General features: G+C 38.2%; 3 protein-coding genes across 3 annotated transcripts; 2 read left to right on the top strand and 1 right to left on the bottom strand.

The window, feature by feature from the left end:
- Window positions 1-8167: 8167 nt before the first annotated feature.
- LOC122332489 (membrane-spanning 4-domains subfamily A member 4A-like) lies at window positions 8168-11090 on the top strand. Its single transcript, XM_043229810.1, has 7 exons — window positions 8168-8397; window positions 8549-8659; window positions 8751-8819; window positions 9292-9429; window positions 9852-9968; window positions 10175-10246; window positions 11010-11090. The coding sequence occupies exons 1-7, from the start codon at window positions 8242-8244 to the stop codon at window positions 11088-11090; spliced, it is 744 nt and encodes a 247-aa protein (XP_043085745.1). The 5' UTR covers window positions 8168-8241.
- A 10899-nt stretch (window positions 11091-21989) lies between these two features.
- Window positions 21990-23612, top strand: LOC122332487 (protein NLRC3-like). The gene is made up of 2 exons (XM_043229808.1): window positions 21990-22875; window positions 22972-23612. Exons 1-2 carry the CDS (start codon window positions 22010-22012, stop codon window positions 23024-23026), a joined length of 921 nt encoding a protein of 306 aa, XP_043085743.1. The 5' UTR covers window positions 21990-22009; the 3' UTR covers window positions 23027-23612.
- A 51446-nt stretch (window positions 23613-75058) lies between these two features.
- Window positions 75059-117792, bottom strand: col4a1 (collagen, type IV, alpha 1). Its single transcript, XM_043229809.1, has 52 exons — window positions 117324-117792; window positions 95246-95305; window positions 94810-94899; window positions 94167-94211; window positions 93993-94037; window positions 93798-93860; window positions 93609-93662; window positions 93469-93495; window positions 92865-92942; window positions 92703-92765; window positions 92567-92602; window positions 92428-92466; window positions 92048-92134; window positions 91897-91932; window positions 91566-91625; window positions 91011-91046; window positions 90838-90882; window positions 90709-90745; window positions 90495-90555; window positions 89902-89939; window positions 89675-89821; window positions 88768-88845; window positions 88606-88689; window positions 88453-88523; window positions 87928-88119; window positions 87596-87764; window positions 87405-87497; window positions 87214-87318; window positions 86805-86902; window positions 86553-86703; window positions 85088-85201; window positions 84812-84979; window positions 84639-84728; window positions 83741-83893; window positions 83426-83524; window positions 83225-83314; window positions 82949-83088; window positions 81926-82052; window positions 81720-81800; window positions 80881-80979; window positions 80212-80262; window positions 79883-80068; window positions 79516-79649; window positions 79364-79436; window positions 79153-79224; window positions 78713-78838; window positions 78526-78624; window positions 78155-78367; window positions 77897-78074; window positions 77699-77813; window positions 76968-77140; window positions 75059-75781 (listed from the first exon to the last, which is right to left on the bottom strand). The coding sequence occupies exons 1-52, from the start codon at window positions 117390-117392 to the stop codon at window positions 75700-75702; spliced, it is 4920 nt and encodes a 1639-aa protein (XP_043085744.1). The 5' UTR covers window positions 117393-117792; the 3' UTR covers window positions 75059-75699.
- Between the last annotated feature and the right edge of the window lie 26387 nt (window positions 117793-144179).

Genomic DNA, 144179 nt, shown 5'->3' with positions numbered 1-144179 from the left:
CAGTTAGAACGTAAACCTTTGAACACTGTTGGATTGACTATTTTCTGGAAGGAGAATTCGGCGAGCATAGTCGTGACATCGGCTGTTATTTTTTTTCCTTCTCATCAAAGGGGTGTTTGTGAGTAAGATTATTTTAAAATAATTCAGGGCATTTTGTGGTGAAAACCATCCTGTGTGTGTGAAGTTTTTGCGGATGGAGGGGTTGTTTGCCAGCACTGTCGTGGTACTTTCACCTGGGAACTAACGGTGTAAAGCCTTAACGTTTCACGGCCCTTTGTCATCGATATATTGTTCTTGCTTTTCCGTTGAGGGATTGTTTGCGATCATACGAAACATAATAACAGGTCGCTGATTATTGTTACTGGCTTGCTGTAGACACTGTCCCGTTTAATCCCTTCGAGTTGGTTTTGATACTGCCATGGTTTAATATAGAATAAGTTAAATTAACGTATAAATGCAAACACAAATGGATGCTTTCTAACAATAAACTGTTTGTGTTTCAGGTGACAAGGCGGCATGCATTGGAAACGTAAGTATTGTTCATTTAACTGTGAAAAAAGATCACAGCTATTTAAACATTATAGACTGAAACATGGAAGTTATGCTAGAAATGAGCCATTTCCTTGTTTACACCAGGAATGTTTATGCACTTTTAAATCATTTAATGCCCTAAAAGTGCACTTATCTCACTTTCACACCAATCCGCCTGGTCAACAGGCAAGTGCAGATGCAGCAGTTAAGTTTAGCTGTCTGTCTTGTGGGTTTGCTGAGTATTGCTCTGAGGCTGATTACTTGATTCACTTGCGTACTGTACATTTAAAAGTAAATCATAAAGTTGCCTGCCCTTTCAAAGACTGTAACTTTGAAAGCAGTGTCTACTTTCAAAGCACACAAGAGTAAAAGACACAAGGAACAGAACTGGAAGACATTCAAATCAGAAATCATCGGTCATGATTATATTAGCCCAGACAGTAATGCTGCACAAAAGCAAATGTTCCATGCTGATGATATAGAAGAGTTAGAAGAGCCGAGTGAAGAAGCCAGTAGTGATCTTTTTGAGGGCAAACAAAGCTTTTACGGGATTGGAAAATGCCTAAATTTTCATTTTGGAGTGGAGTATCCCTTTAATCCATCAAAGGGATAGTTGATCCCAAACTGAAAATGTGATGTTTATCTGCTTACATCTTGGATACCATAGAGGTAAGCGGATAAGTCTTATTTTCATTTTTGGATCAACTATCTCTTTAAAAGAAGACTGTCTGCTGCTATTTTTCAGAATCATATGATGAATATTTCCCAGACTTTTATTTTCAGTGTTGAATACCTTCCTTACTAGTTATTGATATGACAGACTGAAACTGTTTTTCTTTGTTAGGATGTCACTGACAAGGACTCATACAACCAAATACCAGTAGGAGTCCTCTGTGCTGATGAAGAAAGTCCACAGCTGAACCCTTCCAGAGTGTGCATCATCTTGGACGGCAATTCAGTGATGGAACCAGACAACCTTCCTCAGGCCTTCTGTCTTCTTGTTGGACTGATATATGCCTTGCACTTGAACTATAAAGTGTATGAAAAACACTTTCTATTTTATCCAGCAGGTGTTTCTTAACCTTGGAAAGGTTGAGCTGGCACCCAAAATTCAATCTTTGAAAAATCAGCTTGCAGTTACAGTGTAAAAGGGTCTACTCCACAAGATGTTTATTAAATGTTTGTTTTAATTTATTTTGTTTTTAAATTCCTTAATTCATTTTTCTGTTTCACTGTAAAGTCAGATTTTGTTTAAAAGATAGCTTTTATTCACGATAGTAAATATATGGTGCTTTTTTATTTATTTTTCTAACTTTTGCAAAAAAGGAGACTAAAAGCATATTTACAGGACAACCAAAATGATCAAAATACTGCACCCTGCAGCAATTCTGTTATTCAAATTCTGTTCAAGTTCAAATTTTCACTTCCTTTGATGTTTAATGAAAATAATGCTTGTGTTTCTCTTATTTTGCAAGTTAAGCATTTAAAACTAGGGCTGTTATTAGCTCTATTGTTTGGTATGCACTCTTATTAGAGAGAAAAGTATGAAACCTGATAGACTAAAACTTGTCTTCACTGTACTGTTGTATTTTGAAATGAAAATTTCTAAATAAAACAAACAAAAAAAATACAGTTTCTGTAATTTAATGCAATTAAAGAGATAATTGGACAGAAATTAAAAGCATCAATTAAATTAAACTTAAAATGGTTGTTCAAATGACTCTTATATTTAAGTAATGATTACTTTTGTCACCAAGCCAGCAGAGGGAGCCCTGACCTCTGGGTGATCTGCATTCACTCCCTCTGCGACAACTTCCTGTCCCAGGACTATAAATACTGCAGCAAGCCACTCAACTGCAGGTTGCATTGTTTCGCCTGTTTCTTTGTTAGATTGCCATTGGATTATTGTTTCTGGTTTCCCTCGTTTTGACCCTGCCTGTCTTCCGTTGTTCTGATTGTTTGCTGCCTGACCTGACCTTCGCCTGTTTCTGGATTTTGTGTTTGCCTCGTCTCTGATACATCTGTTTGTCCTGTTTGACGCCTGCCTGTTTTGACCATGCCTTCATTTAATAAAAGCCTGCACATGGATCCGCACGCCTCAGACCGCTCATTCGTGACAACTTTAAGTTTTCAAGTAAACATTACTTACATTTTTTACGGCAACCAGTTTCCTCAAATTTTTTAAGTAAATTCAACTTAACCGGGTTTAGAGTAAGGACACATGTGTCAAACTCACATCTGGCCCGCCTTGTAATATTCCTGTCTGTTTTTATTCATATTTATGTTCCAAAAACATTTAGTTTTAGAGTGTTAAATAAATGTTTATCCTGTTCGGACCGCGACCTAAAGTGTGTTTTGAATTTTGGCCCCTTGTACAATTGAGTTTGACATCCCTGCCCTAGATGTAGATTTAATGGTTTAAAAGTTCACAGAATCACAACTGATGGCAGGATATGTAGAACATATTGCGTTGTAGCTCTTCATAAAACACCCCTTTGGCGACACACAGACAAAGGGCTGGAAGATTGATCAGTGTGGGGATCACAGGATCTTCAAGTACCATCAGAGACACAGAACACACGATACAGGAGTATACTAGTATGAGTCTGAATCATCCGGTTAATATCACTGCACAACGTGAATCTGTGTTTCTGCATTTCTTCATGTCACAAATCCCTCATCTTGTGTTTCAGATATAAATGCTGTAGTGGAGCTGTGATCTCAGTTAAATAGGGGAGATGATGAGGGACACCTGGGCAGTAATTAGTCCTAGGTCTCGTGGGAAATGTAGTCAGCATACTCAGGCAAAAGTGCCCTCTGGTGCTGATGAAAGGCACCTTTAACTAAAACACATTATAATTATTACTGTTGCTGTTTGGACGTGTTTTCTCAGAATTGTGAGTTATAAAGTCAGAGTTATACACAGTTGCTAGTTTATATTTCTAGTTTTTATATTCTCACTCTTAATTATTAATTCATTTTTTTCTGGCTTTCTCTTCATCTGCTGTCCAATCATTCCTCTCCCTATGTCTTTCTGGTTGTTTTCGTTGTCAGTGTGTTTTTGAACTGGCGATCCCAGCTTTTGTTCATTCCAGCTTCTCCTGTTTAGTCTTAGAAACCGTATTTTGCTCGGCCCAGTTCGCCTTCAGTGCTCGCTCACCTTGGATGGTCTCTCTGGATCTGAACTTTGTCTTGTTTTTCCACTCAGCCCTGTCTGCTCTTCACTAGACCTTTCTCCTGCCTGCTGTTTTGGATTCATTGCCTCTCTTTTCTCCTGGAGCTAACATTTTAGGTTAGACACTCCAAGCATGTGAACTTGATCAGTTTTTAAAAAAAACCCTAAAAATATTAAAGTTTCAAAGACGAGCGTTGTGGATGATTTAATAACTACTGACTGTGGAATCTGGAAGATGATGTACCACGTCCGCATGGCACGATTTAGAGAGAGACGCTCAGCTCTGTTCAATAATTAAAAGCACAAAACATTTCTAAGGGAAAATCTCAAATGATTCTGATATAAGCCAAGAGGAGGCTGGTTTTCAAGCATGCGCCTGACCTATACGTGGTATATCATCCGTCACATCGGTTTCCGGATTCCACAGTCAGCAGAAGTGAAAGAAATGTTTGAAATATGGATTTTATCTTACAGAAATAGATGGATTCGCTACAGGAGGCCTTTATTGAGTCCTTAATATGAAAAGAACGAATGACACACGGATTCTCTTTAAATATTTCAGTTTTTGTTTGTTTTGCTCCTGCATCACCTCTTCAAGGACTTCAGGCATTTCTGAAAGGACAACCCAAAGCCCTTGAGATGCTGAATGTCTCATAAACCCTTTTCTGTGTGTATATCGCTGAGGGATAAGCAAATAAATGCCGGAATAAACGAGGAACGGCGCGCGCATTGATGAAGCTTACACGATTTTATTTGAAGAATGTAATTTGTTGTTTCGGTGAAGATGCAGGAAACGCATCGGTATGAGATCAGGTTTATCATTTAAAGAATAAATAGTAAACTTTACAGTAAATCAGTCACACAGAAGAATGTTGTAGGAGTTAAAAACCATCAAAAGCATGAAGAAATCCAATCTTGCACATCTGCAAACACAATGCAGCGATTTTTTTTTTCTATGCTTTCGATATATACTTGTTCAGATGACAATATCCGGAGAAAATTGGGTCATATAGTCCAGGGCGTAGTTTATAATCTGTGATTAGGTTCTGGAGCGACTGGGCATCAAGATAGTTGACTTACACTTCCTTTAACAGGGCAAGGGCGTCCTCTACAACCATTGTAAAGACACAGGGGTGCACAAAGAGGAGGACTTCATGCTGCCATGCTCGACCCTTAAACGCAAATTGAAGAAAAGGTCTGTGTCAAGGAAGAATCGAGACATGGAAGTACAAGTCCTTCAGGTCAAGCTGATCAGCTCCGGGAACAGGAAAGAACCAGGGCAGGCCTGGTCGTGAACCACAGCCCACGCAGAGGAACCAATCATCTCACTGCAAGGGCTCAGGACTGGGACTAAGAGCAGTGGAAAGATGACACAGCAAAATCACCGCGAGCCAGACAAAACAGGAGCTGCAGGAGGACTCAAAGATCTGCAGGGACTAGCAGAAAAAGCCAGCCTGGTTAGTGACAAAGGGAGCTCCTCCCATCCCCGTGAGGAGGAGAGAGAGGCGCTGCTATGGCGACATGCTCATTCATCAACAGATGCATAAACCATCCACAAACACAGCTTCAGCCCAGACCAGACCAGACGTGGCTGTCAACGGAGGATAGGAAGCGACCGGCTGTTTCTTGACGCCATCCAGAGCAAGCTTCAGTTTCCAGCTTCTCCTCTTCGTTTCTGTGCAGAAATAAGCTTTGAGTGGGAAACATGCAGACGCTTGGCCCCCAAGGATGAGTTAACACTTCTCTCAGAGCAAATCAGGGCTTAAAGCAAGACCCCAGTCTATCGTCACAACATACGTAACTCGTAGTGACTGACAGATAGGAAACACCATCTCAACTTCTCTGAAGAGCTCCTTAGGTACAATTACATCCTCCCCCATCTAAGCTTAAAACTATGTGTTTTGCAAAATGATTAATATCTCTTTTGATTAGGTTTAGTGCCATTAAAATGACATTTACACCAGTGTATTTGCTGTAAGCTAAACGAAATCTGAGAAGATTGACTGGACTTTGCTGTAAAAAGACAAATTTGAATTGTTGGACTAACTATTTTCTGCAGTCCATGCGCATTCTTTTATCGAAGAGGAGACACAAATTTATATTCCTTATCATTTATTCAACAGATGCATATGATACAAACATCAGCTGCTGAGTTCATTCACACAGGAAAAAGTGCGCTCACACTCCAGCAGTTCTCAATATTTATCGTCGTCTCTCTTCAGTTCACACCCCCTATAGTTATCTGACTCCATTGCCTCATTCGGTGTTGTATCCTCTTTTCAGGAAAGCTGACCTCCTCATTCCATCTGTGACCTATAGAACCTGAAGAGAGACATACATGACCCCTGACCCTCTCAACTCTCAAGCATGCAGCTTGCTTATCACTCCTCTGCACGCAGACATAGGCCAGGGACGTTAGCTGACAGTTTCCTGTTGAACTAACAATATATTGCTTGCACAAACACCATGCTGCTTAAAAATATATTTGCTACTTTGTATTTAAATGCCATAGCTGATTATAATGCTCATAATAAACTGTGAATTAATGCAAAACGTTGTGTAATTGTAAAAAATAAAACATCATTAATAATAATTCATAAAGGATAGAAAATATCCCATGATGCTTAATGAGATGTTTTATGCATTTATGTGTAGTTTTATCATACATTTCTACATTAATGTTAACACAAAGTTTTGACACAAGTTCTTGCAAATGTTTTAATCTGTTTTCTGTTGTTTTTCTCCCTAAAGGTGCATGCAAATATCTAATCCCGGTCTATTAGGGTCGGGTTGGATCAATCACAGTCGAGTAGGGTCGGGATGGACCAATCACAGTCGAGTAGGGTCGGGATGGACCAATCACAGTCGAGTAGGGTCGGGTTGGACCAATCACAGTCGATTAGGGTCGGGATGGACCAATCACAGTCGATTAGGGTCGGGATGGACCAATCACAGTCGATTAGGGTCGGGATGGACCAATCACAGTCCGGATGATGTTCTCGAGCGTCTACACTCGAGAGAAAAAACAGTTTTGATTTAGTCTCCTGAAAAAACGAAGCACAACTTTCTGAAGCACAGCTTTTGTCTTATCGGTCCAGTATGTTTTTCTGTCATAAATGGCACGATATATATGCAACTTTAATCAAGTTTACTACGAGGGTTCGCTAATAAATAGCTAACGGGTTTTTTAATAAAATATATTTATATTAAATTCCTGCGAATTCGAATCCATTTAGCGTTATTATGATATTTCCTGAAGTGAGCGCGGTCTTGTTTTTCCCGTTAGACTGGGCGTCTTCTTCTTCTAGTAACGCTATACAAAACCTTTTACACTGGTGTTTGTCATATTATTTTATTAATATATGGTTTTATTCATAAACAAAAAGACCCGTGAAGCCCATTTTTCACAAGTAGACGCATTTTCCAAACAGTTTTAGTTTTTCAGTAGAACAGAAAGCCTAATAAATGAATCATATGTCCATCGTGACCATCATTTAACAACATTTGTAAGTAGGTTATGTTAAAAGTATTCATGAACAACCAGTTTGAGAGATTTCTTCTCGTTTAAAAGCGTCTTACATCTGTTAAATCGTTTGTAGGCTTTTAAAAGTCTGCCATCTTAAAAACGAAGGACATTTGGAAGCATTTACGTTGAGTTTATGATCAAAATAAAGACAAAATTATTATTTGGAAAAGCTTCTTTACACTGTCCTACAGGAATGCGTTTAATATACGTTTTTTCAGGATTCTTTGATTAAATGAAAAATATTTATTATTATTATTATATTCATTAAAACTAGAAATGATAGAAGTAAAACCTCATTATCAGACAAAAAATCTGATCATTTGCCCATTTCCCTAGCAGGTCGCATTAATATAGTCAAAATAAATCTTAAATAAAAATAAAAATGCATTTGTGTATTTGTTCTCATTTATTTATTCCATGAGTTCCAACTGTCGTGATATTCCTTCTCCTTTTATATATGAACTGTTATGTTTTTAATAGCGACCCGAACGTTGAGGCCGCTACTGTAATGATACATCGGAGACGTGAGGATCCATTTGCGACTTAGCTTTAATCGTGGTCGGGCAGGCTGGGTCAAACAGGAGCAAACGATAATACACGAGGGAAATCCAAGAGACGTAAACGAAAACAGGCAGAAGGTCAAAAGGCAGGCAGATATCAATCACAAGAGGTAGACAAGGTACAGATCGGCAACAGGAAAACAAACACGGGAATAAACGCTCAGAATTGCAGTTAACACAAACAAGACTTCGCGATTAGTGAACGTGAGAGAGTCCATTATAAAGGCTGGCTGATGCGGAACACCTGGTGGCTGTAATCAGCCCAAGGTACGGGGTTGTGGGAAATGTAGTCCTTAGAGATTAGTATTCCGGTGAGAGCTCCCTCCGGTGGTGGTCGGAGAGAGCCACAGAGGTGCTATTCGTGACAGCTACCACATGAACCCGGGCTTCAGTATCTCCTCGGCGGTGACCGCCTCCATGTTTTTGGTTCTGTTCAGGTCCGTAGGAGGATGTCTCAGACGGTCATACCCGTGACGTCTTCAACCCTCGTCATCCAGCTGCAGCCGACGACGCACACCACCGCTGTCCCGCCGCTCCCCGCCGCTCCTGCTGCTCCTCTTCAGGGCCTTCAAGCGTTTCTGAAAGGACAACCCAAAGCCCTCGGGGTGATCTGCAAGCACAGTGACATTCATGCAATGATTCTTTTGTTTTTTAGATGTTTTTCCAGCACGATCAAGTCTACAGTTGAGGTAAATCTGTATGTTTTCTATTGTTCGTCTTCACGAGAGACTCTTCTGTCGTCCGTGTCCCTCACAGACGGTCCAGGTAATGATCGGCGTGATGACTCTTCTGTTTGGCATTGTGTCTTCAGTTCACGCAGAACCCATCTTTATCTACAGTGGTCTTTCGTACTGGGGATCTCTCATCGTAAGAAACTACTACACCATTAAGTGTTCTGTCTTTCACGAAATAAAGTTACATGTTCCAACCCGAGCTTTCTGAACCTTTCTCTTCTCAGTACATCAGCGCGAGTTCACTCTGCATCGCCGCCGAAAACAAAATGAATTCCCGCTCTGGTTTGTGTTTGGTATGTGCTGCACAACACTTTACTTTTAAGGGTACGAAGAACCGTGCCGGAAGTACAGAAAGAGGTTTAACGGCTCTTCTGGAAGTGTTGAGAAAAATTCATGTAGGGTTTTGCCGATTAATCGGCACCGATAGCTGGTTGTTAAACTATCGGTTATCAATAGTGTTCTGTGCTGCATCCATTGCTGGAGAAGCTGAGCTCTGTGGATGAAATCACTTTTATTTATATATTGTTTTTAACCATACAGAATAAAATAAGAGAATGGAGTGATGGTGGTGTATAACGACGAGATTAAACACTTATTTTTTTATTAAATGCAGACGGTTTCCGTAATCAAATTGAGGATAATCGGTAAAATCGGTCGACCTCTACTAAGAATTAAGTGTGTATTTAATCGAACTTCTTATACTTTTGTATGTGCATTACCTGGTTATCACGCTGTTTTAAAGTTCTGTTGTTTTTACGCCTGTAGGTGAGGGCTTCCCTTGGAATGAACATCTTCAGCGCTATAACCGCCGGCATTGCCATCATTTTACTTTTAATAGATTTGGTTATAGCAGCGTTGAATTACTGCGGTGATTTTGACTGTTATTTGAAAATCAAGTATGAGGTATGTCATCAACTTGCATTAATTGTTTTACATTTAATGTTAAAGTGCGTCACTATTTTGAGGAGCTGAAAATAAAGTCTTGAAGGGAATGGGAGAGGAGAATCTGATTGGTTTATTGCACTTTATATCCAAAATCCCCTATTACTTAAGAGAATAGGGACAACACATCTCGACTACGTGCCAGGGCTGCTTTCCTGCGTTCAAAGAGCAAAAGTAGTTTAGATTAATCTCATTTAGATTAAAATAGGGCCATATATGTTCATTTGAACTCTAAATCTGGCCCTTATAGGTCCTACTAGGATATCACATTTGATGATTTGTTAACAAGCATGCAAAGTTCTATGAAGATCATGGATGGTAAAAATGGTAATTTACCATATTTAGCTATATTTAAGAGGGTTTAATGTTGATTTTCCTCTCAGACTCTCTTAAAGGGAATCAGAGGTGTGTTGCTGATATTCTCCGTGCTTGAGTTCATCATCTCCATCTGTCTGTCAGCGTTCGCCTGTAAAGCCGACGCCTGCTGCTGTCCTCCTCAGGTGAGTCGTGAGTCAAATCAGGACTTCCCCTCTCCAGCTCAAACGCTACGTTACAATAAAGTATTTACAATCTTGCTTTTCCTTCCTTAAATTCCTCCTAAAAGCGAGTCTTGTGCTACAGTGAGCTTTCTAAAGCTGAACTACTGAAAGCAGTGTATGGTATCTCACAGTAAAAGGCATAAAACACTACTGTATTTCTTCCAAAGGTGCAGTTTGCTCAGGTTTTACCTCCACAGTCGTCTAATGTGGTTCGTTTCCAGGATCTGAACAGATCTGAGGTAAGAGACGTTGGAGCACCGCTTTAATTAGACTTTTAATTGAAATCAAAAAAAGCTTTAGAAAGCATTATTCGCTTTCGGGGAGCCTCCGATGTTCTTCTAAGCAGATTCAGTCACTCTTAACACACCGCAGGAAAATCTGACCAGATAATCCTCACAACCACGAGATGATTGGGAAATAACCTAGGATTGTCAGAAATCAGCTCAAAATCAGCCCAATATTAAGTAAAGATCATGTTTCAGAGGAGAGGAGCATTTTCAGATTTGGATGAAAGCTTACGAAGGCAAAGTAATATTTTGAGGATTTCTCACTGCAATAATTTCAACGTGAGCTAATCAAATAAATACAGTTTGTTTTGATTTCATGATTATATCCCACGTGGAGCTTATAGGTTATAAATACCTTGTGTTTTGATCTGGTTTTATCTAAAGAAGATCTAACAACGGGATTGTTTATTACGCCGTTTTAGTCAATGACTGGGAGACTTGAATGTTTTATTGAAAGTTTATGTACATTTGATTAACAGAAACTGGTAAACTTTTCCTCGTGACGGCTCCAGTGAACATTTTTTTTGCACCCTTAAAATTGTATATTTGTATAAGTGTCCTGTCCCAAACCCTACATCAATGGAAATCTTATTTCTTCACGTGTATAAATCTCTATTTATTTATGATGATGTATTGAAAATGTATTTAAAATTATCAACAAGTAATCAAGCAATAAATCTAATCATATAGTGCTTATTTTTTTCTTTTCTTGCAGATACCCGTGACCAGCAGCTCTTTCATTCATCAACATCCTGCAGACGTTCCTCCACAATACACTGAAAGCAAATATGAATAAGTGTTCCCTCAAAAAAAAAGAAGGGAACGTACAGGACATGTTAAAAAAATACATTTCCATACATGAGAAACTATACTGAAGTATATTCATGGACCAAGTATGAATATAATTTGAGAAATTTAAAAGTACATGTCAAACCTGCAGTACATTTTTACAAGAAACAGCTAAAAATGTAAAAACTAAATTTCTCCTTGTTTTATATAGCTGAAAACATTCATAAACATTTCTATCACTTTGTAATATATCACTATAATATACATATATATTTTTCTAGGCTGTGTTTGTGTGTATACACTTCAAACTATCATACTGTATCAAATCTACATATTATAAATACATTAAGTAAATATATATTTGCTCGTCCTGCTCTGATATACATTAAAGGGATAGTTCACCCAAAAAGGAATATTTTGTCATTAATTACTCGTCTTCATGTCGTTCAAAACCCAGAAGGTCTTTGTTGATCTTCAGAACACAACGGGGCCTTTCACACCACAGGAACCTTTTCATAGACCCTGAACTAATGGTGGAGCTACCCACGTTTTAGCACGTTCACGGGAACTAGGAACGGTTTTAGTTCCAGGTGCTCAACTAAATTAGCTCTGAACACTTCTATATGAGATATCAGATCAAACGCACACAAAACACTGGCCATATATTTACATCTACTGGTTGTATGTAACACAAGCAGACACAAGTCCTATCCACAGCACACAAACAGAACAGGTTTGGTTGAACATGGTGGTTTGTTCTCAATCTGGAGAGAAGTCTGAAGCTCTCGGGAATCATACACCTTGATACCGATAAACCTAGTGAGTCAAAAAACATCTGAGCTTGCTGGGATAGAAACGCTTTTATCCAAAGAGATCCTCAAATGATGACAATAGAAGCAATCGAAAGCAACTTCTACTGTTTTAAAAGCAGAAGAGACTGAGGACAGATTAGAAATGATAATCAGATTATTAGACAAATAAAGGACTAGAAGGAACACTTCTTATATCTTATACTTTTATACAGGAAAAGTACGTTTTTAAAAGATGCAATTTGATATTGTTTAGGTATTAATACCGTATGTACACGTCCAGTGCTACTGTAACATGTAACAGGTTCTAGTGCGTACTAACAATAAGATCCCTTCAGGTACAAAAGTGCATCTTTTGAAACAGTTCCGTTCCAGTGACAGCTTTTGTACCTTTTTTTCTGAGAGCATGGAAGCATGACATCATAAAAGAAACATTAGAATGTTCAGAGTCTGACTCAAAACCCAATCTGTTCAGTTGAATGTTGATTTGCTCTGCTCGTTTAATAATAAAAACTGTTGATTATTTATCAGAAGACTTCATCTGGTCCTCAGCAAAAACCCAATCATGCTGATCACGAGTCTGCTGCTGATGTGGTGGTACTCCACCAGAATGAAGAAAGATTCACCCAATACAATGAACTTGGAGGAGAACAAAGAAGGTGAGGGCCTTCTGGACATCAGGAAACACAGAAAATCAAACTGCTTTTAAAATAACTTTTTGTTTACCCTTTGCTGAAATGGAAACATTAAGATACAAATTGGATACAAATTTATAAAATACATCTTTGTTTAATTTTTAAAATAATATATCACTGATACTTCAATAATTTTTCATTGTCACAGAATTTATTCAAAATTCATCATTAAAAATATATATTCCAGTTATATTCAATGTGCAATTAAAAATTTGAATCCCATTATCTGTTATACTGGTAATATTGAAGTAGATTTAACCGTATAATATTTCCTGCCTGTTTCTTTTTTGCGACAGTATCTGAGACCGCCGAAGTCTCTCAGACCGCTGAAGTCTCTGAGACCGCCGAAGTCTCTGAAAATGCCGAAGTCTCTCAGATCGCCGAAGTCTCTGAGACCGCCGAAGTCTCTGAGACCGCGAAGCCTCTGAGACCGCGAACCCTCTGAGACCGCCGAACCTCTGAGACCGCCGAACCTTCTGAGACCGCCGAACCCTCTGAGACCGCCGAACCCTCTGAGACCGCCGAAGTCTCTGAGACCGTCGAACCCTCTGAGACCGCCGAACCCTCTGAGACCGCCGAACCCTCTGAGACCGCCAAAGTCTCTGAGACCGCCGAAGTCTCTGAAACTGCCGAAGCCTCTCAGACCACCAAAGTCTCTCAGACCGCCAAAGTCTCTGAGATCGCCGAAGTCTCTCAGACCGCCGAAGTCTCTCTGAGACTGACAGTGCCTCTCAGACTGACACTGCCCCTGAAACTGATGCTGCCTGATAGACCTGCACTGTCTCTCAGACTAACACTGCCTTTCAGACTGTCACTGTCTCTGAGACCGGCACAGACTTTCAGACCAGAACTGCCTATGAAGCTAACTCTTTCTCTGAGACTGACACTCTCTCTAAAACTGGCGCTGCCTCATAGACCAGCACTGCCTCTCAAATGGACACTGCAACTCAGACTGACACTACAACTCAGACCGACACTGCCTCAGTCTGACTCCACCTCCAATGCTTCTCAGACTGCCATTGTCTCAGAGACTGTCATTAAAACAGAAACTTCCGTTGCCTCTGAGGCAGCCCCTGAACATCAGACTCTAAACTGCCATTGGATCTGATACAGTTACTTCTCAGCCATCCACTGTCTCTAAGACTACCCCTTCCTGAAGACCTGAGCTGCATTTAACTTCTACCGTTTGTCCTACTGTCTGTATAATGCATTAAAAAAAAATAAAAAAATACATATATTACAAATACTTTGTACTGTTCTCTGTGGGAGTGGGGCAGTGAAGTGCACAGCAGGAGCAATGCTAAATACAATACAATAGCGTTAAAGTGATTCCACAGTGAATAGCAATGCTTTGTTATTTTATGTATATTCTTTTGAAAAGACGGTTCACAGATTTGCTTTTTATGATTTTTTTTGCACCAAAATGAAATCAGCTCAATTACATTACCTCCCAACTGTTTGACGTTCACTCCATGCTTTTTTGAATATCCTATTAGTTACATGGCTTTTATTTGTTACAAACAGCACCTCTTTGGCTCTCTCCAACCGCCACCGGAGGGAGCTCTCACCCGAGTACTGACCGTCACGGACTCAGTTTCCCACAACCCCGTGCCTTGGGCTGATTAGCCCTGCCAGGTGTTTCCCATCTACACACCCCATATAAAAAACTTCCTCACGGACACTCGTCATGGAAGTCTTGTTTGTTTTGGATGCAATTCAGAGCGTTTATTCCTGTGTTTGATTACCTGTTGCTGGATTGTGTTTGTTCTCTGATTGTTCTCTGCCTTTTGCCTGTTATCGTTTACGTCTTTTGGATCTCCCTTGTATTGTACCGACTGCTCCTGTTTGACCCTGCCTGCCTGACCACGAATAAACCTCGTCGCATATGGATCAAACTGTCTTTGACCCTTCGTTACAGAAGACTTCGCCACAAGCGGATCCAGCGGAAATGTATCAGTTGATGTCAGAAGTTTCGTCCCAAGCTACTATGCTCGCCACACACCAGCAACAGCTTCATAAGCTCACCACGTTAACTGAGGAACTGGTGAGATCGATCCAAACGTTAACCCTCTCTGCTGTTAATCCAGGTCAACATGCCGCTCAACTCGCTCAACCAACCGTGACTCCGCCTCAACCAAACCCAATCCGCGTCTCAGTCTGCCCGACAAATTTGATGGATCATCCGCCAAATGTAAGGGGTTTTTGTTACAATACTCCCTGTTTATTAACCAACAACCCAGTCTATACCCAACAGAAGACAGAAAGGTTGCCCTGATCTGTTCGCTGCTTACTGGGAGAGCGCTCGAATGGGCCACTGCCATCTGGGAGGCTCGCCGTATGTCTTTTCCATCTTACAATGACTTCATGCATGAATTCAGGGAGTTCTTCGAACATGTAGCTGGAGGAAAGGAACCTGGAGAACAGCTGCTCGCCCCCTCTCACAAGGTAACAACACTGCAGTCGATTACACACTCACCTTTTGCACGCTTGCCGCCCAATCAGGTTGGGGGGAATCACCACTCAAGTTGCTGTATCGAAAGGGCTTAAACACCGAACTGCAAACTGAACTGGCTTGTTGCGATGAGAGCAGAACTTTGGAGGATTTCATGGAGATCGCGATCAAATTGGATAATATTCTCAGAGCACGCCGCAGCAAGTATGCAAGTTCCACAATTCAAACCCCTGTTCGATCATCGGCACCTGAGCCCATGCAGATCGGTTCAACCCACCTAGACTCTGAGGAGCGAGACCGAAGGATGCGTGAACGCTTGTGTCTTTACTGTGGTCAAGCTGGACACTTCCGAGTTTCTTGCCCCACACGTCCTCAGTGCCATCAAGCTGCTTCAGTGAGATCCCAAACTCATTCTGATTCTTTTGAAATCAATGTTCAACTAAAAGTGAAGTGGACATGGATTACTGCCATAGCCCTCATTGTTTCAGGAGCCTTGAGGCAATTTTATCGATAAAACATTTGCTGAATCTAACGGAATCTCTCTCATTCCATGTGAACCCCATGTGGCAGTGGCGGCGCTAGACGGATGCCCACTCGGACCTGGAAATGTGTCATCTGTCTCTCAACCCCTAATTCTGCAAGCAAGCCCTCTCCATTCGGAATCTATCCGCTTCTTTGTGATTCACTCTCCCAAACATCGCATCATCCTTGGACTACTGGCTTGAGACTCACAACCCCATCATATCTTGGGCCGATCATCAAATAACACATTGGTCATCAAACTGGCACAAGCACTGCCTGAACACCCCCTTGCATCAATCTCCTTCCAAGCCACATCCCTCTGAAGAAAAGGTCACCCGATCTACCCGAACTTCCTGCTGAATATCAAGATTTAGCCATTGCATTCAGTGAAAGAGGTGCAACTCAACTCTACCACCTCATAGTCCGTATGATTGCGCCATTGACCTCATGCCTGGACACATTCCTCAACGTGGTCGTGTCTTCCCCCTCTCACAACCAGAATCAGAGGCAATGAAATCTTACATTGAGGATGAACTGGCCAAGGGATTCATCCGCCCCTCTACTTCACCAGCATCTGTCGGTTTTTTCTTCGTTAAGAAAAAGGATGGAAGCCTTCGGCCCTGCATTGATTATCGCAGTCTGGATGAGGTCACTGTTAAATACCGCTATCCGCTGCCACTCATACCAGCCTCCCTGGAACAACTCCACAGAACCAAGTTAGACCTCCGAAACGCTTATAACCTGATCCGTATCAGAGAGGGAGATGAATGGATGATGGCTTTCTCCACAACATCCGGGCACTACGAATATCTCGTTATGCCGTTCGGGCTCACAAACAGTCTGTCTGTTTTCCAGTCTTTTGTGAATGAGGTGTTCAGAGACATGTTAAACCAATTCCTCATCGTCTACATGGACGACATTCTCATATACACAGATAACTTTGATGCTCATGTCAATCACGTCAGGACTGTTCTGCAATGCCTCATTGACAACCAACTATACGTTAAACTTTAGAAATGCGAATTCCTCAAGACTCAAGTGGCTTACCTGGGGTATATCATTAGTCCGGAGGGGGTAACGATGGACAAGCACAAGGTCAAAGCAGTCGTGGAGTGGCCTCGCCCTACCACAGTCAAGGAATTACAACAATTTCTGGGTTTCTCTAATTTTTATCGGAGGTTTATTCGCAATTTTAGTATATCGTATAGTCGCTCCACTCACCTCTCTGGTCAAGAGAAATCACATCGCCTTTCACCCGCCAGCATCCAAGCATTCAATCTGCTTAAGGAATAGTTCACATCCGCCCCGATACATCATCACCCAGATCCCAACCGGGAGTTTATAGTAGAGGTTGAAGCATCCAATGTGGGTATTGGTGCTATTTTGTCTCAACGTCACGGGCAGCCAGCAAAACTCTTTCTGTGCGCTTACTTCTCCCGCAAGCTTAACTCAGCTGAACGCAACTATGATGTGGGAGAGAGAGCTCCTTGCAATGAAATCCGGCATTGGCTAGAGGGAGCTTAATTACCGTTCACTATCCTTACCGACCACAGAAACCTTGAGTACATCCAATTCGCCAAACGTCTAAACTCGCGACAAGCCAGATGGCCTCTGTTTTTCTCCCGATTCGACTTCAAAGTCACATATCGCCGAGGCTCAAAGAATACTAAAGCGGATGCTCTATCCAGGCAGTTCGAGAACACCCCTTACGAATTTGCTCGAGATCCCATTCTACCGTCAGCTCCACCAGCATGCCCACCTAACAGAACCTATGTGCCTCAAGCTTTACGACCAAGAGTTCTCCACTGGGTTCATGATACCCCCAGCGCTGGTCATCCAGGCATCACAGCAACCCTTCAGCTAGTCAGCAATTGCTTCTGGTGGTCAACTATCCGCACTGACACTATCCACTTTGTTCAACAATGTGAAACATGCAACATCACAAAAACTTTTCATCAGCGCCCAGCAGGACTCGTACATCCTCTTCCCATACTGGAAAGACCATGGTCTCATATATCGATTTCGTGACTGATCTACCGGTCTCCAATTCATTTACCACAGTGCTCACGGTTGTTGACCGGTTTTCCAAATCGTGCAGGTTTATACCTCTGCCTAAATTACCCACAGCCTGGGAAACTGCCGAGGTGCTTTTGCAGCAAGTATTCCACAGATATTACGGTTCAGAGTCCGGATGAATGTTTGATTCTATAACACCAATAGTCGTAAAAATATATATCAATTATACATTTTGAAGTAATTAAGCAATTAAGCTTTAAGAAACCCATCCATCTTATTAAAGCCCAACACAAACATGATCAATAACTCCAGTACTTCACCAATACACTAATATTTGACGCATGAATCTGTGTTTTCTGTTCTTTTACTAATAAACTAATATGTAACCCTGGAGCACAAAAGCCAGGGTGGATCAGAATAAATCATCTTTCCACTGATGTATGGTTTGTTGTGAATCAGACTCTATTTGTCTGAGAACTGAGGGAGCAAAAAACATAAATACTGAGAAAACCTCCTTTCAAGTTGTCTGAACGAACTTCTCAGCAATGAATATTACTAATCAAAAATGAGGTTTTGACAAAATATCTTCATGAAACACGATCTTTACTAAATAGCCTAATGCTTTTTGGCATGAAAGAAAAATGTTATATATATATCATCATTAAGTAAAATAATTTTCATAAAAATGTTTTCAAATATCGCACTTTATTTTTTGCTATAGTTTGTGTTTTAAAATACATGCATATAATAAAAGCATAAATATATGCTTATGTATGATTTATGATTTGTAAATAATAAAATAACTCTTTAATTTTAGAAACGGTTGAAAATGCATGTGGTTTTAATGTCAAGTTCATTATTCAATAATGTAATAAATATTAAAAAAATAATGACAACGCTAAAGGTAAAGCATATAATAAACATTAATTCATTTTAATCGATTAAAGTACTATTTTTAAAAATATATATTTTATTATATTGTATATAATAATACATATTTATATTTTATTAAATAATTTATTATATAATTATTATATAATAATATATTCAAAACAACATGTATAATTTTTTAGATTATAATTAATATTTACTTGACTTATTTTATCATTAAAATACATATTATTTTTTATCTGACTATTAAAACAAGCAGAATACATTAAAATCGTTTATATTTTACAAAGTAAAATCATCTTCATTCACTATTACATGGAAGATAAAACGTTTAACAAATACGTACATTCTATACAATGTAATCTAAAAAAATATATTCTTATGACTTTAATGATTTATGACAAATAAAATGTGGTAAAACATAGTGAGTTTATTTCATTAAAATCTTTTGATTTTGCATTTTTAAATGCACGAGTATTCTCTATACTTACTGCTGTCTTCTTGTTTTTTTGATCACACACATAAACACACACACACACACACACTCCAGTGTATACACACACACACACACACACACACACACACACACACACACACTCTCCAGTGTACACACACACACACACACACACTCTCCAGTGTATATACACACACACACACTCACACACACACACACAAACACACACACACACTCACTCACTCACACTCACACACACACACACACACACACACACACACACACACTCACAGACACACACACACTCTCCAGTGTATACACACACACACACACACACACACACACACACACACACTCTCACACACACACACACACACACACACACACACACACACACACACACACACACACACACACACACACACACACACACACACACACACACTCAGACTCACACACACACACACACACACACACACACAAACACTGGCTTGCTCTTTTTTTCTCTTGGCTGTGTTTCAAATACAATTTATTTATTTATTTTTAATTCATGTTAAATAATTAATTAGAACAAGTCAAGCTGTGATACCAAACAGGACCACAGGGAGACACCAAAGACCATAATATTAATATTGAGGAGCAAATGATGACGGAATATTTCTATTTTTGGGTGAACTGTACCTTTAACATTATGGGCGGGACTAACAGAAACTGACGAATCATCGGTGTGACAAGTGTGTGATTTCCTCCAATAGAAAGAGGGGAAATCAGGAAAATACCCGTATTTGATCAAGAAAACAATTTTAAAATAAGTATATACATAGTGAAATAAGTCAGCTATTATCATGATCGTTTAATAAATTGTGTTTATTTGTAAAATGACCAGCTTCTCCTCGTAGCCTCAGCACTGCTCTAAACAGGAAGAACCTTGCTGAGAAAAAGAAAGTGAAAGCAGATTGTTTTACATGCGACGTTTACACTTGATCGTAAGAACTTTTCTTCATTCTCAAAAACTGATCATTCATCTTTTTATTTGTTCTTGTGGGAAGATACATAAACTTCATGAGAAAGCAAAGACATTTTGAGAAGTTGTCTAGAAACTGAACGTTTTGATCAAAGCAAGTCTTCAGCTGTGGAGCAGAAAGACACTTCCTTATTCATGTAAGTAAAGATTAAATACTGTCTTAATCATGAAACACTCATGAAACATGATCAAATATGAACAAACAGGACTCATAAGACTGTAAGATGTTTCTTTCTAATCTTCTAAAAACACTTTTTTAAACTTTTATAAAATCGTGCATAAAAAAGTGTAACTGATAGTATCCTGCAGTTGTTACACATTTTTTACCATGTTTTTAACGGCTGTAATAAGGTTGAGATACACTGTAATATGAAATGTAATAAATGCATTTCATTAAATATTCATGCATTCTCATGTCTTTCTTTAATATAAAGACAATATCTCATCTTCATGTTCGTTGTGTGATCTTGAGCGAGATTCATTTCTACATTTATTAATAGATAAACCCATGCCATTGTTTAAGTAGTTACTGTACTTTTTGTGATTGTCTGTTATTTCCATCTAGAGTCAGTGCTGAAGATCAAACTGTTCAGATCCATCATGAATGAAACACAAACATCTGGAGATGAAGAGTATTCTCCAGCCTGCAGGTACTTTGAGGAACACAATAAAGCTTTTCTCTTATAGAAATAAAACCATGAACATTTACAAGTTTATTTATTATAATTTATTTTACATACAAATATTTTTCAAGAATAATACAATTATCTTGTAATATATTAAGATGATTCTGATTGTAAAGTATAACATCTGTTCTGTTTCAGCTCAGTTCATCAGAAGAGATCAGAAGCAGAGCCCAGCTGTGTGTCTATGAAGAGTGACTGGTCTATGGATGAGCCAATGAAGTTTAAGAGTGAAGATTCACAGCCTGGACTCAGGTATGACACTTATATGGTGTTTTGATATACAATTTATATTATCATATTTTATTAAATTTAAGTCAATAGTTTTTGTAAATACACTGTATGAAATGTTGAATATCTCTCTGTTTTCTGTTTTAGTTCAGTTCATCAGAAGAGATCAGAAGAAGAGTCCAGCTGTGTGTCTATGAAAGAGAGACATCTGTGATTCAGTCTTTAGATTTTAAGAGAGGAGTCTCGACACACTTAGATCAAATCTGCTGAAGAAGTTTGAGTGTCTGTGTGAGGGAACAGCGACATGAGAGAAACCCAACACTGCTGAATGAGATCTACACAGAGCTCTACATCACAGAGAGTGAGAGAGGAGAGATCAATAATGAGCATGAGGTGAGACAGATTGAGACACAATCCAGGAGAGAAGCAACAGAGGACACAGCCATCAAATGCAGTGACATCTTCAGACCTTTACCTGGACAAGACAAAGACATCAGAACTGTGCTGACAAAGGAGTCGCTGGCATTGGAAAAACAGTCTCTGTGCAGAAGTTCATCCTGGACTGGGCCGAAGGAAAGAGAATCAGGACGTCCAGCTCATATTTCCACTTCCTTTCAGAGAAATCAACTTGATGAAGGACAAAACACTCAGTCTTTCAGATCTTCTTCACGTCTTCTTCCCTGAAACTAAAGAAATGGAAATATCCAGCGATGAATATAAAGTGTTGTTCATCTTTGATGGTCTGGACGAGTGTCGTCTGTCTCTGGACTTTAAGAGTAAAGTGAAACTGCGTAATATATCTGAGTCAGCCTCAGTGGATGTGCTGCTGATGAACCTGATTGTGGGGAATCTGCTTCCCTCTGCTCTCATCTGGATCACCTCCAGACCAGCAGCAGCTGATCTCGTCCCCTCTGAGTGCGTCCATCGAGTGACAGAGGTACGAGGCTTCAATGAGCCACAGAAGGAGGAATACTTCAGGAAGAGGATCAGTGATCAGAGTCTGGCCGACAGGATCATCTCACACCTGAAGTCCTCCAGGAGCCTCTTCATCATGTGTCACATCCCAGTCTTCTGCTGGATCTCAGCCACTGTTCTTGAGAAGATCTTGAGTCGAGCAGAGATTGAGAGATTCCCAAGACTCTCACTCAAATGTACACACACTTCCTGATCCTTCAGACCAACATCAAACATGAGAAAGACTATGAGAAGAACGTGACAGATGAAGACATGATTCTCAAGCTGGGGAAACTGGCTTTCCAGCAGCTTGTGAAAGGAAACCTGATCTTCTATGATGAAGACCTGAAAGAGTGTGGCATTGATGAGACAGAAGCATCAGTTTATTCAGGACTGTGCACTCAGATCTTCAGAGAGGAGCTGGGCTTGTTTCAGGGGAAAGTCTTCTGCTTTGTTCATCTGAGCCTTCAGGAACATCTAGCAGCTCTATATGTGCATCTCTCTTTTACAAACAAGAAGAGAAATGTTTTCAACCAAACCAAACACAGTCTATTGTCCAAGATATTTTACCAAAATAAATATAATTCATTATCTGAGCTGCATCAGAGAGCTGTGAATGAGGCTCTAAAGAGTAAGAATGGACACCTGGATCTTTTCCTGAGGTTTCTTCTGGGTCTCTCAGTGGAGTCCAATCAGACTCTCTTAAGAAAACTACTGACACAGACAGGAAGCTGCTCCTATAACAAAGAGGAAACAGTTCAGTTCATCAAAAAGAAGATCAGTGAGAATCACTCTTCAGAGAAATCCATCAATCTGTTTCACTGTCTGAATGAACTGGGTGATGATTCACTGATGCAGGAAATCCAGGATTATCTGAAATCTGGAGGAATAAGAGAAACCAAACTCTCCTCTTCACAGTGGTCAGCTCTGGTTTATGTGTTGCTGACATCAGATATGAACATGAATGTCTTTGATCTAGAACAGTTTATTGGAGAACAACATACAGGAGATGAAGTTCTTCAGTATCTGTTACCTGTGGTTAAAGAATCCAGATCAGTTCGGTAAGTAACACTGAAGATCAATACACTTTAAAAACATGTTCATGATATAGTTTGTGTTTTTACTAAAATTAATGTGAATGATCACATTTCTGGCAGTGAACAGGAGAGTTTTGGGAGACTCACTAAACCAGTCGATGAGGTCTTTGTGTGATCTGTGTAACAGTTCCTCCAGAATTTCGCAGCACTTTTTCAGATTTCTTTTTCTTCAACATTTATGCCAATATTTGTGCCATTTATTGTGGTGTTTTGCAGAAAAAACATTTAACTTCATGTAACTCTTTAATATTAAATATATACTTTTTAAATTTTTTAGGTACTCAATATTTGTTTTATTTTAATCTGTCTTTTGCATTTCAACAGAGCAGTAGATATTTAGCAATTTTAGAGCATGCATTAAGTAACTAATGCAAATTATGTTTGCAAGTAACTCATCCATTCTATAGATTGACAAACTATGCATCATCTCCACTTATTTGACAAAAGAAATGTAAAAACCAACATTTCATTTCTTATTTGCATTTCTGTTTAAAGTGTTTGTGATGCTACAAATAAGATCAAAATCTACTGAATCATCCCTGGTTTCCTCTCAAAAGCTGTAGAGCTGTTAGTTGTAGTACAAATAAACCAAGGCTCTGAGAGTTTGGTTAGTAGTTAACCTCCTTTGGCTTAATAACACCAGCTTGTTCACCAGCTTTCTTCATTCACTAAGTTTGAGAAAGCATATTTGTACCATTTGGCCGAGGTACTTTCATGTAGATCTTTTCCAGAACACTTCCATTCTACCATGTCTGCTCTGGAAGATGCTGAGAAACTGGAGGATAACCTTGTGTTTGTCAGCCATGATGAAGATCTGGCCATTAAAAGATTGAGTCTTAAATTGTCTCATGAACTCTTTACACCAATGGTGATGAACGTCTGTCACACATCTGGGATTAAAATATACAAAAAGAATGAAAGTCTAAGCAAGGTTCAACTCCCAATGGTAAATGTAATTACATTTCTGAAAATTAAGACAAAGTGTACAACTAGACTATGATATTATTTAATCTATGATATATTGAATTTTCTGTGTTTATTTTCTGTCCTCTATCCTTTGTTCCTAAATATGAGTGCATTTGGTTTCATAATAATACAAAATACATATTATTAATAATAAAAATAGTAAAAAAACATCAGACTTTTAAGGACAATCTGGGCATATAAGCAGTTTCAGTGCAAAACAAAGAAGCACACAATAGGGGCAGAAAACATTCTAAGCACTACCTTGCTGGTCAGTGTCAACATTACATTGGAACAATTGGTCTAGAAATGGTTACCATATACTATAAGACACATAACAATATTACACATAACTCCAAACCAGACTCTTTCCATGTGCAATATTCCAGTAAGATATGTCAACCTTAAATGATGGTACTTTGTACAGACACATTATGATCTCACAGAGAAACAGAATAACCAAATAATGCTACTTCAGGACCAAGTATAAACACACAACCATTCACGATTTTATTTGTCCCATACAATTTGTAGAAGTACATCTTGTAGTGAAATGTTATTCTGGTACATTCCAAGACTGCAGAGAAGAAAGAAAGAAATGTATTTAAATGTAGAATGTAAAATAAATATTAACAACAAAAAATATACATCAAAATAACAATATATAATGACAATAAAATAAAGTGTAAAATATATGTATGTACATGTCAGAGAAATATGTCACACCAAAATCTTAAAGTATTGGACATGTCAAAGAGTCAGTCACAAATAGGAGAAATGGCAGGAAAAAAATCTGTGCAGTTCTAATTTTGAATAATGCAGTCTATTTTAAACTGAATTAATTGATGTCTAGAATTGTGGAGCCCAACAATAGCTTATAAATCCTTCTTTCTTCCGGCAGAGATTCAAAATTAGATACTGCTGTAACGAGGACGCCGGAGGCTGTGTTTGAATCCATTTGCTGTAGTTTATTTAGGCTGAGACAATAATCATAAACGTGAAGGTAGGCAGAAGGTCAGATCCTGTACATCAATCCAATCCAGTAAACAATACAGAAGGGCAAGTCCAAAGGTCGTAAAACAGGTAAACAGGCAATGATCATACACAAGATTAGCTAGAGACAGAGATAAAGAACGCTCGGTAAGGCAGGTAATACTGGCAACACTTCACATCGTATTCTTGGAGGGCCTCTGGTTGTAAAGGCCTCCAAACAGGAAATGAAGGCAGAAGAAGCAGAGGGTGAGCCCAGCTAGTACTCAGGTGAGGACTCCTCTGCTGGCTGGGTGACGTACATAATTTAATCTGTAAATGCTGAAAGAAGTGTGTTGTTTGGAGAGAAAACTTCTCTTTTAGTTGAGAAAATGAGACAAAATGTTTGTTAATATATAAATTCTGCAGGGTGACCATACCACTCTGCCTCCAGGTGTTGAATGTCAGAGATAGAAGGGGGAAGTGCATGCAAAAATAACAGTGTCAGTTAATTTGCAGCCTTTCTTAATGTTACGCCATATTTTCAAACAGTTTAAAACAATAAAATGATCAATCAATCTTATCAATCTGCAAGTGATACAGCAAAGTAAACTATTTTTAATTTCATTTTTTTCAATAAGCATCCTGAGGGGGTGTATCAGTGGGGATTTCCACTTTATAATCCTCCTGCCAGTAGACAAGGGCCCTGGCATTTCCTGCCCAGTATAGTGTAAGAAACATGGTAGCCCCTAGTCCACCTTTACCTCTTGACTTCTGTAAATGTTTCTTTATGGATATTCTGTGAGCTTTAAAGCCCCAGATAAAAGGGAGAGTTAATGAATCAAATGTTTAAAAAAAAAGACTTGTTTATAGAGCCTATCATAGAAAGAGGAAGTGTCCTCCATTTATGTTTGTCTTCAAATCTTCCAATTTATTAAAAAAACTACTTAAAAATTTATTTGGGTTTTTGGCACGATTAAAATCACCACCTACAATCACATGTGAATCAGTGAAATCAGACAGTAAAATGAAATATTTTAAGAAAGAAGGCAAGGTCATCAAAGTTCTGACAATATACACTGAGAAGTGAAATATACAGTACATATATTCATATATACATATATAATATATAATATACATTAACATGAAATAAATAAACGTAGCCAGTTACCAAGCTGTAACGACCATTTGAATCACTGAGTGGAAACATGTCTTAAAGGAACTGTTTAACAGATTAAGATTGCAACTCTTCTAGCCTTGCTGGAGAATGTAGAGCGGAAAATATGACCAACCCAGCTGCATTTGAGCATCTTCTCTTTGGTGGGCCTAATATGTGTCTCTTGTAAGTACATAACATTGGCAGATAGCGATTTTAAATGTGACAATACTTTACCTCGCTTAAGCACTTGTCCCAGGCTACTGCATTCCAGCTGGTAAAGACCACTGCCTCTTGAAGGTAAATTAAGATTCATACAAAAGTTGAAAATGAAATATATACACCCTTTGAAAACAAGCATGAAAAGTGCTTATAATAATAAATACTAATAAAAAAAGAACTTGCACAAAAAGAGAACCAAGAACATTACCCTCCTACCCCCGCCCCACTTTCCCAAACAAAGTGAGAATACACACCCCCAAGATTCACTGGGGATTGCGGACCATCTGAACAGTAAACTACAGCTTAAGATAAAAGCCCAGAAGCTCTCTCCAATCACATGAACACATATCATAAACAACAAAAACAGTCAAACTAATGCTTCAGTCTAAGCGACTGCTGAGTAGGAATCACGTACCAGTGCATGTCCAGCCTGCATATACTGTATATGAGGTATATTTAAGACAGCACCCCAGTGAGTGTCTCAAGGTCTTGGGGAAAATACCTTGTCAGTAGTGCTGTGGGTGAAGCGTAGTTTCTCCGTGAGATGATCCTTACACAGGCACTCTGGAGATGCTTCGAACATCACTAATTTCAGCCGGGAAGATCTGGAAAGATGTGTATTGGTCTGCCCTCGTAGTGAAAAGGAAACTGTTGAAGAACCAGTTAAAGTATTTTTTCTTCTTGGAAAGTGATGAATCCATAAATAGTTTTATGACAAAGGGCTTCATTCTCTGATTGTATTTTCTCACACTTCTGCTCAATGTGAGAGAGCAGATGGTCAAAATCTGCAGTAGCATTTACAACCTCAATTGATTCTATCCCAGAGCCTCAAAAAAGATGCCTGAGTGGACACCAAAGATGCTTCCACAAAAAAAAACTAATCGGTCTGTCATCATTTTGCTCATATTCTTTAATGTAAAAAGAATACTGCTAGATTCAGACTCAAAACCAGACTCTGCAGAGACTGAAGCGGCCTGTTCTGCCATCTCCAGCGGTGACTGAGCAGGAGGATCATTCAATGGTTCACCCCTTCGTCTTAGGTTTTGTCGTTGTATAGTTCTTTACTAATCAAAGTTATGTAAAGATACAAGTGAAACCCAGAGTAATCACAGTAGAGACCTAAAAATATAAAATATATAGAGCAGCTTCACTAAAACACGACTACTCCATTCAGTACTTTTGTTCAATCTAATTGTTTGTCTTGTTCTTTACTCAGGCTATGTGGATGCAATCTCACTGCTCAGTCTTGTGGACGTTTGTCTTCAGTTTTACAATCCTCAAACACAAACATCCTGAGAGAGCTGGACCTGAGTAACAATGACCTGCAGGATTCAGGAGTGAAGCTGCTCTCTAAAGGACTGAAGAGTCCAAACTGTCATCTGGAGATTCTGAGGTAAATGCTTTCAATAAAACAAATAAGAAAAATGTGTTTATCAAATTGAAAAGCTTGCAGTATCATTTTAATATTAGCTCTATATTTATTTATATGTGACCCTGGACCACAAAACCAGTCTGAAGAGTAAAGTTTTCATCTTAAAGCTGAATAAATAAGCATTGAGGTGTTTTTATTTTTGATGGTTTATTAGGTTATGACAATATTTATCCAAGAGACAAATATTTGAAAATCTATGATTTGAAGCAACAAAAAATCACCTTTATAGTTGTCTAAAAGTCCTTAGCAATGCACATTACAATTTAAAAGTATGTTTTTAAACATTTAATTGACAAAATAAATTGTCAAAATATCTTCATGGAACATGATTTTAACTTTAGATCCTAGTCATTTTCGGCATAAAAAAATACAATTTTGACCCATGAACTCTATTTTTTGGCAATTGCTTATTACATTATTCCCATGTGACTTGTACACGATAGAGGCAGTTTTGAACAGATAATATTTATATTGAGGCAAAATGCAATAACTTGTTTGAATAAATAGTTGGACTGTACCTGTGATGGTCAGGTCAAACGATTTATTAAATTAAATTAATTCTGTTGGTAATAGAAACTTAAATCTGCAATAAGTTTTGTGGCTGATGTGTGGAAAACTATTAAACAGAGAATTATGGAGTATTTACTGTATGGAAGTTTGAGGTTCAGTTCTTAATCTATGTGACAACTGCTAGAGATTGTTCAGGCAAACAATAAATCACTCGGTCCATGTCCATCTTCACTGTTCACAAATTACGTCATAAATACATTACGTCATTATGAGTGTGCTTCTATAAATAAACAATAATACCAATAATAAATATACATGTACAAGACAGAGTAATAGCAAAGTGAAATATCTTGTCATATCCTTAAAACAGTATTTAGAGTTATGTATCGTGTTTTATGCTGGAATGAAGCGATCCAGATTAAGGATTTGCGGCAATATTTTATTTATTAAACAGTGAGACAAAACATTGTAGAAACACTTAAAGTGCCATGGTATATTTAAAATAATAATAATAATAATAATAATAAATGATTAAATTCCAGTATTTGTCATATTAATACAGCATAGTTTTTTATATTGTGGGTTCATCTTCTTGTCTGGACAAAATATACATAATCAATAAGGTGTTTACTGAATTTTGCCTTTTAATATCTGGACTTTAATGACTTTATTCCTTAAAAATAACTGGCGTTGAGTGAAGCAAAGCCATATGTGCGTTTCTATAAGGCTGTGATGTTGCATGAAAACTATACAATCCAGACCTTCATTCATCAGTCTGAAAGTCTGGCTACATGAGACTATCCTGAATTAGTCAGCCTTTAAGAACAAGCAGAAGCTGGTTTCTTAAGTAATGGGTGGAAGCAAGAAAATTTAGAAAATTGCTTCAGATGTCATGATTGTAAAGGAATAATTCAAGGCTGAAATGGATATTTAATGAATAAAAGGATCACTGCTGTGTTTTCAGATTGTCTGGCTGTATGGTGACAGAGGAAGGCTGTGGTTATGTGTCTTCAGCTCTGACTTCAAACCCCCTCACACCTGAGAGCTGGATCTGAGCTACAATCATCCTGGAGATTCAGGAGTGAAGCTGCTCTCTGAAAAACTGGAGGATCCAAACTGCTCACTAAATAAAACTCAAGTATGTTATGCAGGAGAGGTTTTTGGGGTTTATTGTATAACCCTTATGCAGTTTTGTCCATTTCTGACCAGAGAATATTTTTTAAATTATAGCTTCACCCGAATGGTACACTGTAAAAAAAAAAAAAAAAAAAGAAAAGGTAAAAACGGTAAAGACTGGCAGCAGGGCTTCCAGAGATTTTCTGTAATTTAACGGAATATCTCTGGAAGCCCTGAGATTAAAACTGTAAAATACAGAATTGAATTTACAGTCAAAATTAATTAAATCACAGTATATTACCGTTAATAATATGTTTTAGACTACTAAAATACTGACAAATTACGTGAAATTACATATAAAAGCCACCAACTTTCAGGTTTATCACTGTAAATTTAAGGTTTTAATTAGTTATTTTATATAGTTGCTAATTCCATTTAAAGTAATTTATTTTTAAAGTACAATTTTTCTATGTGAAATAACTAAGAAATAATGTTTAAAAATGCAGTAAGCACTTTTTTTACAAAAATGTTACATGATTATATTTATATTATATTTACATGATTAATCAATCAATCAATCAATCGTTTTTATTTATATAGCGCTTTTTTAACAACACAGGTTGCATCAAAGCACTGTACAGTATAATGTAGAAGAATACAATGACAGGGGATGTATAATGGCGAGAGTGACCAATTTCTTATTAAATGCAGAGAGCGGTCTCTGTAGTCAATTTGACGTTAAATCACTAGAAGTTAAGTGTCCCCAACCAAGCAAGCCAGAAGCGACAGCGGCAAGGAAACAAAACCCCATGCATACAGAATGGAGAAAAAAACCTTGGGAGAAACCAGACTCAGTTGGGGTCAGTCCTCTTCTTACGGACGCCAAGAACTTAACTTCAGTTCAATTTTAAACACAGCTGTGTCAGGTAGTGTAAATGACTTAGTGTGTGTGTGTGTGTGTGTGTGTGTGCTATGCATCAGGATCTGAGTGATTGGTCCACGGGCGCATCTAGGTGTTCTGGTCTCTGATGAACATAATCTCTGGGTGCTGATCCACCATCTAGTCTGGATACAAACTGAAAACAGATTGAGAAAGAGACAGGACTAATATTAAGCGTGAGATACCTTTCTTTTTCACGATGTCACAAGTACATCGTATTGTAGAATAGTGTTCCCGGTTCCAGCAAATCTAAGTAATGCAGCCTAAAATCCTTTAACGGATTTGAATAATAAAAGTGTGTTGGTGTGTTATGTGTAGGCTAAGTTAAAAGATGTGTTCTTAATCTAGATTTAAACCTCCCTTTTACATTTACATTTACATTTACATTTAGTCATTTTGCAGACGCTTTTATCCAAAGCGACTTACAATTGAGAGTACAACAGCGATTCATTTTTTGGAGAGACAAACAGACAGAGTAAGTGCTTATAACACTCCAGTCACAGGGAGTGTTCAAATTAGTATTTTTTTAGGTTTTCAGCTGTTTCTTCAAAGATTGACAGAGATCCAGCATTCCCGGATATGTAAGTGGGAAGATCGCTTCCACCAGCCAGGAACAGAGAGGCGAGAAAGTTCTGGAGAGTGATTTCGAGCCTCTTTGAGATGGTACCACGAGGCGCCGCTCGCTAGCAGATCTCAGACTTCTAGAGGGTGTGTAGATTTGTAATGAGTGAGTGGAAGTAGACCGGTGCGAGTCTGTGGTTGTTCTATATGCAAGCATCAGTGCCTTGAACTTGATGCGAGCTGCAATCGGTAGCCAATGTAAGGAGATAAAGAGAGGTGTAACATGGGTTCTCTTGGGCTCATTGAATACCAGCCGTGCTGCTGCATTCTGAATCATTTGTAGAGGTTTTATTGTGTTTGATGGAAGTCCAGCCAAGAAGAGCATTGCAGTAGTCCAGTCCTAGAAATGACAAGGGCCTGGACAAGTAGCTGTGCAGCTTGCTCTGTTAGAAAGGGCCTGATCTTTCTGATGTTGTGTAGTGCAAACCTGCAGGATCGAGCAGTATTTGCAATGTGATCTTTGAAGGTTAGTTGGTCATCGAGGATTACACCAAAATTTCTGACTGAGGTTGATGGGGTAATTGACGAAGAACCTAGCTGGATGGTGAAGTCGTGTTGTGTAGTTGGAGTGGCAGGGAATACAAGCAGCTCAGTCTTTGTCAGGTTGAGCTGTAGATGGTACTCTTGCATCCATGTCGCAGATGTCCGCCAGGCAACCCGAGATCCGAGTAGCTACCGTTGGATCGCCTGGATGAAAAGAGAGGTAGAGCTGTGTGTCATCGGCGTAGCAGTGGTAGGAGAAGCCGTGAGCCTGTATGATGGGGCCTAGCGATGTAGTGTAAATGGAGAAGAGGAGGGGGACTAAGAACCGATCCCTGAGGAACCCCAGTGACCAGTTGATGTGCGGTGGATACATCTCCTCCCCAGGCCACCCTAAAAACCTACCAGTGAGATAGGATTCGAACCAACGAAGTAGGATCCCAGAGATGCCCAGTGATGAGAGGGTAGACAGCAGGATCTGATGATTCACGGTGTCAAAAAGCAGCGGATAGATCCAGCAGAATGAGAACTGATGATTTGGATTCAGCTCTTGCAGTCCGCAGAACTTCCGGTGACTGAGAGCAGCGCGGTCTCAGTTGAATAGGCAGCACCTGAAACCTGATTGGTTATGGTCCAGTTTGTTGTTTTAGAGAAAAGAAACAGTGATACCTGGTTGAAAACCACTCTTTCAAGTGTTTTCGCTTATGAATGGGAAGAGAGACTGGCCTGTAGTTATCAATAAGGGAAGTGTTTAAAGTGGGCTTTTTTTGAGCAGTGGGGTTACCCGAGCCTGCTTAAATGCTGTGGGAAGGTGCCTGTGAGGAGAGATGTGTTGATGATGTGCGTGAGTGCCGGCAAGACAGTGGGGAGATTGCTTGCAGAAGATGAGAGGGTATGGGGTCTAGCGGACATGTTGTTGGATGGCTGGAGAGGAGAAGTTTGATACTTCTGTCTCAGTGAGGAGCAGAAGGGAGAAAGTGGATGAATCGGTAGTCGATCACGGCTGGTTGAGGTTGTGCGTTGGGGCTGAGAACTGGCTACTGATCGTTTTGTTTTATTTGTAAAAATGTGGCAAAATGGGCCAGGTGATATTGAGGTGGTGGAGTTGTGAGGGGGATAGAGCAGGAGTTAAATGATCTGGAAGAGCTTACGTGTGGTCTGGAAGTGTTGTTGATCTTGCTATGGTAAATATGATGATTTGGCAGAAAAGGTTTCGGCAGAGAAGAGGAAGAAAGCAAAGTCTGATACCTGCTCAGGTCTGTCAAATCTTTAGATTTGCGCCACTCTCTCTCCGCTGCCCTGAGTTTGACCCAGTGCTCACGGAGAACATCAGACAATCCAGGGGGTTAGAGGTGGCAGTCCGTGCTGGCCTGGAGGAGAGAGGGCAGATGTCATCTAGACAGGAGGTTTGAGCACTGAACAAGGTATCTGTAGCTGCATTCACATCCAAAGAAGAGAAATGGGTAGGTGAGGGAAGGAAGGGAGGACAAGGCAGAGGAGAGATGGGAGGAGAAAGGGAAACGAAGGTTACGTCCGAAAGTAAGCAGTATAGGGTTGGTTGCACAGAGATAGGAAAATGCAGCGGAAATGTAAGAAGGAAATGGTCAGACATGTAGGCCAGTTAGTGCTGAACTCAGGTCATGCAGTATAACTGCGTGTGAAAATTAAATCAAGCTGGTTGCCTGATTTGGCCAGGTGCTTACAATAGTGATGAGGCGTTTTGAGGTCAAAATGAAGCTATAGAAGGGAAATGGAAGTGCGTGGCTGTAAGGTTTGTCAAGATGAATGCTGAAGTCCTCAAGAGTAGAGAGAAGTGGAGTGCCTCTATCTGGTAAAAGATGACAATAGTCCATCCAGCTCCTCTAGGAAGGTGTCTAGAGAATATGTCCAGGGGGCGGGTAGATTACTACTATGTGGAGATTTGCCGAATTAGTAACTGGTGATAGCATGAAATTCAAAAGAGATGTAATTACATACAAGTGGAGTTGGCGGAATATTTCCAATTGTTCTGGGATAGGTAGACCAGTGCCACTCACCCCGCCAACCTGGCCAGGGTGTGTGTGAGAAAGAATGATTGTTGGCTAAGGCTGCTGAGGTTGCTGGAGTCTTCTGGATCAGATCCGGGTCTCCGTCAATCCTAGAATGTTGAGTGAAGAATGTAAAGAAAAAGCAGAAATGAAGTCAGCTTTGTTGACCGCTGACTGGCAAATTCCACAGACCATTTGGGTACATAGGGGTGTAGTAGGAGGACGTAGGGACAGAGCGTGGAATTAGCAGGAGTGCATTGTCGTCTCGCGTTTGTTGTTAGGCGAAATTAGAGAGACAACCGGAATGAGTTGGAGACACATGATAGAGAGTAGGAAAGAGGAGTGAAGATGTAATAGAGAATGAATGAAATGTACTTAAGCGCGTTTGCTCCAGTTAAAGTCGCAAGTAGGAAAAGTCGGGAGGTCTTTACTCTCGTAGTCTCTCACACGCAGGAGTCTGGAACACGAGCGCTGGGCGCTTCCGTTGGCAACTTTCGCGCCAGCGCACACTCAACAAATAAATACAAAGTGTATGCAGTGGAAACAGCGGAAAGCCAGTTCCTAATTTGGTCCAGGCAGTAGCCAATCAGAGGTCGATCAGGAAAACGCAGAGCTAACGCCTTCACGCTTAAGTGATTCTAATAGCCCGAGGCAAACAATTTACAACCACTTAAGTGCACAGCACAACTAAAACTACACACTACAAATAAGCAGGGAAACGCAAATATTCTCTCCAAACAGCAAGAAATAATTCTGAATAACATACAGCAATAGGTATAATAGACTACCCAGCGCTGGTATCCCGTCTCTTCTAGCCTGAAATCGCTTCTCTTTACTGAGTCGTCCTGTAATTTGTAAGGCATTTTAGGAAGTTGTTTTAAGGCCTACTCTAGAATAAGTTTATGAAACATTAAACAACAAAAAAATTATAAAAATATAGTAAAATTCATAACATAAACACAAATGTGTATAGATATATTTTAATAATTCATTTTTCCAAATTACAATTTCAAATGTTTGGACAATGAGAAATAGGCAGAACCCCTTAGAAATAGTAAAAAAAGCTACATTTTCAGCAATTTTCTGTAAAATTAACAATTCAATTCAATGCATAATAATTAAATGAACCTGCACATTTTACCGTAGATTTATTATACTAAAGCATTGGATGTCAATTGAAAAGAATAATACAATTATAAAGAAATACATGTATATACACAGAACATACAAGAATTTGTACATTAAATGAATTTGATATATACACATTTGCTCCATTGCAACATGGAAATAGGAAACATACAGTGTAATGTAAAATGCAGAAGTCCCAGTTGATCTAACACAGTATACATATGATTTTTTCTTTTTAAAGGTCAGTATTAGGATAATTTCTTAAAAGCTAAATGACATGATTTACTCACTGATATACGTCTGGTGTGCTTATCTGAAAAGAAGACATATACACCTTGGATGGTTTAGTGAGTCAATGCTGGATTAGCTGCAAAGTCTTAGTAGTACATGCTGGAAGGGGTCTGCTGACAGAGTAGTACAACAGTCCAGTCTGGAAGAACAGGAGCTGGACAAGGAGTTTTGTAGCATGCACCATAAGAGAAAGTCTGATCTTCAATATTTGTACTGGGCAAATCAGCAGGATCAGTCAACAGTGCCGTATGGTCAGAGAAAGTTTGTGTGTCAACTAGAGCGCCAAAGTTGGGTCAGCTGAAATCATAAGCAGTTCTGTGTAGCAGAAGCTGATGGTCATTCAACATTCAACTGACATGACACATTTGGGTCAGGAAGCAGAGAGTGCGAGGAGCAGCTGTTATTGGGATGCCAAAGGGTGTCATTACAATGGCAGTGATATAAAAAAATCATGTTTATGAATCATTGACCCATTGTCATGATACAGTGGCAGTACAAAGAAGTTTGGTAACCCCTTTACAGAATCTATGATCTTATATACAATGCATATTATTTTTAATGGAGTACTGTCTGAGTAGGATATTTACATAAAATGTGTTTTACATATAGTCCACAAGACAAAATGAGCAGAAATGGATTTAAATAACCTTTCCAAAAGTTTGCAGACAGTTGGTTTCTTAATACTGTGTGAATGGCTACCTGGATGATCTATGATGTTTTGTCATGAATTATTCTGAGTCCCTTATTAGTTCTAGACAGTTAAACTGAGTACTGTTCTTCAGAAAAAATCCTCCAGCTCCTGCAGGACTACTTTATTATATTTGGGATATTCACTGGATCATTTCTTCCTTAGGATGATGTCGTGATTTTCAACTCCAGAATTATGTGAAGACTGAAAATAAGAGTCAACAAATTTGTCTTTGTCTTGCTTTATTTCTCTCATGAGAATGAAATGATCTAGTTTTACACACAGTGAAGTCTGTGAGCAAAGAGATAACAGTAGCTCACAGATTAGAGGTTTTATAGGCAAGAAATTATACATTCCAAGGTGCTCCAAATTCATCTCAGACCAATTGCAAATAGTCAAAGTCATACCCATCTGTACTTACAGTGTCTGATTGTTCTAGTTTATCTCATGCCTAAGCACAGATAGGGCATCTGTACTCCAGGGGTTGTTTTAACATGGGTTCAACCTCATCACGCACACAGTGTAGGTTTCCCATAACACTAATATTCAGGTCACTAAATGCCCATGTTTCTGTGTTCGTGCCTAGTACAAGTGATGTTCACGAATATATATATATAATCTATCTTTGAAAGTAAGGATTAGTTTAATAGTGAAGTTAATTCAATTCAGTATTAAGTGAACAATAAACATTAAATGTAATCAATTAGAATAATTTCCATTTACACTCCACTCCTTTTGATCATTCTTGATCACCTATCAAATTAGAATATAATAAAATAAAATCCACATGTAGTAACATCAAATTGTATAAATTCACATGCGTTCCAGAACACACCATCACACAATAAGAGGTTTGAAAATCATAATAAACATCTTTAACATATGATTAACTGGAATTACATAAAACTCAATCTGAAATCATAAACGACTATATATATAAAAAAAAGCGTTAATTGGAAATGCTTAAATTTTCCCGCTAAATGAGTGTTATCTTGGCAAAATTATCTACTGGGAGCCCTTTTTAGTCATTAGTTTCTCTTCATCATCACTTGAATCATCACTTGAATCATCACAATCAACAATATTCAATACCTTTCTGGATTTATCTTTTTACCTTACTCTCCCAGTGATTAAAACATTATCATTTTGGTGTGTGACAGAAGCTCTCGCATATGATCAATTCACTGCTCTTTTTACCATACTCATCACACAAGGCCATATACACAATAACAGAACAAACACAGATAGTGTTTTCAGGAAACCATAGCAAACCAATATACACTCAGCATACATATAATCCCATGAACCAATTCCATCACACATCATCATCAGCACTAATCTCCTAGCCTTTAGCCTGTTTACCGCATTAGTGATATTCTGAATACCCAAATCTATCATATGACCATCAGCATCATTTATCAGAATAGATTACAACGCCACCAGATCCTACAACCCAGCCTGCGCGCCTCGGGGAAATGGCTGTAAGTTGATCCAGCACAAGTCGGTTCTGCAAACGCTGTCAGTCTCAGGCCTCTCAGTTCCTCCTTGATCCCTCCATCATTTACCTTTTGTGAGTATTCATGGAAGCTGATTAGTTCCATACGTGTCCGCCCTTCATTTTGGAAGATACCACACCAAGAGGCGCAGGACCAAAGCCTGGAGCTAAATACTCGTGATAGGTCAATAAAAGAATGACTAACTGAAGACGGTTCCTAGGTGTGCCTCAGCTTTCAAGCCGTTTCCCAGCAAGTGACACTGTCCCGGTAGGTAATTACAGGTATGAGCTTTTAACTGCAGCGCTGAGTTAGAACATTAATTGCCTGAGCAGGAAAAGCACAGGTGTAACATGTTTTAATAGACAGCAAATATAGAAAATGTCATCTGGTCAAATACAGCAGGTAAAGTCCTGCCTGAACTAGGAATTATGATCATAGTAGCCCATTTCTGTCAACACTGCATGGCTCCTATCAACACTGGATAGATGTTAAATCTTGGTAATTACTTGAATGGTTTCCAGTTCCTCAATACTTAAACAAAATCTAACACATTATAATCCTGCACATCGGCTGCGTTCTCAAAACTCTGGTGAGTTACCTAGAATATCAAAGCGACTGCATAGGCAATCCTTTTCTATTAGCACCAAACTCTGGAACAATCTCCCTAACAATATTCGAGAAGCAGACACTCTATCACAGGGAGCATTGGAAGCAAAACACACAGACTTTACATATTCCTATAAGTATAATATTTGATACTCAATTTTAAACTTAAAATGATCAAACTTTTTAAACTATTTGTACACCAATCTACTACATGACCTCTAGTTGAATCATATTTTCAACCAAAGATAATATTAATTATTAAATATAACTGTGCATCTTCAGTTTTATGGTTCTTATGTTTTTGCTATGTAATCCTTGCTTAATTTTGGTATAGTAAACAAAAATAATTACTCATAACTTATACTGTACTGAAGCCATGTAGTGATTATTCATACATCCATTTTTAAAAATAAATCATATTAAAATATGAGTATTTATATACTGATATATCAGGCAAATCACAGAGCTTTTGATCATTAAAACTATTTAAGTATCATTTTACTAAGTATATTAACATCTAAAAGATACAGAGTGACAACAGTATTTATTTTATGAAGATAAACTGTTAAACAGTAAAATATTTCACTGGTTTACATTACAGAGTATCAAAAATCTTATTTTAGATTCAGTTATCTGACCATATAAATATCAGGTATTTGCACCAAATATCATATTTTTGCTGTTTTGGGACTGAGGTTTGAGTATGGGTTCCATGTTTTCCTTTATATTTACAAAATATATATATACATTTTTTTTTTTTTTTAAATAAACTAGAGTTCAATAAACTGATCCATGACCAAACTATCAAAAAGAATGATCAAAAAAATTCACAGGGTTAAAGATGCATTACTTACAGGTAATGTATCTGCCAACCTGGCACAAGATTAAGACGATACACATGCTCTCATACATGCCACTTACCGTCAGTCCACTTTCTCTCCAGTCTCTTGAGGCCCCACCAAGAAATTAAAGCAAAGAAATTTCTTTCCAGGTGTAGCTCACGGTTCATTGTGTAGTGATCTTATTTGGATTTCATTCTGCTCAGCTTTCTCCCAGGCCCTCAGGGACATTGGTTTGTCAGTGTGTCTCAGGAGAGGGAGCTGAGTAGTGAAGTGTGGAGGAAAGGACAGGAATGAATTAGGACAGACTGTGTATGTCAGTGCTAAGGTGAGAAATGATCTGGTCGAGCAAAGCGAGGCAGCCGAGGTCCTGTCGCTCCTCATTCCCGCTCAGCCTTATTCACATGCCGTCGCACTGCTCTGAGTCACTGGCTGCTACTCACCACATGGAGGCCAGGCATTCCTTCACCGGAGGAGTTTGTTATATTACCTTTCATATCTATTATTTCATTTCAGGAATTTATATATAAAATGTAAATTCTAGTTTACCTCCCCTTATTAGGTTATCAGTTGGAGTACCCCATTGAAAAACAAGCATGTAATCATTGTGGAACATGCATTTTACTTACAGTATGTATTACTACCGTCAAACAAATAAATACTATACATATAACTAAGATATAACAACATTTAGCATATTAGTTAAAAGAGTCGTTTATTAGTAATGGTTATGCTTTAAATGCGATGTTTAAAAATATTTTGTTGTGTCTTACATTGAGATTTTGATATATTGTGCTAAAGCACATACAATTATTTGCATTACATTATTATCAGTGTTGGCCCCATTATTAGTGAATACATACTAAGTACAGCTTCTTTATAAACAATTAAATGTTATTGCTACATGATGTATGGTGTGTGTATATATATATATATATATATATATATATATATATATATATATATATATATATATAGTGCAACTTTACTGGTTTTTTGCATGTGGTTCCAAGGAAATTTAACTGTAAAAAATATGTGCAGCACAATTTTAGGCTTGCAGACAGGCTTTGCTTATTTACAGTAACAAAAACCAACCTAAAATGTATTTAAAAGTATCAGATTTTGCCTTTATGAGACCGGAAATGCTTAGAATTATAATTTCTCCCAAGCCCTGAAGTAAATTCTATTATAGAAGTAGGAATCCCTTAGAAATACACTAAATTCTAAAATAATGCAATAGTATTTATTTAACAACATTAAATCAACATAAAACCCTTATGTGCTAAAAACAAATTAATAGAGTTTTACTTTCTGAGTTAGTCCTTCTACTAGATGTCCTTGTACATCATTGTATACATTCTTAATGTATGTGCTCCTAAAAACATACAAGTAACATATATCACAATTATTTCCCTTACATTGCAATTATGTAGTAGATGTCTTTACAGGTGGTAAATTCTTTTAGAATTTTCTTCAGGCAAATTGGCTCCATAGTAATTAGTCACATGACATTTATGACTGGATGATTGACTCAAAACAGATCTGTCCATCACTGAGAGCCCAAAACAAGTGTTCGATTTTAAATCACAATCTTCCCACTTGGAAGTCCTGCTTCAGACAGAGCATATCATTGAGATGAATGAGGATCTAATGAATAGTATCATCTATATATACCTCCTTAGGCAAATGCCAGTGTGTTTGGGAACATATTTTATTCTGCATGCCCGTGTGCCTGCAGAGCAGGCACCAGGAAAGAGTCAAAACTACTTTGGTGCATACATGCTATGACTGCAGGAGTTTCATTTTTCCAACTGCTGCTTGATCTGTCACATACAGAATATATGTAAAGCATAGGCAGTTAAGGAGCCTGGCTGTGGCAGATTGCCCCGTTACAGAATATGTTAACAACCCAAGTCTAATGGCTCTCTCTCAATGCATCCAATCAAACCTTGGGCTAATGGGGCCATCAGCAGAGCATGAACCTGCAGCAGTACAAACATGTCTCAAGCAGGACTTTCACTTTTGCCCATCTAAAAGAGGCCATAACCACGGCGGAAGAGCAGTATGATTTGGCAGGCTTTTAACTATGCGATAAACAATGTGATCTAGCCCATACAGGGTGTTGATTCAGCCCTTGATGCTTACTGGCATATCATGTTCTTGAAGATAGAAAGAGAACAGAGAAGAGATGATCGGCCTCTGTGGTAGTTGCAGAAAGTGAAGAGGTGAAATTAGACCTCATATCCAAATTCTTTTTGCACTGCACGTTTAATGTGACATAGACCCAAACCCTCAAATGCTAGTACTCCTTCAAATACCTTTGCAAAATAGGCTTATTGTGCTTCAGCCTCAGTCCTAGAGTTTGCAAGTTTTTTTGCTTATACGTACATATAACTGCAGCTGGAAATTATAACACTAGTATTAACCAAGCCCTATTTTATTACTTACTACACAAATTATCATTACTGCATTAAGATTATTCAAGACTCACATTTATGGTTTTCTTGCACAATACTATGCTACTATGTTATGACCTCAAAACACTTATATGATTTGTAGAATAGTACATTTGTATAATCAGATCCATATGCACAACTTTCTTACAGTAAACATTTACGGTAGCTCACCGTAAAGCATGGCACTTGCAACAAGGGAGGCGATAAAGAAACAATTTTTACTTAAGCTAGCTAAAATAGCGTGGATCTACGACACATTTCCGTCTCACGTTTCATTAATGTGCTCGGGTGGAGTTTTGGTAGGGCTTGGCAATAATAAAAATGATCAGTGTGAGTTTTTTATATTATTTATTTTACCCTTTATATGTTATTTCTTCTATTTTTTACTTTAAATGCTACAACTAATTGCCACTTTATAAACACTAATTATTCATCAGCACTGTTATGACATTTTTTTCACAATATTATAACGGTTATGATGCATAAAATTCCCTTACATGATAAAAGAAAGCATTTGTTTTTTACATTTACATTGATTCTTACTCTTATTAGTATTTTAATATACTTTTTACTTAGTTACTTAGCCATAATAAAAATGTACTGTCAGATATATAAACTATGACAGATAATTACTTCGAAAAATAAATGCTCCCATGTGCCCAATTTCTACTAAAGCAATAGAGCATTAAAATAAAGCAGGTCTGGAACTGATGTGCCGGACACAGGTGTATCTACACGGTTTATTTACAGTCGTAATCAGATTTCAAGTAAGAACTTTTTGCGTTTTATAAGATAAAGTGACTCGGATGGTACAAACAGCTGAAGCCAGTGAGGAAAACAGATGATTCAAAAACAGTGGCGTCACCCCTTCTGCGAAGACGCCAGACGAGTTATTCTTATATCTCAGGGCAGCCGTTTGTAGGGACAACATACTCAAGGGCTTGCAGGCAACGTCTCTTGCTCGTCTCTCTCTCCCCTGTTTGCATACATTTCCATCCATCCCAAGAATCTCCACCGCCCACGGGGACAGTGTCTATGTAAGAAGGAAGCTAGAGGTTCGAGAAGGGGAGATGGAAGAAGACATCTGTATGGATTTGATGAGAATTAATATATGTGCGTAAATGGAATTTACATGTAACAGTTGAATTAGAAGTGGGATCAATCATCGTCGCTGGCTCATGGGAGGCTAAAGGAGGGAGGGAACAGCTGTGGAGAAGGCAGGATATAAAGACAGGAGGAGGAGGTGTTCAGTATGCATCAGTGCCCCCCGCGTCCCCTCTTCTCGCCTGCCTCATAAAGAGATGGTTTGGGGGGGAGTGCGGAGGAGCCCGACCTTTGCTCGGCCATCAGACTAAGCATTTTACTGGTGATTTACAGCTGTGTGCAGCGTCTTTGATTCTCACGGTGAGATCTAAAGTAATTAATGCAAAAATATATATTTTATTTATCTCTTGATATTTGTTTTTGCAGAAGGAACAGAAAACAAGCTCATGACTATTTACTTATCTAATGCACATTTTATGTATTACTCTAGTACAATCATAATGGAAGATGTGAGGAAAATACATGGCTGTTTATTATACAATCGTCACAAAAATTAGTCCAAATATAACATATGGCCTATACATCACACTTTTTTTTTTTTTTTTTTTTTCCTCCTAAAGCCCTTAAATTAGCTTCATAGGACAAATTGGCTAAAAAATTTTATACACCAATACAAATAAGTTTACAACCTTAGAGACCTTTTTTTCCATCTGTGCACATTTTTGGTCTGAATAATGAAATTGCAGTTTGTTCATTAATGACTTATGAAAATGTATTTTATATAAAACAGTTGCATAAATCACAGACCAGAAATTATTTATGTCAAATATGATAGACCCTTTCCTAGATTCCTTCTGGCAATGCAGTACAAAGAGACAGTTTAGTCTAAGTCAACCTGGTCTCATAAAAATATGTACCCCTCTGTCGCTTTTGTACAGCGCATGTTTCGTTCCTTCCGCAGTTTCAAATGTTTACGAGTGATGCCTAAAAGCGCCAGGCTGAATCGTGAACCCTGGAACTTTATCTCTAAATTAATACTCTATATTTGGAAATTTGTCCACCGAAACAGGCATTTATTGATGCAACCTATCATTTCAACTTTCTTTCATACGAATTCCAGCAGTTTTTGTCGAGCCGCCGAATTGCAGAGTTCAAACCGGGCTCGCCTCTCGGTATCTCTGTGCTCCGTCAGCTACGGAATAACCCACCGTCTCTGAAAAGCCATAGATAACAAATGGATAATAGCATTCAAAGATCCGTTTTCAAATATCCCAAGCGTATTAATACTCGATTTTGAAGTCATAACATGATATTCGTCAAATGGTGTCTGAAAACCAGCCTTTATTATTTAAAACTAGAGTACATTTCGTGAAAATGAATAAAGGTATGGGGTTTACCTCTAGTGTTCTTTTCTCTTGGAGGCAGCAAATACATTATGTACATATTTTGTGTCTTGCTAAAGTGCAGCAAGGCATGGTTGCCTCCACCATGAGGCCAGGTGGGAATATGTATGAGTGCATTAGTTTCACTGTATAAAAGCTGTCTTTGATTGTGTTAGTGTGGCCCAAGTCAAAGCCATTTGATTAATAAAGAGACCTATAAATCTCAAGACATTTTTTAGGTTTTATTAAATTGTATCTCTTGTAGTAGAGTGTTGTTAGACTAAATCTAAATGAATTTGTCAGTTCATTTCCAGAAACATATCAGTTTCAATTAAAATTCTACATTTTTGTGTATATATATATATATATATATATATATATATATATATATATATATATATATATATATATATATATATTACATTTAATACATACATTTTTTTTACCTACTGACCACACCACAGGCTTATGTCAGAATAGCAGGTCTAGGTCTCTGGAACCTAGTTAAAGCTACAATGTTGGTCCTTTTAGTTTCCTTTCTGTTAAGCAGCTTTTTGGAATGAAGTGCAGAAGTAAATGATGACAAATTTTCATTTTTTCCTTTAGAAATCGGAAAATAAATGCAAATGCGCACAAACACATACATCCATTACACTTAAAAAACAAGATGAGCACAGACATTTTGCATATGATTTATCTTAGTCACATGGCTGTTTCAGGTATGTGTAAAGACATTTAAATGCATTTTATGCATGATTTTGACTATGAGGATAAACTAGAGGCCTGCATAGACAGAGACACATACCGTATGCATATATTTATGTCTGTGACTGGTCATTCTCTGTGACTGAAATAAAAAAAAAAAAAAAGAACAATGCGTAAAATCAGCCAGCACAGCATATGAATTATGGGTCATCGGTTCAAGGTCAACCTGATCATTACAGGCGCATCCCTGTCCTCTTCTAGTAAATCTGAAGGTTAAAATCTCAAATAAAGGCATAGACAAACAAGCAGCTTCAGAAAAGAATTGTGAATGAATGAGTCGTATTACATACGAACAAGCTCATTAATTTTGTTCACAGTGGCTATTATTACAACTGAGATTTATTCCATATAGAAAGAAGAAATCTCCAGTATATTAATATCGTTTTGGAAATCATAGCAGTGTTATTTTTCAAGTAATTGTGAAAATTATGGCAGTTTAATTGGAGAGCATAGATTTGTGTAGAAAGGGACTAAAGGTCTCAGAGTTTTACTGCCTCTAGTGATATGTACTTATTTGTACATGTTTCAATGCTCACAGTGCTTTATGCCCCTGAGCTGGTAGGTTTAATCAAGGTTGTAGCTAAACTCCCAGGGCAGGTCTGGACCTGTGGCATAACATTATTAATACTGTTTCCTGGAAGCTTTAACTTGTGAACCCCTCACACTTTCTCTCTCCATTTCTTTCTGATCTGTAGGAAATGGAGATTAAGGCGGCTTCAGACTGTCACTTTGATCTCTCCGTTTGTGGAAAGAGATTCCCAGTTTTAATCTTAACCTTCACATTAGTCAGTCACTTCCACAGGGACACCAGCACCTTCATTTATGGTGTTGCATACATAAGCGTGCAGTCCGACCTACAGCATATATGTGTTTGACAGCAAACAAGCGAGGAAGAAGTGAGGTAATGAGGTTTCATTATGCATTTGTGTCTGAATGATGAGAGGAGATGAGTGGTAATGGTTGTTGGAGGTAAGTGACAGTTTGAGAAGTTCAACTAATGGACCTCAGTCTGGTCTCACAAAACAATTACACACACACACACACACACACACTTGGGCCTCCCTCCATCTAATGCAGCTGCTTGGCCTTCAAGTGATCAAATGTAGGGCTCAAGCAGACTTATCACTCATACCATTTTAAATACACACACACACACACACACACACACACACACACACACTTACTAATGAATGGAGTCCACATGTGTTTAAAGCGTGATAAACTTGTCTTATTAACCACTAGACAACTAGTCACACCACACCCTCCACAGACATCAAACCCAATGTCAATGTAAAATTATTCATAGCCATATTCAAAGGCTTAGTTTTTGACTGACTAAAGGTGATGTCCCACAAGTCCAACTCTAAACAACATGATTTTTGTGTGGATGTCATGCCTGCCGGCTATTTTTGCTGAAATCTCACTATTCTGGCAGGTCTGTCACGCTCCACTGAACAAGGATGGAAGAGGTGACAGACTAAGCGACTCACGTGTGACATTTCTCAGCTCCTGTCATGGATTGCAGAGGCCCATTCACAGCAACAAATCAGTGTGGAAGCTTGCTGAAATAAAGAATACTACTGCACCAACATGAACTAAAGAGACTCAATTAGGGTCTGATTCATAGTACCTTCACTCTGTAGATGTAAAGGTACTGTATGTTTATGCACAGCATGGTAGAAAGATTTACAATCAATAGTGCTGAATCGCAGTCAGTCATCTCACGGTGCTGAAAGAAGTGGTTCTGAAATCTTGATTTATGTATTGACTGTAAAAAGACCAAGAAATTCAATGGAACAATTTTTAGAAAAATATACTGCGGGCAAAGAATCAGTTCTAGACATGCATGCAGTATAAAATGCATTTTTATGGTAGAAGTGACTTTGGAAATTAAATGTATGCTTATCGTGCTAAGTATCCACTTGCCCACACTGTAAAAGATTTTAATGGTAAAAAAATTACTTGATTATAATTTTGCTAGCAGCCTAGTAACTCTATTTTAATTGTATATTACAAGTTAATGTACTTCTTATACTTTATTGCAGTTTATTCATTAAATGTACCTGCAAATATATCTAAATAGATGACACAAGTTTCCCGTAAATGACTCCTAAAAAAGTAACTAATTACACAGCCACTTTTTATAGAGAAAATAATGCCTTGCGTTACTTTGCATTACTTTAAATATGAAGGCTTGATTATTTTTGTTTTTAATATGATAAGTTCTATATTTATTTACTGTATTCAAGCGCTCACACCAAAGTGTACTGAATAGGCTTTAGGCTGAAGGAGAAATGATTCTGTATCTGTATAGAGAAGGTGGTTTCGATATACTTGTAGCACTGGGCTGATTGTTAGTTTATCTAATGTTTTTATCTAAAAGATACTTTCTTGCAAATTAAAAAGTAATGGTTTGCTAATAGTTACTTGAAAAAGTCATCAATTACTAACTTGCGTTACTTGGGGCTGGACATTTCTCATTACAAAACTGCATAAAGCGTGCAGGCAGAGTGAAGCTAGAGCAAAATTTATTTTTAAAATGTAAAATTATAGAGAAAGATTTCTTACAATATGTTTTAAATGTAAAATCATTGCAGGCAATTAACTATGACTTAATAAACTACTAATTTACTTATTAATAGTTAGTAGTTAGTATATTTCAGTTAATCGGCATAGAAGTTGGGATGATCATGTAGAATAACCCAGCCAATGTATCATTTTGCACCTTTGTTGTCTATGAATTACCTGCCCACACTTGATTGTTTCCAGCTAATTTGTATGCTTTTGGTGGATTGAATTGGTAATTATGTAAATGAACCAGTAAGCGTCTGCACTGTCAGTAGATCATCCACACAGATGTTTCCACTCCCATTGACACTTTTATGAGACTGCGGTCTCGCACTAATTTACCCCATTTAGTAAATCTTGCCTAAGTGCTGAAAACATCACAAGTGTTTCCTTAAATATGCTCGTTTCCGTAAAGCTTACTCTGATTATAATTTTCAAAGGTTCGGCTTCCATTCGGCTGACAGTATAACATCTTGTAATGGAAGTAATTTTGTATTAAAGTAGCATGTTATTTTTAAAAGTGTTTAGAAAGTCTTCCTGATGGAGGATATGTGTGCAGTGTGTGTGTGTGTATGCTCCAATATGTCTTGTAGAGGTGTGAAAATGGCAGCTACGGTCCTTTGACAGAAAGACGTACAGCTCATTTGACATGACAGGTGGCTCCAGGGTCAGAAGTTCACATCCCTAAACACCACACAGCACTAGCACGTCTGAGTGAACCAGCTGACCATACCCGTTCCCCTGCCCACATTTTGGAAAATACATTCCCTCCAGCTATCAGTTACCTGACACATTTCTTTGTCTCTCGATGGCCCAGCATGTGCTTGTAACTTCCCCACATAATAGAGGCACAGGCTCAGCCTCTCTGCGCTAAATAAAGAGACATATTTCCAAGAACAGGTGGCTCCGTGTCTAGATAGAAGTTTGTGCGTTTGAATGTTTGAGCGTTGGAAGTGTAAAGAGTGGGGTCAAAGTTTAAAGAATTATACATATTTATTATCTATAATTATGAATTAGTTTATAAAAAGATCTTATAATGCAAAAATTTAATGTAGTATCTTAGTATTTCCAGATTTAATTTTACATTTATTATTACTACAGGTAATTGTTCATTTTATATATATATATATATATATATATATATATATATATATATATATATATATATATATATATATTTATTTATTTATTTATTTTATTATTTATTTTTTTTACCCTAATATGCATATTTTTTCAGCTTTATTTTAATTAAATAATTACATAATTAATATTATATAATATTATATAATAGGCAATTTATCTCTATTGGATTTGAGGTGAAAAGTGACCTGGCCTGAATCCATTGGATTCCATACTGCGCAGCGCATGACTCACAATGAAGGCCTTGGGCAGTACATGACCATCTCCTGTGTCCTTCTTTCTCTCTCCTTCTGTCTGTCTCTTATGTGAGAGGTTTATATAAGGCTGAAAGCAAGGAGAGAGGCGAGAGAGCGCTATCTGTGTTCTGTGCTGATGAGAGATGGGCTAGAATCTGAGGAATCTGACACTCTGTGAAGCGGCTCTTTCCTCTCTCTCCTGTCATGCCCTCCTGACTGAGAGAACATTTGAGGTTCCTCTCACCTCTAGAGGATTATTTTCAAACCAGAGCCTGAGTTGTACAGGATGTCAACACGGAGCTCTCAGCATGGAGAGAGAGCAAATGTATCTCATTCATACAGAATAACCTGCACTGCAAAGAGGTATACAACATTCATCAGTCAAAAACAGCCATCATTCACAGAGCTAAAAATAAGCGAATAAATAAAATAATATCACTATTCTTGTATTGTTAGTGAAAAAAAAAAGCTGAGATTGGCACTGAAAATGTGTAGGTTTGTCCATAAGAGGCTTAGTATGGATAAGTACTGTAATTTTAAACCGGTTTTAAACCATATCCTTCTAAAGAAAGAAAAAAGAGCAAAAACATAAACCAAGCAGAATCTGGTTTTGATCTAGCAGAAAAACATGCACACATTTCCAAGAGGAATCGGGAGTGATTTTCAGTGCCAGCGTTAAGCGGCGCTGCATACTGAGATGGTGCTATGATTGACAGCTCTGTGTGTGAGATTTGGCAGAGCTGCTGTGTGTCTGTTGGACCACTACTACAGCATAAACCTCTTATACCCTCTCTTTTCACTCCCGTTCAGGGTGAATGTTTATCTACGCCTTTGTGTTTTTCATTTTAATTATTTATTTTGTAAATATAATAAATTCAGTTGTACATTCTTCACGTGGAGTGTACTGGCCCAGAGCTCCTCCATGGGTTTGCATTGAAAGAATAAAGGAGGTGGTTAGTTTCACAAACACGTGCTGTAGCATGTCAGTAGCTCTGATAAAAGTAAAATGCATTGCAATATCTATCATTTCGCATACAGTGAAGTTCAAAGTTGGGGGCAGGTATTGATAATGCTTGGTTTTTTTTTAATTGCGTATCATATCAGACTTTTCGGACCGCATGTATAATTAATAAGACTCAGGAATTAGCAAGTTTGTCACAGGCACAGAATAAAGGTTATCACTTATTGGAAAGCTTACTGTAGTTTGAAGTCTTTCTATCGCAGAACTAAAGAAATGTCCACTTGACCCGCACTTAATATAATTCAAGAAATGAAACACTGTGTTGTTACGCACTGTAACTGTATAAAACTAATAGCACATTTGTACTTGTGCACATGTACTGATGTTCAAGAAAAATACATTGTTTGTGCAATGAATATAAAAGCTTAAAGAGAGTCATACATGGGTATTTTTTCATTGTTTAAATTATGAGGGCGTTCTGACTGCATTCTAATAGGCTTCATCGTACAGCTTGTTACAGTGAGTTCTGATTGGCCAGTCGCCACAATTTAGTTAATGAATTATCATAAGTAGCATGGTTTTACATAATACACGTTATTAATCTAAAGGGACAGTAAGGGGATGGTGTATTTTACAGGGGATGCTTTCGTGTAATTATTTTTCATCCCCTGCAACCCCCTTCAATCGAGCCCTGGACCTAACCGCATATGTAATTATTGCTGTACGGTTCATGACGGTATGGGCGATTTTAGTAATAAAACTTGCTGCAGATTTTAGCAATGAGATCCAAAAAAATCCATATAAAAAGAGCAAATAAACCAAATCAATTCAGACATTTCAATAAAAAAAATGTCTATAAAAATGACTTGTCACAGTGGTTCCAGAGAGGCATTTAGCTGACTGCACACCAAGACCTGTGTGTGAAGTAGTTTTGCCACCGTGTGCCGCAGCGGCGGTTCGCTCTGAACACCTTGTGCCTGGCAGTGAGGTGTGACTGTAATCAGAAGAGGCCATAAACGCCTCAGCTGTTGACATCAGCAACACAGCATGTCTGAACACGCCGATCCACCTCGCGCTCTACACAAACACAGGCCCGGACCGTAACACCCCACCCAACGCAGGGGCCTCGTTACCACATGCCTGTTTAGGCACCATGATACAACCTATACATGAAAAACAGCAGCTCCCAAAACATACCGTAACTTCAAACACCACGCGAGCCAAAACAGAGCCTACGAGAGACCAAAACAACCAGGCGTTGGTGCTAACACAAAAGCAGCGTCCAACTGAAAACTTAAACGCCTCTGACGACGTGACTCACTCATGTAGAATCCAAAGACGTTTTTGGTAAACGCGAGACAGGTCAGCTTTACACATCCCTAACACACTGCGGTGTGAAACGAGGCACACCAAAACGAAGAGCACATGCTCACAGCCAGTCCAAAGTCATTACTGCTAGTTCATCCATCTTGTTTTCTCACTGAAGGCGCATTTGTCAGTCTCGGAGGAGACGAGCGAGCCTCACGCCATGCGAGCTCTCATGGGCTGATTTATTGGTTCAGAACAATGACTTCCCTATTTGGCTAGTGATCAGTCATGTAATAGGCAGTTGTTCAACTTCTTTGTTAAGGGTTTTTTTGGTGCGATGATGAGAGACAGACTCTTAGATAAGGGTGGACTGGGTCTGTCAGCTTTGTGGTATGATGGATGAAACACTCTGTTTTCTAAAGCTGACCCGTGAGCCACACAGGTCAGAGCAGCGTGACGGCGGTGCACACAATCAGAAAGACAACACTCTAGTCTGCTGTGTGTCCTAGAATATAATGACATTGGTGCACATGCACAAACATCGGATGGACTGAAACGGTGAGCGCGAGCCAGACCCATCGTCCAATGTCATGCCTGAGCTCACTCATGCTCTTGTGGCTGAATAGGAGCAAATCCTGCATCCATGTTACAACTTATTGGAAAACCTTCCTAGAATTGTGGAATAAAAGATCAGCAGTCTGTACCAGTGCCAGTGGTTTTTAATTGAAATGTATGTGTTGGTTCACCACTTTGGAATAAGGAACATTTATTCACTATTAGCTATGATTTTTCCCTTAATAATTCCCCAATTTGCTGCTTATTAATAGTTAGTAAGGTTGTTTGGGTTCTTGGTAGGATTGGAGATGTAGAAGTCGTGTGGAATAAGGCATTAATATGTGCTTATTTACAAATATTGACATAATTGTTTACTATGCAGTAGTAGTGGTGGTAGTAGTAGAATAGATAAAAATGTTTAAAATGCATAATGTAAAATAGTATTGCAAAAGTATATAATAGTCCCACCCATCTCTGCCCTGTTAGCTTAAAACCATCCGTGAGTGAGAAGCAGTAGTCTATAACTGTTTTCTTACTATAGCTGCTGGAGATGTATAAAACGTGTATAAAAGCAATGTGAAGTTGACTGCTTGCATTGGCTGAGCTCATAATCATAATAAGTTTGTGATAGCACAAATATCCCATCGTCTGTGTAATTCATGAATGTGAAATTATGTGCAATACAATAAGATTTTTAAACAGATTCCAGTTTGAATATATAGGGCTGAACACCATTGATTGAAGCTTATGACATTTTCAGTGTGTTGTCCTGTTTTGCTTTTGCAGATTCTAGAAGCTCCACCCTCTTCTGAAAAGGAGGCCGGAGCACCAGCTCATTTACATTTAAAGACACAAACACAAAAATGGTGCGTTTTGGCTCATAGCCTAAAAGTGTCAAATTTAACAAACTGCAAAACATTTATCTGTCTGATATTTTGGGATCAAACTGCTTATAAAAAAAGTACATTGCTGACTTATTTCACATCTTGTATAAAGGAACATAATAGGCCACCTTTAAACAATTTTTATTTTCTACAGTATCAAATTAAACCAAGAACATGATAAAAATCAACAACTTCTCAAATGGACCAATGAAAAGAGTGCTCAACACAATAAAGTATAAACTAAATACTATTCACAATAAAGTATAAATTAAAATAACTGTTTGTGAATACTAAAAGAACAGTGCTTTTAGTGGCACTTGTACTAGTCTGCCGTATTCTTCTCTGAACTTAAACTGGCTGCTGGAACGATTACTCTGGCTCTGTCAACCTGTTCTTTGCTTTCTTTCTTGAAGCCACTGACAGATTTGCTTTCAAAATTCTCCTGAATGACTGACAACTCACGTGAGCTGCTATTCACCTTGGCCTTCTGACCCGACCCTGGAATGCACCAACACCAGCTCTGCAACCTCATAGATGCAAACCACATGAGCGTACTCAAACAAATTCATGTAAGGGAAAGTTTGCTGCTGCAGCAATAAAATGAACCTCATCATAACATCATATTTGAATGCCGTAAGCATGTTTCAGTCACATGTTCAGTCAGTTCACGTGAAGTACTCAGAACTATAAATAATGCTGCGTGGGCCAAAGACACATGTGGGCGAAATGCACAACAAAACTCACTCATTTCTTGGCATTGCACCGTAGATAAAAAAAAAAAAAAAAATGTTGAGGTCTGGATACAACCATCGTGGTCAGCTGTGAAGCTTTTGATGGAAAGGCTTTTTTTTTCCAATTCCGCTTCTACCCTAAAAGCTCCTTTGGAGACATTGAGGGACAGTTGGTTGTTGGAAGAGTGTCGAGCCAGCATGTGTTTTTGATTTGTGTAAGCACATTTACTGATTTGCCCCCTTCCTTCCGGTCGGCATTCAGCTCCCGGGTGGCTTGTTCATCGTGCGTCCTCCTTACAGAGCGTGAGGCATGTTCGCTGCCCGCGGTTCAAGGGGAAGTAAAGATTAGGGGAGGGAATGTACAGCGTTCATTCATCCTGTTGAAGGATTGCGGGTTACTCTCCGCTCCCCTGAGATAGCTTGGTTAGAGAGACAGACGTACGGAACGAATGCTGACGCAAACACCTACATCAACCTCACACGTGTCAGATAGACAGAGATTTAGTAATTCATAAAAAACTTATTAAATGGATAGTTTACCCCGAAATGGAGAATTTATCATCATTTACCTGCTCTTTTGCCATTCTGACCCTGTGTTGTTCTTTCTATCGTGCAACTCAAAAAATGTTAGGCAGAACGTACAGCCCTGTGTAGCTATTTTCCATGCAACTAAATGCCCTAATATCTATGTTAGGGGAAATCCATTACCAATAATACTAATAGTAGAGTACTGTTTTTCTTTTAAATTTGTAATGATGTATCTGAGCTACTTTATTAGTTAGTTACTTTATTCTTTCCTGTCCCGTAATGAGAGAAACTGGACCATAAACCGTTTTTGGCATTAAAATAGCACTGCCAAGATTTACTAAAGATGCAGAGTGAAGAATCAGCGTTGAAAAGGAGATTCGTTCGTAGGAGATTTCCACACAAAATTTATGGAAAGTATTAAATTGAATCACGCAACCAGATTTAGTAACGTTTGCGCTTTTCAAGTTACTGGTGTCTGCGCCATTATTTAACGCCCAAAAAGGAATGTCTTAAAACTATTTTGATCATGTGTCATAAGCAGATCAACTACACCTGATGAGTATGGGCTCTGGTTTTATTTGCGCTGTGCTTGGTAGATTATGTAAATGAGACAAAAATGTCCACGCCCCTCAGTGCTGTTTTTGAACTTCACAGTTGCCAAAAATATAACTTTATTTAGATTAAAAACAAACTAACAAAAAAGGTAACATAATACATTACCTTCCATTAAAAATAGTAACGGAACATTGTAATTCATTACTTTTAAAGGAACTTTCCCAAATATACTCACAATTGTTCCTTGTTTAGGTAAAAGGACGTTCAAAATATGCAGCGGTATACAGTTAAAAAACATCCCAATGCCAATGACGTCCCAATTAATAAAGGATATGTTAATACAAACACTCCAGCCAAGTCAAGTCATGTTTATTTATAAAGCACATTATGGATTTAAAGCTGCTTCACTTTATTAAACAAAAAAAGTGTCAGTTTCGCATTTACTTAGAATTACAACTTCAGTTTTTACAATAAATAAAGCAGCTTTCCATTGTTCTCTTAACTTAGTCATGTGTATCTGACTTTGACAGACTAAACAGAACAAACAAACTGGAGAAGATTTCCACATCAAAACAGTGGAACAACAAAGCCTCACCTACACAGTGGCCATGAACCAGTGCTAGTTTGTGTTTACCGGTTTTGAACTCCTGAAACAAACTCCAAACGAATCATGTTTTTCTCCTGATTTGTTTGAAATGTTATATAAGTTTGCGATCCCATTTGGGTTCGGTGACATACTTTATAAATTCCCAATCCACTTCCTGAAGGTACATTTTGGATGTCTTTCTTTTCTGTTCCATCTATTTCAGGTTTTGAAATAGATGGGGCAGAAAATCTATTTTTGACAAGGAAAAATAGAAAAGTGTTCATGCTTGACTTAAAACTATTTATTAATTAAGTTTAGCGAACTTTAGTTGAGTTGGATATGGTTAACTCCACAAAATGTAAATTTGTAATAACTAATAGCAGTGATTTTTTTTTAAATGAATCGGCTCCAAGCTCACATTCAGACCTGCCTTCAACTAAAGTATTCAATCAAGTCCTGCCTTATTTTTTTTTAATCACACTACAAAAGAAAAGATTCATCGCTATTTCTGTTGCATTGCGATTTTAAGTATAATTAAAATAGAATGTAATATCTGCTGTATAGGTAATTTTACTATTAATATAAAAATATTGAATGTTATGTGATACATTGCATTAATTCCACCTATAGAAATAATCTTTACTAAGAAATGTCATGTTCTTGCAGATTTTTTTCAGCTTTTTCACTAAAAAAAGACTGGTGTGTCATAAGGGTGCGTAAATGATTAAAATGCCCATTTTCAGGTGAACTATCACTTTAATGAAAACTGGGAGGAGCATGTTCATATAATTCTGTCAGTCTGAGGACTAATGGGAAACTACGGCCTCTAAATTTCTGACTGTATGTCTGTATCTCTCCAGGGCAACAAATTGTGTCACACCTCAGGCCCGTTCATTATAGACAGCACACCAGACCTGTCTAGCCTTTCCCACTTCTAATGCATTATGTATAGAAGTGAACGCTTAAATAATTGAATAGCTGACATGTTTGCACCACACACAAACATGCAGACAACGGGAATTAATGTACAAGCAAGTGTGCAGTGCACTCCCAGACACATGCAATGCACTACAAACATAAGTCTACTGGAATTTAATATGAACCAGTATTGAATTTTTCTGTCAGGTGAGCCACAGGTCATTTGGTAGCTTTTTTGCCATTGTTATTTGCTCCGCCCGTTATTGAGAAAAAGCTTGATTTGTGTTTGTTATTTTCCTAACCCTGTCAACCTTGAGGAAAATGAGCCGGTGGGAACATACATTAATTAATTCAGCAGGCACAAAATTAAAACAACTGCATTATCATAACAGAATACATTTGCTGTGGCCATCTTACACTGCTCTCAGCACAGCTGGTGGTGCAGGACCTCTCAAAGTCACCAGGAAACGAGCATTTAAAAGCCCCAGAGAAAGTGCTGTGCATCTGATTACACGTGCAAACCTGCATCAGAGCGAAATCCGCCATAATGCCTGCGATGCACATGCTAGTGAATTAGATACAAAGGGGAGGGGGGTCTTTTAAGGTATGGATACAGACACAGGCCAATGCTAATCATCATGTTTGGAATGATCTCTAGGCAGCCATGTAAAAAAAAAAATCATTATAAATGATTATCTAGTGACTGTGGTAATCCTTTGGATGTCTGTCACTGCTGCTACAGCCTTATTGGATTTGTCCCTCTTGCTCAATTTAAGCCCCTATTAGAAATAATGAGCCTTTAGCTTACGCTAATAAATTGTGTGCCTTTACCCCTGACTCAAGCATTCGGAGAGAAAGTGGTTTGTGGCTCATCTCTTTTCTTGATCTCTTCAGTTTCCATTTTCTTTCTTTCTTTCTTGGGGGTCCTGTAACAAAATCGTGTTTATAGCCGTGTACCAAAATAGTTCCGTGGCATTGTTTGAAGTACTTGCCATTTGCATTTAATTGCAACTTACGAGTAGAACATTTCTGTAAGGAATGCTCTTTATAAAATTATGCTAAAGTGTACTTCATGTTCATTTGCTGTGGTGCCAACATACTGAGATACAATAATATCAGAATATACATGATAAGTGCAGGGCAATAATTAATCGTGATTCATTGCACCCAAAAGAAAACGTTTTTGCTTATATAATATATGAGTGTGGGCTGTGTATATTTATTACATATAGTGTATATATGCACATAAACACATATACAGTTTTCAAAATGTATATATTTATACTGATATGAATTTATTTTGTATAAAATATATTTAATATATATACTTAAACATGTGTGTGTAATAATATATATGTGTGTGTGTGTGTGTCTATATATATATATATAAATATATATATATATATATATATATGTCTGTCAAAATGTAAGAAAAAATAGATAAATTTAAAATAGTAGGTATCTGCAGCCTTGTGTGTGTGTGTGTGTGTGTGTGTGTGTGTGTAAGTGTGGGTGTAAGTGTGGGTAATGGAGCTGAGTGTACAAAGATAGCATGTTGGAGATGGTGGAAGGCGCTCAGATGAAGTTGAAGAATGATGGTACTGGGGATGTGATTTAGACTGCAGAGATAAAGTAAATGTGAAGTATTATCACATCACTTCCTGCGTATGCAGACATCTGGCATTAGCAAGGTTAATTTAGCATACAAAAAACATCGAAGGCTACAGAGAATCCAGGGAAAAAGATGCAGTTCGTCATTCATGCAGTAAAACGTGTGAGTGTTTGGGAGTTGCACGTACTGTGAAGCGTAAATGTCCCCAAAAGGACAGTAAAACCTAAAATCACCCATATTGTGGGGAGCACTTAATAGTGCCCACGAGGAAAGTGGCTTAATAAGGATACTAAACAATGCCTTAATGAACATGTAAAAGTGCTAAAAGTTACCGAAATGGTTATTTTAGAGTGGGGAGTTGAAAATAATATAATTTAAGAAACCAAATGTTCTAAACAGGCCTTTCAAAAAATTGTGGGTTTAAACAACTTTCGCGCAACACCAGTATTTCATTTCATGATTATAGTGACTGTAAGAATTCAAGATGACGACGTCATTCAAAATAGTTAAAATCAGTTCATATTACTAATCAATTAATTAATAATTGAAATTCCAGTGATCGCACTCTGTGTTATTGACAATGTTATTATATGCAAAGTATTAATATGATTTTGGTTTCAATATTATGGTTATTGTTAATATTGTTGTATAATGCAGCATTATTCAAATGTAAACAGCTCAAAAATAAAACTAAATTTGCATAACATTATATAGGCCAAAATTAAAGATCGTTTAGATAAATATTTGGTATATATTTAGGTAATATATATTTAAATATCTTTGCATGCTACTTTCCCAAACAGCCCAATACAGTAACTCAAATACTGATGTGACCGGTTCTGATGCCTGTTTGAAAAGAGTTTACACTCGGCCTTGAGCAGTGTCTCTCAGTGTTGTTTGTTTATGCACCATCAGGATGTTGACTCTGATGTCTGGGTCAGAGGTCAGAGGTCATTGCTGCCCCGATCCATGTATAAATAGACATAGAAGAAGCCTCCAATACCTGACCATCAACCTGGTCACCCTGCTCTTTGTCTTGGCCTCAAACTCTAGATTAATAATTTTACTTTTTAGATTACCTTTAGATTACTAATTAGCCTTAAACAAACTATTAATGGAAACCCTTTTGATATGAAAAATATAGCAAAAGAAAGAAAAAAATACATTGTATCTTACATTAAACCTTTAAAGAGCGAATCATTCATTAATCCTAAAAATATAAACGTTTGCTTGACACTGAACTGTACATGTGTAGTTGAATTCATTTAAATATTTACTTCCTCAAATATATTTCAAGAAAAAGATGACTTACAAAAACGCTTGGGACACCATTTAAAAGACAAATAAGTGACAATCTTTAAATGAATTACTATTGTGTGACTAATGTGTAATCATGTAATCCATCAAAAGTAATCTGTAACTGTAATCTGATTATGAGTGTGTGTTTTGTACAATTTACAACATACAAATCCAAACATACAAAATTCGCAATATACAAAATCGCCACTATTAATGTTCTCCCATGAGATTTAACTGAAAAAGTTCATATATATGGTTTGTTTACTTTCCCATATAAAGCAGAATAGTTGATCCATGACCTGCTTTAGACTCTGCTCCGTGACCTGACCCTGGAAATGATAATGAGGTCACAGTCAGGGTCAAGGCTGAGCACCAACTGAACAACAACCAAGGATTTCTTGATGGATGGTAACCTTGAGTGAGCCTCAAGTAACATTAGTATGCACCCTGCCAAATACAGGTCATGTTCCAGAACAGATCTGCAGAAATTCTGAATATTTCTTTAAAAAGTGAATCCATAGTGCATTCCACTTCAACGCAAAAACCTAAAACATATTTTTTATTCACATGTTGTATTTAAATCAACTCTCCATATAAAACATTGTGAGTCTTGCAGCAATGCACACGCAATTGAACACAATGTAGAGGACAACTATATCACGCACACGTCTAGACAGCTTGTGTTCTTCCCAGTTCATCTGTCTCACTATTGTAAGTGTGTGTTTGTGTGCGTGTTGGTACATGTGCGTCTGCTTCCAAACATTTGGTTAAGCATGGGCACTCTAACCATCTGATGGTAGTGGCATAACAGGAGGTTCAAGCAGACTCTCATGCATTGAATATCAGACATCAGCCGGTCAGAATGGAAGACGCAGCTTATAGGACGGCAGATGCAGACAGTCTAGAGAGTTCATTCTAAAGCAATGCCAGACGTTAAAGTGATAGTCACCAAAATGTTTGCATTCTGTTATAGATTACTAATCCTCATGACATTTCAAAACACTGTGACCTTTTTATTCTGTGGAAGACAAAGCACATGAAAAGCATGCATTCTGATTTTAGGTTCCATTTTTCATTAATATTTATTGTTTGTACCTAAATACGCATGCCATTTCCCAGTCATTTATCCATCGCTAAGTCATTCAAGATGTTCATGTATTTCATTCTTCAATCAAAAAGTAATTAAGGTTTTTGAGAAAAACATTCCAAGATTTTTCTCCAGGATAGTGGACTTCAACGGGAGTCAGCGGGTTGAAGGTCTAAACTGTAATTTCAGTGCAGCTTCAAAGGGCACTGCACAACCCCAGCTGAGGAATAAGGGTCTGATCTAGCGAAATGAACGGTATGTTTCTAAATCTTTTTTTTTTCACTATAACCACAATTGCTCAATTGCACTTGCACTTTGCAGTAGCTGCGTATCTGCAGTACCTTTTTTATTGTACTAGCTCAACCTCACACTTTGAAAAGGTCGCTAACCCAGTATTTACAAAGCAAACACATAAAAAAAAGGAAAAATAAATATGTTGGACGATTTTGACACAGACACAGACAAAGAACTAAACGTGCAAAACAAGCATTTGTGGTTAAAAAAGTATATTAGTTTTTATTTTTATTTCCTCAGAAAATGCCCAATCGTTTCACTAGATCAGAACCTTATTTCTCGGCTGGGATCGTGAAGATCCCTTTGAAGCTTCATTGAAGCAGTTTGGACCCTCAACCCTTGGGTCTTTTTGAAGTCCACTATACAGAGAAAAATCATTGTTTTTTTCCTCAAAAAGCTTGATTTCTGAAATAAGACACAGGATAAATAATCAGTAAAGTGAGCTAATAGAAGAGAGAGAGCAGCAACAGTTTTTTACCTTGATACGCCACTTTAAAAACTAAATGCACGTGCCACAAGGCACTGAAAAAAGAGTGAGACCCAACACAACATCCAAAGATGTCCGTCTGACACATATACATAACGTGGGACAGCCATTTACAGCACAGATGGAACAGAAGTACAGACTCACACCATTGTATGAAGAAATATATCATGTTATATATATATATAAACGTACATGTTAAACATGAAAGAACATGAAATTGTGAGCCGAGATTGAATTTGTATTCTGACCCAATTCAGAGGGTGGTTGTAAGAAACAGAAGGAGCAAGAGCAAAGAAGCACACTATACGAGAGCATCGGTGGCAGCAATCCTACTAGACGCCCACTTTCTTTTCCTTTCCTCTCCCACACACACTCTGTTCCTGTGACGTCCACTCAAATCCCCCACACGTCTGCGTGGGCGTCTGCTCCCCCATTCATCCGCACTCCTCCGCTTCACACGCTGTTCTCATCCCTGCGCATCCTCCTCTCCAGCCTCTCAATGGCTTCCACCAGCAGAAGTGCCACACGCTTTGGGCTTGGAGTTGGAAGAGGAAAGCGCACCATGTTCGGTGGCATAAATGCACTTCATAAAAAGTTTTGATTCTCTAAAGTCAGAGCTTCTGTTGTATAAGCCACATTTCATGCTCTTCAATTCATGTTTGGATTGGGTTGCGATAACAAGCATTCAGGATCCAGAGGTGCTCCCATCTTTCATCTGTGTCCTAATGTTACCTCAAGCTGATGTACCAGGCTTCGATTTCAACTGGCCGGTTTCCAGGAGTTACAGCCTTTTCCGAAGCTCGCTCATAATCCTATCAAAACACGCATCATACTTTCCATGGAGACCAGCTTGTTTCTCCGGACAATGTGGTATTATGGTCACACAATGTTAAGGATTATTGCACCATCACTCATTAATAGTTGGAATTAATGCTGAAGAAGGAGCAACACACCACATATGGCCTTTTCTGCCCATTACTGAGACTTTAACTGGTAATAATGAGAAATTTCCATTGACTTGACACTAATGCTGCCTTCACATGCTATCAAAGAGATCTTACTCCCCACTTCTGAAATCTAATTACTGCTATGTCACATTTAATGCTTTATTCTAGCATATTTCATGGCGAAAACCCGCTTTGATACAGAATTACTAACACATACTGGCAATACAATACCAAAGCATGTTGTTTACAGTCACATCCGATAAAGAAAGTAGCCATAACTCAAGCTAGGAGGCTCTCTTCAGTACATTTGCGCTATTTAGCTAGTCAGCTCGCTTAAAATATTGAATATTGGTTAAATACAAGCTATTTTCTTAGTTTAATGTAATATGACGGTAGTCGTATTTGGTCAAATGAATAAAACCTAGCATTTATACTCCTCCATGTTGGAAGATAATGACTTCTTACTGAGTTGTAATTACAATTTCAGAGAGTTCATGCGCAATTTCCAGTCGCATGAGCAAGGCAGCATAAAGCGCATTAATATTTAATAGCCTATACAGGCTTTTTTATCATCTTGATTTTGGAATATTTGGATAAACCTCTTCAAATACTGTCTGTCCCTGTTTGCGTAATTGAAACTCTCCTCATTTAACCTCTACTGGAATGCAAAGATGCAGAAGGAGAGTTTTCTAGTTTTCTGCATACATTACCATATTCATAACAAAGGACATTGAAGAGGCAAGGATTGGTGATTGTGATCTCATTAATATGCCAGAGTTATGCCTTTCTGTGGAGAACAAACACTGCGTTTGGATAGATGGATGGATGGATTTGTTTGTTTGTAGCTGGACTTTGTGTGGGTGGGCTAACAGTTTTCTTTCAGCTCTCGTGCAGTTAGTATGTGACTAAAAGTTAGGAAATGCATGTGGCAGTATGAAGAAGATAGTTTCACTAAAATGAAAGGCTGAAAACCTGCCTAAGAGAACAGAAGTGGAGGATGTAGTTGTTTAACAGGATAGTACATATATGTGTATTTGAATGTTTGTAATTATTTTTCTCGATGTTACCCATGCTTGATATTTCAATGACATGCAAGCAAAGAACTAAAAAACTTCAATCTGCATTCGAGAGAGCATTTGATTGGTCAGAAGATTTGGTGAGAAACTGATGTGGTGAGGTCAAAAAAGTTATCAAACTTTTAGTCGCAATGGCATTTATTATAAACAAAGCATGAGCAATTTCCAGAGTTTTCATGTTTTTGAAATTAAACGTGTACCAAGGAGGCATTTTGCAATAAAGCAATATGCTTTAAACATTTACAGCAAAATCAGAGTACAGGCAGTTTTAGCTGAAAATAAAAAACTATGCAATCAATAAATATGAATTACAAAATTAGAATAGCCTATATTTGAAACATTTTGTTAGCTAATGCTAACCGTGTGATGAAATCAGACCTCTGTGGCTCTTTCCGATCACCACCGGAGGGCACTCTCACCAGACTTTACCAAACTCCATTTCCCAGAACACCCCGTCCCTAAGACTAATCACCTGCACAGGTGTTCCCTATCATCTCCCCTACTTAAGCTGCCTGCTCACAGCAATCATTATGAAGTCTTGTTTTGCCTAACGTTTCTGAGCGGGTTCCCCTGTTTGTGCATTTTGCATATTCCAAATGTTTTCCTCCTCTTCAGATTTGACGTTGAAGGATGCATACAATATATTTGCCCACCGGCAACTATAGTTGCAGCATATTTAATTACAATTTTCAAAAAAAAGAAAAATCTGGGGAAAACAAATGCAGAACATTTGCATAGGACACTGTTAACCTGACTTTTGGACACAGATTGGTTAATATTAACCTTAATTCACTTTTTTTTCCATTGCTTTGTTTCTTATTACAAGGTTAAAACTGATTTTTGAATCCCATATTTGGGATGGTGGCCCCTACAGTAACTCCCGCATCCTTAAGCCAACTAACCCCTGCTCTTTGTTAAGAGGCGGCTCATAAGAAGGAAACTTATGACCGTCTCCTCTGTCTGCTAGTTTCGGTGGCTCTCCGCTCCTCTCTGTTCCTCTTCCCTTGTGGTAGTATAATATATCTTCTATTCACAACAACTCAAAGACGAGCAGGTTATTGTTATGATTTCGGAATGTAAGCACCGAAAAGTCATGACACATTACACCTGAGCCAACAGCCCCACCCTGCCCTGAAACCTGTTTACTTTAAAGTGTTTGTGTGTGTGTGTGTGTGTGTGTTTGCATGTGTGTAAATCTAAACCATGCCTTGCCACACCTTGCTTCATTCCTATCTAGAGAGCAATAAATCAACAGGAATTTGCTGGAATCAAAGAGCAGGGTAATTTGTTTTCTTTCCCATGCTTTCATATAATTATTTACATCATAGTACTATCTGTACAGCATTTACGCAACCAGTTCAAATGAAACGGCACACTGGATAAACACATTAACAGCGGTTAACTGATATTGGTGACACTGACTGTGTATTACAAAAGGTTAAGGTGACCAATATGTTCTTACCAGGATTTCTAAACTGTCTAAAATGTCAGGATTCTGGTTTTGTTTTTTTAATGACATTCTACAGTCCTCATACATCATATGTACACATATTTGCATCGCTTTGACCGTTTTCTGTAGTTCCCACCGGCTTTGCGCGCTGCAATCGGTCGATTATGTGCAATTCCTGCACGCTACTGGTCAAAATATTTTTTTGCATGCTGTACTTTCAGCAAGTACTAAAACAATATGAAAAAAATCGAAACCCAGGCGTTTTGGGTAATTTAGAAATTTCAGCCAGAACAGAATGTATTTTGGCTTAGAAAAGTAGGCAGGATAATAATTAGTGTTTGTTCACTGCAAAGAAAAAACTGCTTTTCTAGCTTATATATGTTTTGCCTTGTTTTCAATCAAAATATCTAAAAGAATTTCTACATAAGTAAAATTTATCATCATGTTTTCAGGAAAAAAAACTAAACAAATCGAAACAAAATAATCTGGTTTTCAGTTTAAGCTAAGATTATTTTGCTTACCCCATTGGAGGTTATTTTGCTTGCTCTAAGTAAAATCTCACTTAATTTTAACTTTTTTTTTCCTGAAAACAAGACAATATTTTTTACTTGTCTAGAAAAGAGTACATCTTGTTGAGTTTATGTTATTTATTATCCTTCTTGTTTACACACGATGTGAATGATTTGTATGTAGGCCAAGTCCTAGTGAGTTCATTTGTAGTTTCACTCCAGATCCAAGTACCCCAGCTCTATTAATAAGTAGCATATATTGATATTTTATCTCATGCCATCTGCCTTTGGCCAGATCATGTCATTAGCTTAGCGACATGCTAACAGCAAACTCAAAATCGAATCCCCGTGCATTTTGCATGAGAGCTTTCTTAATGTGACAGGCTTGCAAATCAGTTACTTGGGAGTTTTCATTTTAGTTAGGATGCTATAGGATTCAAGGGCACCTGAGCAAGCAGCGAGGGAGCTCAGTAGGCTTTGAATATATATATATATCAGTTGCTCTTGATCTGACTTGATGTCGTCATATTTCACCTTTGTAAGGAGGTGTGAGTCTGACTCTCTTGTGTGTTATTGCAGTAAGCCGTAGGGATCTTGAGACACAGCTCTGGTATATCTCACATCCCGGGTCACGCATAGTTTTTCATCCGCTGTGTTTGATGTCAAACAATAGTGTACTTATAAAGTTATATTTTATAACCGTGCTATTTGTCACACCTTACTTTTAAGGACACGCTTGTCAGGTGCCGGCTTGATGGATAGGGGCTTTATTAGCATGTTCTACCAAATGCTGATCTTTGCATTTTAATTCTATTCGTTTGGAGTTTTTCTGATGTTAATCAGGCATTTCTTATGTTGACGCGTCACGCAGAAATGGCATTTCATCTATTGACAAGCTTTCTCGCCGCAGGATTTATTGACAAATTATACAAATGTCAATTTTGCTTACAAAACAGCCCGGTTGTCTGAGCTGAGCCGACACACATGACTGTTTCTTCTGTTTGCATGAGCATGAAGTTATGTTTGCTATGCGTGTCTTCTAACAACTTCTGGGAAAGAATAATAGCAAATGAAAAATGTTTTGTAATTATTTCATGCATGTGCCCTTTTAAAAAATCAATAAAATGATTCATCTTATTGTTCAAATATATTAATATGAACAGACCGTTTTCTTACAAGCCCCGGTCCAATCATCATCACCTTCAGAAGGTTGTTTAATCGGAGTTCAAGCCAGAGAGATGTAAACATTCATTTATTTTCTCTCCAGTGGCTCTATACCCGAAAGAAAGAGAAGTGAGCTCATAAATAAGCTCTCTTTCGCTGGTTTTTCCTCGACATCAGTGAGATTGAATTGAGATTTCTAACTGTAAATTGAAAAATAATTTTGATTAAACATGCATCAAACTGCATCAAACCACAATTTTCTTAGAAAATGTTGTTAAATTCTAATCATTTTTCAAATGAGATAGATAGATTTTAATACAAACATATGATATTATCCCCCCCCCCATAACTATAACATGTGCTTGGTCAAAACAATTAATAATAATAATAATAATAATAATAATAATAATAATAATAATAATAATAATAATAAATGTATATTGCTGCAATGATTCAAACTCTTTAATAGGATTTTGAATTGAAATGTTGCAGCAATATATAAAAGTTTTTTGGCAACAGTGTGCTGCTTGTTTTAATATGAACTAATATTATAAAATATGTTACGTTACACTCCTGGATAAACAGAAGTATTACAAGAAATTATTATTGGTGACATACTGTACGTTCACATCTCTGCACAAAACCTGATGCTCTATCACTGGATAAAAGGAGGCCTTGCAAATAAGGCCCATTTCTAGCATCTCCATAGCAACTATACAGGATGTCCTTACTGTATATATGTGCACCCTGACCTTGCGTTTAAATCCCTGGCATATTTAAAAACATGTGAGCCTTTGAAATTCAACCGTGTTGTGATCGCCACTGCTTTGTATCGCCAACCTATGTTACACATTTGAATTCCTGGAAAGTCTAGACACCCCCTGTGATGCACTTATGTGACCTCGTGTCAAGCTGCACTTCCCAGCGTCCCAGCTGTGAGCTGCAACTAAGAAGTTGAAGTGCTATGCAGCGTTGAACCCAGTGACATTTCTATCAGATCAGCCTGTAATTTTATCCCCACGTGTCCTAAACTTTCAATGCTCACCAGCAGATTTGTGGAATGTGTGTGTGTGTGTGTTTATGTATGAGAGGGTAATCCCTGATCAGAAAAGCTCAAGTGGTTAGGTGCTGACCTGGAGGATGAGCCTTGCGTTTGATTTGGACTGATCAAAGGTCACAGACTCTTCAATCTGTCACACTGCGTTCACTTCAGAGGTCTGCTGGGATTTTTACACACAATGAATGAGAAAACAACCTCATCCATCTTGGCACTGAAGCTTTACACAAGTACACAGAGTAATCACCAATGATTTGTGAGACTTTCTGAGACAAAAACCTCTCTACATGGGACTCATGAATATTTAATCATTTTAATTAATTCAGCAGATACTAATGAATACCGCACAAGACGCAATTACCAAGTACACACTTTTCGGTTCACACAGCAGGAGACGATCTTTAATAGTCCGTGTGCAGCAAGAGAAAGTTCAGTTTGTTTGTAAGTGTTGTGGGTTCAGCTGTAAAGGCCATGAACCCATTGGCTGATGTCTTTGCTGGGATGAAAAGGGTTAGAGATCTTTTCAACCTGTCCAATCTGTCACTGACTTGACTACCAAACCAAATCAAATAGTGCTGCACACACAAACATGTAGTGTGATATTTATCACTAAGAGGGTTGCTTTCTGGATCCATGTTTTGTGCAGAATGTGAAGTATTGTCTGGATTCAAAATTAATTCGACATGGGTTAAAATGTTGTCGATCATGCTCAAAATGTTGAGTGATTAACTTCTTGTAATGGTTACAACAAGCACAACAGTGAGTCGAAACCATTTTGTCCAAGTCAATCAATCAAAGTATTCAGTAACTTTGGATGCCGTTTCAAGGTGCCCTCAAAAGGCTTCAATGGTGAAAACAATGGCAGCTAGACTAGCACCAAACCAGCAGGGACTGGCGTGATGATTCTAGTCTGTTTAGCAGGGGTGTTCAAAAATAAAGCTTTACAAAATAGTGCTAAAAACATTTTTGATTCTGATTGTCATGTCTCTTTTTAGCATATTTTGCTCAAACGCTTGCCATTGCATTTGAACTGGTACACCGTTGTCGAGAGCCCTCTGACCCGGTGTAGGTAACAAACAACCGACATGTTCAAGGCCCGAAGACATGATGAAGCTTTGAGAATACTCTTTTGTGCAGCGCCGCATGAATGCGTCATGTTACTCTTGTGAATAGTGTCAACTGACACGTTAGATAAATTTGTTATCTTTGTTTTGTGTACAAAACGTATACTCGTAGCTTTATAACACTGAGGTTGAACCACTGATGTCACCTGAAAAATGTATTTTACCATAGATATGTAAAGATGCCCCATTGGACCATCTATTGCTGTCTACAGAGGGTCAGAAAGCTCTTGGATTTCATCAAAAATATGCGTTATGGAGATGAACGAAGGTCTTATAGGTTTGGAACAACAAGAAGGTGGATAATTAATCACAAATTACATTTTTTGAGTAAACTATCCCTTTAAGGATTGCAGGAGATGTTGAACAGCATTATCATGTCTGTCCTCTGGTTGTGTGAATCACTTGTTCCATAAGATGTGTTGAGTGTTGACAAAGCAACGAGTGGGTTACAGTACTATGTTAAAACGACCGGCATACGCTTCAAAATTGACAGTAAATAAAGCTGTTTTGACCAGTTGTTAAGAACAATATTCCTGTGCATATTTTTTTTAATCATTACTCCAAATCATTCTAATTTACTGCTCAAGAAACATTTCTTATTTATATCTTACTGACCCCAAGTTTTTGAACATATACAGCATTTCATTCACTTAATTTTAGAGTATCGCATTTTGACTTCATATACAAAAATGTAAATTAAAAATCGCTACACAAATAAATGACTCAAAACAACAGCAGAAAAACATGAAAACAACCACAACAAAAATATTGGATTATGGATCCGAAAGGCCCCTTGCCATACATCTTTAACCAACTTTCATTCGAAAGCAACGCTGGTTAATCATTTTGTACATGAACACAATTGTTTCCCGGTCCACCAAAAAGACCAGCACCAAACCAGCTTTAACCAGCATAAACCAGCCTGCTGGTCTTTTCAGCACGTGTGCTGGGGGAAGGTTTCTCTCTGGGTTTTGCCAACAGCAGAGTTATTTGGCAGACTGCGAGCTCTTTGGCACATACACACAGAGTGTTCCAATAGCTATGGGAGCAATCTTCCAGTCCTGGAACAGTGTGCTCATGCCGTGCTCAAATACCTTGACTGAACCTGGCACTACTCTAATATGAGACAGAGAGAGCTTGCAGGGATACTCTATTTCTGTGACTCGCGCACCAGGAAGATGAAAGTCCATAACAATAAGTTAAAGTACAAAAGAAAGAAGAATGACACTTGTGCGTTCGGTAGTTCTGAGAGGACGTTTCATAGAATTAACAGACGGGAAGATGAGGCGAAAGAGACGTTGTAGATGCTTTATTGGCAGCACTGCATATGGCTAATGCTACACCTGATTAATAATTCAACGGGACCAAGTTATCCAGCCATTCCGCATTTTCGCACGCAGCGGCTATAGAATCGCTACACGTCAACAATGAAGCAATGGCTGTGCGACACTAATGTCTGGATGTTAAATGAAAGGCAGCCTTTAAAACGATTTACAGACCTATTCCGCACACTAGCCACAGGAAATAAGAGCATGCTGTAGCGTTACGAGAGCAGGTTGATAGAAAACTGCCATGACAGTTCCATGCACAACAGTGTTGAACGTCCTGCAGAATTTTGCTTTACAGATTCGGTGCACGCGCATTCAATGGATGCACTGTATCTGGCCGTATAGCTGTGATTTGCAGTTGTGGCTAGCACACGCTAGGGGCCATGTGGTCAGAGGGTTATAGAAGGACATGTTCAGTCGGTATAAACTGACCTTGTGTCCACCCGCCGCTAGTAACAGAGCTTAAATTAGTGGAGTCATGCATATACAGACAAACGCACACGGCCCAATCAACTTCAATGTCGCATGGGCCTTCAGAATTCATTATAATATGCTAATTTGGTGATTGTTATGTTATTCTTTCGTAATTTAACAATATAGAAAAAAACTCTTGTGATACTTCATATATTTAGTTGTGATAAATATTAACGGAGTTCTGAATATCAATGTTTATTTGTCAGCAAAGGTCTTAGTATAGCAGATCATTGAATAGGTGTCGTCCAGTGCATTGTGGGTGCATCGTAGCAAGACTTTTTAGTTTTTTTTGTTTTTATTTTACATCAGTGAGGTTAATTCTTACTATCCAATTCCAAAGCATGTATTATGTTGCGGTATAATAAAATTACCTGCCAACTGGCGACTAAGATGTTTACGCACCAAAACCAGTTTTTCCTCACATTTGGCAGCCTGTGAGTGTGAGTTTTGGACCCTGTCTGAAACTTTTCATCAAATTACTTAACTTAAATACTGCCTACTTTATAGCTAAACATTTAATTCACTGAAACTGTCATGCTACTGTCAGACAAGCGCTTTATAATGACCGCCGTTCTAAAAATGAAGCACATGAAAAAATAATAGGTGTGTTTTTTTTGGCATAATAATAGATAAATATATTAAAGGTGACATCTCATAAAAATATGACTTATTTTGTGTTTAAGTGCTATAATCGTATTATCTGTGCAACTAGCAACCTAGAAAACATGACAAAGAGCAACCCAGTAATGTGTTGGGTTTTTTTGGGTGGGTAGGCCTTATACCAAATCGCAAAAAGACATGAAAGAGAATGTGGTTTAGTACTCGCATGACAGCCGCTTTCTTTGTGCATGCTCAGAAAATCATATATCAGGATTTTAAACTAATATGGTTTAAAATGCATGATGTCCACATGATAAACATGATGTAAAATCACAGCCATACTCTGGAAAAGAGACAAAACAGTGCACAAAAACAGTGTTTCAGCTCCCTCTCAAAATATGCATTTTCAGAATGATATAATGCATGATCTGTTGGCTATTTTGAGCACAATTTAAGTATCGATTTAAATAAGCTGATTATGTATATAGGAAAATTTACAGTATGACAATATTTTCATTTACATATTTGAAAAAGGATAAATCCGCCTACAGAGGGCACAGCTATAACAATCGCGGCTGCCATATTGGAGAGTGGCTCCAAAATCGAAATGCTCATTACTTCCCAAATGGATAAAATGAATGGTGTTTTAGTGTAGAAACTGCACTCTATTGGTTTATACTGACAACCTGGTCTAAATATACGTCGGTGCACTTTTTAGCAAGACACGAAATACGTACCAACAAGTACATATCAATGCAGTTTCACACAATGACTTGAAAAATATCATGTTATGACTTCAATACAGCATTTGTACATTTTGGTCACGATAGTAGAAATTCAAATGATGACAATGTCTAAATAACTGAGGGGATGGAAAAGCAATGGAACAAATCAGACGGTACTCATTTGACATGTAGATGGCTGGCGCTGATATATGTTCCTGGTGAACTCAGGTGATGGAGCAGTGGGAGTTGGCAATGCCAGTAAGCCCCGGGCTACAGCAGACCAAGACTTACCTCAGACTTCCCTCATGACTCACAGCTCCATGAGCACAGGGCAGCAGAAACAGCTCTTTGTGTGGAAGAATGAAATAACCTTAGGAAAAAAGGAGAAGAGTGTGGAGTGTTGAGACATGCCCTTTGTGCGCTCTTGGCAAAAGATAAGCAGGGGGAGGAGGTACATGCTGCGAATCCATAGAATGAGCATTCAGTGCGCAGAAACACCATATCAGATAGACCTGCGTTAACGTAAGGCTACAGAAGCGCCCAAAGCTTATCAAATGCACAGCAGTGCTAGCAGAACAAATACAGCCTTAGCCAAGGTTAGGATATGATTTATTCACAGCATGCAATAATCTGAACAGAACTGTCCAAGTGAAAAACAGATAATTATACATAACAGTCACTACAACAAAGTGGGGAGATGTAGCTTTGAAGTTCAAAATAGGATTTTATGCACAGCACATTTCTAATTTCAAAGGCTATTACAAAAGAAACATGACCAGGTTTTCATATGAAAGGAATTTCAGTTAAGTTGTACCTTCTTCCATAACTTTTAACAAGATATGTTAATGTTAGAATTTAAAGGAACAGTTCTCCCAAAACTGTTCAATTTCAATTAAATCTGACTTTTTTCAAAGTTATTGTATTTTTCAATACAATAAAGGCCAACAATATCATATATTGTGTTCCACAGAGTAAAAACTTAGTTTCCTAGAGTAAAAAGAACAATACATGAAATGAGTCATTGTTTAGTGAGGGATTATCAGCTTTATTAAAAGAATGTCAACTGAAAATATTTTTACAACTGTACCGATTTGTGTATAATTTTATCAGACAGGATGAGATGTTTTAGAGTGAACCAAACCAAGTAAAAAAATGTATTAAACCCACAGCTGACTTTTTGTTTGTTTTATGTTTATGTTATGCTCTACCGTTTTATGTATAATGTAACTTCCAGTAAGGCGATGTCATTAAGCAAATATTGTAAAGCAATATTAGCAAAGATAAAGGTCACGTCCTCAAGAGGACATGAACTGTATGATTTGGCACAGGACCAAACCTGTGAAAAGTAATACTGAGAACACGACAAACAATACCTTGATTATGAATTAAACAATATATTAAACAACCGTCTGAGCAAAATGCATTGTGCTTGAAACTTTTTGATTAGATAAAGGACAAAACTGGTCAGATCTTCCATGTATGCAAAATATAACATAAAACACAGTCAATAATAAGCAATATTTAAAAAAGTCCACAACATATTAAGCGTTTCCCAAAATGACCTTGAACTTTATATTAACCAATGCTTCCCTTTCTTGGTCATGTGACCGCATTCATTCAGCTCATTGGCCGGTCACAAACGTCTGTTGTTTGCTTTCTCTCTCTCTCTCATCCTCTCACAAGCTTTCTAATACGAATATGAATCCATGTTCCAAATGCATTTGCCTGCTCAGTACGGTCTCCTGATCTATGGTATGTCTGTCCCCATTCCTAGAGGTGACAGCACAGACCCCTCACCTCAATTTACTGCCATCCTCTTTTGCAGCGCGTTCCCTTTGACCGATAGAGTTTCACAACTCTACTCAGCTGCTTCTTTCACCCCATAAACACCCACACTCAGATCACTGTGTGCTCAAGGTCATTCTGAAGTGGAACAAGAACTTAAACATATAGCCTAAATAAAAATAAATAAATAAATAAATAAATATTATATATATATATATATATATATATATATATATATATATATATATATATATATATATATATATATATTCAGTGAGTACATAATGTCTAAATCTGATGAAAATCTCACAGATGTTGCAAGAGGTATCCTAAAACACTCCTGACTAGTTTACTTCACTCAGAGGTCAAAGGTCGTCCGTTCATACACGTCATTTTAACAGCAGCCCATGACTGAACGGGGTAAAAGGCTATGTTTGTCGAAAAGGCAAACATAGGGAAAGAAAGAGAATGAGATTCCTATAAAAACAGAGAGATGAAAGAGAAAGGTTATCTTTTCCTGTACTCATTGATCTGCGTGCACGGCCCAGAGCCTAAGCGCTCTCACACACTACTTTACACGTATCAGTATGCTGATAACCCCCGAAAAACCTGGCAACAAGCTCACAGTGGAGCAGATTTGCCTTTAAATAAAAAAAAGTGGCACACTTCAGTCCTGTCCGCTAATGCAGTCATCCATTCTGACCAGAGGGAGTCAATATTTATGAGCTAGCAAACATGTTTGAAGGCCGGTGGGAACTTAGATATTATCCTTAAACATTTCTAGGAAAACTAAAAAAAAAGGAAAGCTTTGAAAAAAATGACCTTTCGTGACAGTGTCAGACCGGAGGCCTTCGAAAAAGGTTATTTTTTTCCCCCCACTAATAAAAATGTGAAGTTGGCAAAGTAGTTTCTCAGAATATGCTGGAAAAAATATTCTTGGAAATCTAGTTTCAGTCACAGACTTTATTGTATCTAGGTAGTTTCAACAGTCCTGCGATCCAGGGTGAAACATTCTGCGTGAGGGATGCATGTGTGTTCTGTGACTCATATTGACTTTTATCATTGACGTGGTTTTCTGTGAGTAGACGGAGGATGGCAGTCGTGTTCCCGAGGTTAATCTGAACCCCCAAACTTGTTCAAAATGAAGCTGGAAGCTGTAAAGCAACGCAATTATTAAAAATATTTTCAGAATAAATCGTTTACAGCCTTGTTTTGTAATATGATATGCACTTGACAGGAACGAGCCTTAGCATGGCCTGCCACATTGTGAGAAACTTGAGTGTACTTAGATCGCCCTCTCCAGGCCAATGTAAGTAAGGACAAGTATGAACGTTAGTTTGTAATGATCTGATGTCTTTAGAAAACACATAGTAAAAGATTGCAATATTTAATTTATAAACCTGGAAAGCTATATACTTTTTAGCAGTATAGCAATTGTCAAATACCTTCTAAAATGAAGTATCTTTCCAGCTAAGTCTATTGAAATTATTGTATTTAATATCTTAAGTGAACACTTAGGATATTAAACACTTAAGATATTCATGGAAAAACAATGAATGAAGCTTGTATGTCCCTGAGGGTCCCTGGATGGCAGACAGTGAAACAGTCAAAATCGGTGGTGACTAACTAACAAGCCAACTAAATAAATGAATAAAAAGACTGACAGGTATGGTGTGTCAACTGGAATAAAGCTGAAATTAAGGAAATTATAAATATTAAATATTAAACACTTTAAACTATCAAAATGACAAAAACTAAAACTGAGGTAAACTTAAGGTCAGTACAAAAAAAATATATATATATATATATATATATATATATATATATATATATATGTGTGTGTATATATATATGTGTATATGTATGGTTATACTTAAAAGAGGGTTATAAACCTTAAAAACCTCTTCTGTACAAAAAGACAAATTCATCAAACATTTCTACAAACATTTTTATTGTATGACAGTAGCCTATAGGATGGGGACATCACTGAAATCATTTGACACTGAAAAAAATATATATATATATTTTCACAAATTGCAGTCAATGTCTGTATTATTCAACATATTCCAAAACAAGAGCCATTAATACTTCATGGGCACATCAATGCACGGAGATACAGCGTGTGTGCTAGATCAGTGACATTAAAGTATGGATAATTGGGCTCACATCCGTGACTGAATTAAATGTAAGGCACTTTTGAATTTAAAAACAACTAGCTATTTGCTTGGCTAAAGCAGTAGAACAATTGGAAGCTAAAAGGTCAGCTATGGGGACGGTATGTAGCGTGTGATGTAGATTGCATAGTCAAGTATTATCAGTGTAAAATGAAAAAAATAAAATAAAATAACGAGCAACAAATCCACTGTGTAAGGGGACATGTGCAGGTTCTTTGGTCTGGTATCTGAGGCATTAAGACAAAAAGAAACTCAGGACATATAACAGAATCCATACGCAATGTTCAAATTTAACAATGCTTACTTCAGACACAGACCCTAAGTTATGGATAACTGCTTGAAATTACATATATATATATATATTATAGATGTGGTTTAATCAAGAATCAAGGTGAGTTTGCTGATGAGTTCAAGTCAATAAAGTGATTAGATAGTAATTAAAGAGTCGACAAACAAGGTGTAATAAGCTTGAATTCCTGACAAAATAAGTGCAAAAGCAACCTAGGCGACTCACTAGTGCACTTGCTCAACATCTGATCATATTTATTAGAGCTGTGTGAGAATGGAAATGAAGTTAAATGTCATAATGGGAAAACAGAGTCTGAAACTCGGCCATTAAACAAGAACAACGACAGCATTTCTGGATCAAAACGAAGGTGGAGCAGGCCCAGCCATAAGCACATAAGAACAAGCATAAACATCAAAACACAGATTTATAAATGGAAGTTTTCGGTCTAAAGGCCACATTCTGATAAAAAAAAAAAACAAAAAAAAAAAAAAACAGTGCAGAATATTACAGTTTATGTGCCATGATAGTCTTCTGAACTGATTAACAGAAAAATCATTGTAAAAGGAAAGGCCCATTGGTGCTTAAACTCTTTATCTCATATGTTTTCATAAATAATTAAGTATAGCAAGATCAATGGTATTTACCTAATAAGATTATGGTGACAGGGTGTTAAGTAGCTAAATAGAGCACTATATTTACAACAAAGCTTGATCTTTGCTTTTCCTACATCATACGAGGAGGGTGCTGACAAACTTACTGACGGTGAAGTAGGACAAAATAAAATATCCAATTCTATAATGTTAGTGTTGCTTGAGTATACATTTGAGAGAGAAATAAACAAGATATCTGCATCTGATAATGTTGAGTGGCATGATAAATAAAGCTGAAAAAAAAGGGCTGAACGGAATAGCATCCAATCCATGTGGATTCTTGCTGAAGATGGTTACCTGCTTACTAATACATAAACTCAGTGCAAGTGTAAACAGGTGTCATTCATTAGACACAATGGAACAATGTTATTTAAGCGCTCTGCATGAGGCAAATGTGCCAGTAGATCTTGAGGTTCCATTGCTATAAATGATGAGACGGGTATTTTTCTGTGGACTTTTGAAGTTTTTCCATGGCTTTTCACAGAAGTAGCACCATACGTTTGTTGTTCGTTCGTAAAACTGGGACATAAAGAGCAGACGCAGAGCTGAGGCTGGTCTATACCTTCTTCATGCACACTTGACACCTGCTGATGTGAGTTCGTAGATTCCCAGCCTTTAGCGTTGTGGGGACAGGTTTGCTGCAATCACAATGCACACAGACATTAACAAGAAAACAGGAAAAAAGGATCTTTTCAATTCGGATTTTTCTCTTAGTGTTCTGAGTTTTTATCTCTTTTTAGTGGCTCCAAATTGTGTGGATAAAAAAAAAAAAAAAAATTTATCCTGAAATGCATACTTTGTTCAATAAATATTGCTTATTCCATTTGGTTTTCCTTTTTAAATTTATTTCCTTCACATGAGGTATGTGCTAATTTTAATTTATAATTTCAATGCTTAATTTAAAATCTAATCATTATTTATTAAAATGTCTTATCGAGTATAAAACGATATAAATTAATCTAAATTAATATTCTGGTATTAGATTAATGTTATGTAAACAGTTATTTAGTGATCATACAAGTACTGTGTACTTGGTCCACTGTTCATGTTTATTTTAAGTAATATCATTTAAAAAGATACACGTAAAGACGGGATTGAGAAGTGTTGACGCCCAGTTCACTTCTGTTCGTCTTGCTAGGCACAAACTTTTTGGCATGTTTGCATTGACTTTGCATGTGATCTATTTGCACAAATACTTAAAAAGTGTATATTTACACTTGGTGCAAATAACCCGCCTATTGGCCAAAGCTATTTAAACTAATTCTTCCCCCCCAACATATGATCGGGCTAGTCAAGATAAAAAATGACTATGATTCATCAGCTCCAGTGGTTTAAAGTCGTGTTTTGACATATTTTTCCCTTTTCTTTTCAAATCTCGTATCACATCATAAAGGCATTTATTTTCAATAAAAATGAAAAAAGTAATCAAAAAAGTTAAAAATATGTCATCGGGGTAGGTGTAGAGAGGGCTTTATTATACCAATAAGGTGGCATCCATTTAAATATTTTAATTAAAATTATAATTTACAGTTAATTACAACTATACTGAAGTGCAGAAAATTGTCACTATTTGCAAAAAGTGGTATAAATATCAGAAACATAGTGTAAATAGAATCTATAGCATTTACGGTTTTTGCACTATGTCCTTAAAAATACTGCTATTTTTAATTAGTGTAAATATCATATGTTGCTTTTTGCACTTTTGGCTACTACTGCTATTTACATTATAAATAGACGCTGCCATTATTTTGATTTGAAGACATCAAAGACAGTTAATAAAAAAAAAAAAAAAAAATCGAGAGTATAACGTGTGTAAATGCTTACCTAAACATTTCGTTGTCCTCTATGGTGGCTAACCAGAAGCTGTAGGAGTTAGCATAATAGTTGCAGGTGCCATGACCGTGACACTCGATGAAGGGAGCTGAGCGGAACTCTTCCAGGCAAGAACCTGGGGAGGCCAGCGCCTGACCGGAGCCCTCAGCACCAGCACTAGTGTGCTGTTACACAGAGAGAGACAGCGTCAGACTTTACACATAATCCTCATACAAAATTATGAAAACAGATTTGGCTTCCTGTCAGTGTTTATTTGGTGATGCAGCAATGACCTTAGTGCTTAACAAAAGTTAAAAATCCTGTACTTTAGTTGGAAACTTATTATTTTAGAGTAAATAAGACAAAGTTATGGCTAAATATATATAATAATAGTAATAATAATAATAATTATTATTATTATATACACAATTATATACACATTTGCACTGTAAAATGTATCAAATATTTTATAATACAACTGTAAAAATATAATACTAATACACGTGTCTTAATTTTTATTAAAACACAGCTCTTATTTCTGTAAAAAAATAATCCTGCAGCAGATCTCTTTATTTATTTTAATATTTTTTTATTTTATTTATTATTTATTATTTATACGCATGGAGCTCATAAATTATCTAATTAAAGCAAAAGTCTATCACATATAAGCTATCACATATTGCCATGCCAATTTTATTTTGATATATTTTGCAGTCCTAAAACTGCTTTTTTATATTCCTCACCATGACGAAAGAGTATCCAATCCAGAGAGAATCCCACCCACGAGGACAGGGTGGGATCAGTATGGTCTGACTGTGCACAGCTATCACCATTGCAGGAGCCTCACAAACTGCACATCTGAAAACATGCATGCACATGAGAACGAGGACGAGGAATTCTTTTTCACAGAAATTTTAAACGATTCATAGAAGATCACAAACCTGCTGATAAAGGGTTTGATGCTCTCACCGGTAACAGGGGCCATGCTCATGGGCATTGGCTCGGGAGAGGTAAGCCAGTAGGAATAGTCATTACGAGAAGCGAAGTTACATACATTGTTGATGTTGCAGAAGAGGAAAGGCATTGGGCTGAACTTCCTTAGGCAGCTACCAGCTGTGCCTATTGGGTAACAAGAGCAGAATTAATTAAGATTAATATTTCTGAATAAATACATTATTTGTATGTGCAGTTGTGCTGACCTAGGTCTTGTCCATGTGACCTCTCGTTGCCTTGTACATAAAGCAGTGAATATCCATCATAGATCGGCGTTGTTCCTGCTGGACATACTGGAATATCGATACTCTGACTGTGGCGTGTTACAAGGAAGCCGTGGTCCATTGATGCAGGGCCAGGAGGGCCGATGCCACCAGGGAAACCACTAGGTCCTGGAGGTCCAGGGTACCCTCTGGGGCCTACAGAAAAGATATTTTAGTAAAAAAAAAAAAAAAAGGGGTCGACAAGCATAAGCAATCTTATGAATTAAAAAGGCATTAGAGTTCTTCTGAAATTTGCAGAGCTCTTCTGCTGTGATTGGAACTCCCCCTAATATTTTATGTGTCTGTAAACCTACCAGAAGGTCCGGTTTGTCCGGGCTCTCCTTTGGCCCCAGGGTGTCCATTATAGCCAGGTGTTCCATCGGATCCTTTTAAACCCTGAAGTCCCATCACACCTAAGAGGTAGTTTGTGTGTTGGATGAATATCAATAGTCAACTGACTGTTTTCATAAACTTTTAAGTTCAGTTATTTGAAATACTCACCCTGTTGTCCTTTCTGTCCAGGGTAGCCTTGAATTCCGATCAGCCCTTGGGGACCCTGAGGTCCTGGAAGACCAGGATCTCCTTTATAAATGTGGAGGCCCAGGTGGTCCAGGGGGCCTTCAGTACCTTAAATGAAAAATTCAAAAGCAGAAATTCAGTACAATGTTTACAATGAAGTATAGCATTCAGACCTAAACTGTCCATTACTATAGTAAAAATGTTTCACCAACATCAAATAAGGATTTGAAGAAGCAGTTGGTGGATATAAAATGTGTTCTGATGTTTTGTGTTCAGATGCAACAGGCATTAAAAAAAATTACATTTGAATTTCATCAGGTCCCTGTGTTTATGTTCAGTTATTTCATTGAAATGGCAATGAAAATAACCTTTAAAGTTAAATTACTAATTATATATAAAGTTAAAATGTTTCTTGTTGATACCTTTAAGACCTGGGAATCCTCTGTCACCTCCGTCACCCTTAGGACCAATTACTCCATGCTCACCCTTTGTACCTGGAATAACACAGAGGAACTAAATCTACCAATACTGTTGAGCATTGTTTTTTTGAAGAATATGAAGAATGACATTCAGAAAAGCACACTTAGATGCACTGTAATATTTTTTCAAGTTAAATTTGATTTTAAATCTTACCAGGGAACCCAGGAACACCCTGTGGTCCCATCTCACCCTTTGGTCCATTATAGCCAGGCAATCCAGGCTCACCCTACAGAGCACAACTGCATTCAATTATCTATAATTTTAAAGGCGAAATTGTTATTTTTGATAATTAAGCATTAACTCACAGAGGCACCAGTGAAACCTTTATCTCCTTTATATCCTTGAGAGCCTTGTGGGCCAGGGAAGCCCACATCTCCCTTTTCTCCTTTAGCTCCAGCACTGCCAGGTATACCAGGTGGGCCTGGGTCACCAATCACACCTGTGGTAAAAATGTGACATTAAGATAACACAGGCCACATTCAGCAGAATAAATCTGTCAGTGCTGTTTTAGAGTATTCAGTTCAATTTAATAGAGTTCACATACAGTTCTTTGGCTAACAGGAGTGACCACTGCATTTTGTTGCTATAATGACACCCTTAAATTAATGGACTACTAATAAGGGAAATATTCTGTGACAGACTGTCCTTTATGGTGAGGTCTTAAGAATTCACCTTTTTGTCCTTGTTGTCCCTGAGCTCCCTGGTCCCCTTTAGGTCCCTCCATAGATATTCCTGGAAGTCCTCTCTCTCCTGGATGCCCTTGGTCCCCTGGGAATCCAGGCAGACCCTTCTCACCTTTGATTCCAGGAATGCCTGGACTCCCGTTAATGCCAGGAAGACCAGGGTTACCCTTGTCACCTGTGTGAAGACGAGGAAAAGATTAACTGAGTTACTTGTCACTAAAACATCTTAATTTTACATGCAAAACAATAAAATATTTTTATTTTAGGTAGACCTTGTAGTGCTTTATAACCTAATTATTGGAGACATGCGATTCTGACCTTTGCTGCCAGCTTCTCCACGGGATCCTGGAAAACCTGTGCCAGGTATACCTAAAGAAGAGAAATAATTTTGATAATGAAAATTCAATGAGTTGAATACAGCTCTACATAGAAAATGCAAACCCTGTTGGATCTTGAGAGGTCCATCATCTCTAAACTTTTTATATTGTAACCTAAGGTGTTTCCAATAGTTTTGAGGATGGCGCACTTGATCGGGGATCTTGCTGCAAACATTCTCAGACAAGAGCACATCATACATTTGCTTTGATAGGCTATGCAGAAAGCTCTATTATGGATTTGGTTTAGGTGTGTGTTAAGAAATGACTAACCTTTACATTCAAAAGAGATCTAATTCATGTGCACGTAAATCTATGCAGTTATTGCTGTATTTAGATATCCATTTTCCCTAAAAGATCATTACTCCAAACTAGTGGTTCTCAACTCCAGTCCTTGGAGCCCACCACTCTGCACATTTTGCATGTGTCTCTTATCTGCTTTACTCAATTTGGTTTCTTTTGAGCTTATTACCTGAATCCGGTGTAGTAAACAACGGAGACATACAAAATCTGCAGATCAGTGAGCCTCGAGGGCTGAAGTTGAGAATCACTGCCCTAAACCATTTTCCTTTTTTGAGCTACCTTTCACTTTTAGAGGTATACATAATCTTACCAGGTTCTCCTCTCTCTCCTACAAATCCAGGAATGCCATCTACCCCTGCTTCGCCTTTCTCCCCAGGTTGACCTGGTGGACCCTGTAGGCCCGGTTCACCTAATAAGAAAAGAAAAATCTTTAGGTTTTTCTCCACTACATGGTATAAATGTTTTGACGGACAAATCATAATTCATCAGTTCTTTGTGCACTTATAAATGTATTAAAATATTATTATTAAATGGAGGAAGAACTGAAACCAAACTATGCAAAATTACTTATTGTTATACTAAGAAAATTTGCTCATGTTCACCATGACGCCCATTTGTAGCTTGTCTAATGTACACAAACTATTTCACTGTGTCTACTTATTTTGTTAAAACATCCACCACAAGGATTCCAAAATGGTCCTGGCTAGTTTATGCTGGTTAGTGTTGGTATAGTGCTGGACCAGTGCTGGTTTGTAAGAAGTAATTTTGTTAAGATCCTTGCACACTGAGTCAGAATTTATTTCATATACATAAATAAATTCTTTATTTCATTAACTACAACACTGCCTACTTTTATTCTCTATAGATCAGGACCATGTGAAAACTGAGCAGTGTTTGTTCAACACTAGGGATTTATTAAAAATAATTCAGAAAATGGTTCTTTAACCATCATCATCTATAGCCAAAAGACAACAATTGCTGGTCCACCAGCATACCAAGCTAGTCCTAGAAATCAAAACACCATGCTGGTCCACCAACTTACTGTGCTGTGGACCAGCAAACCACAATCAGCATGCAAAGCATACGTTATTCTTTATTTCTCGGCAGGGAACAACAAATGGGTGCCTTCAGAATTTCAGTTTGACTTACCTGGACGTCCTTGAAATCCAGATTCTCCTGGAGACCCTGGCAACCCACTGACACCTTTTTCACCTGGTTTTCCTGGACTGCCTGCTCATGAAACAATATGACTGGTATTATAATAAAATATCTTGTTATTCTTCAAATGTGTTAATATCACTGGCTGGTAAACAAATGTATTTCAATGCAATTTGTAGACGTTGTAATTGTCTTGCCTGGGTAACCAACCAATCCTGTGTCTCCTTTAGCTCCTTGAGTTCCAGGATTTCCTGGGATGCCCATTGTACCCTTCTGTCCCTTCAGTCCAGGTTCACCAGGGAAACCGGGGGAACCAACATTTCCCTGTAAGTATGAGATGTAGGCTATGTTAACACCGTTTTGGGAATTGACAACTGCAATTAACTTACAGTTATACACAACCTTACAGTTGCATTTGGAATAGTGACATTTTTTCTACATCATGCAAGTCTCGATGCTACATAGGCCTTCGTATTGTAACCTTATCAAAGAAACTAATAAAATATGAAAATAAATATTCGCAAATAGATATATACTATAGGAAATTGCATGCAACGTACATGAATTTTATGGGTTATGGGATGACTTGCAAGTCACTACTTTGAAATACCATCTATATGAATGTGCAATAGGAGTCATTGCAACAGTGACCTAAGTGATATCAAATCATATTCTGACATGACAATCCAACCTAGCCATGAGTTCATCCATCAAGTCCTTCTTAACTGACAGCAGCTTTTTAATATTTGGGTGGAGTGTGGAGCATTTAAGTCACAAAACCTGAAGGGAGCAGCTTTGATGAGGAAAACTGACTGAATCTAAAACTTTCAGATGATACACAGAAGAGCTCATTTCACCATCATTGTATGTTACCATTCGTGAAAACTTGAACACATGGTATACACACATTTGTCAGGCAGAGCGACTTTTTTTGCACTGTTTGATGTGACAGACTAGTCGTCCAGTTCTGTTCACACAGCATGTTTCCCTAAGAATGCACTTCCTGAAAATTTACAGGTGTGAGTTCGGTTACAGAATGCGGTTGTCAAGCACATGTATAACCATGCTGTGTGTGAACATTAAGGCCTCAAACACATGACATCATATTCTGCTGCTGTTTGAATGTGGTCATATGTATATGATGATACCAAGAAAGATTTATAGTGTATTGTTAATATGCAAATTCTTAGACTTGATATTTTTATACTCATACAACAGACCTTCTGTCCTGGGGGACCAGGCATTCCTATTCCTGCTGGACCAGGCTCTCCTTTATCTCCTTTGGAGCCATCAGTCCCCTTAAATCCAGGGTGACCCGGTGACCCACCAACACCTTTAATACCTTTTGGCCCCATTGAACCAGTATAAAGAACATCACAAAATTTTCCCATTGACTGATGAACATCAGTATGAATTAGATCATCAAACGAAATAAACAACATTAACAGAATTTAATATATTATTTTAAAATGTCTAGAAGAGAGTACTATATTTACCTGGGTATCCCATGTCTCCTCTTGCACCTGGGTCTCCAGTTTCTCCAGTTTGTCCTGGCTCCCCGGGGACTCCAGGGTCTCCTTTCTGACCTGCAGCAAAGCCACAATAATCAAAAAATGTCCTCATGATAACATTGAGTCATGTTACTTACCAGCCACTATACTGTTCATCTGACGTCAGACTATTGCCTGGAAACTAACCTTGCTGTCCAGGTGAACCTGGCATTCCATCTTTTCCTGGCATTCCAGGGTCTCCTGGTGTTCCAGTAAACCCCCTTTCTCCGGTGGGACCAGGATCACCTGATTACACAAGATTACAATATAAAGACTAATAGGTTTATAGTTTAAAGATTTTGCTAATGTATGTTGAAAATCAATGATGACGATCCACCTCCAATGGAAACAAAAAATTGTATGTATGCTTCCAACAAAGGTTCTTTTTTTTCATTTTCAAAACATGAGACCATTAATTTTGGTCCTAAAACCTCTATGACAAACACCTCTCTCCCACTGTACCTCTGTCTCCAATGTCTCCTTTGTCCCCTTTCAAATGCACCATGTCAATATCACTCATGTTTCCTGGTGGCCCCTGTATGCCCGGCTCTCCTCTCTCACCCTTAGGACCCTGATCACCAAACACTCCCCTGACACCAGTCAAACCAGGGTCACCTGAAAGAGATAAATATGATAAATATTTAAATAATGCAACTAAATATTCCCTCTGTCAAAGTAATATCACAGTATCTTATTTAGCCCAAATAATATTAATTATTATTAACCCTCTGGGGTCTGAGGTTGTTTTCAGGCCCTGGAAAAGATTTGACATTTTTCCAGCATCTTAAAACATCTGTCAAGGGAAGACTTGTTCACAGAGTAGACGTAAATTTATTTTTAATTCATAACAAATAGCTTCAGCACACATGCTTCATTAAACAACATTAACAATAGACAAACAGAATGGGGCAGACATTGTTTTAGTAGGCTAGATACTGCTTTTCAGTAAAATGTTAAAATAGTACAGATTTTAGGAGGAAAACTCTGAACAGAAAAAAATTGTCACATTGACTCACATGTATCTAAATGTAAAAATACAATACAGTTTTTTGTCTGAAAGTTTGCTTAGAAGAAAATATAGAGGCTACTCCTTTTATTAAATACCCCTGGTTTATAACATAAAGAAATACTTTATTTGTAAGTTTTTGTAATATCTGTGTCAAATATTTATGTGTCATGGTAGATTAGACTCTTATTATTACAGTTTTGAACATGGTAATGGATTAAACCATAAGTAACAGACTGGATGTAACCTTACGTCTATTTTTAGTTATTTTCACAGTCATCCACAAAAAAATACAAGTCTGACTGGACAAATGCAGGCTTCGACTCCAGGTGGTTTAAATGTGCAGTCTATTACCTTTTGGTCCTGGCTCTCCAGGGTTTCCAACAGGACCTAAATGTCCAGGGGGTCCTGTCGTTCCCATGATTCCAATTTCTCCTTTTGGACCTGAAAAAAAAATCTTAAATAAGAATCATCTTAAGGCATCTCAAGCAGATGCAAGAAAAGCTCCAGGAGTAATGGGTGCTCACCACGTTCACCAGGGAAGCCATCCCTACCCGGAGGTCCTAGTTCCCCTGGCAAACCCTTAGGTCCTGGTATACCTGGGACACCAGGGCTACCCCTGTCTCCTGGAGGGCCAGGCATGTCTAAACCAGGTAGGCCTTGAGAACCTTTATCACCCTTTATACCAATCCGACCTAGGACATTGTCGAGGCTTGTTACAAACCATGTTAGACGTGAACATCAAGGCAGGTGTGTGCATATACTGTACATCTTTGTACATTGTAATCAATAGAAAACCTCACCGAGGGGTCCAGGGCCTCCAGGTGGCCCCATTGGTCCAGGTGGTCCAGGGTCCCCAAGCCCTGGAGGACCTGGCGGCCCCCCTGCACCACGAGCTCCTGGTGGTCCAGCAGTACCTGCAAATCCAAAATTAATTTGATGTTATTACACCCACTGAACCCATCTCCTTTAATTTCTTGCAAACCATTTCTCCAACACTTTCTTCCTGTTTGAAGTGAAACGCATTATACCTTTAAAAATCATTGTCTGACACTCTCCTTATAAGAATAGATCCTTCTGTCTGAACTGGCCCTCATAGAAACTGCGGGTATTCACTGAGATTGACCAGCATCCCTCTGCCAGTGCAAATGACCTGGTCTCAACCAGGTTGGAGTGATGATGAGCTACATAAAAAAAAAAGCATGTGGACATCGAACTATTCTGTGCCCCTCATCAGTGAGCCTCTCCATTTTTCCTGGAGATCCCCTACAGCCTGTCTGATTGCTTTGTCTTTTTCTGTCCTCACCTTTGTAGACAGAACCAAAGTAAAGGAGTACAAAAAGTTGTCTCAAGCTGATTTGATCTGGCAGCTTTCAGAAAACTGCACAGTTTGACTGACAGACCAAGTCTGCCTCGTCCCTTCACTGTCCCTACATAGGATCTGTCCACTGTTCTGAGGGCTCTGAAGGGCAGTCCCTTTGAACTGCTAATGACCTTCGACCCCTGTCACTCTTCATGGCCATTGTTTTGTGCAGCACCACTGCCGTGCAGATACTGTACACTGTTTTATTGAAAAAAAGCCTTGATTTAGAAGAAAAATGACTTATGTATTATTATATAACTTATTATTAGTTACTAAGTAAGAAAATCTGATGGATTCCTATCCAGGTATTTATCATTACAAGAATGAACTACTGCACTGCTCTATTGTCCTTCAATCATGCAGAATACAACCTATGTAAAGTATTCAGAACATGACTGGCCTTCAATCAGATGCCCTTTCACATATTTTCCTATTGCTTTAGAGCTTACTGTTGAGCTTGTTTTCACCAGAGGGTTTGCATTATCTACAATGACTGTATGATTATGAAAATCATCATTCTTACCCAATGTTGGTGTGCTTTCCTTAAACAATTTGTAATTGCCATTTTTTATGTCCAAATTTTACCAGGGGAAGAACAAATAATCAATCAACCAAATACTTTTAAATTTATTTAGCTCTTTTGACAATACAGATTGTGTCAAAGCACTAAATAGCATCAGATAGGAGAATACAGAGATACTAATGTATAATGCTAAGATTAAACATAATTGCTAGAAATTAAGTGTCCCCAACTAAGCAAGCCAGAGGTGATAGCAGCAAGCAAATGAAACCCAACCCCCAACCCTGTGACAGAAAATGTTTTATTGTGTGTTATTCATTTAAATTATACAAGAGTTTCAACAGACTGTTAATAGTATAATGAGAAGCCAACACAGTAAATATACCTTTGATTCCCTGTAGTCCAGGTGGCCCAGTACGCCCCTCAGTTCCAGGAACCCCTGGCATTCCAGGATTACCTTTCTCCCCTGGAAATCCTGGCAGTCCTGGCTGACCTACGACACCTTTAGGACCAGGAAGACCCCTGCCAGGTTCACCCTACATATGTTAAAGTTTAGGGTCAATGTAAATGATATGTCTTACCCTTTTATATACAAGCATGATACTTGAAAAAGTCTAAATGACATCCACCATCATACTTTTTGCCCAGGTGTTCCTGCACGACCAGGCAAGCCATCTTGACCTGGTCGACCAGGCTCTCCTGGAATCCCAGCAGGACCTGGAATCCCAGAGTATCCTAGAAGAGGAAAGAAAAATTGACAATTAAAAAGGTGATAGGATAGTTTATTGAAAAATTGATTGGATATCCAATCAATTGGAATTGGAATTGATTCAGTTATCCTAAAATGGATAATTAAAATAATAATTTGACAACCATTTTTGCAAAAGTAATTGTAAAAGTAAGGTCAGTCAGAATAAAGAGTAACGTGAATTTATGGAAACCTAGAATATAGATTTAAACATTCAGTTTAGCAGTGTATTTCACCTTTAAACAAAATTTGCTGATAAAAGTTAAACACTTGCAGAAAATGCAATATGGTACTTTGCCTTTTGGTCCTGGAGGCCCCGGCAGGCCGATTCCTGGCAGTCCAGGGTCACCTTTGTCTCCTGGAAATCCTGAAATTCCACGTTCACCTGGAAAACCTCTGTCACCTGAGTGATAAGTGAAAAAGACATTAGCATAACCCGCTTAGTCCAGTTTTTGGGCAGGATTATATATTAGCATGTACTGAATTTACCCTGAAGACCAGGTCTGCCAACCTCTCCACGAGGTCCAGGGACACCCTGAGGTCCAGGTAAGCTATAAATTTTACCAGCTTCGCCTTTAGCTCCTACAAAGATATGTGCAATTGTCATTATTGTGTAAAGAGCAGAACAATGATAACGATTGGATAAGCACATTCTTAGACACATTTTTTAAAACACTGACCTGGTAAACCTGGGTTTCCTGGTGAACCAGGCAGGCCTGCTGAGCCTTTTTCACCAGGTTCACCAGGCCGACCTATGCCTGGAAGACCTGGGGGTCCTCTCTCACCCGGAGGGCCAGGAAAACCAGGATCTCCATCCAGGCCGCGATCACCCTTAATACCAAATCTAGCCTAATCACACAAAAAGATATGATACAAAACAGCAGATATTCCAAGGTCAATAAAACATTGCAATATAGATTTTGGGAATCAGATACACTGACAATTAAACGTGAAAGTGAAATTTAGCTATTTGTCAAGCCTGTTTGGTGGATTTTTCAGACTTTTTACTCACTGGCTCTCCCTTTGTTCCAGGTAGCCCTGGCTGGCCATCTTTTCCTGGTAACCCATCAACACCTGGAAACCCTCTGTCTCCAGTAGTGCCAGGTAAACCCTTATCTCCCTTCAGCCCTGGAGCAACAAAGACATCACCAGGCTCACCGTGAGCGCCAGGGGCACCCATTAAACCTGGAGAGCCATCTTGACCCTAAAGTTCAATCATAAGCAAAAAAAAAAAGGTCAAATTTATATTGATAGGATTTTGTAGTGTTGACATGCACATTTATAGTGGTCACCAGGGACTCTACAAAGGTTAAGATGATTTTAAGGGAGCAACAAGGTAAAGGGTGTCTGAGCATGACTTCTACTAAGGGGGAAAGGAGCACGAAGGGGCACTAGTCAGTATGCTCTTCACAGGGTCCAAAAAAACATGGCAGCGCACTGGTGGGTACAGTGCACTACTGACGCATTTGTACCGTGGGTGCCACAAAAACCAAGATACTAAATAATAAATATGCAATTAGGATGAAAATATACACACAGGAATTCCAGAAGGCCCAGGAGGTCCCGTCACACCCTTCTCTCCTTTACTCCCCGCTTGTCCAGGATAACCTAAAATGAAAACATACAGTGTGATTCATAATCTCAGAAAGAACAAACATAACAAACATAAGCTTTTTTCATTGCTTCTGACCTTGTTGACCCTTTGGCCCTGAAGGACCAGGCAAACCCGGTGATCCGAAAACAGTGCAATCTGTGCATGTTTCACCCTGATTACCTGAAAAAGCAGAAAAACCCAAATTTTGATAAAACCAAAACTACAGTAAACTAACAGAACATTGAATGACCTCTTTACCTTTCTGTCCTATCTCTCCTTGCAATCCAGGAGGTCCAGGAGGGCCTTGAGATCCTTTTTCAATTTTACAGTCTTTATCTAAAAGAGAAATAGTAACACCAGTGACACCTTGGAATTAACATTCAGAGGAACCACACAAGAATCTTTATACGTTTTGCCTCCTCTTTTACCCAGTGGATTTAGAATGTATATCTATATGGTCACTCCATTCATTCTATGAGTTTGCAGAATGATATTACAGGGTGACAAAAATTTTTTTTTTTAGTAAGTGCATATATAAGATGCCTTAAGTTGCAAAGATTAAATAGCAGCCTATGCTGGGTGTGCACAGAGACTATATAGTTGAGCTATTTCAACTCTGCAGGTATAGTCTGGTCCTTCTGACTCACAACCTTTTTAAGTAATTTATGTTTTCTTATTAAAAGAACCTGCAACTTACTATTCAAATGCTAGTTTTGAGAAGTGAAGGGTATAATGTTAGTGCTTGAATGTCATTTCTCTGATCACAAATGCAGACATGGTGTAATGTTTACGAGGTGCAATGCAAAGCAATATAAAGACAGTACATTATAAGTCATTATAATCAAATATAACAAATGCCTTATTTGTAATGGTAAAGCAGCATCACGCTACAATAAGGGTATAACGTTTCCATCAGACACTTGGGTATTCAGCCAATCAAAATGCACTGGATAGCTGGACAATCAGAGCACACCTCACTTTTTTAGAACAATGAGCTTTGTATAAATTGTCCCGTTTTAGTAGGCAAGGCTTAGAGGGGAAACATTGTACAGTATGTGGAAAATAATATTTCTTGCGCCCTAAACCACAAAGACATTGCATTTCATCAAATAAAATATAATATTCTTTTTAGCAACATCATATGACGCCTTTAAGAGGTTCTTACCAATCGGTCCTGGCGGTCCAGGGGGGCCAGGCTGCCCATCAGCTCCTCTTGGACCTTCAAGAGACTGTCCATCATCTCCTTTATCTCCCTTCTGGCCATTCTCTCCGGGGGAGCCAGGAAGCCCAGGAGGACCAGGAATATACCTGCCTGCAGCAAACAATGATTGTGAACTACATTATATGCCAATAATAATTGTAACATTTAATATGGACAGGTAAATTCCTTACCAGGGGGACCAGGAGCTCCACGTTCTCTCCTGGATAACCTGATGGATAAAGAAAATAGATGAACAAGTAAAGACACTGAAGCATTCAACAGGACAACAAAATATTAACAATAGGGATGCAAAATATTATTGGACTGATAAAAATTAAGCCGATATGTCTTGCTGATAAGAATACATTAACTTGTGCTCAGGGTGTGCTAGTTTTTAGATCACACCAGCAGTGTGGCTCATCCTTAAAGCAAAGTTTTGTCAGAAATATTAGATTGACTGACTGTTTTGGAATGCTTTATTTAATATGTAAAAGCACGCACAAAGTGACACATTTGGTGTGTGACAGAGTAAACAATAGCATGTGTACCGGACCTAATGCCCATTGGGTAAATAGTTTTATTCTGTAAGGGTTGCTATTGGCCTACTTCTAATTACATTAAAAGTAAAATAGCCAATACAAATAACATTTAGGCTGTGTTCCTGATGTAATAAAGCTGTAAAGCTGATGTCATAAAATAATGAGTATGTTTTTGATTATGAAGCTATAGCTTACATGAAAAAAATCGCAAACACTTATAAATTGTACTGATCTATTACATATACCTGTCTCTCCTTCTGCTCCAGGGGGGCCAGGAGGACCAGGAAGGCCAGGACGACCACCGCCCTGTAAGATTTTATAATTAGCCACTAGCCACTACCAGTACATAGTTGTAAGGGAATTAGGTGCAGAAGTGGTGTGTGTCTTTGATAGTCTTCAGTAGAATTTCAGTACAGCAGGCATTATCTTAGTTTTGTATGGCGTTAGATAACCACTTACATATCCCGGTGGTCCTCTTTCTCCTTTTTCCCCCTAACATGAACAAAAGTCATGAAAATAAATAAATAAAATGAAATAAAAAATGTGTATGTCTAGTGGCACATCGTGAACTAGGAGTAGTTTTTTTACCTTAGAGCCATCAAAGCCAGGAGTACCAGAGAAGCCCCGATCACCCTATCATAATCAAAAAGTTTCAAAAAGAATTTGATTAAATATTTGAATTAAGAGAGTATGTCTGGCTACAAATTTAACAAAAACACATTACTGATGAGATCTGAAGTCACTATCAAAGATCCCCATACCTTTTCTCCATTCTGTCCATCTTTCCCTGGTTTACCCTTTGAAAATATAATAAAACATTCAGATTTCACATATAAAATACTATCATTTGATGACATAGTAGGTTCACAATCATTACTAATAAAAACAAACAAGATGTACAGCGAGACCTTTTGGCTTAAAAAAAGACTTATTTTTCTTGACATAGTGCACAAAGTATATGAGTGATAATGATAATAAGTAGCTCTTTGTGCAGCGGTTCAAAATTCTTTATGAAGATGATCATCAGCATTTATGCGAACTTGTGTTTATGCAGCCAGTGCTGCTGTCAAAAGCTTATACTACAGCATTCTCAAACTTTAAAAAATGTTCTTCAGACTAACCTTTGAATCAATCTGTTGTGCTGATAATGTAATTCATAATGGGAAAAAATGAGCTTTTATTAAAATTAAAAAGCACATTTTTACTAGCGATTGTCTGAAAATTGGGACCCCACTGAATGTAATAGTTAAAGCAGTCTGATTTGTACTAAATGTATTTAGTTAAATTAAAGTAAATATTGTGTACAAGTCACTTACGATTGGCCCCGGTGGTCCTTGTTCACCTTTCATTCCAGGTTGATGTGGTGCACAGGAGCCCTTGGAAAATGAGGGCAAAAGCAAAACTAACGTTTTTGCTATACATATCTTATAAAAAAATACATATTGTTTTACAATAAATATCTATTCAAATGAGCGTTGATTAGACAAACTTAGAAAGTCAAAGATTTGAACGCTTTACAGGTCAGACACACAGACGTGTATTCTTATTATGCAGTTACAAATTTGTATGACAATATAATACATTTTGATATATACAAAATGTGCAATAGAATTTCTGTTATGGCTCTAATTATGTGCTGCCACTTACCCTTTCACCTTTCTCTCCTTTAGAGCCTGTTTCACCCTAGAAAATACGCAAGACACATGTAACTCTGAACAATGTAACTTAGATCAAATAAATGTAGTCCCCACATATCTGGACACTTAAAACACACATATAAATATTGATGATATCAAACCTTTGGTCCAGAAATGGTTGTGCCGGGGCTTTCTTGTCCCACTAATGTCCCTGGTGGACCGGGGGGACCAGTTAAACCTTTTTCTCCCTGAAAAAAGAAATGGGACATGATTGTGATAATTAGTGAGGCTAAACCTGAAAAGATGCCAATCAGCTTTGGTGAGGCAGCAGGTGGGGACTGCGAACTTGATACAGAGCATGATGCTTGTGCTTATTGTTTGTATCATATCATCAGCTTCCAGTCATGTTCATTAGCAGGAAGCACTCAGGCAGATCTAGTTTATCACTTTGCGTTTGCATGGCCGAAGAACTATAGGTTCTATAGTTCATGTCACTATAGGTTCTAATGTCAGATGTTTTTTTGAACCCGTGGATCCTCACCTTTTGTCCTTTCTCACCCTCAAACGTCAGCCTGTCACCCTACAACGAGGACGGTTAAGACAGACAATGGTCATTTCACCATTTCAAGTCTAGACTAAAATGTTATGAAATATTCAAGACAGATGAGTGGAATAGTTACCGGCTCTCCCTTTTGGCCAGGTTCACCAGGCCTTCCCTTTAAAAGAAAAATTGTACGGTGTGAGATTCAGGAACAAGTTCACTGGTGTTGTGCTTTGGGCTAAAATTTATTTTAGATATTGTAGCTTCAGACTCACAGCAGGTCCAGTTGGTCCAGTTGGGCCGACTGGCCCTTGTTGCCCAGGATTTCCTTTTAGTCCCTAAAAAAGAAAAAAAAAGAATACGATGGAACATATTAATGTATACAACAGACAAGAATATATTAATAATAAATGCATATTTTTAACACGAATCCTTACTGGTGAACCAGGTTGTCCTGGAAAACCCTTGTCTCCTTTTTGAGGGATGGGTGCTCCAATAATACCACCTGGATCTCCCTAGGAGAGGAAAAAATACATGCAAACAAACTTTACTACGTCGTTTTCAAAACATTTTTCAACAAATAATGATCTAAACTACTTTAAAATGTTATTTTTTATCATTCATAATTGATATTACATTGTATCATCAGTGATGTATTGTACCATGTATATGTACCAATGATGTACTCTAGGCTGTAGGCTACATTGATTTTGCCAATTGTTTTAGACATTCGTGCTTCACGTTGTGCTTCCACTGTTTTTTGTTGGGTTTTTTTCAACCAACTTTATTTTGTAGTATAGGTAATTGATTAACATGTACTCTTTTTTCATGTTAGAGCACACAGAAACAAAAACATGTATATAAGAAATATCTATTAGAAAACCCTGTACTTGTGCTAAAATCACTGTAAAATCAATGTAACAATGAGGGGTGAGAACCAGAAAGTGTTTGACTTTACAGGAGGGCCAAAACAAAAATGTATCATACTTTGATATGACTTTGTGTATTGACTTTAATCGTGATTTAAAATGTGCTCCATACCTTTACTCCCTTCAAACCTGGAATACCCTGGGAAAAAGTCAGAAACATATTTGTTAAATTGAGAATCTTTTGTTGGACTGGATTAACAACATATAGTGACTTTTAGCACAGTGTAACACATGGCATGAAACTACTCATACCGGTGGTCCCTGCACTCCTGGGAAACCTGGAATTCCATCAAAACCGCGCTCCCCCTGCGAAACACAAAATAAGTCCCACTTAGGATACTCTAAATAATTGAAGACTGCTGAAGTACTGGCTCGTCCCAATAGGCTCACTTTGTTCTTTTAAGGTTCAAAAAATGCATAAAAACAATAGACATGGTTTACCTTTGTTCCATTGCATCCTGGGATTCCGTGAGGTCCTGGTGGACCTTCTAGACCTGGAAGACCCTGCAGAAAATAAAGCAATAGCAGAAACATATAGATATGCAGAACGTTTATATTTTTGAATAAAAAATGTATTAATGATGATCATTAATACGTTTTGATCATTTTGATTTACTTTAAAAAGAATTTACTTACTGGAATACCTGGACGTCCTGGGAAACCAGCCACACCAGGTGGGCCCTACAATAATAAAAAACTCTTTGATTAAGTACAGTATACAGTGTTATAATGAGGCTATTATGTTTCATCTGCCTTACAGAATATTTATAAGATATTTATTTTGCATGATATTTATGGATATTTATTTACTCTGTTTCCTTTAAGTCCTGGAGCTCCTGCCTCCCCAGAATCTCCCTGGGAAAACACACAAAAAAATATTGGAAGAACACTGCAATTCATGTTTGCCTTTCCTAATTTACACATTACTTAGCCACCATGCTATTATAACTATACATAATTATATGGTTCTGTATATAACTATTACAGCTATAACCCTTGTAACCCATGATAGTGGTAACCAGCTCTAGTGATTGCTAAACAGCTGTTTAAATAAAGCAGTAAGCTCAACACCTGCATATTCAACATTGATCAAATAAGTAGTTTAACGCTTTGAATATCATCAGTTTGAATAAATGACCCATCAGTCTATGCCATGTTGAGGTTTTTGCCCTTTATGCAACTTGTCATATGTTACAAATGTATTATGTTAAACTGTTACGTTAAACCTTTGTACAAAAGTATTATTTATTGTTAGCTCTTACTGAGGCACTCCTTTGGGTAATGAGTGCTTAAAATAAAAGTTAGTTTCATACATTCTGTGTGAGGACAGGCATTTCCATTATGCCGTGTTTTATTACTGTTATAGTATATAGGGCACACGCACTTTCAAAAAGGGACGTTTTGTATAGCTGATTGTCTTTTAAAATGACTTCAAAACAGTACAATACTGTACCTTAGGTCCCATAGGCCCTGGGGGGCCCTCAGGCCCTGGCAATCCAGGAAATCCCACGAGGCCCATCAAACCAGGGAGCCCAACCTCACCCTAATAAGGATAAACAACAGATGATGACACATAGTAAATTTCACATGCGTCCTCCATCCACCAATGGTCTTACAGGACTTAGCATATGCTGTTAACATAACCATACCACTAGGTGGCACAATACATCCATCTAAGTAAGATTAGTGCTCTGAAACACATGTAAACTGTAATATGGCACGTGTGGGTGTGTACAGTGCATGCTGAATTACAATATGCACCGACTTTTAATAACTATTCTAATCTTTCCCTTCACAACCCTCCAAGTCCTAATCTAATTCAAAGGATGTCTTTATAAGTGAGTTAATGCAAGTGAAGGAGTCTGACAATGAGAGGAAAACGTACTTACCTTCGCCCCTTTAACACCGCTGCAGTCACATCCACCACATGAAGAGCCCGAGCATCCACCCTGCAAGCAGAAAACAGCGGTCAGGTTCCCACTGAACCACTAGGAGGCAGTACACACATAGAATTGGCATCAGCAAGCACAGTAGATGTCTTTCAAGAACAAGAGCTTTTGAGCTCATAATGGGCGATGTAACGGGTGCATCAGACAAATAAGTCAAAGCTACTGGAACATGCTAATGACAAAAAATTAACATGACAAATTAATAACAGTTGGCATATATTGCACTCAATTGTAAAATATGTAAATAAGAAAGTGGAGCCTGAAGTTGTGATCACTTGTTTCTTAGATGTAGACAAAGGTTGCTCTTTTTTTTGGTGAAACAACCAACACTTTCAACATGACTAACTTTTCAGTAGCTGTAAAGCAGCTCAAATGCTTTCAAAACAGTGTAGCTCTTCCAGAAACAATCCACTTTTTCCAACGATTATTGGTGTGAGTGACGCAACCGAGAGCCATGTACACTGTAATTGTGTGCGAGCAACTTTTCTTCTACAAGCAGACGTAAACGAACAAACAGCTTTATTAGCTTTCTTCCCTGTGCTGGAAAGTCTAATTCATTCTGGTGAATTGGGTTTTGATTAATGACTACTGTCTCTGTCCCTTGGATGGGGCAAGACAACTAGTTCTCTAATCATTTGCCACAAAAGGTAGAGGTCCTATGAATTGGCAAGTATGCAGAAAATCTTCATATCACATACAATATACTACATACATGGCATGTGTGAAGATAAAACAGATTGTTGACATACATACATATTGTTGGGACTGAATGATGACAGATCCCATAGAGAGGGTCCTGTAAATTCAAACAGGGGCATCAGGCCAAGAATTTAACAGACCTGTACTTCTGTTAATACTCAAATAAAGGCCTCTAAAGTCCTACTAGATATCACTAGATGGACAGCTGCTCTCAGCCTGATACTGGACCCTGGGAACCCATTTCCTCCAGCCACGCATCCCTCTATTACTGCAGCCGTTCTCTCCCTCACGTGTGAGGCAGGCAGCCAAATGTCTGCACATCTGGAGAAGCAGGTCCGGCGAGGCACCAGCTGCTGGGGGATTGGCCTGAGACCGCACTGCCCCCCACCCGTGAGCCCTCCTGAAGGCCTAACTGAATCAGCATGTGGGTGCTGAGGACCATGAGAATCACTGCTTTCAGTCTCAAATATCGCCTCTGGCGTGACCCGCTCTGGCCATTTCTACAAAAGCTCACCATCCCTGGAGTGTCATTTCTGTATGTGAACAGGCTGAGCTCTGGCTATAACGTTAGATCTGACATCCCTAATGCAAACTCTGTGCCAATGAGAGATATACTTCCAGCAATTCACAGACAAATGTGTATCCTTTTGTGCAAGGGAACTGAATGTCTTGTAAGGAAAAAACCCACACACACACACACACACACACACACAGTATCACGCCGCCTGTTTTTGAACTGTTTAACATGCTGACCTACTTCTTAACAGTCCCCCAGTCTGTTAAAACAAGCAGGCACTTTCCAGTACTTTTTAAAGAACTTTTGACAGACACAAATGCTGTTTTCATTGTCAACACTTTTACACTACTAACAAATAGGTTAGTAAGAAAAGTATGTCATTTTAGCATGTGCCATCTTGACTGTATTTTAAATAAATAAATACATTTATTAACAATGGCAAAGATTTATGATTACTAAAAATAGTGTTTATATATATATATTTATATATATTTATATATATATATATATATATATATATATATATATATATATATATATATATATATATATATATATATATATATTTTTTTTTACAATACTGTAATTTCATGATTCCCTGAGGGAATATTATATTGTATTATATTATATATTTGTTTGTATTTATATATATACATAATAAATATACACAGTATACACACATTTGTTATGGAAACATTTAATAATGCTTTGGCAGCACTAATTTTATTATTTTATATTATTATAAAATATTATATCATAGTCAGTATTACTGTTTTAATGTATTTGTGATTAAGCACAAAAGAATAAAAGAACATACATTTTGAGCAGAATGTATTTATTTCAAGAACGTAAACTTGATTTTTGTCCCCTGTTCGTGGAAAGTGGCCATAATTCATTCATCCTGTTAGAAACAACCAGCAGATCTCTGAAGGCCAGAGTGAGATCTGTTGAGAATCAGACATTCCAGTTTCTCCAGCGCATGACTGGCGAAACGCATGAGTAGTGTGATCTCTGTACATGTGTATATGTTGCTTTATCATCTGAAGGTATGTTTTAGCGCTCAGAGGTCCTGTGATGACGCAGCCTGTTAATCTGCGGACTGGATCGGCACAGCAAGAGAACCGCTTTGATTTTTGTTTTTCCTTCCAGGGTCATTCTTGCATCCTAACAAACCCAAACATGACATGAGCAGAAAAATAGCAAAAGCAGACAAGAGTGCTGATAAAACTCTTAACAAGCACTGCTTTTTATAGATGTAGAAAAATATGTGAATGCTGAAAAGTCGTTGCTTTCAAAGGCACTATCGTGAGATTTTGTGCTTGGCCTGTGATACGTAAACCGTCTCTCTTCTGGTTTTGTCTAGGGTGTCTCCGCACCGCTCTCAGAACAAACAAGCCGTGAAAGTGAGAAAAATCAATCGGTCATGAAAACACAAAGACACAACTTTTCCTCACCTTTACCTCCGTGCTGGTTTCTGGTGACACCATCGGTGTGAAACGAGGCTGTTTTATAAACCCCAATGTAGTTTCTTTGGCTTTTAGAATAGATTTTCTGATATTTTGGATGAAACGACTTGGTATATAATTGGTTTCAGGCTTGGACAGATTGTATAATAAACATGTATAGACATTTATTTCTAAATGAGCAATGGTTTTTAGGCTCTTTGAGAAAAAATAAATAAACGTGGGACTGACTTGTCTTCCATGAAAGCATGGAAACAAATGATTCATCAGTTGAATCGAACCGATTTGAATTGCTTGTTTTGTCGTGTGTGCCAGTTTCCATTTCTAACGTTTGTTTTTCTTCTCTCGCCTCCCTTGAGTTTGTTGTGTTCACATATATGAATGCGACGTGAATGTTTGGGAGGAAGTGGGGAAATATTGATAGAGCAAAATATAAATACAACTATGACTGATTAATTACTCGGTCAATGCACCTGTGTTGCTAGAAATTTTAGTTTTGTTTTCCAATGCAAAACTCTAAAGAGTCGAGATACATCTATCTATCTATCTATCTATCTATCTATCTATCTATCTATCTATCTATCTATCTATCTATCTCTTTTTGGGACTGATTAATTGTAGGCATCATCGATCTGAGATCTGAGCTTATAACTCAATGTTAAGTGACTTTTTACTTTTTACTCACTTTTTACTCAAAACCTGTGCAAATTGAAAGAAAGCATGCTAAAAAAATAAAATAAATAATATGGCTTAATGAGAGAGCACCAAATTAGGTAAAGAGTTTTCAGCAGAGCACAAGGGTTGAGAAAAAAGTAAGAAATTTGTACCGGAAAGCAAGACAAACATCCTGTTATGCGCTTAACCATTCCATAAATCAGACAGGACAGGTGAAACTGATGAGTAAACGATGTGTTTTATATTTTAAACTAAAAAAACGTCACACGCTCTTTAGAGTTCGAAGACATCTTCTGAGTCATAATCAGATCTTAAAAAGATAAAGGAGGAGTGGGAAGTACGTGTTCAATTAAAGACTGCAGGGAGGGTGTTTTAGGAAGGGAGCATTTAGAGGCCACTTTCAGACGACAGTCAGTATTTAAACTTAAAAGTGCAGATAACAAGAGCAAGGGAGTGTAAAAAAGTCAAAAAGATTGTGAAATGAAGCTCCTAAATCCCCGAGGTACAAACAGTTTGGGTGGATTCTGTCGGTTTGGCTCCCCTCCATGTGTATTTCAGCACTGAGAAGCCAGTACAGGGTTTCTTTTGCTTAAACAGCGTGAAAGACAGATGCAATGTATAATGCATGTAAGAACGAGAGAATGTCGTATGTCCGACTGGCCTTTCTCTTTGACAGGATACAGCAGTGGAAAGAAGGAAGAGCTGTCTAACAGTGTATAAAATAATTCACATCACACACATTATGTAACACAGAGAACATTTAGTGCATCTGGTGACTTGACACATGAATCTCAGATATAACCTGAAAGGTCAGCGAACGCTATTCACTAAGGCATTAATTGGGAGCACACAGTTTTAACAAATTAACTTATTTTAGGCTTATCAATAGATCTTTTGCCTGGGCAGAAGAGTCACATGAATCTTGCCTTGGGAAACCTTAAAAAAAACCTTTTTGTTTCTTTAAAATCACTGCATACTGCCTAAAAGCTACGGTCCACAACAGCATGATACATTACAGATATTTCTGGGATCAGCTTGCCCTCCTAAAACCAGAGGCCCACTAGAGTGCTTTGGAAAACATTCAGGGCTTTAATAAATCGCTTAATTATTTTAAAGCTAGATATTTTTAAATAATCTTCATTACAGTGCTGGAAATGACCACAAAACACTAAAATATACAGATTTATAACATTAAAGAAATATCATTTTTTTATTATTTATTTTAAAAGAAGCACCAGCACACCAGATTAGGAATATTGCATCTTGTGGTTCAAGAATGAAATATAAAAAGTAATTTTTTTTTCAATAGACGAAGCTTGTGCTTTTCTAATGTTAAAGGAGAATCCCAAAAGGACATTTATTACATTTAAACAACACTGATACAGCATTACTATAATTTTCATTACTCAAAAAGGGAACTACAATGTTAACTGAAAATGTATATAGGCTAATTCACAGTAGTTATAAATAATATTAAATGAACAAAATTATTATATTTAATTTTATATAATGTTTTCACCTGCAATTCCATTTGGTGCCTCTAGGGGTATCAGAATTATAACCCTTGTATGAAAACGTACACAAGCAGACGAGGCTAAAGCATGAGTCTGACAGTCGCAGAATTATTTACTGCAGTTTAAACGTAGGTACTTTCTTGAAGAATGCCTGATTACTTTGCTGACTTATCGGGTGGGTCATTTATCTAAAGAGAATCAGAGTATTGTCGTTGTTTTTGTTGTCTGAAACAATAACAACTAAAACAAAAGCTTTCCTGTTGGTGCCCTGCCAGATGTAACATTCAGTGCCTTTCACTGCTCATATCTTTAAAGCTTATGGGTGCTTCCTTTCCTTACAGATAGAAAAGCACTGAGAGAAACATTGCGATAAAACTGTTAACCCTTCATACGTTCAATAAACTGACATTTGCAGAAGGATTTGAGAATGTCCGGCCTTTATCTCCAACACACCATAACAGGGCAGCGAAATCAGGCTTACGGCATGACATTCCTGTCAACAGACCTCCGATTACAGTCGCCATATGGAGGCCGTTAAGATAGTGTTACCACATTAAACACGGCGCTGCTAAAGATGTCATTAGCAAGTCAAAGCTAAGTGCAACATATTAGGTTTAAGGTGGAAACTGAGGCTGTAGGACACTCAGACTGCCCATAAAAGTAACAGAGTTTAGATTGTGAGAAACTAGGCCATGCACCTAATATGGAGAAGCAGGACTGAGCTGACCATCAAGCATGTCTGTTATGAGAAGTGAATTAGGCTGGAATGATGCTTCTTCTTCTTCTTTTTTAATTATAGAATAAAAAAAGCATTTGGTGGTTTGCGCGTCAGTCCTTTTTAATTCATACGTTTACATTTTATTGGAACAAATTAGATTTGAAGGGGTCGTAGGATGCGGTTACAAGTTTTCCCTTCTCCTTGGAGTGTTACAAGCTGTTAGTGGATAGAGGACATCGAAACTGCAAAAGTCTCAAAACCAAAGAGATGTTCTTTATAAAAGTTATGACTTGTTCAACCCCCCTCAAACGGCTTGTTTAAACATGCCCCCACTTTTCTATGTCGCAGAGTGGGTTTATTTTATAACGACGCCCAAGTGTTTATGCAAAGAAAGAAGGCGGTCACAAATGCATGACATGTCGTTATGTTTACGAAGCGCGATGCAAATAAAAAGAAAAAAGAAAGTGCTAAGTCATGACAATCAGTAACTATGTCCCCATTGGAGGCAACGAAAGCCTCGTTTGTGATGTGTTTTATGTGTCATAGCGACGGGAGGCAGCATCATGTTATGATAAGGGGCGTACAAACACTTGGGGTATTTAGCCAATCACAATGCACTAGACAGCTGGCCAATCAGAGCACTTTTTTTTTTTTTTTTTTTTTTAAATCAATGATCTTTGTACAAATCGACCCATTTTAGAATGCAGGGCTTAGATGAGAAACAATAACGTACAGTGTGTGGAAAATAATGTGTTTTTGGAAACTTAAACATATCGCATTACACCAAATACACAAAAGTATGTTCTTTTTAGTAACATCATATGACCCCTCTAAAGAGTTAAACTTTATTTTAAGGTGTTGCAGTGTAATTACATATTAAAGTACTGAGTAAAATTAATTAACCATATGTACTATATGGTTAGGAATAGAGTTTAGTTACTTGAATGTAATTATGCATAATGTTTTGTTATTATAATAGCAAGTACATGTGTAACGTGTGAAGTTTATGTTAAAAAACCCACAAAACTGCATGATGAGAACAGTTTACTTTCCTGTTGTGAAATATTCCAGAAAGGATGGGTGGGACATGTTACATTTCCAGGAATTTGTTAGATGCTTTCATCCAATGCAGTTTATATTGCAGTCAATATAAGATGAAAACAAAATTACTGATTTAATGACGTCCACTGTGCATGCAGAAATGATTCTACATATTGCAAAATATGCAAATGCACACCAATATCTGAGAGCTTGACATCATTCACAGTGCTTTTTTTGACCCTTTAATCTTTATTTGACTCTCTAATTTTAGCACTCTCTATTTTACTTATGAAAATATATATTCAAATCAAAAACCGTCCCTTTTACTGCTTGTTCTCTTAAAAATACAAATTGAAATAAAACTAGCTTTTCAATTTTTTCATCTGTTTGCTTTTTATTTATTATATAATGAAAAAATCCTTGCTACACGTACTGCGTCAGGCTAAACGTGGTAACTGAGACTTGTCTTAGCACTTTTTTGTTCATTTTGCAAGTCGCTTTGCATAAAAGCACCTTCTAAATAGCTAAATCTAATGCAATGTAAACGTGGGACTGGGTGGATCATTAACAACCTCGTATCTCACGGTAAGACTTTCTACAAAGTTATCATTCAAAATCAATCACCCAAAAAAGAAAATGTATGGGATTTTTACTACCACAGCAAATAGAAATGATATCAATAAAAATGATACATCATTATAATGGCTCGCCTGGTGTGATAAGGAAGAATATAGAGTTTAAGCAGCTTGCATTGTACTGTAAATGCCCAGAGGATGCTTCCTACCACTACTTCCACTTTTGTTCAATACAGGACCGCGACTTCCTATATTAACAGGAAACTTTCCTGACAGATCCTGAATCACTACAGGAGCACATTTGTCTCAGCACTCGACAAAAGACTCTAATCTGGATCTAGAACCGCAGCCAAGAGCACCGCCAGTGAGGAAGAGGTCTCTCCAGCAAGGAGAATAGAAGGAAATCTGGCGATTCAGCTTTGGAGTCATCCCATTTTTGTATGAAATCACTACTCCTTATTTGCGGCATTGTTAAAGTGCTGCTAACAAACATCTGTGCACATCTGCACTGTGATCCGCTCCAAGCATTACAGCGGCGCAGTCAGAGAGGACATTTCTCACAGCCGCCACGCATTCAAACACGCACACGGCCATTCAAAGGCCCATTGTTTTCACATGTACACATTGACACGCCACTGAAAGCGTCTGAGGCCATAGGCTAAGCATTCCTTCATCAGACGGTCCACACGCATTGTCCCACACACTCCTGGAATCTCCCTGAGGAGACTGGAAATGACCTCATCAGTCAACAATGACAGAATGCCCCATTGTGCGTTTGTCTACATGGCTTATACTGGACTGATGCGTGAATCATACAACTGTATCATCTTCTTAATTCAAATGAAATCACAATGAAATACTACAATCATGGAAAACGTTAATACGTGATGGCATGATGTGAAATGGACTAATGTGGTCACTGCAAATGTGATACTGACTTCGGTTCAACCACAGACATAAAAAAAGTTACTTCATATCCCTGTCTTTGTCATTTCAGTCAGCGACAATTAGTTAAATATGAAATAAATAAACAAAAAAATCTAGTTGGAATAGTGTTAACAACCAGACCCATTTAACCTGTGTATCACATGTATATGGCACAATAAAAGTGCCTTTTGAACACTTAAACACTAGATATGTTGTTGTTTCTTATAATTATTAGACTATTATTAATGATTAATTATATATTTTATATAGTGTTATTTTCCAATGCGTTATAATTATATATTAAATATATTTATATATAATATAAATTATATGAATATAAATATACTTATATACAATATAAATTTGAAACATTTTAAAAATATATTCTGCACATGTGCATATCTATATATACACATTAAATACACAAAGTACACATACATATATTATGTAAACAAAAACTTTTATTTTGGATGCGATTCATCACGATTAATCATTTGACAGCACTACAACAAATACATACTGTACATGAATGAATGAATCAATTAATTAATAAAACTTTATCGGAATGTGTTAGTGATTAATGATGATTTCTGCAATAATATATGATATGCACTGCAGCAAAATTGAAATTGTTCAAACGACAAAAGAAGAAATAAGACTAAAGATGTTCATTCACGATATCACTATTCATGGGCGGGCCCCATCCCATATTTTATGGAGGCCCCACAGAATTACAATACGCCACTGCTGTCTGTGTTTTTGGTTACACGCCTGTGTTGCGCGTAAGCATGCACCGTATATGTTGTAATAAAAACAGCAAGAATTCATGGCAACAACAAAAACATTGACTTTTTAACACACTCCAGATGTTCTGCAGTAGTAAGCATTTGGCTCACTCATGTTCCTGAGTGCACAGTGGAATTAGAAACACAGTTTAATTGCTTGAGGCCAGGGCTGACAAGAATCACCTTTCTTCACTTCTTTCTGTTTTCACATGACTCTGGTCAGATCAAAGGGTTGAGATGTGACGCTATGTTTTCTGTCAGGACTCTTATGTAGGTCATCTTGAGTAAAGTACACCATTACTCTGAAGATTACTGATTAAATCTGCCCGTCACATGCAGCAGCGAGTGACTCCGTATTTAGTATATAATTATATGGTTTATTAATATGTTAAATAAGTATTCATTTATATACATTCGTTGTTGTTTTTTTTTTTATGCACCTTAATTTCTTTTTAAATATTTCTATTTCAGTAACATTTTTATTAACAGGCAACATGTCATTCATTTCTTCATTAGTTTCAGGTAGCAGGTAATTATATTTTAGCTTTATTAATTAAAATAATTTGAATAGCTTTAGTCTTCAGTTTACAATATCAATACTGACTCATATTTCGTAATGTAGCCATCAGTCCAGAAAATCAGAGAGACAGAGCTCTTAATTCTAAATGTCAAAAGGGGACCACATCCAACAGCTTTGTCAAAAAGAGGAGACAGAAAGCTCAATAGAGCATGTCATGACTTCATTAGGACACGATCCAATGCTTTAAAAAGTGACCAGAGTGCAAAGGCTGTCAACAGCTGAAGCCATGTCAAAAAGGAACCGATAAAAGTGTGTCTCTGAGAGGCGTAGACCATCTCTCATCACATTCTTGCATGTCTGAGTATTTATACCGGAGATAAATCATCTTGCTTATTAACATCTAATCAGTAACACATTCCATCTCATAGTCAAGCACATATTCTGAAGAACATTGAGGGGAGGATTATTTTTTTAAAAAAACATGACTTTCGCAATATCCCGTCCCAGCCTAGCCACAATTTCAGCTGTCACCTGACCTCTGAAGGGCAACGTCCAGCCTGGGATCTATTTATCCAGCGTCTACAGGTTAACCTGTCAGTACACTGACCCTTAAACCATGTCCTTTACAGCTCTGATGTTGACTTCCTTCAGCTTTGTGGAGACTTCAGCTTTCTACAAATTCATTTAAAATCACTATTTTATGCCGTATTTGTGTGCATTTTTATGTTTATTAGAGAACCATGTCTTCATTAAGCCAGTAAGAAATAAAGTTCAACCGGCAGAGCGTGTTGCTAGTAATGCCAAGGTAATGTGTTTGATTCCCACAGCTCAGCTCTCATTGCTGAATAAATGCCTCCAGCTTGTACATAAACTATATATCAGGGCATGTTACTAGCACATAATATCACGCTGCACAGCCACAATGAGAAAGTGCAAACTTATATTATCTAGCAGAAATTATAAATCATATCGAGCCATTTGTCACCGATACCCGATCTACTAAATATCGACATTAATATTCTTTGTAAATACCCTGTAATTATAAGTTGTGTGAAACAGTAATAAAAGCTGTTCTTGTTTTACAGCCTCTAGTGTTCGTTTGTATAGGTATGCAAAAATGTAGGTAGAGGCATGTTTTTCCAATAAGCCTGTGTTGGATATCTTTGCAGAGCTGAACCACAACTCCTGGACAGCAATGTGTGTAGGAGGCCGGCCAGGCCCACAGAAAGGAAGCAACTCCCACTCTATTGCTTCAGTCATGGAGGGGTTTCCCTGCCTTAAGAGGATGGATATCGTTATTTCCTTCTGGCCACAAGCTATCAAACAATGACTAATTGCAGTCTGTTGCAAATACAACTACATGCTCATGCACGCAAGTGCAAGACAATCAGATTCTGCTCGTTTGAAGCGTTGAGCTTTAACTGAAACCACACGATGCACAATGAGCCAGCAAGTTAGCATTTAAGACTTCAATTCTGCACACTGATTAAAACGCATGCATAGCCCACGTTATTTCTTCAGCTAGGTGCAAGGCGCAAACAGACGTGCCTTTAAAGGAACACTCAACTTTTTTTGAAAACAGGCACGTTTTTCAACTCCCCAAGTGTTGAGTTTTATCGTTTTCTCCGGGTCTGACGCTAAATATTAGCGCAGCTTAGCATAGATAATTGAATCTGATTAGACCGTTAGCATCTCTCGCTCAAAAATGACTAAAGAGTTTCATTATTTAAAAACTGACTCTTCTATAGTTACATTGTGTACTGATATATATATATATATATATATATATATATATATATATATATATATATATATATATATATATATATATATATATATCTCTCATTCCGTGTAATAATGAAGGTAATTTACTGCCTTAAGTAAATTTACTTCCCAGTCACATCTGCCTAAAAATTTTCACAAAACTCTTTGGTCATTTTTGAGCGAGGATGCTAATGGTCTAATCAGATTCAATGATTTATGTGAATAACTGTTGAATGTTCTGACTTGACCAACAACTACTGATGGGGCCATATCAAAAGGAGATCCCCCCACAAGAGCCATAATGTTGCATCTACTGTCAAACATCCCATGTTTTGCATAGATATGTGAGCGCATGCAAGCTACTACATTAATTGAGTGTTTATAAGAGAACTTTAGCTAATGTAGGCTCAAATTTGGAGTCATGTCTACCATGTTCTGTTGTCACAGCCCACTGAACTGTAATCGGTCCAAACAGTGGAGAAAAAAACTCCAAAACAGCTCAACATGACCATGCTCCAATTATGAACACAACCCAAAACCATCTTCTATCAACAGATACTGTGTATGTCATAAACATCAATGAGATAAAATAGACATGACCTCATTTTATAACAAAAATACATGCATATGATAATAATAATTCCTGCTAATGCAGTAATCTAAGGCATATGGATGTTTGGAGGAGCTCCATTTTTTGCTACGATTCAAAGAGACTGTAGTAAACCTAATCTAATTTACTGTACTAAATATTTTCCTTGTTCGTGTGGGAAAGTGCAAGACTCTGAGAAAATTCACAGCGAGATCCCATTGGAACAAGAGCACAGGTCAGACTCTAAAAACAGGAGTAAATGCCTGAAACGTGAGAAGAGAGAAAGGTAGTGGACAGGGAGCACAAAGCTAAGAAAAGACATGCATTCAGAGGCAGCCCTCTGTGTTTAATCTGGCTGTAATAAACCTTGTAGAGCTGCTCAAAATAGAATTGTGTTCCTAAACAGGGGTAAGAAGATTCTGCAGGGCATTTGGCTCTTTTCTTCACTGAATAAGAAGGCCATCTAAAGGACAGCAGACAAAGAAGAAATTTCTGGATTGGAGAAGAGCTGTCAATCAGTTAAAACAATTAACTGTGTTTAAACTCATAAAGTAATGCATTTAAAAATGAATGAAAATGAAATAAGTTCTAAATTCTATTCTACATATTATTCAAACAACATCAAAAACGGCCAGAAATACAAACACACAAGTGCACATCTGTAATAACTCAATAATAGATTAACTTTTCTCACATTTCATGGAGATAATCTTGCATAATATTAAATAATTTAATGAATGATAGGGGATACAAACGCATCTACATCTTGAACATGAACTTTCTATGGTCACAACAGTAAATTAAGCAAAAATGCATGCATATACTATACTATAAACCAACCATAATTCTAACCCTAACCATTTTTAATGTAGTTAATTAATATAAAATTACACTGTAACATAGGCACCTTAAAATAAAGTGTAATCATAAACTTTACTTGCAAATTATATAATATCAACTAAATAAAAGGCCACATTTTTATACACCTAAGTAGCCAGTACTTTCTAAAAGTTAAGCAGCTGTGATCAGTTTCAATCAGCTCTAAATGTTCTGATATGTTTCATAAATCTCACATAAGTGAATGAAGTAGGCTAGGTATAGTATTGAACTGAATAAACATGCTAAGTTAAAGTTAAGTGATTTTAGCCAAGAGAGCTCTAGGCAAGATGTTTGTGAAGCCTAACGTGAGTCTGTGGGCCGGGAGAGGCATTTGCTGTTTCCTTTCAAGTCTCAAGAGAACAAATGCAGATGAAAGGTGAGGAAATGTTCTCTGCCCGGTTTTTATGGTTTCAAAGGCAATGCAAAAAGTTAAGACGGTGTAAGACTGCCATGCCTACAACATGACAAATGCACATGCCACACTCTTCGTGTATTGCAGTAACTCACTTTCTGGGAAGAAGCATCTTGATCTGGTTAGCTCAGGAATCACCTTCAGGAAAAAATATCCTATTTTTTCTTTTTTTCCACAGGTAGAGCACGACAGTGAACTGAAGTTAAGAATATCATAACTTCCTTGGTCAAATGGCATGACTTTCCCCCAGATCGTGCCTAAGCTAACAATAACCTTACATTGTTTTAAAGGCAGGAAATCTCTACACTTGATGTCCTGAGCAGATCAGGAAGGACTGGGATTGAACATCAGGTCATTATGTTTTTGGAAGAGAAGCAGTTGCTCTGCTCTATATTTAGGGCTGGATGTCAGGCGGGCTTCAGGTTTGATAATTAAAATAACACATGTGTCTCGTTTCAGTCTGATACGTTTCCAACCGGTTTTAAAATTCCAGCTTCTGAGTTTAAATAGTTTCTTCCGCCACATCCTCAAAACATAGTGGTGTCAAAAGTCACCAAATGTTAATTTCCAGCAGATTATAAGTAAATTTAAAAGAAAATGGCAAAGCTACATGGTGGTAAGACAATGCTGTTTCCGTTTAACAAGAGGATTTTCATCAGATGCATAAAAAGTAATAGTTCATTGGGGCAGATAATCAATCAATAAAGACTTATTTTCAATTCTTGCAAAAATGTTTGTTTTTGCCTCAAAACATTTTTTAGAATCACATAACTAGCTCCACAGCACTTGCAATGTGTAGCTGTTGGATAACAAACTTTCCAAACTGTATTAAAACATCACCTTACCATCACCAAGTTATATTTTGTAGAAATGTCACCACAGGAACTCTTTTGAGCTGGCCAGTGAGAATTCAACTAGACATGAACTACATCATAGCAACACCTTATCAGTTTTATGGATGGTCAAGCACGCTAATTTTGTAAAAAGCTAATGTTCGTGAGAAAAGTATCACGTGCTAAACCACCAATACTGTAAACAAACTCTCTGTGCTGCAAAACACTTTGGGCAGAGCGAGCAATTATTGCAATCAAGACCAGATCCAATGGGGAAAGTATAGACCCACTGAGAAAAGAAATTACTTCTGTTTGTTGTGTTTTGTACCATCTATGTTTATTTGTTGCTCTCTCTTTCTAAAACCATGCTGATGCGGTGCTGTGCTGTGCTTTATCAGAGATTTTAGTGCAAATACAGGGAATTCCCACACACAGAAGCATGACAATCTACAAAAGGATTACTGCTTAAAAGCCAGAAAAGGACACCCACAGGTCCCGGGTTCATGTGCATGCAGTACGGACCTTCATGCGAAACGTGCATGAACTCACCCCTACTGGTCCACTGAACAATAGAGGGATCAAACATCATTTGAAACACTGCATTCAGAGCGCTGGACAGAGAAGCTGTCACTGACAATAGTTATCTGTTCTCCAAAAACTTGCACAGAAGCCCGTGTGGCCTACTTATAAATGCTCTAAATAAAACGAGGCGAGGTTAGAGGTTCTGTGTCTCTCTGTTTCTTGGAATCGCATGAATTTATAATTATTTTAGTTATAAACTGTATTTTTTCTGGCTCTGGTGGCTGGTTCCGCCTGCAGCTTGTTCATCTGATCTTTAACAGTGATGACAACACAACATTCTTCCTAATAAAGTCCACAGATGCTTCCTTGTGTGATGCTCTCCGCAAACACTCCTGTGGCAGAGCTGGCATGAATTTTGGGCTAACGTGGTTCACGTGGCACTGTCAAAGACCAAAATAGCATTCAGGTATCTAAATCATGTTTCTCCAACAACAATTTGTGCTTATGTACTATATACCTGAGAAAGTGCGTGTGTTATATCAGAGTAAATACAGCAGGTTAAAGATTCAAACCTGGAGAATAGAGATTAAACTAGTGCAACTAATTAACCTAAATATTCACCAATCACAGTTTATCTGACACTATGTACTGTTTAAATATCTGAGGCCAATAGTGAAATTAGAAAACATACAGATTTATTAATTTTTACCACTGTGCATGATTGTAAACTAATACATTTTGATGGTTGAATCACATAAGCAACACCATATGAGTTTTCTGACATTTTTGTTGCCCACCTAGTACAAAATTTCACTTAATATGGAGTGTTTGAGTATGAGTGAAACATGAGCAATGATAAATTAACACAAAGTCTTGTAGGTGCAAGCTAAAATGACATGGTTGGTTTAGCAAATATTTTAATTTGATTGCCTTATGTGTATGGTGGTTTTGTTTTTTGTAGGTGGTATGCTATATTCAAATGTTAGAACTTTTTTTCTTTTATACAAACAGCATAATAAAATCTTGCCACATTTATCTGTTTTGGATAAAACTGAATGCTCTTTTAGCACCACTGACTAAACATTTTAAGTGTAAAAAATCTGCAAGAGGCCAAGTAATCTAACTTTGCAGAATGTCAGAATATTCTTCTAATGAGCCTGGGTTGGAGAATGCTTCTCTTTTGCAATTGTTCTCAAACATTTAGACCTCATTTTACATTAAGTACTTTCTATTCCTTTAAATCTGACCTGATTTCGGTTGGGGTCTGGTCAAAAGGCCAAGAGGGTCTTGGGAGGGAAAGAAGAAATGCATAAAATGGCCAGACAATCTGTTACACATTCTGAAAAGACCTATAAAGACTCCAGTGTTGTCCTTAATGACAAATGTAACAAGCTGTTCACTCCCACTATCTTTTTCTATGATTTATGACCTGGAGTGAAGCTACTCCTGACCAGTCCAAACTTTTTACTGAATGTTTTGAGATACACTAAGACAGCTGCATAAACAAACCACCCAGAACAACACAAACTCCTACCAATTTTGATGATTCAGATACATGGTGAGAAACAGAAGGCCCAGTCTTTCAAAAAGAGAGGCCACCATGTCAGACAGAAGTAAATTATACTTTTGTTACAGCATTTAATACAAAATAAGAACATGATTTGCATTTTCAAGGCTCATAAAAATTTGCATGAGTAGTTTGCTGTTGGTATACTAAACGCTGCAGCTTATTATACTAAAATACGTACGCATTCATGTTATATGTTGCTTTTATTGTTGGTTGGTTGATTGTTTGATTGATTGAAACCATCTTCCTTACAGCTTTTTGTAGGTCTGGTCATGTCTTCTTTTGCCTTGGCCACCAAGTGTTTCAGGACAGCCAGAAGCAGTGCCACTTTTTTCTAATATCTAATTAATAATAATGCATGACGTCCTGTTTATAATACTGATAACACAGGCATCTTCTCTGAGTCATCCTTCATTCTTCTTTGACTGACAGGGCAGATGGCTCTCTCATGCTCTATGGACCAGTAATGCTGGCTGAGTCCCAGTTACCGAGACCAAATGATCCGCTATGGGTATTGCCCAGGCTCCAGCCCAAATTCCTGCAGAGAAAGCTTGGGATCTGGGACTCCCTAAAAGTGTGATGACTGTTCCCCCTCATCCCAGTATGAGGCAATCAATATCTCAGACAGTGTGAAATAGACAGGATTTACTACAGCTAAAGAGAACACATACTGTCTTGAGGGCACAGATTCAGTGAAAATCTTCAGAGATTACAGGATACATTCCATTCTCCTGGTAGTGCCATGTGAAGCAGACTACTTCACAGAGTATTTACCCACCTTGGGAGTGGCTCCTAGATAGCTGAGTATGAGGATAAATCAGTGTCGTAATTATAACCACTTCACACATTTTCTGGGAATTGAACCCATGACCTTGGCATTGCAAGTGCGATATTTCACTAATTGAGGAAAAGAAACACTGTTGCTCTTGTCATTTTCTCATCATGGGCCATCAGTACCAGTATTAAGGAAATACAGCACTATTTCCATTGAGTCGGTATTAGTAAATACCCCTCCGAGACAATCTTATAAGTAGACTTGATATATTCTGTGGCCAGCAGATCAATAGGTTAAGAGCAAAAGGACAGTGTTTCCCCAGACCACCCAGAAAATAATACCCTTACAGCCCATTAAACTGCATTTTACAAGTTGTGTGTGTGCGGTCAGATTGTTCAAATGCACGTTAAAAGTATAACATTTCACTTTACGCTTCACTGTCATAAAATCATGGCCAGCTGTAATAAAATGTACTTTCCTTCAAACATCAGAGATAATTTTAAACTGAATATTCCTAAACAATGATTACTGTAATCATAAACTGGTTTCACTTGATCACCTCTGTGGTTTCCCTATTTGCCTCTTTCAGTCTAGTTAAGCAGGGTTTGTGAATCTGTCATCAGGCCTTCATCAGATGAAGGTTGTCCCAGGCCCTGTCACTGAAGTCTCAAGCCAAGAGGGGCAATCAATGGAAATTCTGTCCCAGGCCCTGTGAACGTAAGAAATGGCCTTCTGAAAGGGTCATGGTTATTCAGTTTTGCCTGGGATTTTAGCTGCCGCTTACTCAAGGGGAAAAATGATTTAATAAAGGATGCATATATTATGAAAATCAATCAGTCTGAATTGTTTTTCTAATTTCATGGCCATTGCTAAATGGTAAGTGAACTGTTTTTGAGATGAATATGACTGTTTCCCTGCAAACTGGGATGGTATTAGGATACGCCTATCTGAAGTCTGTGGTTTCAGTATAAGTTTTTTTCATTCGTGAAACAACTACGACAAGGGCCATAATTAGAACAATTTCATAAAAGTCTTGAAAACTGTTCCCACAAGAGTTGTGGAAACTGTGGAAAGGGAAAATGATATCTTTATAAAGATCTTACAACATTTGACCAAAGAATTTCTAACTTTCACAAGCATTTCTATCATTGCAAACATCACATGCCGGGGGGAGAAAAAATAGATATCACGGTCTTGAATGTACAGTTTGTTCCCACAATTTGTCCATTTGTTTTAGCTCAATCTTGACCACTATCTAACTAAATTGAAATGAGGGAACAAATTAATACGCCATGACCATGATGTAACTCAAGTGCGGTCACTTATAATGAATTAATTCTTAATTCATGACAGCAGTATTGATTTTTTTGCAAATTTTATTTTGAATTCCCATGACTTGTCCAAGCCTACATAAGAAGTGAAAAGCCTTATGCACAGTTCTAGCCAACAATTTGCAAAGAATTACATGTATATCAAATACTGAGTACCCTATTAAAAAGTGTTTATTGGGGCTGCTTGGCTGGAAAACGTAGCACATGCAAGTGCTTTATGAGACTATGGGTTATTTTCTAAAGAGATGAAAACAAAGAAAACTCTCAAAATGTTGAGGGTAAGGGGAAAGGAGAGGGTATTCAGCAAGATAAACAGTTGCAACTGTTGCTTCCTCTGCACTGGCATTCCATCCACCCTCTCTGGAGACGCTGGAACAGCCTGATCTGGCGTAGGCGGAACAGTGCGTAAGCCTAGTGAGGTCCAAAATGTTTTCCCCTCCAATTGGACCTCGTCCATCCTCTTTCTCCCCACTCACTCTCTCTCACACCCATCACTACATGTGCGGTTTCCAAGAATTAGACCCACACACGAGACTCTCACGGGCAGACTCAAGGGGCAGGGCAGGCTTGAGAGATACACTTGAGGAATTTCTTTCACTGTCAGAGGGTGTGATAAGACTGATTACAGCGCACAAACGGTGGTTTATTTTAATCATAAAGTATATAGGCATAGTGTGTGTATTTAAACACATCAAAAGCTTTATGGTTTTTGAGGCCCAGGTATAATTTAGCGTACTGTTTTAGCATGTAAGCCTTTCAAAGTAAAGTCCACTGACCGTTTTCAAGGACGTATGCATTCGAGTGCTTAAATGTTGCATGGACACAAAATTGGTCTATGTGCAGACGATGTGATATTTACATAATACATACACGTAAAATGTACAGATACACATCTCCAGGTGAAAACCTGCAGTCTGAAAGTCCGCCGTGTAAAGAGTTATTACTTCTCAAAAGAAGGAGTCAACTCTGAATCATTGAAACGAGTCCCATGCCGTTTCATCAACATAAAATATTGCCATATTGTTGTTCTCCTGTAGGTCTTTTGGCATTGGTCTGAATAAAAATGCAAATTCATTATTTGTCACTAGGTGCCGTATTTGGAGCATGGAAAACTACTTTAAATGAAATCAACCAATCACAAGAAACATTTTTAAAAATTAACCATTGAACGAATCGTTTAGGAGTTGTAAGGTAAAAATAAATGTATATTATTTGTTTGACTATGCATGCTAACCTGTTGTTTGACACTCCCAAAACCAAAAATACGAACATAAGCCATATTATGGGCCATAATTGTGGCAGTGGTTTTGTTTGTGAAGTTCACTTAGAGATTGCACTACAATCAGTTTATTGAGTTCACCTTCATTTACTTAAGCTGTTTCTGCACTGTATTCAAGTGAAGAATCTTATCTGCGCTACCATCCTAATGAGTTAACTACAGGAAGTGCACTAGGGGCAGTCCAGCTAATCTGATATCAACTGGAGACATGTGAGACCATGCTAACCTTTATGAGAGTCACAATTGATAAACAAGCTTGGAAAAATGCAGTATCACCAGCCTTCTATTAATGTACAAACATAGATGAGGAAGAATGTTGCATGTGCCACTGCCAGAGACAATATAAACAAACATTTGTTTGTTAGTAAAACTCTTCACCCCTTCTATTTGCAGGAAACTGTTGAAAGAGTGATCATTAGTTGTCATAAACTTCTTTTTAATTAATATTTAGAGATCTCTTAAGAGAGAAAACAAACAGTTGATTTATTCTGGACCACACATACTGTACAACTAACACGGCTAAGATTTAGAGTGGATTTTGCAATACTCTAAATTTCCTTTCTATCCATTTAACCTTACAGTCAATGTAAATTGAGTTCAAGATGTTTTCCCACGACTTTTCCAGTTTGTAATTACTTTTTTTGCAATTTTTTGCGATTGCGCTCACTTATATTAAACATGTTTTAAGAAAAAATACAAAGCTTTATTTAATTCCAGATGTTTTCCAATGAGCCACGGCAACCCTGTCTTCATAACAGGCCAACAACAACAAATGGTTACACCTTTTGGTGCTTGCCTCACACAATACAGAGCAAAAACATTATTGTTCTCGGGGTTATTTTTGTTGTAGTTGTTTAAACAGTGTTCAGTGTCACAAATGGCATCTACAGAGGTGACAGAGAGAGGCAGCTGTGGTCTTGCACCGAGATTACAGATTCAGCATCAATACCTGGAGTATACAGACTTTTCAGTATAGCTGCCACAAACCAGTTATGTAAAAATATGTGATAATCCATCAACAAATTTCACTGTAAAACACGTTCTGGTATTTTCGTGCATTTTTGCATGTACTTTGCAATAAGCAAACAGTTATCCTCCCTATATCTGCAAATATCCGCAGTATCAGTGATAGTTTGTTAATCCAACATTTGTGATTACATGCATTTAGAAAATCCACATTATCACCAGATGCAACGGCTTTCGTGTATTCATCATCGTCACAACAATAAATCATCCCGCCAGGTTTTAGCACCCAGACACCTGTCACTTCCCGAATCCTAGCTCTACACGTGCTTCCCGCTGAGACCCATCCACAGCCACTCCCCCTATAAAAACAGGTTCAGTATATACATCTGTGTCGTAATGCAACTGCGTGCAGGGGAGAATTTTGGCTTGGATAAATAGAGGAACTCGTTCCCTGGTTCTAATGATTTTTTTAGATGAGCAGTAAAACGCCTTTAACAAATAGAAAACAAAGTCCAGATGGTTAAGTTTAAGTTTACAAAAGTTTGTGTTAACCGTAGCGGTGTGCACACAAGCGTACAACACACAGTAGCCAAGTTTGTCCTCTGTTTCCCACAGTCTAGCCAAAGAAAAAGTTTGATTCAGACAAACATGGTTTCCTAAAACAGAGACTCACTGCTCAGGCGAGACAGAGTGACACATTCTGCTTGTATTTCATAGCACAACAGAGAAATACTTTAAAAATGCCTCATTTCAGGACAGGTTTTCCATAAGCGGCATAAACAGATCAGAGGCAGGTGTTGCTGGTGAAACATTGCTGGTGTCTTTATGTAATATTATGTAATTGCATACATATGTACGTAAATATGTTGCACCGTACCGCACAATGCATATTGCTATTATAGTATTACTGGAACCCTGTTTTATTTTATAACATTACTGGAACCATATTTTATTATTTTCACTGGTTTTATTTGTTTTGTCTTTCTAAAACAGAATAAATCCAATAAAGTACCTTGAAATTGAAATAGGAGGGTGGGGCAGGGGTGAAGGAGTAACACAACCCTCAGAAGAGACCAAGAGGAGTGGCAAATATAAACTGTATAGAAAAGCCGCAGTGCAAATTCACTTCATGACAATATATCAAGATACTAAGACATCTTAAGTAATATCTACGGAAACAACCTCCTCAAATTCCAAACAATCTTTGCGAAACAGCTGAACCTAATAAAACATCCAACCCAGCAAAAGCACATGGATCTACCAAACTGCCAAACAATTGTCGTGCTATAAATTGCGTGACTATGCATAATGCCTTCGACAATTAGGCCATGCACGAGAGAGCTGTAGGGAAATCGTGATTTTAGTTACGGCACAAGTCGCGGGGTGGCTGTTCATATCTTTCTGTTCGCTTAATTGCATTTTGGTTTGCTGTGTGCTGTTTCAAATCTAACGACAGGTTTGACGTTAGGTACACTTAAGTTATATGCCAGCCTTTAACTTCGTCAAGTTGCAATATTCTGAAGTGGAAGTTGAGCGCAAGCAAGTCGCGCGCAAGTTATACGCACTTCTCTGTGCGCGCGACCTAAAACATAACGGAACTCCTTATGCCCAAACCTAGTAACAAAACAGGTATAACTTAACATAACTTAGTTTCTAGTCGGGCTTACCTTGGCTGTACTCTCGTCTATGCTCAAAGAAACTGCGAGAAGAAAAACGGTGACACATGGAAGCCGCATCTTCGCGCCTATGAATAATGTCCAAAAGGACACGCTGCTGACGGATTCTTCTCCGTTTCAAGCGATTCTTGCCTCTCTTCTTTCCGAGCTTGAACTATACGTTTGTCTGCATCTTTGCTCTAAACGATATGTGGCCGTTGTTGAAAGTAATGTCTTGTAGAAGAGCCCACCACACCCCCTGTCAGGACCACGACCACCCATCAATACGCACCAACGCAACCCTGTTTAGAACAACTATCACTCGCGTTTCAACATTGTTAGAGGTTAGTTTAAGTCTTGGAGATCGGTAATTCTCTTTAAACAGCTTTGGCGAGGTGGATTTTAGGCGAGAAAACCAACTTTCCCTAAACGCGAGCGCATCGGGATTGAGCGCGTGAGACCGGAGCGTGCGAGATCCGAGGTAAACTTCTGCCGTCGCTTCACGTTCAGTAATAGACAAGACGTGGTTTACTATCAAATATCCAGCTTCAAAGGTGTGCTGTTAACTAAAAGCGTTTAAATAATAAGTCGATGTATTGTTATTTGACACATTAGCAAACCGTGCCAAAGGGTAGTCGTGTTGTTGGAACAAGTTCGCTAGTTTTTTAGCAAGTCTGTGAAGCTTAAATAATATACGATTCGCTGCTATTAGTTTAAACACCTTGAGTTAGTATGCTTGCTACTGGTGCATGATGTCTTTTAGCTAAGTACAGGTTGCACCAGATGAAATCCAGCTAGTAGCATGTTCGAGAACACAACTGATGGACCTATTAGAAAGAAACATGAGATCTACAAAGGCACCAGTATATATAGCATGCTTTGAACATGAACTAAGGATCCACTGCTGTTCAGATAGGCGTAGAACAGTGAGAATTACTTTGTAATTTTCAGATCATAAATCTGTAAGATCATTGAGTATGCAGTAACAGGATACTGGAATTGGGCAGAAGGAGAGATTTCATCTGTTTTCTGGCTCGCATGGAGGGTGAGAACCATCTACAGCACTGGAACACATTAAGGTAAAATCTTCAGTTTCGTTTTGTTGTAGAAGCATGAGTTTTCCCTTTGCACGCATACTGATTCACTCTTTTTTTATATTGCAGGTGTTTTCTGTTGTGCTTTGCCGTCCTTATCCTTACGACAGAGGTCAACGCAGTAAGTGTGTTTTTAATTTTCACTATATTAATTGGGAAAGATTAAGTACTGATTGTGGTGTCTCATCTGAGTCTCATTTACGGTGCACTAAACCAAACCCTGAAGATGAGTGGGAGTGTCCTTGTTTCTATTACAAGCTTCTCGTGTGCAATTTGCAAATATTTTGCCTTTTACAGATCTTTGCTGTATGCATGTTCCCTTCATTAAATGCATGTTTTATTTCCATTCCATTGTTATAAGGCTGAAATGTAGCTGTTTCACAGCGGTAAGTTCTCACATCAATTAGGTATGGTTGTTAGTGGTAATATAACCAACTGGCATCCCACAGTGAGAGATAAACACTGGTCTGAAGTTAATGAAGAAAATGTGTTCAGAGTCTGTGAGTGGTTATGACAGTATGTGTCTATATACATCTGTTCAATATTATTATGATTATTTAAATGCTTTTTTTATTTTTTGCCAAAGATTTCTCCTAATGGTGGAGTTAATTTGGAAAAGTGTTAGTTTAAGATGAATAATGCTGCCTTGGGGTAAACTTTTCATTAACTGTATCCAAGTTCCTGGAATCTCCATAAATCTAATACTTAAAAGCAACTTTCCAAGAAGACTGGGTTCATGATGAAACAGAAATATAGCGACAGACATTTATATACATCATAATTTGTATAATGGATTATTGAAAGAGAAAACTTGTAGGATAGGACTTGGTTTCAAGCATAGGGTTTGGATTGAATGTTGAGATGTGGCCATTGCACCTCAAAAATGAAGGCATGTGAATGCAAGCTTGAAGATTTTAACCCAAAAATCAAAAATTGTGAAAATGCACTCAGTCTTAGGCCATCAGAAATGTAGATGAGTTTGTTTCTTCATCAAAACCGATTTGGAGAAATGTACCACTACATCACTTGTTCATCAATGGATGTTCTTCAGTGAATGGGTGCCGTCAGAATGAGAGTCCAAACAGCTGATACATTTTTCAATTTTCTTCCAAAGAGAATAATGCTGTTTGCAATAAAAAATCTATCATTTTTTCTACTTTAGACTTTTGCTTCTTGCTAAAATATGGGTCATCTATCTATGATATTGCTTTTGTCTATCTATGATAAAACATGTTATCTGAATCAGGAGAGAAATAGGCACAGTTTAGTAGCAAAACATTAAATTTAAAACATTAAGATTTAAACAAATATGTTGCTGTATTTTGATATTAAAGGATAACAGGTGACAGAGGAAGATTATGGGTTATATACAGTACACCTCGATAAAATGTCTTCGTACCTTAAAAACATGCAGCTCTTCACATCATAAGATGTTAAATTACGGATTTGATTCGTTACATGTGGAGTATATTTTTATCAGCGGTTTGGATGGAATAGATTTTAGGTTATTCACTAGTTTATCGTAAACACTGCCATTATGTTTTGTACAGATTAATGACTTCCACTGGACAGAACAGTAGTAGCTTTACCATTGGACAGCAGTCTCCATGTGCTATGATGTGAGTCTGAGGATGACTTCGACATGAGAACATCTTTCTTTTCCTGATGCACATGCTGATATGTGTTTCTGGCAACAGCCCATCCCCAGCAGCAAACAGCAAGTTCAAAAGAGCTGATACTTTGCCAGGCGCCTGTAAAAACTCCTTCAGCTGAAACTTCATTTTTTTAGCTGTAGATCTAGCCGTGGTATGCACCTTGGCACCTTGTTTTGTGAAGAAGAAGACATTGCGTACTGTATAAGCTGATTTTATAATAATATTTAGACTTTCTAATAATTCCACTGACTCAGTTTAAGAGACAAGTATACAGTCATTCAGTGGTTCTCGTGATATTCTGCTTTGGTTCGCTCTCAAATTTCAGTCTGGCCCATTGCAAGGTTGTCTACTGATACAAATATTAATTTTGATATGGCGGTTTTCAGGTCTTAATGCATTCAGGGAAAGGTTTTTGCAAGTTTGACAGTTTTAACAACACTGAAAAAACTAATCGTTGCCCAACACTGATTATTTTGCTCATTTCTATATTTATATAACATTTACATATTCATATGATATATAGTGTATATTCTTTGTATTATTCAAAGACCTTTTTGTATTGGAAGAATTTTTAAGGTACTATTTTCAGATGTTTGTTCATTATATGACCATTAAATCAAACTGTCTTGCATACATACAAACTTATATAAAATGTGTGTATTTCAAAAAAGTGTTGTCTAATTTAATGAACAAAAGCATCTGAAAATACTAAGTAAAAATACTTCTTTTTCTATAACAAGGTATTAAAATCATATGCAAGGTTTTTTAGAGTTAAACTGATTTCACTGAATAGAAGAAGAAAAAGCGTCCTTGTCTAAAGCCTTATCAGATTTTGTGCCTCCCTGATCAAAAACTTGTGACAGCAGCAGGCTGAGGCTGTGCATTATGCTGGTACAAGGAGTGTAGTGATTTCAAGTTTCATGCAGGCCAAGCTATTTTTAGACAGGCAATGATCCGGCCTGCAGGGTATGGTCATTGTAGGTGACCACACTTGGGCAGCAAAGACTACGCGTGATCCTCCACACAGTTTTGCACTTTTTGGAAGTTTTCCAAAAATTTATATTCGATCTAAGTCTACATGGTCATACTCATAACCACACTCTCACAGTCTTTGAAGTCGAGCCAAAATGCACAGTTGACCCAAAAAGGGTTACTCCACCCCAAAATGTTGTCATTAATCAAACTTTGTTCGTCTTTGAAGCACAATTTAAGATATTTTTAATGAAAACTGGGAGGCATGCGATTGTCCCCAGACCCGATGGAAAGATATGCTTTTGTACAAATCAAAGCGTAAATATGCATCTCAAGACGTGTCTCTCCACTGCGTCTAAAACAGAACTGTGTTCGTAATGTAGCTTCAAAAACGTTGCTGTTGAACCACTGAAAAAAAAAATCATTTTAGGGTTATTATTGTGTAATTGTGAGAGATGGATATTGCTATTTACATGTAAAACAGAGGCCAGCTGGAGATGTATGAAGGTAAAACAGGTGCAAATACGATTGGAACTGGTTGGACCATATAATTGCAGATATTGCTTAATGCTTTCATTTAATTACAGCTCTGACGTGATATATCACTGCAGGTTGGTTGTTTGAAAAGAGCTTTGAGTATGTCTTTTGTCATCGTTGAGATGAAGCAGTTATCTGACCCTTTAGGCCTGATGAAAATGCTTTAAGAAAAGCATTTTGGGAAGGGATGGAAAACTTTGATTGTCGGAAGTTCACAAAATGGTAATGCGAAGCACATTTTGTTTGTTGTGTGGGAAGATTTCACGATATTATCTTCATCCCCATGAGGTCAATTACTGGCTCTTGTTGTTTGACCTATGTTTGGATGGAAAATGAGTGAAATAGCGCGTTAAAAATGTTCCAAGTTTTATAATGATATACTAGTTCGTTTTGCAAAAGAGCATTTTAACAACAATCGCATTAAAATACTGTATTTATGCACTGCATTTAGATCAGCAGCGTCTTCTGTTGGAAATTCCTTCGACCATATAAGGGAAGAGGAAATAGATGCGGTCACAGGGTGGTTCCCGAGGTTGTGCACGAGGATAAGAGCGCACGTGAAGCAAGTGTGTGCACAACGGTTTGAATGGGTGGACCAGAACTGCACAAAAGATGTCTGTTGGTGATAAGGACAGGAAAAACGCTGCTACATCGCCTGCCAAAATAATCTGCTCGGTCAAAAAAGCAAAACAATTGGGGGAAAATCTATTGTGTTCGATTAGAGGGATCGAGGCAGGATGTAAAATTGTTCCGAGGGGAAGACCTGTGCTGAGGAGCTCTCAGCGACACTGCAAGTAGCTCAGCCTTTGACATTTTTGGGATGTGTTGGTTTTGTAACGGATGTATGTTCTTTAGATCTACTCGGTGTTTGCATCGGTTTGAGTGTGTACTGTAGTTGGCCCACATTGAAGGGGTACCGTAGTTCCCACAAATGAGTTGGAGTGGCTCCACCCATGTCCTGTGTCAAAGAGCGACCCTCATGACCCTAGATTGGTATGAAGTTCGTGTATCGTGTGAACTTTCCCTGAAGCTGGGAAAGAGCAGCATGTACAAAACTGCAAAAGATACACTTTATATGAGTAAAATAGTTAATAAACATAAAATACATTTTATTTTTAAATCATTGTTTTAATAAACATGCTTTTGTTGTGCTTTAAAGTACACTTATTTTGTTGTCTTGATTAACATTAAGTAGCCTATTTGAAAAGTTCTTTAAATGTACTAAAAATTCAACTTCATTGTTACAAATAACTTAACTATATATTCAAACACCCTGGTCTCATAAAATATATGTACCTCTGTGCACTATTTGGGCAACAACGTTTTATGTACATTTCATCAGTTCAAAAGAGAAATGTCCAGTAGCTCTAAATCACAGGTTCAATATGTTAACCCTGGCTCATTTTTATTATGTTAACATATGTAAGTATTACTACGTTTTTATTACTACGTTGCTTCAGTTACATATTGCTACGGTTCAGAATTGAAATATTTATCGGGGACTGCCGCTAAAAGTTAATGCTATATCAAATGGAAATATGTCCCACGCCAAATCCAGCCCTAAATCTACTCAATATTGTTAACAAATGCAAAACTTGATCCGTGAAAACCCATAGTTATGAAGCTGGATAAATGTGCGATATTGATAACATTTTTTCTGGACAGTTTTACTGCCTCTAGTGTTCATTTCTTTTGGAAACTGAGCTGATGTACTTATTGGTACTTATTTCGTGGCTAGCTAAAAAGCGCACCAAGGTATGGAAATGCCATGAGACCAGCTCCCATTCAAAATTTCTACATTTTTTAATAAATGATCTGTAGGGTATTTTGAGCTGGAACGTCACAGACACATTCTGGGGACACCAGAGACCTCTATAACATATTGTAAAATGCGGCAAATCCTTTTAATTTAAGACTAATTCACACAAGTTGTTGGTCAGCTCCACATGATACTGTAGAAAAATAATGTTAAATTTAATAAGAGTACTTTATATACATTTTCTACACAATCAGAATAGATTAGTGTACACCACATGTTACTGTTGTTAATAAAATAAAGTTTGTAAGCTTCCCGACTTAAGCTTAGTGCTTTACTGTTAAATGTGTATAAGAATGAAATAAACAAGAAATGAACTTTATTCATTTTATTCATGAATTTTCTCATATAATGTATATATTTGTCAAATCCTTCTGAAATTAAAAGAATACTGCACATTGTAACTTCTGAGTTAAGTCTATTTATTATCAAAGCATTTGGCAGTAATGCAGTTACATTTTGTCAAGAACTTGTGCTTAAAAAATTCAGTCAGGGTCCACAGTGCTCGTAGTTAAAATAGTTAGTCTGAGCCCTGAAAATGTATAAATTTAAACTGACATTCAGTACATATTTAAGTATATCATGTCTGTAATAAATACTATGTCTTAAAAAATGATTAAAACTACAAGGCAAAGGGTAGAAACTTTTAATCTCTTTCCTGTCTTTGACATTTTGTCTTTCATGGATCAAATTAAATTAAATGATTAATTAAAGCATGGATTTAAGACATACAGCAGAGGTCAATTCTGAAATGTCCGCAAGAGCTCACGCTGCCCTTGTTACATCACTTTCAAAAGTGCAGCTGTCTTAAGAATGTTAGGATTATTTTTATTACCACTTTTTTCATTTCCGTCTTATTATCGTCTCCCTGTTTATCGTGATTGCAAATGTCTCGTAATCTCTGGTTGCAACACCGAGACATTGCATGGATACTGGTGTGTTGAAACACAGCTGATCTCAATTGACTGGCGTTCTCTTCCAACACTGGATGATAAATTCCCTCAATGGGCCTAAATATTTACTACATTCTCCAACATCCTCCTTGTTTGTGGCTTTTCTGTGCATGTGTGCCCATCCAGAATGCTTAAACATTTCATGGGAAAACATCCTTGTTTTAATGTAATACTATAATGTCACATGTTGAGCACAGAATGCACTAAATGTTCCTGCCTCAGTGACTCAGTGTTTCTACAGAACTTGCCTGTGGTATAGCGTAGTTCCAAGTAAACACTTGATATGTAAATGTAATTAAGTAGAGCTACCGAGAATGAAGCAATAAAGCAATAATGGCCAAGTGTTACAGTGATTTTTCCACAAGTGAGGGGTATTGGTTGACTCTGTATGACGCAGGGGGACCAAAATCTGTCAATTCGGTGGCCTGTTTGTTGCATGTAATGGAAGCAAATACTTGCAACAGCTGTAGTTCACTTTTGGGATGTTATATAACGTGACATTTCAACGTGATCTCGTGAAAATTCATATGCATTTGACGTAAAATATGGTTCTATGAAAAGTACATTTACTTACGTTTTTATAATAGCACTAAAACGTACAAAACTGATATTTTTTTAGCATCTAAACTTACAAGTGCGTACATGTTTTTATTAATTAAGCGCACAAAACTGACGTATTGACTACACCTAAGATGGATCCTTATTAGTCAAGTCAAGTTTATTATAAAATCACAGCATTGACTGTAATCATTTTGTTATTTTTAATTGTCATATCAATGTCAATCAAGCCTTGTTTCCAATTGCATTATTAAGAAATGAAAACAATTAGTTCTGTTCTGATTTCTGGTGGCAGCTCATTTCCAAAAAAGTCTTTATAATGTTATACAAGACTTCTTAACTACTTAACCTTTACTAAACTACTGCACTACTTGCCAATGGGCCACAAAAGACATTTTCTCCGACAGGCTGACAACAGAACTATAAAATACACCAAAAGTTCAACATAATTACTAAATGAAACTATTTTATTGGGCTGTAATCCAAATCCGAATCCATATGACTGCAATGAACAGACCCAAATTCAAGCCTTTATTCGAGGATATTTATTTCCATCTAATGCTCATTGGCTTTCACCTGTATTCATCACAGATTGCGATATATGCCATGTTCCTGCATATTTTGGTCAACTGTATTTTAAATCCTTTTATATTCGCTAAAATGGATGGGTTTGAGTAGGTTAAGAGGTCTAAAAATCGCTTCTTGATACAACGATAAAAATGCACTGATACGAAAATCGTAATTATATAAAATACACATAAATATTTAACTTTTTTAACAGAAAATATGTAGCGATTTGTACATTTTAAAGTAAATTATACACTTCTGTATCAACAAAAACTTTGAAAAATTTACATTTTGTGCTCATACATTTTATGTATTAATATCTACGTATAATCGTGAGATCTGGCTGAACATCTTAGTCATATTAGTTTAGCAATATTAGACAAGCAAGCATGCAGTTACACCGAATATCATATTCCTATTTTACTCAGACAGCACAAGGTTTATATGTAATATTTTAGCATTTAATATTTTACATTTTCTGCACTGATGGGTGTCTGTTAATGGTGCATAAAATCCCTGATAGCATTAGTTAACTTGTATAGCTCTACCGCATGGTTCATGTGATCACATGCTGGTTGTCATTTCACTGAGTATAGTTTGCCACATAAATGGAATGTAGTTTCTTGGAAAGACAGCAAAGTAACTGTTGCTGACTGCTCTTCCTGACCTATTGTGTCCAGTAGCACTGAAAAAATCCCTTTGTCACTTCTCCAAATTTTAAAGTTGTTAAAAAAAGCACATTAGAGTGAAACATATGAGAGAAAGGGGGACTGGGGTACCGAAAGGGGCACTTACGTCTCGTTCCATAGATAACCACACAGTTTATCAGGCCTCATTACTTCATCTACACTACGGATCACTGTGATGTGGGCCGCTCTTAAACATGACATACTCATTTCTCTGTTAAATCTCTGCCTGTGGATGTTCTCCTTGTTCAATCGTACAGTTGTTCTCTTTGACTTTTTTTGACTTTGAGTCTTTTGAACTCCAATTCCTGAGTTCTTTTCTTCTTTTCATGTTGGCTGGTAATTGGTCCGAGGCACTACAGACAGTAAAAAAATAAATAAATAAACTTTTCAATTTTGCTTTTTCATTTTAGGAAGCTAACTTGCTTACCATGTCATGAACAATCTAATATTCCAATTCACACAAATATGTAAATGAGTGTGTTTTGTCATTTAAACAGCTTTATAAAGGATCTTGATCGTGATCTGTCGCCATGTTTGTTTGTGCTACAGGATTTACAGCATGCAAATTCATCAATTTCTCCCGAAATACATGATATTAAGTGGGTGAAGAATGATGAAGAGTGAACTTTATAGTTACTTACTTTATGTGTACTTTATGTGATAAGAATAAATCATCAAATTAAATCTGAATAGATTGTTATTATTGCTTCCATACACATCTGTGTGTATTTTACAAGCTTTGTATTTTACAAAGTTGTTTTACTAGTACGTATGTGCATTTAAATGTATGAAACCTAAAATATGCATTACGTGGTGAAGAACACTTCATAGCTGTGATAAGTCACTGAACTTTCTAAATCCATTATGTGGGACAGTACCGTTTCACCAACCTGTTTTTACAAACATTTTGGAATGTCTCATAAAAAATGCTGGATGGAAATGCCAAGATGCGCATATAAGAAAAAAACTTTTGATTGAAAAAGTCAATTGATGGGATAATGTGACTAGTAGCGGACCGATCTCGTTCACGTCATCTACTTTGTTACTTGGGGCTCTGAGAAAAGCCTGAGCAGAGTCTGTCGTCAAAGTATTTCTATTTAATTGACTGCTTTCCCAAACAGCAGCTTCCACCTCCGAAAGCAATGACTGCATTTATCTTGTTTGTCTGCTCGCGCTGAGGTTCAAAGAATTTATCGTATATGGAAAAAAGATTATTAAGTGGCTTCTCCTAGTTTTCTTAGTGATATTTAGTGCTAGTCTACCAGCAAGTGCCTTTGTTCTCTTTGGCTCATTGGATGGAAACGGTGCTTTGTTCGCAAAGGTTTAATGCGATAGTCCAGTTTTGTTTTATTTTTATTCAAATCTTTGGATGGAAACATAGCTAGTGACACATTATCCTTTAGAAACAATTACTGTGCTGATTTGCTACTGAAGAAACTAATTGAAAGAAACTAAATTATATGAAAAAGCGCTGCAAGAACCTCTAGATGTCACGAATGAGCGGTCTGAGGCGTGCGGATCCATGTGCAGGCTTTTATTAAACAAAGGCATGGTCATAACAGGCAGGCGTCAAACAGGGCTAACAGATATATAGGAGGTGAGGCAATAACGAAATCCAGAGACAGGCAGAAGGTCAGGTCAGGCGGCAAGCGATCAGAGAATCAGAGAACAGACAGGGTCAAAACCAGAAACTATAAACCACGAAACAATCTAACTATGAGACAGGCGAAACAATGCAACCTGCAGGTGAGTGGCTTGCTGCAGTCTTTATAGTCCAGGAACAGGAAGTTAACGCAGAGGAGTGGTTGCAGATCACCCAGAGGTCAGGGCTCCTCTGCTGGCTTGGTGACATAGCCCCCTCCTAGGAGCGACTCCTGGCGCTCCACAAAACAAAACATAACTGTGAGCTTGGGAGGGGTTCGGGAGGGAGTCAGCAAACTGAGACCAGGAGGAAGAGACGGTGGGAGGAGCCAGGGTGAAGGCGGGGAGGAGTCCGGAGCGGGAGGCGATCCAGAACCCAGCCATGATGGTCAGTGGTGGAGCCGACGGAGGAGGAGCCATGGAGAGGTAACGGTCATCAACCCCATGGAGCCGACCGGCGGCGGCGGAGCAGGTGGTCGGGGAGACTGAGGCGGAGAGCCGAGAGCCAGGGTGACACAGCGGCGCTGGAGGTCTGGCAGGCAATACCGCGGCTTCGGCGACTGATGCGGAGACGGGAATGAGAAGGCGCGCGGAGCCAGGCGACAGAGGACTGAGGTGGAGCCGGGGAAGGGAGGAGCCTGACAGAGCCGGAGGAATGGAGGGACGGCGAAGCTGGAGGAGTGGAATCCTGAGGCGACGGATGGTCGACGACCGACCAAGGCGTAGCCGGAGAGACGATGGAGCCTGGTGAAGCTGGTGGAATGACAGAGCACGGTAGAGAGGAGGGAGCTAGGAGCCTGGCGAAGCCGGCGGGTCTACAAGCCGAGGTGGAGTCTGGGACTCGGAGGCGGGGCGGTGAAGCGAGGATCCTTCACCCACGGCGGCGATGGAGACTGGCAGACCCGTGCGAGCTCCAGGTGGAGGGTGGAGGATGAGTGCAGGGGCTGCTGGGATCCATTGTTGACGTGTAGCAAGGGTGGGAGGGTGGGATAACTTGAGGCTTTGCACGGCGCGGGCACTGGAGGCTTTGCAGCGCGCGGGCACTGGAGGCTTTGCCGAGGCGCGGGCACTGGAGGCTTTTACGAGGCGCGGGCACTGGAGGCTTTACGGCGGCGCGGGCACTGGAGGCTTTGCACGCAGGCGGGCACTGGAGGCTTTGCAGCAGGCGCGGGCACTGGAGGCTTTGCACGCAGGCGCGGGCACTGGAGGCTTTGCACGCAGGCGGGGCACTGGAGGCTTTGCACGAGGCGCGGGCACTGGAGGCTTTGCACGAGCGCGGGCACTGGAGGCTTTGCACGCAGCGCGGGCACTGGAGGCTTTGCACGCGGCGGGCACTGGAGGCTTTGCACGCAGGCGCGGGCACTGGAGGCTTTGCACGCGGCGCCCGGCACTGGAGGCTTTGCACTGAGCGCGGGCACTGGAGGCTTTGCTGGGCAGGCGGCAGCCATCTTGGGAAGCGGCGCTGGGCAGGCGGCAGCCATCTTGGGAAGTGGCGCTGGGCAGGCGGCAGCCATCTTGGAAGCGGCGCTGGGCAGCGCGGCAGCCATCTTGGGAAGCGGCGCTGGGCAGGCGGCAGCCATCTTGGGAAGCGGCGCTGGGCAGGCGGCAGCCATCTTGGGAAGCGGCTCTGGGCAGGCGGCATCCATCTTGGGAAGCGGCTCTGGGCAGGCGGCATCCATCTTGGGAAGCGGCTCTGGGCAGGCGGCATCCATCTTGGGAAGCGGCTCTGGGCAGGCGGCATCCATCTTGGGAAGCGGCTCTGGGCAGGCGGCATCCATCTTGGGAAGCGGCTCTGGGCAGGCGGCGACCATCTTGGGAAGCGGCTCTGGGCAGGCGGCGACCATCTTGGGAAGCGGCTCTGGGCAGGCGGCGACCATCTTGGGAAGCGGCTCTGGGCAGGCGGCGACCATCTTGGGAAGCGGCTCTGGGCAGGCGGCGACCATCTTGGGAAGCGACTCTGGGCAGGCGGCGACCATCTTGGGAAGCGGCTCTGGGCAGGCGGCGACCATCTTGGGCAGCGGCTCGGGAAGGCGACCATCTTGGGCAGCGGCTCGGGAAGGCGGCCACCTTGGGCAGCGGCTCGGGAAGGCGGCCATCTTGGGCAGCGGCTCGGGGAAGGCGGCCATCTTGGGCAGCGGCTCGGGGAAGGCGGCCATCTTGGGCAGCGGCTCGGGGAAGGCGGCCATCTTGGGCAGCGGCTCGGGGAAAGCGGCCATCTTGGGTAGCGGCTCGGGGAAGGCGGCCATCTTGGGCAGCGGCTCGGGAAGGCGGCCATCTTGGGCAGCGGCTCGGGGAAGGCGGCCATCTTGGGAATAAATGCAGTGTCTTCTTCCTCCATAATACCCAACGTGAGAGCTGACCCCACAGTCACTAAACCAAACTCAATAAAGTGTGCAAGTGATTCACGTGGACCCTCTTGAACAAGTTGTGTTTTGAGTGGCTGATTTATTCCCTCGTGAAAAAATTCAATTAGCAAACAGTCCGGTAAATCAGAGAAGTAAGCCAGGTCCAGAAATTCCTGAGTATAATCCTCAAGTGATCGGGTGCCCTGCTTGAGGGTTAGCAAAGACATTGCAAGGTGCATACCTGGCCATGGTTCGGGTGAAAAGCCGCTGGATCCTGGTGTGAGGTTGCATTCTGTCACGAATGAGCGGTCTGAGGCGTGCGGATCCATGTGCAGGCTTTATTAAACAAAGGCATGGTCATAACAGGCAGGCGTCAAACAGGGCTAACAGATATATAGGAGGTGAGGCAATAACGAAATCCAGAGACAGGCAGAAGGTCAGGTCAGGCGGCAAGCGATCAGAGAATCAGAGAACAGACAGGGTCAAAACCAGAAACTATAAACCACGAGCGATCTAACTATGAGACAGGCGAAACAATGCAACCTGCAGGTGAGTGGCTTGCTGCAGTCTTTATAGTCCAGGAACAGGAAGTTAACGCAGAGGGAGTGGTTGCAGATCACCCAGAGGTCAGGGCTCCTCTGCTGGCTTGGTGACACTAGAAAAGAACTTCTACAGAAATATAACAACATGCTTGCTTAGATTCGCAGGAGGGGGAATAACAGAATTTTTGTTTCGGGTCAGTTGTGCCTTTAAATGGTTGATTTGAACTTCTTTGAATGTGACATCCCAGACATCCCTTTTTAAGGTAAGATATTTGAACTAATTTCAGCAAGCTCTTGATCGCAGCAGTGTAAAAACACAGTAATGCGCAAAATGTAGACTCAACACAACCAGAACATTTCATGTTAGTCACAAACCTCTCATTTTCAGTGTGCTGTATAGTAGACCTGAGGACATCTGCTCCTTCTTTGCACCCAAGGAGTTTAGACAAAGGCATGTGGAGATTTCACAATGCTAAATAGTCCGGGTGTCCAGTGCTGTTCTCTCTCATTTCCTTTTATAGCCTGCTTGCTGCTCTGTCTTCATTCATGATTTCTAAGACTTTGCTCTCTCATTTTTCCTACTCTGCCAATGCAAAACTGATCATGTTGCTTGTCTTTAGAGAGGTAACATTTTCAAGAGTTGCATTAATGTCCCGATATGAATATACCTCCTGTCTGATTTGCAACACATTTGTAATAGAGCATATTTAAAGCAGCGATAATTGTTTCTGAACCTAACACAGCAATAAATATCTATTCTGTAGGTGTTTGTTTCAACAAAAAGATGCTATCTACATTAATTTCTGCATGTGCAATACTATGTTGTGATCTCAAAACACTTTTACCATAGTGCACGATTTGTAAAAAGTAATACATTTTGACATTTATACCACACTATCTGATCCATGCATATGGCCTTTCTAACATAGTAAAGTTGCTTGGTAGCCCACCTGGTACAGCATTGCACTTGTGATGTGTCAACAGTAACCTATGAAACATGCAGAAAACATGTATGGAATTGCAGAATCCAGACATAAAAATGGAATTTACTGTATAATACAGAATGACGCAGAATTTTGAATTTTGGATGAATACATGGAGAAAATGAATGAAAAATGATATTTGGGAAAAATACTAAAATTGCTAAAAACAAAATTTAAGGGGGGAAAACGTATTTCATAGCAAATAGCACCTTACTTTTTTTTAACTTTGTTCGTGCCTTTCACGCTGAATGCACTTTTAGCACCAATCACTGGACAGCGCACTTATAAAGTGCTGTGAAATGCAAATGTAATAATAGGCTAATGATAATAATGAAGATGATAATAATAATATTAATAGTAATAATAATAACAAGACTGTAGGATGCATTAAAATGTTTTCTTGTTGGCCTAGTTTATTGACTTTATGTAACATTTATTCATGATAAACTTAATATGAATGACGTTTACGTCGCTTGCAATAGCCTACAGTCCAGTAGCCTGTGGTGAATATAATCATTTATATTATAAAATAAATAAAAGATATTATGAAATAAGCCATGAGACCACAAGAAATATATGTCGATGCCTCAACATAAGAAGTCGTGGCCACGAGAAATGGATGTTGTTCCCTCAACATAGCATCTCGAGACCACGACATAAGGATGTCATTACCTTGACCAAACGATCTCGTGGCCACAGCATAATATCACATATGATATTAATATGACGTTCCTTCTAAGTAATATCTCATGGCCATGACAAAACTAAGTGAATCAAAGACAACCCAACCCTCCCCTTTATCATAGGCATCTGATCTTATGGCTGTTTGAAAATAAAATGGTTTTGTTATCATTATTACGTAGAAGTGCCATTTGTCCACTTTAAGTAAAGTAACATAAGTAAAATGGCAAGATGTGAGACTTATAATGCATTATAACAATGAAATATAATCCATTGTAACTTTAGTGTATGAACTGTGCTCACTGTGTGTTATAAGTGATCATACTCTTAAAAGCTATCACCACAAACACATTAAAAACTGTTCTTATGAATATCCATGAGATTATGCAACATATTATAAAGTTATTTATAATGTATTTTGTATTCTTTGTAATGCCTTAAGTATACTCTTGTAATATATTGTAATTGTGGGCTTCATAGAAAGTGTTACCACATTTTAAGCTACTGGTTTTTCTCTTTAGATGTTTTTTCCTTTTTCCTATTCAATGCCAAAATAGGCAAAAGTGAGAGAGAGAGAGAGAGAGAGAGAGAGAGAGAGAGACTTTATAGTTATATTTATAGAGGGACCTGAGTCATGTTAGGAGACATTATCAGACATTGAAGAAGGGCTTTTGGTCATTAACCATCTACTCTTCATATTTTCTTTAGGAATGTGAATCACTATGTTTTTGTTCGTCAGCCGGTAGTTAAAAAGAATGTCTCCAGATAGGAATGTTTATTTTCTTTGTGGTATTGCTCAGAAGACCTTTACAACTCCTTTCTCACAGTCTGACCAAAAGATTGACTCATAATGCTTGGCACCTGTTCAGTGTACTGTCTGGCTGAGACTAAGGCCGTGTTTGAGTAGTAAGCATATCCATCTCTGCATTCTATATACACTCTACTGTTTATTTTTAAATAATATATGAAGCGGTATACACAACGCAGCAGTAAACATTTCAAATGCATGTAGTGAGGTCATGTGATAATGCGTGCTACATTGCATTTTTTAATTGAGCTGTTGACTTGGTAACACAGCCTGATCAAGACACCACTACAATCTATGATTCACTTATGCTTTATGATGACTTCACATGGAAACTTAAGATTAAAATAAATAAATAAATCAATCGAATGTAATCATACATAAGTAGAGAGCATATCTGTGGGGACGTATTAACAATTCTTCCACAATCTGTAAGTGCTCAGAGTCATTAAGTTTGGCAGCCTTTCTAATTTGTTTCTTCCTGCGACATCCCAGTCCTGTCCATACTCCCTTTCAGATTTCTCCAATCTGTCTCCCCCAGCACTCTGTTTATCTGGTCTATCTATCTCTATCACTCCTTCTTTCATTCATCTTTAATTCCTTGAAGGATTTCTATGAAATGTTTTATTTACCAGAGCAATTCTAATTGTCCCTCAGAGCAACAACTGGGAATAAAACTATATCAGTGTCCATTTCCTCTGCTTATCTCCATATAGTTTCTTCTGGATGGATATCACACATCTGGAAACCGTTCTCTATTAATTCTAATATATAATAGTGAGGCATTGATAGCGTTTGCTCTTTTGGGGGAAACTAAACTAATATGGCTTACATTTACTCGTCTCTGCATATTAAACTATACTGAACAAATTTAACCTCGGTACCTTATTGTCATGAATTGTTTGATTTATGTTAACTCATCCACATACAACAAGCTGTTTTTGGTTTCTTTGCATAGGTTGTCTCTACTAAATAAATCCATTAGCAGCTCCTCTTCAGTTCATTTTGGATAAAACTGGGTTTCCAGAAACTTGCCTTTGGAGCTAAGTCTTACAAGCTGCATATCCTGTGTACGGGCCACAGCTGCTCACATGAGAGGGCCAAAGGAATGTCCATAGTTTCCGTCCGCTGGCTGTTTTTTTTTTCAGCACTTATTCACTTTTGTCGTATGACCAGTCTTCATACCCCTTAATCTATGCCTTTATACCCCTTAATCTATGAATTATAAAGTTATTGCTACTCTCCTTCACACACAGATTGCATTTAACCCGAAATGTTGTTTTTCTCCGTATAGCAAAACTGCAAGAAATATATATATTGAACATTAATAGAGCAACATATATTGTGTGAAAAGAAGTTTAAAAATCTTTATGTAAATGTAGGAGCTGGTAAGTGGAGCTTAACCCCACACACGGGTAAATCTCTAAAAGGTGCACCCAACATAATGTATGGCATTTATTATCTGAGTCTAACCATGTCATGTCAGCAAATGAAAAAAGTCAGCCTTCTATTGCTGTGCCTTTAGCCCCAACACCAGGAGCACTCTTTACCCCAAATACCATACCTACAAACATTTACTGCTGTAAATAAAGTTTAAGGTTTTGATTAGCTGTTTCAGGTCAACTCATCTCATTAGTAGAGATTGCAAGACTTAAATTGGAATTTTAATAAGGCAGACATGAAAAATGTGCAGTGGTTTGAGGTCTCTCTCACTCAAGAGGTTTAGCGGAATTTTGAATTGGTCTACATATATAACATGCCAAATATATCATCTTCCATCAATGGTGAATGAGAATGTGCTAAAAATCTGGACCTGTTGGCAATTCAAAATTCTGCTGTGTGAACTGAGTTCTGATGAAAAAATACATTGGAGATGACCTACAATCAGAGAGCAAGATACAGGGCAGCAGGAGCATACATCCATTCTGATATACATTGGAAACACAGCAGATTTGATGGTCAGCGCTGTTCATCAAGTTTGTCTGTTGGTAAATTGTTTCACATTAATGCTGTGTATATCATTCAAGGTTTTACTAGTCTTGTCATTCAGCAAACATCTTGTCAGAAGACTTTCATTGTATAAACTATAATTCTTATTTTATAACTTGGCCAGTACCGAGTTCATTTCAAGTTCATAATAATAATTTTATTTTACTCAAAAATCCCACTTCCAGAAGGGAACCCCCAAACCACTGTTGAGCACAGCAACCTCAACCAGTGAGAACTGGGAAATCCCTCTTATTTGAAAAGAAGTGTGTAATGTTTTTATGATCTCTCTATTTCTAAGATATGACTCCTGCTATATGTCTGGTTTTGAGAAGATGGTCCCGTTCCGTTAAATTCATAACAAAGATTATCTCCACCTGCGTGTGTCTGTACATGCCTGCATGTCAGTTTTGTTATGAGCTTGTGTTATGTGGATATTGGGTACCTGGCACAGACTGGGCATTTTGTGAAGAATAATTAGATCAATGCAATCAGTCATTGTAGACATAACACACCCACATAATCATAAATGCACATTGCCTGACTCTGATCCTCTTTATACTCTTTTTTCCTCATGGTTTATGGTTACCCAGAGTGCACTGATAGGGGCCATCTACTTCCTTTTTTCTATCCTCTACTCCCTGTCTTTATCTCTGTCTAGATGGGATGCTGGCACACAGTCTCAGTAGAGGCAGGTCCTCTGAGCCCCTGATAAGATATAATATCAGGCTACAGTCTGCATCAGAAATAAAAATTCACTGAATGCGAATGAGATCACTCAGATCACTGATCTCTTATACATACATAAATATACATACATATATACACGCACAACATATATACACGCAAACACACACACACACATATATATATATACATAGAGAGAGAGAAGGGTATTTCAGGAGAGATTTGGGTGGGTTATGTAAGAGCTGAAGTTTTTTTATAGTTTGTAAGCATTTGCTAGCCACATAAATAAGAGTGAGGAATACAGTTTAGAATGTAACTCTAAAAAAAGGCTCCTTCAGTATTTTTACTTTGCCTCTGTATCATGTCAATCAGCACATATCCTGTAGTTGGCCTGCTGTGCACATGCCATTAAAAAAGTCACAGGGTAAACATGGGTGCATTTACTTTCATGCAAATTCATTGCACAGTAAAACTATGGATGTAACTGTCAGTATCTGACCTGTTTTGTCATGCGTTTCAGTTCCTGTTTTGCCTTATTTGGTCACTTTCCTGTCCTTGTTTAGTATGATCATTAGTTGATTCTCCACACCTGTCTGTCCCTGGATATGCTGAGTTTATAAGCCCAAATCTGTTCAGTTCTCTCTATTGGCTTGCTCAAGCTCCTGTTGTGATTATTCCCAGTATTTCCTTGATTAAAAGCTGTTAAACATTTCCTCAATGCCTGCAGCAGCGTTACGTGAGAGTCATGGCACAGTTTGGTTCACAGTTTTGGAGCAACGGTTTAGGTTTCTCCATAGATTTATTTTACCAGGACTCTAGCGTGCTCTTTTAATATTCTTCTCACGCATTCGCTTTTGTATGCAGACAGTATATAACTCCGTGGACTCATTCTTTCCATAACAACTCGCTGAAACATGGCATATTTTAGAGTCATGCTCTCTATTATAGTTTTGTGTAGCTTATATGACAGATTTGTTCTTCACATGTTGTGCTTAGTGGCTTCTTTTCTTTCATTTTAGAGCGATTCAAGCTATACAAACCATTTTTTGAAGTTTCTCTGCTGGGGTGAGCCAAGAGAGTATTGCAATTACGTATCGTGGGTGGTATGAGTTTTTCTGCTCATTCAAATATCGATACACCCCCTAAGTAAAACTGTGACAAACTGAGCCATAATTAAGTCGTTGCACCTTCAGTGCCCCAAAACCAGAGGACACAGGCTAACCTCATGTCACATGTGCGCTTAATAATAGACACAAGCATGCAGGGCCAGTCATGATAGCTTGTTTGTGTGTGTGGTCAATTCCTATCACGCAGTATCATCCATTATATTACACGAGAACATATGTGAATCAGCAGGAGGTTGTGGAGAAATCTTGAAAAACTCATAAAGCGTGCTGGTATTCTGAGCTTTACAGCCCAGCTGCTGCTAGCACTCCCTCAGACATGTGAAACAGCACAGTCCTACTGAACTCCCACTGACCTGTGTGAGGCTCACACTCGAGCACACGCACACACACACACACACTCACACACACATGCACATGCGTACACACAGGTCACATTCCACTCCCACCGCAACTCATTATAAAGATCCTGTAATTGGCGTGTGGTATGGATGCCTCCTCCAGCTCCGTCCATCAGGCTTCTTCTTCTGAACCTGTCCACTTTGTATCTCCACCTATACTGAAAAAATCGAACGCAGACGTATCATGCAATATTTTTCAAATTATTTTTTTATTGTGGCAGAAGTCATAGTTAACGATTGGTTAATAGTGAGAAATAAAGAAAATAATAAAACTCTAACCATATTAGGGACGCGCTGATCTGATACTGAGGGTCTAGTGGAGCAAACGATCGCGAAACCCATGGTTCGGATCATACAAGATTTTTTTGGATCATCAAAAAAAAAGAAAAACAAATCATTTATTACTAAAAAGCTTACTTTAAGGATTTCTATAAGCCATCTGAAACTAGCTACTAGAATAACTGCTAAAGTCACTAATACAACAAGAACAAATTGCACAAATAACAAGCATAGATGAACAAAATTATAGGCTAAATAAATACACTAATAATAGTATTCAGATGCAAAAAAGTAATAATTAAGTGTAAAACAACACAAAATACTTACTGCATGAGTTAAATACAGATTAATCTTTGTTAAAGCTGTTGTGTTGTTACTGGTCCGTAAAGATCACGGATCGTCTACAATCTGTTGAACCTTTATCAGGATCAGCTCCGATACCCTCATTTTCTGCGGACTGGATATCGGTGAGATGAGACCGATCCAAATCTGATATTGTGCATACACTATTCTGTGTTATTGTTAAGCCCCATGAAAGCACAAAAACATTTTAAAGCACCATGAATTTTTGTGCACTGTATTTCAAGTTTATTTCAAGCATTTCCATAGTTTAATGTGAGGTACAGATGAATATTTAATTCATTAAATTTCACAAACTCTTCTCTCCGCTGCGTTTTCATCCTCCATTCAGTATTCAAACTCTGTGTCTCATTCGGTTACTACAGTCAGAACGATTAAACTCTCTTCAAGAGCGCACAGTAAGAGAGGTTTAATCCATAATCAATATCTCTTCCCTTTGTACTTTGACCTTTTTTATACCAGCTCAGGGCTGCGCAAGTATTACTAGATATTATAGAATTACTGTGCACCTGTGATTTTTCTAGAGAATCTTTAGCTGAAGTATAATCCACTGACCAAAGTTTATAATAGTATTCTATGTAGTAGATTGTGTTTAATACACAAAAGAGTGACAACCAGGTCAACACAGATAAGTAAAGAAATTCTACTTTGATTTAAAAAAAAAACAAACAAAACTGCGCTGGTATCGGATTAGATTGCTACCGGCAGATACTACCAGTTTTTGGTATAGGATCAGATCGGTTCCAGTAGTATACCACACTGTTCAAACAAAAAGTGTGTTAATGTGATGTGGAAAAAATACCTTGCTATTTTTACCTTGCTGTAAAGTTATATACAATTTTGTAGTTTTTAATCATTTTAAAGCCTTAAAATGATATTTCTGCTCTAATAAAAGGAATAAAATATGAAAAGTTTTAACTGAAGAGTTAAATTTTTTATATGAAATATGTAAAAGCTTCACATTTAGGATTGTAATTTTGCTAAAAATTGGTCTCATGTTTAAATTACTCATGTAGTCATCCTTTTTAAGAAAATGGGTATTTATTACTTGTTTTATTGACAAGCAACATAAAGCTACTCTTGACAATTGTGGGGTGTGAACACCTGAGGGGGCAGGTGCTTTACCCCTTATTACCAAAGAGAGGAAAAAAAGATTGAAGAAATAAATAATTGAAGAAAGCAGAAGGATGGCAGAAAGACTTACAGAAATGTAAATTGGAGAGGAAATCGTGGTGCTTCAGAGGGAAGTTTGTCTGCGGTTCATGTGGCCATATAATGATAGTGTTGTTCAGGAACAGCTTTCGTCCTGGGCTGAATTATAAGTAAGCTGTGAACTACACCATCTGTTGCCAGACAAACTGATTTACTGTAAAAATGGTTGCAAATTGTATACAGTGTCTTGTTTTTGATGTTACTGAAGGAAAGGACAGTGTCTGGTACATGTGTGGATGATGTGAGCATCTATCTTTGTTTCAACAAGCAACATAGAAACACATACACACACACTCTTGTCTTCTATCATCTTTCTAATCAGGCTCTCAAGCCGAGACGAGAGCACAGCTAAGGTGAAAGGTCAACAGAGTGCAGAAAGTCAGAAAGCTTTAAAGTGATCTGAGGTTCTTGACTAGGGTCACTGTTCAAGCAGACAGCTGAATAGTTAGAAGTCTTATTCAGTTACAAAACATCTCCCTTCAATCAACGATTGAGTCAGGGTACAGCTCCAGTTTAATTCTGGCTGAATTTAAAGCCACAAGTGGCTTCATACGCTCAGACATCAAACATCAGCCCTCATCATCATCCACAGCTTTGTAGTGTATATGAGAGAAGGTTTCAAAAGTGGACTATTGCGTTTATATTTCACCTCAATGTTGTTTTATGTCTTTAAACTGAGATTCTATTTCATTGTCTTCAATCACTTTGAGACCATTTACAAAAATGTCAATATTTTATGTTTACAGTAATATTCAGTAGCTTTAACGCAAATGGTGTCTGCAATGTATGTTTTTACAACGATGCAAGAAAATCTAAATAGCTGGAAAACTAATTTCCTTTTTTCATAATTTCTTAACACTGGAAATACTCCTTAATCTGAAGTAATTGTAAAAGATAGAAAATGACCTTCACAAAAAAGTACCGTGTGATGCCGGTGGTGGTATCACATGGCAATAACTTTAATACAGGCCTACCTTACAACTTCAAATGATAACCATACACTTGATATCTATAGATTATTTCATAACAGAAGCTGGATGTGTAATACATTGCACATACTGAACAAGAACAAACTGCACTTTAAAATGTCTGGAAAAAAGAAAAACAACTAAGAATTCAGTTCTGGTTGCCTAAAACTTTTATAACAGGAAGGATGTCCCAATTCTCTCTCATGAGGCTGTCATCTGAGAACAGCCATTAGCACATTTTTTTTTCTTTTTAAACTGCAACCCCTACGGTATTTTGCAGTGTTCACAGAGGAAGCCTTATTTTCTTTATTTATTGTGTAGAATATTGGCTAATGGTTCAGGGAAAAAATAACTAAAGGCAGTTTTTGCCTAAATCACCTAAAAATCTGCTGTCTGTATCACATGCAATGACGGTAACTTGCTGCTTGGCTACCATAATATGGTGCATTGTTAAAGAAATCTACTAGCTAACAACTTTTCTCATACATCCCTTGTGTAAGCCATGTTGGTTCAATAATAGACATGACATAGCACTGCTTGTGGAGTTATAACTTATAACTCTAATAAATTTTTACTTCAAATTAGACCAAATTAATCTCAGTTAATTGCTGTAAATAACTAATATGGCATCATAGAACTGTGCTATTTTCAGGACCAAATTATAACAAGCTCAGGACCAACTAAAGACCAGCTTAAACCAGTTCAATCCAGCTGCTGTGCTTCTTTTTTTCATGTACATATATTGTGAGAAGTCGACATATTGATTTTAGCGACACGGCTATACTCTTGGATATCTTTGTGGTGTCATTATATGTGGTTTCTAGTTTTAGTTTTACCGCCCCTTTAAGAAGATTGAGCTATGCTAACCTCAATTCACATTCATGAATTAGATCTTTACAATCCACTCAAAAGCTCGCCGTCTGTCCCTCGCAGCCTTCATACGTCCGTGGTACATTAAACATGGCGTCCACCGTGACTAAACCCTATAATCAAATATAAACCAAGAACATATTGTATTTTTTATTTGTTTTGTTGATCAGTCTTCACGCCTATTTCACTGTCCAGAGGAAAAGGCCTGAAGCATCTGGATCCCAGCGTGTTCCAGACACCTGTTCAATGGTTTGGCCAAGGCTGGACAACAGTGCTGAAATGGTTGTGGGAATTATGGTTTTGAGGTTAACCACAGAGAGTTATGACTGGCGCGTTGAGAACAGCATGAGTCATGTTGCCTTTGTGTATACAGGCAAACACTGACCTCCATAAATGGATGTTTCTTTCTCTTTATCGTAATAACACCTTCCCATTTAAACAAATTGAATGGAAGTCATTTTTGTGCCATGTGCCCGCACAGTTATGTAAACTAGCAGTGTTTAAGTCATTACAGTGTCATCAGGCTGTCTTGTAAACACCACAAAAGGTGATGTCCAGCAAGACACATCAAACAAAACCATGTCTAATTGTGTGGACTTTTATAATGGCCACCCAGTGGAACTGCTTGCAATTTAACCACGTAACTGATACTAATTTATAACGATGCTTTCAAACAACCTTTGCGTCTTGAAGGTGCACTTAGTAAAGTTTATGTTATGCTAGCTGATATGCAGCATCACGCAAAAGTAATAGTTTTCCTTTATTAATATGTTTGAAGCAGGGTAACAGTAAGTCGTATGCATCTGAAGAGTGAACATAGAACAAGGCCATATGAAACTCCTCGAGGAGAGGGACGGGTTGTGTCTCAAATAGGAAAAAGACACAGATCACTGTTATCTTGCTCTTTTTTTCTATTTATAAGACACGTTAATCTCTCTGGTACTAGGTGCTTCCTTCATAAATTCTAAGCTTAGAGAATTTGTAGTCTAAACATGCTTTTATGCATGCTGTCACATCACCACCTTTTGAGAAAAAAATTATGATTGTGTGCACTTGTACTGTACTGCACTTAATTGCATTTAATATAAGCGTAAACTATAATCGGTTAGTAATAGTAAGGTAGTTGTTAAGTTTAGGTAGATTATAGATGTAGAATAAGGCATTAATATGTGCGTAATTACTACTAATAAATGGCTAATATTCTATTAACATGCATGTTAATAAGCAACTAGTTAGCAGACACTAAAATAAAGTATTACCTTATTCTCATAATAAATATTCTTTACACAGTATGCTAAAGTCTCTTTTAATGTACTTCAGTCTATAACGATACTTGAAAATGAACAAAGAGTTGTTCCTTACATCATTATTTGCAGCATGTGTTAAAATTCAGCTATTAAATAGACTGGTTATATGTAATTTGGGCATAATTGTTGAAAGATCTTTGCAGATGAATGCAGATAGTTTCATGCTGAAGTCAGGGCTCTGGAATGGAACATAGACTTCTCTCTGTCTCTTATTTAAGGAGGCTTAAAATGTCTTTGAATGAATGAGGCCTATTGAACATTCAGCTTCCTACTACATAACAACAAGATGCCTTTGAAATATGTATCATAAATATGTCTTGACAGTTGAGAACTCTGAAGTACATAACATGCTTTCACACTACAGCTCTGTATGGTTTGGTTGATATAGACATTTCTACAGGATGTGAAATAGACTTAAAGGTGAAGTGGCAGGTGGGTGGTTTTGTATAAAAACAGTGTGCACGATTTCGTGAGTGTGGCTTCGAGCTCATAGTTAGACGATTGCAGTTCGGTTTTCATTAATCTATGCCTCTGTTGTCTAGTTTCATTGTTGCTTTAGTGGTCAGTGTTGTCTGGGACATTTCTCGCCTGTGCAGTAACAAATCTGCATCTGTGTTTTTGCTCTCTATGTTTAGTCTGTTTTTTTTGTCTGTTTTTTTTTTTTTGTTTTTTTTTGTTTTAGACATAGCCAATGGCCTAACAGACAGACTTCTGACCTTCCTGTAAGAGCTGAACAGACTGCGCCAAGTGTTTCGTACCATGCGGGCTTGGCTTTAGCCCAAAGAACATTTAGACATCAGAACATCACTCTTAGTGGGAAATAAATTTATTGTTCACTTTTAAATGTAAAGGGACTTCATTGTGAAAAGTTTTTTTTATTTTGTTTTGTTTAAAGGTAAACGGTTCACTTTGTGCGTTTCTACCAAAATATGAAGCAGTAACTTTTTTCAACGTTGATAAAAATAAGAAATTGCTCTTGAGCAGCACATCAACATGTTAGACTGATTTCTGGAAAACCATGTGACACTGAAGACCGCATTGCATGATTAGTATGTTAAAATCATCATGCTTTATTCTCAGCTCCTGGCAGGAAACTGAGCTCCTTTCTCTGTTATGATTCAGAGTTGTTACTCATTACCCTTTGTCCTCTAGTGGTTCGATTTGGAAAACCTCCTATTTCCATGGACGAAAAAACACACTCTTGAGCGCATACTCAAGACCTTTTTTCACAACTTGTGTTGCGAGTGAACAAATGCTAATCAGGTGATCTTTGTCTCGGGCTTTTCGGGGAAATGCTTTTCCAGGTAGCGGTGGAAAAGGACGTTTTTGTGGGGAAAGCGTGGGGTGGAACAGGATAGAACACAATACTCCTCTCATCATCTGCTATAATCATCAACTATTTAGCAATAAACTGAAACTGGCCTGTCTTAAACTCATTGTTTAGGCTGCCATGACGTTTGTGCTACTCTTTAGTTCTTCATCTTTCCCACCTTTTATAAAACAATGCTTCCCTATGGAGTCATCTGCATGCATTGTTTAAAAGAAGACTGCGTTAATAGCAGTACACATACAGCTACCATTTGTTTGATATTAGGCTGTTACACCATCCTCTTAGTATTTCACGTATTTGATAAATAGTACATTTTTAATTCTTTAATTTGATTTTAAATCTGGGCTCTGCATTACGAATATTTGAAAGGAAGGACATGCAACTTTATGTTTCTTCTGTCCGAGGTCTCCTTTAAAAGAATTCTTTGTGACTTGAGGCAGGAGGCTCAATGTGGCCTTTGTTGCTTGCAAAGCATCTCATGTCAGACGAACAGGGAAAAATGTCTC

This window comes from Puntigrus tetrazona, unplaced genomic scaffold, assembly GCF_018831695.1.
Source record: "Puntigrus tetrazona isolate hp1 unplaced genomic scaffold, ASM1883169v1 S000000095, whole genome shotgun sequence".
Lineage (NCBI taxonomy): Eukaryota > Metazoa > Chordata > Actinopteri > Cypriniformes > Cyprinidae > Puntigrus > Puntigrus tetrazona.
The sequence above is the reverse complement of the archived record's forward strand: the minus strand, read 5'-3'. Positions and strand labels throughout refer to the sequence as shown.

Coding starts and splice junctions, on each gene's coding strand:
- LOC122332489 (XM_043229810.1), top strand. CDS start 8,242: ATGTCTCAGACGGTCATACCCGTGACGTCTTCAACCCTCGTCATCCAG. Junction 9,430..9,851: donor ATTTGAAAATCAAGTATGAG/GTATGTCATCAA, acceptor TTTTCCTCTCAG/ACTCTCTTAAAGGGAATCAG. Junction 9,969..10,174: donor CCTGCTGCTGTCCTCCTCAG/GTGAGTCGTGAG, acceptor TTTCTTCCAAAG/GTGCAGTTTGCTCAGGTTTT.
- LOC122332487 (XM_043229808.1), top strand. CDS start 22,010: ATGTACACACACTTCCTGATCCTTCAGACCAACATCAAACATGAGAAA. Junction 22,876..22,971: donor AAAGAATCCAGATCAGTTCG/GTAAGTAACACT, acceptor CATTTCTGGCAG/TGAACAGGAGAGTTTTGGGA.
- col4a1 (XM_043229809.1), bottom strand. CDS start 117,392: ATGCGGCTTCCATGTGTCACCGTTTTTCTTCTCGCAGTTTCTTTGAGC. Junction 90,746..90,837: donor CTGGCTTTGATGGCTCTAAG/GTAAAAAAACTA, acceptor CTTTTGTTCATG/TTAGGGGGAAAAAGGAGAAA. Junction 86,903..87,213: donor GGGGCCTCCAGGACCAAAAG/GCAAAGTACCAT, acceptor TTCCTCTTCTAG/GATACTCTGGGATTCCAGGT.